At 38.6% G+C, this 144,179-nt stretch overlaps 11 protein-coding genes, 4 long non-coding RNA genes and 2 pseudogenes across 19 annotated transcripts in view; 5 read left to right on the top strand and 12 right to left on the bottom strand.

Moving 5' to 3' along the window:
* Nucleotides 1-3,732: 3,732 nt before the first annotated feature.
* LOC103423723 (putative disease resistance protein RGA3) lies at nucleotides 3,733-22,529 on the top strand. 2 transcript variants are annotated; one of them, XM_008361804.4, is made up of 5 exons: nucleotides 3,733-3,961; nucleotides 4,078-5,125; nucleotides 18,463-21,916; nucleotides 22,027-22,091; nucleotides 22,182-22,529. In XM_008361804.4, the coding sequence occupies exons 2-4, from the start codon at nucleotides 4,085-4,087 to the stop codon at nucleotides 22,032-22,034; spliced, it is 4,503 nt and encodes a 1,500-aa protein (XP_008360026.3). In that variant the 5' UTR covers nucleotides 3,733-3,961; nucleotides 4,078-4,084; the 3' UTR covers nucleotides 22,035-22,091; nucleotides 22,182-22,529. The 2 variants fall into 2 exon arrangements, with proteins under 2 accessions (XP_008360026.3, XP_017184594.3); XM_017329105.3 differs by having other exon boundaries at nucleotides 22,027-22,087; nucleotides 22,182-22,310.
* A 379-nt stretch (nucleotides 22,530-22,908) lies between these two features.
* LOC103414213 (large ribosomal subunit protein uL13z-like) lies at nucleotides 22,909-24,446 on the bottom strand (annotated as a pseudogene).
* A 13,844-nt stretch (nucleotides 24,447-38,290) lies between these two features.
* Nucleotides 38,291-41,974, bottom strand: LOC103423262 (pentatricopeptide repeat-containing protein At2g13600-like; annotated as a pseudogene).
* A 5,311-nt stretch (nucleotides 41,975-47,285) lies between these two features.
* Nucleotides 47,286-50,681, top strand: LOC103423275 (calmodulin binding protein PICBP-like). The gene is made up of 2 exons (XM_029105118.2): nucleotides 47,286-50,326; nucleotides 50,435-50,681. Exon 1 carries the CDS (start codon nucleotides 47,517-47,519, stop codon nucleotides 50,310-50,312), a length of 2,796 nt encoding a protein of 931 aa, XP_028960951.2. The 5' UTR covers nucleotides 47,286-47,516; the 3' UTR covers nucleotides 50,313-50,326; nucleotides 50,435-50,681.
* Nucleotides 50,682-50,928: 247 nt separating this feature from the next.
* On the bottom strand, nucleotides 50,929-53,777 carry LOC103414210 (uncharacterized). Its single transcript, XM_029105119.2, has 5 exons — nucleotides 53,604-53,777; nucleotides 52,516-52,621; nucleotides 51,787-51,905; nucleotides 51,553-51,674; nucleotides 50,929-51,414 (listed from the first exon to the last, which is right to left on the bottom strand). Exons 2-5 carry the CDS (start codon nucleotides 52,619-52,621, stop codon nucleotides 51,111-51,113), a joined length of 651 nt encoding a protein of 216 aa, XP_028960952.2. The 5' UTR covers nucleotides 53,604-53,777; the 3' UTR covers nucleotides 50,929-51,110.
* Nucleotides 53,778-60,301: 6,524 nt separating this feature from the next.
* LOC103413611 (putative disease resistance protein RGA3) lies at nucleotides 60,302-70,334 on the top strand. Its single transcript, XM_070824403.1, has 4 exons — nucleotides 60,302-60,495; nucleotides 60,612-61,710; nucleotides 66,410-69,767; nucleotides 69,875-70,334. Exons 2-4 carry the CDS (start codon nucleotides 60,619-60,621, stop codon nucleotides 69,880-69,882), a joined length of 4,458 nt encoding a protein of 1,485 aa, XP_070680504.1. The 5' UTR covers nucleotides 60,302-60,495; nucleotides 60,612-60,618; the 3' UTR covers nucleotides 69,883-70,334.
* A 14,534-nt stretch (nucleotides 70,335-84,868) lies between these two features.
* LOC114825956 (uncharacterized) lies at nucleotides 84,869-85,598 on the bottom strand. Its single transcript, XR_011582559.1, has 2 exons — nucleotides 85,442-85,598; nucleotides 84,869-85,088 (listed from the first exon to the last, which is right to left on the bottom strand). It is a non-coding gene; the product is annotated as an uncharacterized lncRNA (long non-coding RNA).
* A 670-nt stretch (nucleotides 85,599-86,268) lies between these two features.
* On the bottom strand, nucleotides 86,269-90,001 carry LOC103449769 (pentatricopeptide repeat-containing protein At2g13600). Of its 3 annotated transcripts, none has more exons than XR_011582558.1 (3): nucleotides 89,843-90,001; nucleotides 86,824-89,317; nucleotides 86,269-86,713 (listed from the first exon to the last, which is right to left on the bottom strand). XR_011582558.1 is itself a non-coding variant. In XM_070824402.1 (3 exons), exon 3 carries the CDS (start codon nucleotides 89,258-89,260, stop codon nucleotides 87,140-87,142), a length of 2,121 nt encoding a protein of 706 aa, XP_070680503.1. In that variant the 5' UTR covers nucleotides 89,261-89,317; nucleotides 89,532-89,588; nucleotides 89,843-89,998; the 3' UTR covers nucleotides 86,269-87,139. The 3 variants fall into 3 exon arrangements, 2 of the variants coding, with proteins under 2 accessions (XP_070680503.1, XP_028960947.2); XM_070824402.1 differs by adding an exon at nucleotides 89,532-89,588 and having other exon boundaries at nucleotides 86,269-89,317; nucleotides 89,843-89,998; XM_029105114.2 differs by having other exon boundaries at nucleotides 86,269-89,317.
* Nucleotides 90,002-92,597: 2,596 nt separating this feature from the next.
* Nucleotides 92,598-94,437, bottom strand: LOC103449742 (transcription termination factor MTERF4, chloroplastic). The gene has a single exon (XM_008389070.4). The coding sequence runs from the start codon at nucleotides 94,186-94,188 to the stop codon at nucleotides 92,653-92,655; it is 1,536 nt and encodes a 511-aa protein (XP_008387292.2). The 5' UTR covers nucleotides 94,189-94,437; the 3' UTR covers nucleotides 92,598-92,652.
* A 6,961-nt stretch (nucleotides 94,438-101,398) lies between these two features.
* Nucleotides 101,399-102,672, bottom strand: LOC108172073 (uncharacterized). The gene is made up of 2 exons (XR_003774558.2): nucleotides 102,578-102,672; nucleotides 101,399-101,599 (listed from the first exon to the last, which is right to left on the bottom strand). It is a non-coding gene; the product is annotated as an uncharacterized lncRNA (long non-coding RNA).
* Nucleotides 102,673-103,137: 465 nt separating this feature from the next.
* LOC114825745 (ribosomal RNA small subunit methyltransferase NEP1-like) lies at nucleotides 103,138-104,613 on the bottom strand. The gene is made up of 3 exons (XM_029104769.1): nucleotides 104,455-104,613; nucleotides 104,243-104,332; nucleotides 103,138-103,272 (listed from the first exon to the last, which is right to left on the bottom strand). The coding sequence occupies exons 1-3, from the start codon at nucleotides 104,611-104,613 to the stop codon at nucleotides 103,138-103,140; spliced, it is 384 nt and encodes a 127-aa protein (XP_028960602.1).
* Nucleotides 104,614-106,114: 1,501 nt separating this feature from the next.
* On the top strand, nucleotides 106,115-106,669 carry LOC103414209 (dirigent protein 22-like). The gene has a single exon (XM_008352614.4). It carries the CDS (start codon nucleotides 106,115-106,117, stop codon nucleotides 106,667-106,669), a length of 555 nt encoding a protein of 184 aa, XP_008350836.2.
* A 906-nt stretch (nucleotides 106,670-107,575) lies between these two features.
* Nucleotides 107,576-109,618, bottom strand: LOC103430612 (uncharacterized). Its single transcript, XR_003774691.2, has 5 exons — nucleotides 109,350-109,618; nucleotides 109,120-109,213; nucleotides 108,100-108,252; nucleotides 107,874-107,984; nucleotides 107,576-107,798 (listed from the first exon to the last, which is right to left on the bottom strand). It is a non-coding gene; the product is annotated as an uncharacterized lncRNA (long non-coding RNA).
* A 1,327-nt stretch (nucleotides 109,619-110,945) lies between these two features.
* LOC103430611 (dirigent protein 22-like) lies at nucleotides 110,946-111,500 on the top strand. The gene has a single exon (XM_008368756.4). It carries the CDS (start codon nucleotides 110,946-110,948, stop codon nucleotides 111,498-111,500), a length of 555 nt encoding a protein of 184 aa, XP_008366978.2.
* A 10,817-nt stretch (nucleotides 111,501-122,317) lies between these two features.
* On the bottom strand, nucleotides 122,318-123,133 carry LOC114825953 (uncharacterized). Its single transcript, XR_003774690.2, has 2 exons — nucleotides 122,903-123,133; nucleotides 122,318-122,804 (listed from the first exon to the last, which is right to left on the bottom strand). It is a non-coding gene; the product is annotated as an uncharacterized lncRNA (long non-coding RNA).
* Nucleotides 123,134-132,004: 8,871 nt separating this feature from the next.
* On the bottom strand, nucleotides 132,005-134,797 carry LOC103422406 (scarecrow-like protein 3). 2 transcript variants are annotated; one of them, XM_008360471.4, is made up of 2 exons: nucleotides 134,358-134,797; nucleotides 132,005-133,677 (listed from the first exon to the last, which is right to left on the bottom strand). In XM_008360471.4, exon 2 carries the CDS (start codon nucleotides 133,620-133,622, stop codon nucleotides 132,246-132,248), a length of 1,377 nt encoding a protein of 458 aa, XP_008358693.2. In that variant the 5' UTR covers nucleotides 133,623-133,677; nucleotides 134,358-134,797; the 3' UTR covers nucleotides 132,005-132,245. The 2 variants fall into 2 exon arrangements, with proteins under 2 accessions (XP_008358693.2, XP_017184190.2); XM_017328701.3 differs by lacking the exon at nucleotides 134,358-134,797 and adding an exon at nucleotides 133,886-134,327.
* A 9,214-nt stretch (nucleotides 134,798-144,011) lies between these two features.
* LOC139197505 (DNA polymerase delta catalytic subunit-like) overlaps nucleotides 144,012-144,179 on the bottom strand; it is a 15,727-nt gene continuing 15,559 nt past the window's right edge. The window contains exon 23 of the mRNA XM_070825076.1: nucleotides 144,012-144,099. Within this exon, the coding sequence (XP_070681177.1) occupies nucleotides 144,012-144,099 (88 nt within the window). The remainder of the gene's footprint in view (nucleotides 144,100-144,179) is intronic.

Raw genomic sequence — 144,179 nt, 5'->3', positions numbered from 1 at the left:
CACTTCAGCCGCCAACGATTCAACTTGACGGGTTCGAGCAAATAGGCGTTGGGCCATGTTGGACACAGAACCCGCACACTGCACACTAAGAGCCAGGGACTCCTTAACAGCCAACTCATCAGACCGCCTGGAAAGTAGTCTGTTATCTTTGGGAGTGACAAGGTTCCGGGCCACCACCGCAGCGGTCATATCATTCTTCATCACCGAATCCCCAACAGTAAGAGGACCAGTAGGGGATATGAAGGATGGGCGCCATATGTTGTCTGGAGAAGGCGGGACTGCCTCTTCACCAAGATTCAAGTCAAAACGACGGTCGGAGGGTCCAGACATTTTCAAAGTATTGAAGAAAGAAGAGATCGGATAAATCAAGATCTTAGAAGTGCAAGAAGGGAGTTTTCACAAGCGAAAATTCAAGTATGCTTTGAAGCGAACAGCGTGCCCCTATAAAAAGATCAGCACTCGATGGGATTTCAGAGATCGAAGAGGCGAGCTCAGAATTCGAAGAGGCCATTCAAAAATCGAAGAGGCAAGCTCAGAAATCGGAGAAGCATCTTGCTTTTCCAGACGCGTCGGCACCCGTCACACGCAAACTCAGCTTTGCGAAAATCACGGGCAATTTGTCGAAGCACCGATCCCAGTTATCGAAGAGGCGCCATCCTTTTTTTCAACCACGTCATCACCCATCACACGCAAACTCAGCTTTGCGGAAATCACGGGTAATTTGTCGAAGCGCCGATCCCAGTTATCGAAGAGGCGCCATCCTTTTTTTCAGCCGTGTCAACACCTGTCACATGCACACTCAGCTTGGCAAAAATCACAGGCAATTTGTCGAAGATTTTCGGTGAAGGAGAAAGCACGTGAAGTATACTGTTCAATCATCCAACAGTTGCCGACACGAGTGAAAGAATAGTACATCTATAGGTGTTAAAGAACTTCCTATAACTGTCCATCTTCACCCTCCATAGCAAGGCAGACATACAGAACCTTTCTTCATCTCTGAGGATGCCTTCCCAACGAAGCCTCTTGAGTTACCCAGTGTTCCTTATTCCTTGGGGTACCTCTGCAAGCCAATGACTCCAAAGCAAAAGTATCTCATATCACCAGGGTAGAAAGCAAGAGTATCTCATATCATGCGTTCTCCCTGTCCTTTCCTTTGTCCTTGTTCTTACCTACAAAGACAAGGATAAAGAAAACAATATGCCGGAACTTCCACTCAAACTCGGGTAAGGAACCGACTACTTGGAACCCTTCCCTGATTGCCTACCTAGCACTGCTCTCGAGTACTCGCCTTCCACTGCTGCTGTACTTTCAAAGAAGCTGCCACATCTGCCTGAAGAACAGATAAGGCAAGTGAAAATGATACCTTGCAGCATGTGGATACAAGGTGCAGAAGGAACAAGCAGAGAAGAATGCGGTCTCCACGGTCAACTCAGCAGAAGGAGTCCGAACTGAGGAACTCGAGAGGCTGCCATATCTACCTGAAGAAACAAGCAGAGAAGAATGCAGCATGCACAGTCAACTCAGCAGAAAGAGTCCGAGATGAAGAACTCGATAAGATGTCGCATCTGCCTGAGGACAGTGAACCTGTTTTGACCCTCAAATTCTTGGGTTGACTTACTAGGCGTTGTGGGCTGCACGTGCCGATTCACCACCCTTGAATCGAATCCTTAAAGATCAAGTCACCAACTGGAAGAAGAGTTCATCAAACTCGAAGATCATACCGTTGACCAAACTGCTCAGGTGTGAATTAGAAAGATTGAACAAAGAAACAGGTTGTCACCTTTACCTCGTGCCTGCTTGTCATGTGTTCGAGTCAACCTTCAAGAATCAAGCCTCAACGGCCCTTGAAGAAGCGTCCAGCCAAATTCAAAAATCAAGCCTCGACGGCCCTGGAAGAAATCAAGTCCGATTCAAGATCAAGTGTCTACGACTCTTGAATCACAACCTAGTTCAAGAATAAGCTGTGGAAAATCAACAAGTGGAGGAATCCAGAAAATCCTCCAACCCAGTTCAAGATCAAAGTTGTGGAAAGTCAACAAAGCGCAACAAAATACGTGCCGATTCACCCACTACCAAAGCCAAAGATCATCTACCACATGAAGCTCCTTATGGTCCAATTTCAACCTTCAAGATCAAGTCTCGACGGCCCTTGAAGAAATTTCAAACAAAAGTTCAAGATCAAGCCTCGACGGCCCTTGAAGAAATCTCCAGCCCAATTCAAGATCAAGCCTCAACGGCCCTTGGATCGACATCTACAGTAAGGGACTTCAAAACGCATCTCCTACACATGACAATCACATGTATACGACGCGCCTTGAAGTGGGGGCATTTGTAGACATCGAAATTTCGGTAAATAAATGTTGACCGATAAATCAAAGTGTCAACGCTCATGTATTACATAAATTTTACACGTAGCGTGTGACTCAACGAAAATTGAAATAAGTTGGAAAAGTCATCAAATAGGACACGTGTCAACACCTGGCAGAAACGACTTATTTCATCTGGAATATTATATTCAAAATTAGGCCTTGGAAAATTCTATAAATACAAGCCCATTTCATTCATTTGAGGGGAGGGGAATTCATATTACACCTTGAAGCTCTGAAACTCCGAAGCTCTCAAGCATCCAGGTTCCCGAAGAACCAAGAAAGCTCTCTTCGTTCTTCGTTCTTCGTCCATCGCTCTTTCAAGATCAAGCCCCGACGGCCCTTGAAGAAAGCACCATCGTTCATCATCCGTTCATCCAAGATCAAGCCCCAACGGCCCTTTGAATCAACAATCATCCACCTTCAAGATCAAGCCCCGACGGCCCTTGAAGAAAGTGTTCTTCGTTCATCGTTCTTCCAAGATCAAGCCCCAACGGCCCTTTGGATCAACAAACGTCGATAAATCCACACATCCAACCGTCCTTCAAGATCAAGCCCAAAAGCCCTTGAAGATCCGTTCATCACTGTTCTTCAAGATCAAGCCTAAAAGCCCTTGAAGATCCGCTCAAATCCACCTTCAAAGATCAAGCCCACGACCATTTGAAGAAACTTCCAACTGTTCATCCAAGATCAAGCCTCGACGCCCCTTGGATCAACGAAACATCCACGAATCAACACCTTACGGAGATTGAATCAGAGGATCAAAATAGAGAGAGATTGTAACCCAAAATCATCAAATACAAATATTTTGTTTGTGCACGTTGTTCTTGTCTCTTTCGTTTCAGGAATTTTCCGTGTTCACAGTTAGTATCGAAATGTACAATATTAAATTAATGTACCTAAATATGTGTACCGAAATGTATGCACTGAAATATTAGTACCAAAAATGTATGTACCGAAGTGTAATGTACCCACATGTTTGTATTGAAATGTATGTACCGAAATGTGTACCGAAATGTATGTACCGAAATGTATGTACCGAAATGTGTGTACCTAAATGTATGCACCAAAATATGTGTACCTAAATGTATGCACCGATATGTATTATAATGAATTTAATGTATCTCAATGAAGAAAACAAAGTATATCGAAATATGTTGTATAACAAAAATTAGTTTATCTAAATGTTTACACTAAAATATATTACAATGAATGAAATGAAAATGAAAATTATAATGAAATCTAATTAATACATTAAAATTAGGAAGAAAAAAAGAATAATAATTAATGTATCAAGGGACTAAAATTAGATTTTGATCTTACTCATTGTTTTATTGTAAAAGTCATATTTGCCAAGAATTAGAATGAAGTTTCCAATTTATAAAATTACAAAAGGGTGGGAGGGGAAACGAATTTTCCTAACATTTTCATTAACTTCCGTGTCCTCTCTCTGCTACTCCCACACTTCAATTCTCTCTCTCTCTCGCCAAGAACTCAATCTATTTCTCCACAACCACGAGTCCAAGGCCTCTCGATTAAGGCCTCTCCCCGTCCTTCCTCACTTTTAAGTGTACTAATTCAGATCCTAAACCCAGGTTAGTTCCGAATCACAAATTGTTGTTGATGGCTCTTAGATTCTTAGTCTCGATTTTTTCATCTACTTTCCTTAACTAGCTGAGTATTAATCTGCTCTGTCTTTTGTGTCCTAAAGGAAGGATATGGCAAAGATATTTACTTTTACTGCTGAGAGAATGCTTGCAAAGGCGGCTTCACTTGCTGCTGAACCGCTCGTCCGTTCTTGGGGACTTGAAGCAAAACTGACAGGGCTGCATGAAACATTATCCCTGATTCAGGATATCACACGTGATGCTGCTGATGATGCTGATGCGGTGTGGGTGGAGAAACTTAACGACGTGGCTAATGATGCTGATGATGTCTTGGAGGACATCAACTATGAAGTTCTCCGCCATAAGCTACAAATACAAAACCTTTTGAAGAGAAAGGTACTCAACTTCATTTCGCTCTCTAATCCCGTTGCATTTCGTCTTAAAGTAGCACATCAAATCAAGAAAATCAACGCGTCCTTGGTGGATCTCAAGAATCGTGCGCCTATTATGGAACCAGTTTCTGCAACTTCTCAAGCAATGGGATCGATCAGAGAAACCAATTCATCAATTGGGGATGAAATCATCGTTGGCAGAGATGAGGCCGCGTCAAATATACTTGCAACCTTGACCAGTTCCGAAGTCAATCAAGAAAATCTTTCGGTTATGGCCATTGTGGGAATGCCCGGTTTGGGAAAAACTACTTTGGCCAAGTTGGTTTTTAATAAAGATGAGATAAGTACACACTTTGAAGAGAAAATGTGGATATATGTATCCTATACATTTGACGTTGATTCAATTCAGGAGGCAGTGGTTAAAAGCCTCCGAGAACAGTTGACAGAGAAAAGATGTCTTCTTGTACTCGATGACGTTTGGAATGAAGACTCTGAAAAATGGAGCAAACTGATGAGTTGTTTGTCAAAACTCCATTTTGCACGGGGGAGCACCATACTTGTCACTACATGTAATTCCCAAGTTGCAACAATTACGGGAACACTTCCTCGCTATGATTTGGGATTTCTATCGGAAGACGAATGCTGGTCCATATTAAAGGGAAGAGCATTTGTAGATGATACTACTCCTACATATCCTGATCTAGAAAAAGTTGGAAGAGAGATTGCCAAAAAATGTGCAGGTTTACCATCTGTGGCAAAGGTAAGTAGTATTTATTTTTTATTATTTTTATTTAAAGTTTACACTATTTTGTTTGAAATCTAATTTGTTATGATTTTAACTTCAGCCCACATACTAAACGAAATTATTTCCGCACTTCCTTTTGATCTTATGCACTCCTCTACTTTATTTTGTCATTTGATTCTCTAATGGAACTCCGCTTATGTAAGTTTATCTTACATTGCCGATCCCAAGTTCGGATAAAGGAGGAGGGGGAGGCGTTAGGTAGTCGACAGCCGGCACTTCATGATCACGTCAAATCTTTATGAAAATGAATCCAGAACAAAATTGCGCTAAAGCTAGGGCGTCACCCGTAAGTGGCGCGCTGTGTGGCCCAAGCACAGTGATAAGTGAGCAAGGGTCGCTGTATCTCCATCGGCACCCGGATGCAGTGTTAAATGAGCAAGGGGGCCATAGAAACTTCTTTTCGAACGACTCCACTCAAAGTTGTTTGGGAGCATATGCTCATATCAACTTTACACGGGACACACAAAAGAAGTACTTTGATCCTATTAGACGGGGGAGGGTGAAGAAGCTAGGACAGAATGGTAGAGTTCAAGAGAGCAAAAATGCGTTTAGGAACGTGGAATATAGGAACCTTAACGGGAAAATCTATGGAAGTAGTGGAAGTTATGGTGAGGAGAAGGATAAATATTATGTGCCTACAAGAAACTAAGTGGGTTGGTAGTAAGGCAAAGGATCTAGAAAACTCAGGGTTTAAATTTTGGTATTCGGGCACAAATAGAACGAGAAACGGTGTTGGCATCATCGTGGACAAGACCTTGACACAAGATGTTGTAGATGTCAAGAGGGTAGGAGATAGAATCATGGCAATCAAGATTGTAATAGGATAAGAACTTATCAATATGATTAGTGCGTATGCACCTCAAGTAGGGTTGGATACGAGTTCGAAGGAGAAATTTTGGGAAGACCTTGGAGACTTGGTGCAAGGAATTGCTCAGACGGAGAAGTTATTTATAGGAGGAGATTTAAATGGACACGTGAGCAGGGAGACAGGCAACTATGGAGGTTTTCATGGTGGCCATGGTTTTGGGGAGAGAAACGAGGATGGGGAAGCTATTTTGGATTTTGCAATGACATATGATCTCTTCTTAGCCAACACCTTCTTTAAGAAGAGAAGAACATGTGATCACCTACAAGAGGGTCGTCAAAAACACAAATAGATTTTCTTCTAATGAGGAAATGGGATCGTATAACTTGTAAGGATTGCAAAGTTATACCAGGAGAGAGCGTGGCTAATCAACATCGCTTGTTGGTGATGGATGTACATATCAAAAGAGAGACAAAAGAACAAGACTCGGAAGTGCCCAAGGACTAGATGGTGGAATCTAAAAGAAGAAAAACAAGCCATTTTCAAAGAGAAAGTAATCACCCAGTGTGTGTGGGATAGAGAGGGGGAAGCTAGCCAAATGTGGGATTCCATGGCTAGTTGTATCCGAAAAATAGCAAAAGAGTTATTAGAAGAGTCCAAGGGCTTTGCCCCACACCAAAAGGAATCTTGGTGGTGGAATGAGGAGGTACAAACAAAGGTGAAGGCTAAGAAGGAATGTTGTAAAGCCTTATACAAGGATAAGACTGATGAAAATGGTGAAAGGTATAGAAAAGCGAAGCAAGAGGCGAAGAAAGCTGTGAAAGAAGCTAAGTTAGCGGCTTACGACGATATGTATAAACGACTAGATACCAAAGAAGGAGAGTTGGATATCTATAAACTAGCTAGAGCAAGGGAAAAGAAGACAAGGGACCTAAACCAAGTGAGGTACATCAAGGATGAGGATAGAAAGGTTCTTGCTACAGAGAACGCGGTTAAAGACAGATGGAGAGGTTATTTTCATAATCTTTTCAATGAAGGACATGAAATGAGTGCTTGTTTAGGGGAGTTGAGTAACTCAGAAGAGTGCAGAAACTACTTTTTTTATCGTCGAATCCGGAAGGAAGAAGTGGTTGTAGCTTTGAAGAAGATGAAGCATAGAAAAGCAATAGGCCCAGACGATATACCAATCGAAGTGTGGAAAGTTTTGGGAGAGACAGGCATAACACGGCTCACTGACCTTTTCAATAGGATTTTGAAAACGAAGAAGATGCCAAATGAGTGGCGAACGAGCACTTTGGTGCCTATCTACAAGAATAAGGGCGACGTACAAAATTGCATGAACTATAGGGGTATTAAGCTAATGAGTCATACAATGAAGCTCTGGGAGAGAGTCATTGAGCATAGATTGAGGCAAGAGACACGGGTTTCGGACAACCAATTCGGGTTCATGCCAGGGCGCTCAACCATGGAGGCAATCTATCTCTTACGAAGATTGATGGAAAGATATAGAGATGGGAAAAAGGATTTACACATGGTATTTATAGATTTGGAAAAAGCGTATGATAGGGTCCCAAGAGACATTCTTTGGAGGATTTTAGAGAAGAAAGGAGTACGAGTAGCATATATTCAAGCTATAAAGGATATGTATGAAAGAGCAAAGACTGCCGTAAGAACTCATGAAGGACAAACTGAAAGCTTTTCTATAACTGTAGGATTACATCAAGGCTCATCCTTAAGTCCTTACCTTTTTGCGTTGGTAATGGATGAGTTAACATGACATATTCAAGATGATATTCCTTGGTGTATGCTTTTCGCAAACGATATAGTGTTGATAGATGAAACCCAGGAAGGGGTAAATGCAAAGCTTAACCTTTGGAGAGAAGTGTTGGAATCTAAAGGTCTTCGCCTAAGCCGATCAAAGACAGAATATATGGAGTGCAAATTCAGTGCAAATGGAGGCTAAAACGAGTTAGGTGTGAGGATCGGAGATCAAGAAATACCAAAGAGCAACCGTTTTCGTTACCTAGGATCTATCTTGCAAAAGAACGGAGAATTAGATGGAGATCTCAACCATAGAATACAAGCTGGATGGATGAAGTGGAAGAGTGCATCCGGCGTGTTGTGTGACCGCCGTATGCCACTGAAGCTCAAGGGAAAATTTTATAGGACGGCAATAAGGCCGGCGATGCTGTATGGCACAGAATGTTGGGCGGTGAAGCATCAACACGTACACAAAATGGGTGTAGCAGAGATGAGGATGCTTCGTTGGATGTGTGGGCACACGAGAAAGGATAAGATTAGGAATGAGGATATCCGGGGTAAAGTAGGAGTAGCCGAAATTGAAGGAAAGATGAGAGAAAATCAGTTACGGTGGTTTGGACATGTGCAAAGAAGGCCTACTGACGCTCCGATTAGAAGATGCGACTATGGGACAGAGACTCTAAGAAAAGACTTAAGAGTACTTGGATCTAACGAAGGACATGACACAGGACCGAGCACAATGGCGTTCTAAGATTCATATAGCCGATCCCACTCAGTGACTTGGATTTTCCAAGTCTCCAACCGAAAAGTTTTCCTCACTCAGGAAATTAAGGGAACACTACCTCAACCTACATGCTCCACTCATAAAGCTTCAACAAAAGAAAATTCAAAGAACTTAGCGAAGAAGGCTTTGATGTATTTAACACAATACGTTGAAATGAAGGAAAACTTATTTATTGATATCCCTGATAAGCTACAAATATGTGCATATACATGAGTCAAAATAAACAAACAAGAGGGAGTCTTCACAAAGGTTGCTTAGGAGAAGTCTCAGCAGTCGGTAGAGCCCCAGAAAGAGAAGGCATCAGAGGGGGATCATTCGGAGCCTTAGTACTGGACAGAACCCTAGAAGGAGGAGGCATCAGAGGTTGATCATTTGGAGCTTCATTACGCGGTACAGCCCCAGAAGACGAAGGCAATAAATGCCTTTGGAACAAACCCACAAATCTCTGATGATCAAGTAAAACCTGACCATTAGATTCCTTCATCTGGTCAAGCTTCTTCTTCATGTTTGTAGCATAGTCATGTGCGAGCCGGTGCAACTGTTTATTCTCATGCTTGAGCCCTTTAATTTCCTGTTTGAGACTCATCACTTCAGCCGCCAATGATTCAACTTGGCGGGTTCGAGCAAATAGGCGTTGGGCCATATTAGACACAGAACCTGCACACTGAACACTGAGAGCCAGAGAATCCTTAACAGCTAACTCATCAGACCGTTTGGAAAGTAGTCTGTTATCTTTAGGAGTGAGAAGGTTCCTGGCCACCACCGCAGCGGTCATATCATTCTTCATCACGGAATCCCCAACGGTAAGAAGACCAGTAGGGGAGACGAAGGATGGGCACCATATGTTGTCTGGAAAAGGCGGGGCTGCCTCTTCAACAAGGTTCAAGTCAAAACGACGGTCGGAGGGGCCAGACATTTTCAAAGGTGTTGAAGAGAGAAGAGGTCGGACAAATCAAGATCTTAGAAGTGCAAGAATGGAGCTTCTACTGGTGGAGATTCAAGTGTGCTTTGGAACTTAATGCCAGCCCCTATAAAAATCTGCACTCGACGGAGCTTCAGAAATCGAAGAGGCGCCTGCTCAGAAATCGAAGAGACGTTTGCTTTCTCAAAAGCTGGGCTGCTCAGAGACCACGAGGGTCGATCTCAGAAATCGAAGAGGCGTCTGCTTTCTCAAAAGCTGGGCTGCTCAAAGACCACGAAGGCCGATCTCAGAAATCGAAGAGGCGCTTGCTTTCTTAAAAGCTAGGCTGCTCAGAGACCACGAGGGCCAATCTCAAAATCGAAGAGGCACCTACTTTTCCAGCCTTGTCAGCACCTGTCACACGCACACTCAGCTTTGCGAAAATTATGGGCATTCTGTCGAAAACTTCTGGTGAAGTAGAAAGCACATGAGTCTTACTGTTCAATCACCCACTTCCCACACGCAACAGTAGCTCATGGGTACCACATATAACTTTGCCAAAGTTCTCTGCTAAAGTTGAGCACGTGAAGCTTGCAGCTCCCACTACATCGCTCTGACCAAGAAGGGTAAAAGAATAGCAAAGAAACAGCACTAACAAAGTTTAGACACATAAATTTTGAAGGTCTAGCTACCATATTATTACCCACAAGGGTAAAGGAACAGTACCACTGTTGGATAATTGGAAAGTCCCTGTGTGTCAACCTCTGTGCTTCGTGGCAAGGTAGACTAGAAAACATGCCCAACCTTTACTCACATTCGAGAAAACACTCCCAACAAGATTGCTTGCTCCAAAATTGAAGAGGCACCGTCCTCCGAATCTCGAGAGCCAGACTCTCAACATGACTACTTTCTCAAAAATCGAAGAGAGGGTAAAGGAACAGTATCATTGATGGATAATTGGAAATTCACTGTGTGGCAACCTTTGTGCTTCGTGGCAAGGTAGACTAGCAAACATGCCCAACCTTTACTCACATTCGAGAAAACACTCCCAACAAGATTGCTTGCTCCAAAATCGAAGAGGCACCGCCCTCTGAATCTCGAGAGCCAGACTCCCAACATGATTACTTTCTCAAAAATCGAAGAGACACCGCTCCTCGAATCTCGAGAGCCAGACCCCCAGCATGATTGCTTTCTCAAAAATCGAAGAGGCATCGTTCTTCGAATCTCGAGAGCCAGATCCCCGATAGGATTGCTTGTTCGAAAATCGAAGAGGCAACACTTTCCCAACTGCAAGAGCCGGATCTCCTTGGATAAAGCTGTCTGTAATCTTCACACGCAACATCAGTTTTCTTGATACCATAGACCACTTTTTCAAAGTGCTATAACAGAGTTAAAACATGTGAAGCTGGCGGCTCCCACTACCGTGCTATGACCAAGCAGGGTAAATGAATAACATTACTACTTGTTGTTAAGGAGACTCCTATATATGTCGACCTCCATCCCCAACGGACAGACAGACCTGCAAAAATGCTCAACTATTCCTCATATCTGAGAGGGCACTCCCAACGAAGCCTTTCGAAATATTCAGCTTTCTTTTCCCCCGATAATACCTCTGCAAACAAGCTATACTGGAGCAAGAATATCTCATATCATCAGGGTTAAAAGCAATGTATTAAATATCGGTAATATCGGAAATATCGGTAGTTTGAAAACACGGAAATATCGATGGAAATATCGGGATAATATCGATATCGATAAAAATTACATGGAAACCACGGAAATTGTAAGAAAAACTTGGAAATTTTTATTGAAACTTTGCAGGATGTTTATTTAGTCAATTATCTATTAGTTTATCACAAAAAATTGGAAGGAAATGCATTGCATGATGGATTTAACATTATCAAGTTGATTATATAGCGAGCTGACAAACATTGTGAGTGTAGAAAATATGTAGTAATTAATGAAAGAAGTCTAAACACACCATAATCATTTATCTATAATGAATTAGTACAATATTTTACACTTTATACATTGCATGGTAAGATACATGAGTGACTTAGTACCACATAGAGTTTCTATGAGGTTTAAATTTTTCACTATCTTCATCATCTCTATGTCCATACCTAAATGTTTCTCTATCATAAATAACTAATGTAGCACACATAAATCATCACCAACCATCAAGGCATGACTACATCATAAATCATAATATATTAACATATGAGTATACTATGTTAGGCATACCATTGTTGAAATTAAGTAAAACCAAACGATGAAGATCATTGGATTTTTTTTAAGAGATTAAACAAGCATCGGTTATCAAACCATATTATAATATCCTTTTCAATTTCACACCAAGCACAAAAGCATATAAGTTCCAAAACTTACTTTATGTAACAAACTCAAATATCAATTTTACACCAGCCATATTGGAGCCTTCACACGTTCCAAATTATTTAGAAGACTTAAATTGTTTTATCAACAAGATAATGAGCATTCAAATGTAAATACCTAATGTAGCAAATTAACATAACTACGTAGATAAAACTTGGATAAAATCAACAACCTAAATCATAAAACACGCCTCACAAAAATATAAAATTCATCCTATATATTTTGATCACCCTCTAATCTTATTTAATTAAAAAAAAACTACTCCCCCAAAACTCACACTGCCATTTGCACCAAACCACATTATCCATCATTCGAAGAAAACAAATTAAAACACACAAACCAACAAAAGGTCGATGACATATCACTGAACACTCCAGCTCCTCTCTCACCATGCAAACTCTCACTCTCCACGCATCCAACAGGTGTCCCTGACTCCCTCCACGTGTCCCCTCCACCGATGTCTTTCTCTTCCTTTAAACCCAAACCCTCCTCCTCATCTTCTTCTCACTCTCATTTCTCGACCTCCGCCGACAACAAGCACAGATCTCCCACGTCTCTCGATCCTTCTCCCATACACACATACACACACGCACAGAGACCCAAGGTCTCTCGATCCTTCTCCCACTCCCACACACACGCACAGAGACCCACATCGGCAGATCGGCTTCTGCTTCTCCCTCGTCGCCGCCGCCGTCGTCTCTCTCCTTTCTCTCTGCGCCGATGGTCCAAGACCCACATACACACATGCACACCCATCATCATCAGCATCCTTCTTCTCCCTCTCCTTCTCATCTCTGCAACTCGGCGAACTCTGGCGAGGCCGTGCGTGTCGACTCAATTTTCGAACACCTCCGATGGTTTCACGGCAAATTTCATATATACAAATGTTCATCTCGTCTTCTTTTTCATTTTCATACCTAGATTGGAGTCTAGGGTCCTGTTTTACAGTCGGCCGGAGCTTCTACAGCTCCGACGTTCTTCTCCGAGCGGTCAGCCACCGATATTATCGATAAATTCGATAATATCGCGATATTATCCCGAAAACTAGTTGGATATAGAAAAAAAAATCGGTACTTCTCAAAATCGATAATATCGGCGATATATCGCCGATATTATCGGCATTTCAGACCATGGTTAAAAGCAAGAGTATCCCATATCATGCTTTTTCCCTGTCTTTTCCTTTGGCATTGTTCTTACCTGCAAGACAAGGAGAAAGAGAGCAATCAGTCAGCAATTGGAATCAAGCTTCCAGCCAGGAACTGACTGCCTGAAACCCCTTACCTGATTACTTACCTGGCATTGCTCTCGAGTACTCATCTTCAACATCTTATGCTTCCAGGGAAGATACCAGATCTGCCTGAGGAACAGATAGGGCAAGTGAGAAGGATACAAGGAAGCATGTGGAGACAAGCGTAACAGCACACGTGCCGATACATCAATTACTCTGTCAAAGCAAAAGTATCCCATATCAGCAGGGTTGAACGTACTCTAGATTTGATGGACTTGTTTTGACCCTCAAATTCTTCAGTCGGCCTTATACTCTGGAGGAAACCAGAAAACCCTTTAGCTCAGTTCAAGAATAAGCCTGTGGAAAGTTACTTCTTCAAAAGCAAAAGTATTCCATATCATCTCTTCTCATTTTTCTTCTCTTTATCCTTCATGCTGCCTGCAAGATAGGGAGAATGTGAACAATCAGTCGAAGCTCTGATTGCTTACCTTGTCTGTCACCTCTTTCAGCAGATCCCCTAGCTCGGCGACTTGGGGGACTCCTACTACATGGTTTGTATCGCGCTTGACCAAGCCTGAAACTACAAGTAAGCTTCAAGTGAAATTGATACATTACCTTGTGCATCTCCACCAGTTAAAGATACCACCCCTGGATGGAGGAAAAGTACTTCCAGAGAAGATGCCACATCTACCTATGAGACAGATAAGGCAAGTCAAGACGATACCACACTCCGATACTTAGAAGTTTCGTGATTACGAGATCATTCTCCCACAATATTTCCTAATGTCATTTGTACTAAATCATTCACCTGTACTCACTAAAGGAGAGCTTGAACCTATGTACTTGTGTAAACCCTTCACAATTAATGCGAACTCTTCTATTCCGTGGACGTAGCTAATCTGGGGGAACCACGTACATCTTGTGTTTGCTTTCCTATCTCTATCCATTTATATATTTATCCACACTAATGACCGGAGCAATCTAGCGAAGATCACAAAAAGCGACCGTTTTCGCTACCTAGGATCTATCGTGCAAGAGAACGGAGAATTAGATGGAGATCTCAACCATAGAATACAAGCTGGATGGATGAAGTGTAAGAGTGCATCCGGCGTGTTGTGTGACCGTCGTAGGCCACTGCAGCTCAAGGGAAAATTTTATAGGACGGCAATAAGGCCAGCGATGTTGTATGACACAGAATGTTGGGTGGTGAAGCATCAACACGTACACAAAATGGGTGTGACGGAGATGAGGATGCTTCGTGGGATGTGTGGGCACACGAGAAAGGATAAGATTGAGAATGAGGATATCCGAGGTAAAGTAGGAGTAGCCGAAATTGAAGGAAAGATGAGAGAAAATCGGTTCTGGTGATTTGGACATGTGCAAAGAAGGCCTATTGACACTCCGGTTCGAAGATGTGACAACGGGACAGAGGTTCAGGGCCGAAGGGGTAGAGGAAGACCTAGGAAAACTTTGGAAGAGACTCTAAGAAAAGACTTAGAGTACTTGGATCTAACGGAGGACATGACACAAAACCGAGCGCAATGGCGTTCTAGGATTCATATAGCCGACCCCACTTAGTGAGAAAAGGCTTTGTTGTTGTTGTTGTTGTTGTGTATTCTCTAATGGAACCAGAAAGAAAGGAAAAAAAAAATTAAGAAATTAAATAACAATATTCTTCATTTATGCCTTACAAATAAGACAATTCAAAAATATATGGTACTCTCCTTAGTGGGCCTAGGTGACCCATTAACCCTGTTACATATATTGGGCACTAAATATTGTTATAGGGTCCTAACAATTCTACCCCATAAATAAAGGCATGTTCTCATGCTGTAATTGTAGTTTATGCTAAGTTTTTTTTTCCTCGGGAACAAACAATATTATCTACGTTAAAGGGAGGAGGTGGGCTTAGCCTCACAATGGGTTAGCAATAATGTGGTTCAAACTTGTTTTTGGTGAGAATCGAACCTAAAACCTCTCACTTATAAGTGAAGATAAATACCACTAGACCGTAGTACTAAGTGGCAAAATAGTTTATGCTAAGTTAGACCCAATAAGCTTTGCGTTTGTCCAAGTATTAGCGTGGTAGCTACAACCAAAACAAGTGCAAACTTGTCATCAAAATACTAAATATCAAACATCAACATTGTAGCAAAAAACTAAAATAAACAATCTAAAAAATAAGAACACAAGAGATTTAACATGATTCAGCTTAAAGCGTACGTCCATAGTCAAATTACAGCGAGGAATTTCACTAAACAAACGGAGATTGCAAAAGAGTGTTTAACTCTCACAACCCAAATCCCACAAATTACAAACCCTAAACCAAACGATTAGAGAACCCAAAAAAGATGGAGAAGATTCTCCCAAATTGTTCTCTAACTCACAAATTGATTATCACCAAATTGCCAAACGAATGAGCCATGAATTTGCCACACACTCATGACTCCAAATGTGACCTACACCCAAAATCTAGTGAGAGAAAACTCTCTAAACTAATGGTGTTAGCACACAAAATAAACCAACCTAAGGTCCTATTTATAATGCATAGGATTTATGTTACAATGAGAATCCTAGTCCTAATTGGAAGTAAATCCAAATCCTAATCAAATAGGTAATCAATAAAATCTCTCCACCAAGCAAGGAATCCAACCAAGAAATTAACTCCAAACTCAAATAGGAAACCAAAACGAAATGGGTAACACAAACCTAATTTTTGCATCATCCTAATTTTGAGTCGTAAATCCCAACAATCTCCACCTCGGCAAGAAATTAGCAAAACTTCCAAATCAAATACAAACTCCAAATTGGGGTACCAAATTACAAGTGCAAAAATGATCACCAAATTCTTCAAAGAACTAATCTCCACCTAGACTCAAAAAATCCAAAACGTTTCAAACTAACAAATATGAAATAAAATCCAAAAAAAGCTTCAACATATGAACCTAAAGTGCGAATTGCACTCCACCAAAAGAGCTTGAGTACCAAGCTCCACCTTCTCACATAACCTTTAGAGGAATTCAGAATAACAATCTTTAGCAATGTTTGCCTCAACACTAGCAAAAAGACTTATCAAATAGCTTCTTTTTGCCCTTGAGTTTAGGGCAATCTATTTTCTAATGACCCTCTTTATGATAACAGCTATGAGTGTTCTTTCCAAATTTGCCCCTTTTCTTATTCTTTCCTTGAACTACCAAAGCTCCATCTTGCGTGTCATACACTTTATTCTTTAGTTCTTTAGAATTCAAAGAGGCTTTAACATCTTCCAAACTAAGACTTTCCCTACCAAATAGCATGGTATCGACAAAGTGTTCATATGAAGGAGAAAGCTAAGTAAACAATCTCAAAATAAGAATGCAAGCGATTTCACGTGGTTTGGTGCAAAGCCTATGTCCACAGGCGAAGCACGGTGAGAAATTTCACTAAACGAACGGAGATTACAAAAGAGTGTTTCACTGTCATAACCTAAATCCCACAAGTTACAAACCCTAAACCGCACGAGTAAAGAACCCAAACATATGGAGAAGATTCTCCCAAATTGTTTTCTAACTCGCAAACTAATTCTCACCAAATCGTGACTCCAAACTATAACCTCCACCCAAAATCCAATGAGAGAAAACTCTCTAAAGTAATGGTGTTGGCACACGAAATAAACCAAAACCTAAGGTCCTATTTATAGTGTATTTATAGTGCATAGGACTTAGGTTACAATGAGAATTCTAATCCTAATTGGAAGTAAATCCAAATCCTAATCAAATGTTAATTAACGAAATCTCTCCATCAAGCAAGGAATCCAACCAAGAAATCAAATCCAAACTAAAAAAAGACACCAAAATGAAATAGGTACACAAACCTAATTTTTGCATCATCCTAATTTTGAGTCGTAAATTACAGCATCCTAACAATCCTACCCCCAAAATAAAGGCATGTCTTCATGCCGTAATTGTAGTTTATGCTAAGTTAGACCCAATAAGCTATGCCTTTGTCCAAGTGTTAGTGTGGTAGCTACAACCAAAACAAGTGCAAACTAGTCATCATTTGCTGAATATTTCCCCAAATATAACCTTGGTGAAAATGAAAAATTTCCAAATTCTCTAGCATCCCACAAGCACACTAGCCTCCAACCGAACAACTTTTTCCTTCATGATTCTGATGCATATAATAGTACTGAACAAAGACCCAAAAAGTTGTTCAATTCATCTACTGAACAACTTTGTCTTGATCCAATAATAACCTTGCTTCCTCGGATTAGCAAGGCATCAGACGAATTGGCATTATCATCACAATACTATATCAACTCTATCAAACGCAACAGTTCCTTGACCATGAAACAAATATCTTCAAATAAAATGGCCCATCTTGATATCATGAACACTTCTACAAATATTTATCTCATCTAGCACTGTAAAGGTTTGTTCAAGTCTTTCGGTCTCCCATAGTGCATGGAGGACTTTGTTTCATATAATGTTGGCTGGATATCATACATATAAATTATAATGTTGGCTAGTTCATATCCGGACTATGGGTATTAAACAAGATATGACCATCTTAGATGAGAGAGACGCCATCATTGTTTTCCAATAGGTATCCAAAACACCGACGAGACATTGAATCTCTCATGAAAACCATGTATTTGTCCTGCAAGCATTACATGTACTCATGTTCTCGTCCTTAACTTGGACGTTGGCCAGCTAATGAGCTACAATAAATGTGTTATACGACAAATTGTCTTTCCTAAACACTCGTCATAGTCCGACTAGACTTGACTGCTTTTCTAGATACACTCCCTTAGACGGTAATGATTGTTGACCATTGGACACTCATTCATCTTGATACATAGTATTCTCCTTAGTGGGCTTAAGTAACCCATTAACCTTCTTACATATATTGACCCATTAACATTATCAAGGTCCTAACATTCTCTTTATCAACTAAATGGCTAGTAAAAATAAAAGGAATGCAGAAGTGCGTAAAGGTCATCAAAAAAAGCCATTGCTCTTTCTCCTCACCCATGCACTTCTACTGTTGCATTAGTGATCTTGTAGGTTGATACTCACAAATTTATTTAGCCACCAAAACTTGATCATTGTAAACCAATTTAAATAAAATATATTTCTCACGTCGATTAAAATGTTTGTGTTAGATTCACTATTCTCTCATCTTAGCCACACAGGTAAAATCTAAACTGTATAGGAAGTCAACTGATATGTTAACAACACCATGATAACATTGATAAGTATAAAAAAGTTTAAATGAAACATTTGTATGGACAAGCCAAATATAGTCTGCATCAATACAACACAATGTGCACATATTAGTCAACTTCTGTCAAACTACAAATTAATGTTTTTATTGTTATAATCGGTTATGCTACCTATGTATTATTTAACAAAAAATCTAACTATATATGAATCAATAGGTTTTTGGAGGAATGTTGTGCTCTAAGAATGAGGCAAATGAATGGTCAGCAATTCTAGACGGTAAAATATGGGACTCTCCAGAAGCAGAAGAGATGATCATCTCGGGATTGAAGTTGAGTTTGGATAATTTGAAATTCCCAATTTTGAAACAATGCTTCGCTTATTGCTCAATGTTCAAGAAAGGCTTTGAAATTGAAAGGGATGACCTAATCCAACTGTGGATGGCTCAAGGATTGCTTCACCCTTCTTCCGAGAATAGTGATCTAGAGATGGAGGATATAGGCACGAAGTATTTTCATATTCTGTTGCAAAACTCCTTACTTCAAGATCTTACGAAGGATGCCTTTGGTGTTGTTGCCAAATGCAAGATGCACGTTCTTGTGCATGATTTTGCAGAACTTGTATCAAAATCTGATAGCGCGACATCGAATTCTAATGAGATGGTCGGCACACTGAAGATTCGACATGCTTCACACATTCCTACTTCGGTTTTGGAATTGATACCAAAAAAAAGTTTAAGGGGATTGCGCTCATTGTTTTCTAATAGTGAAGTTCCTAGTAACATGTTGCCAAGGTTTAGGGGTTTACATGTCTTGAATCTTTACAATGTTGATATTAAGGAGCTGCCGAAATCAATTGAGAAGATGAAGCAATTGAGGTATTTAAACGTTTCTAGAACAAAGATCAAAGCAATCCCCAAATCTGTCGGCAAGCTCCATAACTTACAGACATTAAGAATGGAGTATTGTCGACTACTGAAGGTGTTTCCCAAGGAAATTGGAGATTTGATCAACTTGAGACATATCTATTTTGGTCCTGTCCAAAAAAAGAAACGTGCTAATTTTGGTTGGTACAGGGAATCTCATGTTGGGGTCGGGCAATTTACTAATCTTCGAAAGATGCCTTATTTTATTGTGAGTCCTTATGGAATCGGTCGTGGAATTGAGGAATTGGCTGGCTTAAACCACTTGAACGATGAACTGGTTATTTATGATTTGGAACATGTGAGGGATGGAGAAGAAGCGAAGAAATCAAATTTAGTTGAAAAGAGAAACATACGAAAGTTATCACTTGTATGGGGTGAGGAAATGAGGCCACGCAGCAACAGTGAAGAAGATGTTCTCCAAGGCCTCCGGCCACACCCAAATTTGGAAATTTTAGAGATTTACAATTTCATGGGTGCTAAATTTCCATCTTGGAAGCCGCACAACAACTTGAAAAAAATTCAATTAATTCAGTGCGACGTATGTGAAGAAGCCCCCATGCTTGGCCATCTACCTAGTCTTATGCATCTTGAGTTTAATACAATGTGTAATCTAAAACGTTTGGGAGATGAGTTTTATGGCTATGATGACATTGATGATGCAATGAAGACCAAGGCTTTGTATCCTGCATTGAAGACGTTCAGAATTAGTGCGGCCCCAAATTTGATCGAATGGATTGAACCACCAGTGGTGAAAGAAAATCAAATATCCGTGTTTCCTCGCCTTGAGGAGTTGGATCTCGTGGAGTGTCCGCAAATGAGAAAATTTCCTGATCATTTTGCATCCCTTCGTAAGTTGGATATGAGTATTTGTCACGAGCTGTCAAACCTAACAAGTCTGGTAGAAAAGTGTACCTCTCTTAAGAATCTGGAAATAAGCAACTGCGACAAACTTAGATCCCTTTCATTATTTGGTTTGACATCCATCCAGAAATTGTTGTTTAGTTCACGTGGTGGTAAATTAACATCAACGAGCCTGCATAGTGGACCAGAATTGTACGGCCGAGTTTCTCTTAAGGAGTTGTCCATAAAATGTCCATATCTTGAAAATTTGGAAATAAGCTGCTGCGATAGTCTGATGTCCATTTCAGTTCATGGTGCAACATCCCTTCGAGGATTGAAGATTAGTTCATGTGGTGGATTAAGATTAATGGACCTGCAAAGTCTACCAGAATGCTATACCCCTCTACAGGTGTTGTCTTTAAGGTCATGCAAAAGTCTGGAGTCAATTTCAGGTTTACACGAATACACATCCTTTCGTGAATTGACCATTGAAGATTGCGATGGACTAAAAACTCATGCATCGATTGGGCTTGAATCTTGCACTTCTATTCGTGCGCTGGGCGTCCACGATTTGCAACAATTGAGGCAGTATGCAACTGATGGGTTAGACATGTCTCTTATTGAGGAGTTGACCATTTATAAATCCCCCAAGTTAATAAGCATTTCAAATCACGGTCTAACGACACTCCGCAAATTGGTACTTATTGCAAGTTATGTACTGGAATTGTCCATCGTCAGTAGTACTACAATGGAGGAGTTGTATTTACAGGATTGTACATCCCTTCATTCACTGTGTATCGAGAATTGTGAAAGGCTGAGGCATGTTTCGGTTGATGGGCTAGAAACACTCATTATTCTTGAGGAGTTGACTATAAGGAATTGTCCTAGTTTGACATTCATTCCAATCAATCCATGTCTTCGAGGATTAGTGATTGAGGGTTGTGAGAAGCTTTCAAGTCTGCCGAGTGGGTTGAAGCATTGCAACGCACTTGAGAGGTTGAAAATAAGTGGTAGCCGAAACTTGGTATCCATTCCAATTTCAGATGTATTGCCGCCATCCCTGGGGCAATTTGTAATTGAAGATTGTGCTCAACTATCAAGCCTGCCAGGCCGTCATGGATCTCTTGAGGAGTTGAGTATAGTGAATTGCCCTATGCTAGGATGGAGTTCAGTTGCCTATGGGGGGATGAGTCTGACCGCCCTCCGAAGATTGGTTATTGCAAGTTGCAGCGGACCAGAATTGAACATTAGATTTATCACTACTCTTGAAGAGATTTCTTTACACGATTGCACATCCCTTGGCAAACTGAGAATAGAGGATTGTCAGAATTTTAGGCAGATTTCTTTACACGATTGCACATCCCTTGGCAAACTAAGAATACAGGATTGTCAGAATTTGATATCTCTGGCAGATGTCGATGTAACTAGCTTGCAATCTCTTTCCAATTTATCAATAAGTAGGTGTGAGAAATTACAATACTTGCCGACGGGTCTACGCACTCTGACTCGTTTGAAAAAGTTGTGGATTGGTGGATTCTGGGAGGAGCTCGATTCTTTCCCGGTTTCGCAAATTCCATCGTCACACAAATTAGTATTTTGGGGGTGGCCTAAGCTTAAGTCTCTGCCTCAAGTAATTAATCACTCGACTAATCCTGTAACAGAATTTGAGATAGTTGATTGTGACGGGCTGGAGACTCTTCCAGAGTGGTTGGGTGACCTTACATCTCTCAACGAACTAAATATTTACACATGCAAGAATCTCAAGTCTCTGCCTTCCGCCCAAGCTATGCAACGCCTCACCAAACTAAAACTTCTACAAATTGCTATATGTCCCTTTCTGGAGGAAAAATGCGCCAGGGGTACCGGCACGGAGTGGCCCAAGATTTCTCATATTCCAAAAATCACAAGTAATTCTTCTCTCTCAAAACAAATAATTCATTTGTTCAATTCTCCTTCTCTCACATTTCTTCTTCAGTATTGCATATTGACCAAACCTCTTTTTTTTTTTGTCAATTAGTTGATTAAGATGAGGATGAAGATTGAATATTGGCCTGAGATTCCTCACATTCTAAACTTCAGTAGGTAATTTCTTGTCAAACCAAATTATTCATCAAGTTTTATGTCTTAAATGTTTTGTTCCAAACATTTTACCATCATTTCAACATGTTGCAGGTTGTTTTCTACATTTCTTGCCAGCTTCTTTGTGTTTGATCAGCCAGCGTCCAGATTCAAGACCAATCCAAGTTCTCACTCCCAACACTTCGGAACATGAGGAGGTCTGCATTTTTCAGCGCTGAGTCGGAAAGGAGGGCATTGTTCGAATTCCCTCGTGTAAATGAGACGTCCCTCCATTGATATTTGTTATCCTGCGGTTTACTGTAGGATGTTCAGTCCTCTATTTGTACCATGGAAAGTTCATCCAAGAATGTACGTTCTAGAGTCGAGTTATTCTCTAAATATTTTGCGAGATTAGAAAAGTGTAATCCCATTTTTCAGAGTTTGTCACATGTGCAAACACCACACGAGTCTCTATTAGCTCTACTAAGACCATCTTCAACGGTCCGATGACGTACCCAAAAATCATACCCGAATTTAAATTCAGTTCAAAAATAGGTTTATAGTTCTCCGATAGGCTAGAAAATGTCAAGCTAAAATGTCAGGCAAACACCCAAAACTCTAGACATGTTAACACAATATGCACACAACGGAAGCCGCCATGGCTATTGGTGGCAGTAAGTGGCGCCAACAAAGAAACCAAGACCGAGACCCATAAATTTTTATGGAAAAAGACAAAATATCATAAAACAAATTAGAACCATACGATTCAAGTCAGTCAACACAGGTAAACAAGTTCCTCATTTAAACTTATCAGAATAAAAGATCTGATTCCTCAAAATGAGATGCTCGACAAGAAGTTCACTACGATGTAATCCCGAATAAAAGCCAAAAGAAACTCACCGAGATGTAATCCTCAACAAAAGAACGTATGACTGGGAGGGTAAAAAAGACGACGACACCACGTCATAGCCCTAAACTTTTAATATGTCACCGAATAAAGGAGTTGAAGTTGGGAACCAAGCTTCTCCTCTGCAGATTTTTCAGTCTTCAACCAAGCTTCCTCTCGTATGCCAACTCAGCCATCTCCTTTCTCTTGTTCTCTAGCTCCTGTGAACACGAAATAAAAAGATGTTCGGTACTTGGCATATAATTTACCAACAAATGTAACATTGCATTCATATAAATCCGAGAACATCATGCCATGGATGCAAAAACACGTATAATGCAAACCTATTGCCAAGCTTAAAGGCAGCTTCCAAATTCGAGCACATCTCAAGAAATTTTAAAAACATATAAAGCCATGTATGATCATGAAAACCATATTCATGGATGAATAAATACATAAACATCATAAAACCGACAAGTGAAATGATGCAAATGACGAAGATAACTCTGTAAGGTAACAAATGTATCCACTCTGCTGTGGCTAACAACAATCTACATTCAAATTACATCCAAACTGCATTCAAATTACAAGAAAATACAATCTACATTCAAGTTACTTACAACAAATAAAAGGGAATGTTCACAAATTTCGACATCATTAAATAAGAATTGCAAAAAGCATAAATCTTGTGAGTTGAATTTCATCTTACCTTGATGGTGTCATAATGATTCCATCCGACCTCGGACAAAAGCTGACCCAACAAGCTGTATTTGTGGCCCTTCTGAAGCCTCAAAACCCTAATTTGACAATTGATCACAAACCCCAATTCACTGAAGCAATTCATCAAACACTTAGCATACAAAAACAAAAAGTCACACCGCCACCATACTCACTTGATAGCATCAGGAACCACCATCTTCTTCATCTAGTCATACGGCGGTGGGATGCCCTCGTAAACCTTCAGCCTCGCCAGAGCCCGCGTTTACTCTTGTGCGGATCATCCTGAAAAAAGTACAAACCAATCGCCATTATAACAGTGAGTTTTGAAGCAGAGAAACAGAGGCACAGAGGGCCAGAGTGTGAATTACGAAATTACGGCATTACCCTCGGACGTCGCACCATAAGATTTTGGCTGGAGAGAGGTAGTAGATGCGGCCTTGAGAGGGTTGGGTGTTCATGCGCTTCTGCGTCACCAGACCTCTCGATATGGCGGTCTGCTCGGCGCGCACGACTGCGGTCGGCTGGTCGTTGAGAAGGTCCTTGGTCACGACCGTGCCAGATGATCGAGCATGTGGTGGTGCCTATCCACCACCACTCGCTTCGTGCGGATTCCTGAGCCGGACACCATTCTCGCCCTCCCAAATTCTCTCTCTCGCAGCTAGGGTTTTTGTCAACCGCGGGCCCTGCATCGGTTTTTGGGCCGACTATGGGGCTTAGAACATTTCTAATAATGTTTTGTATTGAGCCAGTAATTGGGCTTTTTATTGACTTGAATGGTAGAACTAAGAGGTTATTTCTGGTACACTCTTGTTCGGAACTGAACTTTCTTTTGATATGCACTAGAGAAAATTTGTGAACCAAACCGTATTTTCTCACAACAAATCTTTTTGGAGTGATTTAGATATGAAAGTGAGTGTTAGATGATAAGTTACCAAGCATTTCCTTAACAATATAATGTGTTTTTAGTGTAGTGTAAAGTTGAGATGCATCTTGGTCTAAGAAGAAATTTTAGCGTGCGACTAAAGGGTCAAAAGGATGTGCGGCCACTCACAAAATAGTCGTTATATTTTCTTAGCATCCAAGGTACCTTGTGATCCCATTGATGTGATAATTTCTACATACAAACAACTGCGTAGAAGAATTTTTCTAGACTAAAGGATCATGAATAGGAAAATACAAAAGATATGTGTTAGAAAGTCTATGAAACAAACAAAACAAGTTAGCGAGAATAATGGAATGCACTATCTCAAGTTATTATCGCATCCACAAGAGTTTGATATGACTGTTATACAAGTTGTAGAGTCAACTCACTGATTAAAACTCTACCTACGCAACCAAATATTAAGTATGAATGTGTGAACAAGATATTTACTACTCCAGCTACAAGCCTGCACAACCTTTTGATGTTTCTCAAGCTAACAAACACACTTTATGATTTGGTTAAACACTTCAAATATCCAATTTCATATCCTCAACTGCAATACAATCGGACCCTCCTTTCCCTCGAAATGCATCCCCCGTCGCAGATACTTAAATCCATCATTCCGAAGGGATAAATTCCGTATACTCAACCACAAAGGAACATATGTCACTCTGTTGGAGTGAAACACGGTGCACTCTTATTGCCATACTCCTATACAACTTGATCAAAATTCATATGATCAATCCACATACCAAGCAAGCACAAAAAGTAACAGAAATTCAACATTCCATTCAAAATTCTATTGAGATAAAACTTTAATTTTCCAAAGGCTTGTAAAAATATTTCCTAATCCAAGCAACTAAAATAACAACTTCAATTCTAAACTTTTGATTAATTATCAAAATTAAGATTAATCTTAAAACAACTCAAAGGGTTCAAACGATCATTTACATCACATGAGAATTGAATTACTATGTGCATAGTATCCGAAAACCCCCAAAAATTAGAATATGCAAATGCAACAGAAAAATCCAAACGAAAAAAATCCAAGGAGATGGGAAAAGGAGGATCAAACTGACCCGGAGAAAGTTGCAGGTTTTGGGACGAAGCTTTTTCGGCTCTTGGAAGAAGATGGCTTGCGAAACAGCACCGTTCAACTCTCTTCTGAGTTTCAGAGTTCCGACTCTGACTAGTTGGAGAAGATTTTTCCTAGTGACGTGCAATATAGGCGTGGAAAAATAAGAGATAAAACTATGTTTCCCATATCTTTACAGGTTTTTCCAGAAGATAAATTATTAGCATATATAAATTATCACAGATTGTTGACATATATCCAACACTTCTTCCATGACTTCTTTTGTGATTTTTATTATGACTATGTGTACTTAAACTACTTTTCTAAGGCTTATGATGAAGCCATGACATGATTATTTCCGAAATATCTTGTTGATTATTATTCGATTAAATGCTATGTTTCATTCTTAATCTTTGTGCTTAATCTATTCTAGTCTCGAATGTTATTGTGACTGGCTATCATTGTGAACTTGTTTCTAGATAATTAGATAAATCTAAGTGGATGACCAATCAATTAGATTTATTGGAACTAAGATTAAGAAGAGTAGACAAACTAGTGGGGATGACCAAACGATGTCTCAAACTTGGACGCAGCTGAAGAATCGATCCGTTCCCCATTTTTCATATGGTCCGTCGAGCTCCTCCAAAAAATTTCCTTTTTCAAACCAAGGGTAGGCTCTGAAAAAGGAAACACCCCATTGTTCTGTTGTCCTTGTCCGACATTCTCTAAATAAGTACAAACACTCCAGAGTAGTGCGGTGTGTCAAAGGTGCCAAAGCCAGTTGAATGGCTAGTACTGTCCGATCTTCAAAAACGATCTCTGGACTCTTAAGCTTAGGGAAGTATCACTGGAGTCAAATTTGTACCATCCAAAGTGGCCCTTGCCGGTTGGTCTGGAATGGCCTATCTCTGGTCATCTTGCCCAGCATCGAGTACAGATGAGACAACACAAATGGCCCCATGGCAACATCATCATAGGCATTTAATGCCTCGGCCAGAGGAATCCATTCCAATTTGATGCATTTGAAGGGATTTGGAAACAAGAACTTGTTGAGTCAACACAATAGGAAATGTACGTGCTCCTGATCGGGATTTGCCCGAAGGGGGTTGAAGCTGGAACATTCCTTAAAATAATGCAGGAATCTCGAGAAGGAGGTGCCCGAGGCCTTGAGCTCGGCCGGATTGCTATTCATTTTCACAAAAGGAATGATAGCTTCGACATTTCCTTTCTTCTTCTTATTGGTTTCCCTATGAGCTGCCCAGTCCTCGGTGATGTCAACACATTTGCCCGACGGTCGAAGCCCGAACAACTGAGCCATATCTAGGATCATGGGTGTCATCGGGCCCATTCTGAAATTGAAGGTGTTGGTGGTGTTATCCCAAAACACCATTGCTGCACTGAGAAGCTCGGGATTCAAAGTGATGCCTTGCTTGGACAACATAATCAGGTCGTAGAAGTCGTTGGATTGCCATTTAGCTTCATGAATGGGCTTCAAGTCATCAATCCATTGTCCCCACTCTTCACTGGAGGAAGTAGGAATGCCCTGGGTAGCGTGACTCCAACCTTGTGGACAAAGACCAGTTCTGGTCCTATATGGATTGGGAGTGATCCATGTTGCTACTAGCGGGTCACACTCCACTACATCTGAGACTGGGCGAGTCCATGCAGGTCCCAAAGAGAATGCATCTTTGTGTTCGAAGAACGCATCAAGATGAAAATCAGGTTGATTTGGGTAGAGTAATCTAATCTAATGTTTGAGTTTGGTGAAGCCGTCATCGGTTTCGTATCGGGGATGGTTTGAAGCCGCCATTGAAGAAACTTTGAAAGAACTAAGAAACTGGGAGACTGAGAAGTCGTAATGAAGAAATCAGAAGCAAAGGTAATGTGGTTCTCAGTCCAGTTTTTTCATTTTTTATATGTTTACAGTTTAACAGTCATTAGTGGCGCCGATATTGGTTCTGATGAGAAATTTGAGAAGTTTAAATATAATTAAAGCCAATCTTAATGACTTAATAATGTTTAAAAAATAGGCAATGTTTAGACAGAAGATAAACAGTTGGGTCTGTTTCTAAGGCCCAACCTTATTTATTTCCCATTTAGCCCATTATTTAACAGATTTAATAAGTAAAGCCCATCAGCACATCCACAAGGCCAGTCATCAGACTTCTCGATATGGCGGTCTGCTCGGCGTGCACGATTGCGGTCGGCTGGCCGTTGAGAAGGTCCTTGGTCACGACTTCTCGCTCTCTCGAATTCTCTCTCTCACAGCTAGGGTTTTTGTCAATTGTAAGCCCTGCATCGGTTTTTGGGCCGACTATTGGGCTTAGAACATTTCTAATAATGTTTTGTATTGAGCCAGTAATTGGGCTTTTTATTGACTTGGATGGTAGAACCAAGAGGTTATCTCTGGTGCACTCTTGTTCGGAACTGAACTTTCTTTTGATATGCACTAGAGAAAATTTATGAACCAAACAATATTTTCTCACAACAAATCTTTTTGGAGTGATTTAGATATGAAAGTGAGTGTTAAATGATAAGTTACCAAGCATTTCCTTAACAATATGATGTGATTTTAGTGTAGTGTAAAGTTGAGATGCATCTCGGTCTAAGGAGAAATTTTAGTGTGCGACTAAAGGGTCATAAGTACGTGCGGTCACTCACAAAATAGTCGTTATATTTTCTTAGCATCCAAGGTACCTTGTGATCCCATTGATGTGATAGTTTCTACATACGAACAACTCCCTAGGATCTATCTTGCAAAAGAACGGAGAATTAGATGGAGATCTCAACCATAGAATACAAGCTGGATGGATGAAGTGGAAGAGTGCATCCGGCGTGTTGTGTGACCGCCGTATGCCACTGAAGCTCAAGGGAAAATTTTATAGGACGGCAATAAGGCCGGCGATGCTGTATGGCACAGAATGTTGGGCGGTGAAACATCAACACGTACACAAAATGGGTGTAGCGGAGATGAGGATGCTTCGTTGGATGTGTGGGCACACGAGAAAGGATAAGATTAGGAATGAGGATATCCGGGGTAAAGTAGGAGTAGCCGAAATTGAAGGAAAGATGAGAGAAAATCGGTTACGGTGGTTTGGACATGTGCAAAGAAGGCCTACTGACGCTCCGATTAGAAGATGCGACTATGGGACAGAGGTTCAGGGCCGAAGGGGTAGAGGAAGACCTAAGAAAACTTTGGAAGAGACTCTAAGAAAAGACTTAGAGTACTTGGATCTAACGAAGGACATGACACAGGATCGAGCACAATGGCGTTCTAAGATTCATATAGCCGATCCCACTCAGTGACTTGGATTTTCCAAGTCTCCAACCGAGAAGTTTTCCTCACTCGGGAAATTAAGGGAACACTACCCCAACCTACATGCTCCACTCAGAAAGCTTCAACATACAAGCTTCAACAAAAGAAAATTCAAAGAACTTAGCGAAGAAGGCTTTGGTGTATTTAACACAATACGTTGAAATGAAGGAAAGCTTATTTATTGATATCCCCGATAAGCTACAAATATGTACATATGCATGAGTCAAAATAAACACACAAGAGGGAGCCTTCACAAAGGTTGCTTAGGAGAAGTCTCAGCAGTCGGTAGAGCCCCAGAAAGAGAAGGCACCGGAGGGGGATCATTTGGAGCCTCAGTACTGGACAGAACCCTAGAAGGAGGAGGCATCAGAGGTTGATCATTCGGAGCTTCATTATGCGGTACAGCCCCAGAAGACGAAGGCAATAAATGCCTTTGGAACAAACCCACAAATCTCTGATGATCAAGTAAAACCTGACCATCAGTTTCCTTCATCTGGTCAAGCTTCCTCTTCATGTTTGTAGCATAGTCATGTGCGAGCCGGTGCAACTGTTTATTCTCATGCTTGAGCCCCCTAATCTCCTGTTTGAGACTCATCACTTCAGCCGCCAATGACTCAACTTGGCGGGTTCGAGCAAATAGGCGTTGGGCCATATTAGACACAGAACCTGCACACTGAACATTGAGAGCCAGCGAATCCTTAACAGCTAACTCATCAGACCGTTTGGACAGTAGTCTGTTATCTTTGGGAGTGAGAAGGTTCCTGGCCACCACCGCAGCGGTCATATCATTCTTCATCACGGAATCCCCAACGGTAAGAGGACCAGTAAGGGAGACGAAGGATGGGCGCCATATGTTGTCTGGAGAAGGCGGGGCTGCCTCTTCAACAAGGTTCAAGTCAAAACGACGGTCAGAGGGGCCAGACATTTTCAAAGGTGTTGAAGAGAGAAGAGGTCGGACAAATCAAGATCTTCGAAGTGCAAGAATGAAGCTTCTACTGGTGGAGATTCAAGTGTGCTTTGGAACTTAATGCCAGCCCCTATAAAAATCTGCACTCGACGGAGCTTCAGAAATCGAAGAGGCGCCTGCTCAGAAATCGAAGAGGCGTTTGCTTTCTCAAAAGTTGGGCTGCTTAGAGATCACGAGGGTTGATCTCAGAAATCGAAGAGGCGTTTGCTTTCTCAAAAGTTGGGCTGCTCAAAGACCACGAAGGCCGATCTCAGAAATCGAAGAGGCGCTCGCTTTCTCAAAAGCTGGGCTCCCCAGAGACCACGAGGGCCGATCTCAGAAATCGAAGAGGCACCTACTTTTCCAGCCTTGTCAGCACCTGTCACACGCACACTCAGCTTTGCGGAAATTATGGGCATTCTGTCGAAGACTTCTGGGGAAGTAGAAAACACATGAATCTTACTGTTCAATCACCCACTTCCCACACGCAACAATAGCTCACGGGTACCACAGATAACTTTGCCAAAGTTCTCTGCCAAAGTTGAGCACGTGAAGCTTGCAGCTCCCACTACATCGCTCTGACCAAGAAGGGTAAAAGAATAGCAAAGAAACAACACTAACAAAGTTTAGACCCATAAATTTTGAAGGTCTAGCTACCATATTATTACCCACAAGGGTAAAGGAACAGTACCACTGCTGGATAATTGGAAAGTCCATGTGTGTCAACCTCTGTGCTTCGTGGCAAGGTAGACTAGCAAACATGCCCAACCTTTACTCACATTCGAGAAAACACTCCCAATAAGATTGCTTGCTCCAAAATCGAAGAGGCACCGTCCTCCAAATCTCGAGAGCCAGACTCCCAACATGACTACTTTCTTAAAAATCGAAGAGAGGGTAAAGGAACAGTACCATTGCTGGATAATTGGAAAGTCCCTGTGTGTCAACCTCTGTGCTTCGTGGCAAGGTAGACTAGCAAACATGCCCAACCTTTACTCACATTCGAGAAAACACTCCCAACAAGATTGCTTGCTCCAAAATCGAAGAGGCACCGCCCTCCGAATCTCGAGAGCCAGACTCCCAACATGATTACTTTCTCAAAAATCGAAGAGACACTGCTTCCCGAATCTTCAAGAGCCAGACCCCCAGCATGATTGCTTTCTCAAAAATCGATGAGGCATCGTTCTCCGAATCAATCGAAGAGGCGCTCGCTTTCTCAAAAGCTGGGCTGCTCAGAGACCACGAGGGCCGATCTCAGAAATCGAAGAGGCACCTACTTTTCTAGCCTTGTCAGCACCTGTCACACGCAACAATAGCTCATGGGTACCACAGATAACTTTGCCAAAGTTCTCTGCCAAAGTTGAGCACGTGAAGCTTGCAGCTCCCACTACATCGCTCTGACCAAGAAAGGTAAAAGAATAGCAAAGAAACAGCACTAACAAAGTTTAGACACATAAATTTTGAAGGTCTAGCTACCATATTATTACCCATAAGGGTAAAGGAACAGTACCACTGCTGGATAATTGGAAAGTCCATGTGTGTCAACCTCTGTGCTTCGTGGCAAGGTAGACTAGCAAACATGCCCAACCTTTACTCACATTCGAGAAAACACTCCCAATAAGATTGCTTGCTCCAAAATCGAAGAGGCACCGTCCTCCGAATCTCGAGAGCCAGACTCCCAACATGACTACTTTCTCAAAAGCGAAGAGAGGGTAAAGGAACAGTACCATTGCTGGATAATTGGAAAGTCCCTGTGTGTCAACCTTTGTGCTTCGTGGCAAGGTAGACTAGCAAACATGCTCAACCTTTACTCACATTCGAGACAACACTCCCAACAGGATTGCTTGCTCCAAAATCGAAGAGGCACCGCCCTCTGAATCTCAAGAGCCAGACTCCCAACATGATTACTTCCTCAAAAATCGAAGAGACACTGCTCTCCGAATTTCGAGAGCCAGACCCCCAGCATGATTGCTTTCTAAAAAATCGAAGAGGCATCGTTTTCCGAATCTCGAGAGCCAGATACCACAGACCACTTTTTCAAAGTGCTCTGACAGAGTTAAAACATGTGAAACTGGCAGCTCCCACTACCGTGCTATGACCAAGCAGGGTAAAGGAATAGCATTACTACTTGTTGTTAGGGAGACTCCTATATATGTCGACCTCCATCCCCAACGGACAGGCAGACCTGCAAAAATGCTCAACCCTTCATCATATCTGAGAGGGCACTCCCAACGAAGCCTTTCGAAATATTCAGCTTTCTTTCCCCCCGATAATACCTCTGCAAACAAGCTATACTAGAGCAAGAATATCTCATATCATCAGGGTTAAAAGCAAGAGTATCCCATATCATGCTTTTTCCCTGTCTTTTCCTTTGGCCTTGTTTTTACCTGCAAGACAAGGAGAAAGAGAGCAATCAGTCAGCACTTGGAATCAAGCTTCCAGCCAGGAACTGACTGCCTGGAACCCCTTACCTGATTACTTACCTGGCATTGCTCTCGAGTACTCATCTTCAACATGTTATGTTTCCAGGGAAGATTCCGCATCTGCTTGAGGAACAGATAAGGCAAGTGCGAAGGATACAAGGAAGCATGTGGAGACAAGCGTAACAGCACACGTGCCGATACATCTATTACTCTGTCAAAAGCAAAAGTATCCCATATCAGCAGGGTGGAACGTACTCTAGATTTGATGGACTTGTTTTGACCCTCAAATTCTTCAGTCGGCCTTATACTCTGGAGGAAACCAGAAAACCCTCCAGCTCAGTTCAAGAATAAGCCTGTGGAAAGTTACTTCTTCAAAAGCAAAAGTATCTCATATCATCTCTTCTCATTTTTCTTCTCTTTATCCTTCATGCTGCTGCAAGATGGGGAGAAGGTGAACAATCAATCGGAGCTCTGATTGCTTACCTTGTCTGTCACCTCTTTCAGCAGACCCCCTAGCTCGGCGACTTGGGGGACTCCTACTACATGGTTTGTATCGCGCTTGACCAAGCCTGAAACTACAAGTAAGCTTCAAGTGAAATTGATATATTACCTTGTGCATCTCCACCAGTTAAAGATACCACCCCTGGATGGAGGAAGAGTACTTCCAGAGAAGATGCCACATCTACCTATGAGACAGATAAGGCAAGTCAAGACGACACCACACTCCGATACTTAGAAGTTTCGTGATTACGAGATCATTCTCCCACAATATTTCCTAATGTCATTTGTACTAAATCATTCACTTGTACTCACTAAAGGAGAGCTTGAACCTATGTACTTGTGTAAACCCTTCACAATTAATGAGAACTCTTCTATTCCGTGGACGTAGCCAATCTGGGTGAACCACGTACATCTTGTGTTTGCTTTCCTATCTCTATCCATTTATATACTTATCCACACTAATGACTGGAGCAATCTAGCGAAGATCACAAAAAGCGACCGTTTTCGCTACCTAGGATCTATCTTGCAAGAGAACGGAGAATTAGATGGAGATCTCAACCATAGAATACGAGCTGGATGGATGAAGTGTAAGAGTGCATCCGGCGTGTTGTGTGACCGTCGTAGGCCACTGAAGCTCAAGAGAAAATTTTATAGGACGGCAATAAGGCCAGGGATGTTTTATGGCACAGAATGTTGGGCGGTGAAGCATCAACACGTACACAAAATGGGTGTAGCGGAGATGAGGATGCTTCGTGGGATGTGTGGGCACACGAGAAAGGATAAGATTGGGAATGAGGATATCCGAGGTAAAGTAGGAGTAGTCGAAATTGTAGGAAAGATGAGAGAAAATCGGCTCCGGTGATTTGGACATGTGCAAAGAAGGCCGACTGACGCTCCGGTTCGAAGATGTGACTACGGGACAGAGGTTCAGGGCCGAAGGGGTAGAGGAAGACCTAGGAAAACTTTGGAAGAGACTCTAAGAAAAGATTTAGAGTACTTGGATCTAACGGAGGACATGACACAAAACCGAGCGCAATGGCGTTCTAGGATTCATATAGCCGACCCCACTTAGTGGGAAAAGGCTTTGTTGTTGTTGTTGTAAAGGATCATGAATAGGAAAATACAAAAGATATGTGTTAGAAAGTCTTTGAAACAAACAAAACAAGTTAGCGAGAATCATGGAATGCACTATCTCAAGTTATTATCACATCCATAAGAGTTTGATATGACTGTTATACAAGTTGTAGAGTCGACTCATTGATTAAAACTCTACCTGCGCAACCAAATATTAAGTATGAATGTGTGAACAAGATATTTACTACTCTAGCTACAAGCCTGCACAACCTTTTGATGTTCCTCAAGTATGAATGTGTGAACAATTATGACTAACCTTGTGAATGGGCTGATGGGCTTTGCTTATTAAATCTGTCAAATAATGGGCTAAATGGGAAATAAATAAGGTTGGGCCTTAGAAACAGGCCTAACTGCTTATCTTCTGTCCGAATATTGCCCCTTTTTCAAACAGGATTAAGCAATTAAGATTGACTTTAATTATATTTAAACCTCTCAAATTCCTCGTCAGAATCAATATTTGCGTCACTAAGGACCGTTAAATTGTAAACATATAAAAATGAAAAAACTAGATTGAGAACCATATTACTTTTACTTATGATTTCTTCAATCCTTACGAATTCTTAGTCTCCCAGTTTCTCTGTTCTTTCAAAGTTTCTTTAATGGCGGCTTCAAATCGTCCCCGATACGAAATCGATGACGGCATCACCAAACTAAGACATCATATTGGATTGCTCTACCCAGATCAGCCTGATCTTCATCTTGATGTGTTCTTCAAACATAGAGATGCATTCTCTCTGGGTCCTGCATAGACTCGCCCAGTCCCAGATGTAGTGGAGTGTAACTCGCTGGCAGCAACATGGATCACTCCCAATCCATATAGGACTAGAACTGGTCTTTGTCCACAAGGTTTGAGTCACGCTACCCAGGGCTTCCCTACTCCCTCTAGTGAAGAGTGGGGACAATGAATTGATAACTTGAAGCCCATTCATGAAGCTAAATGGCGATCCAACGGCATCCACGACTTGATTATGCTGTTCAAGCAAGGCATCACTTTGAATCTCAAGCTTCTCAGTGCAGTAATGATGTTTTGGGACAACACCACCAACACCTTCAATTTCAGAATGAGCCCGATGAAACCCACGATCCTAGATATAGCTCAGTTGTTCGGGCTTCGACCGTCGGACAAATGTGTTGACATCACCAAAGACTGGGCAGCTCCTAGGGAAACCAATAAGAAGAAGAAAAGAAATGTCGGAGCTATCCTTCCTCTTGTGAAAATGAATAGCGATCCGGCCGAGCTCAAGGCCTCGAGCACCTCTTTCTCTGGATTTTTGCATTATTTCAAGGGACGTTCCAGTTCCAACTCCCTTCGGGCAAATCCCGATCAGGATCACATACATTTCCTGTTGTATTGGCTCAACAAAATCTTGTTTCCAAATCCCTCCAAATGCATCAAATTGGAAAGGATTCCTCTGGCTGAGGCATTGAATGCCTATGAAGATGTTGCCATGGGGCCATTCGTGCTCTCTCATCTGTACTCGATGTTGGACAAGATGATCAAAGATAGGCTATTCCAAACCAATCGGCAAGGGCCACTTTGGATGGTACAAATTTGGTTCAAGTGGTACTTCCCTGAGCTTAGGAGTCTAGAGATCATTTTTGAAGATCGGACAGTTCTAGCCATTCAACTGGCTTTGGCACCCTTGACACACCGCACTACTCTGGAGTGTTTGTAATTGTTTAGAGAATGTCAGACAAGGACAACGGAACAATGGAATGCTTCATTCGTCACAGCCTACCCTTGGTTTGAAAAAGGAAATTTTTTGGAAGAGCTCGACGGACCAGAAGACAAATGGGGAACGGTTCGATTCTTCAGCTGCGTCCAAGTTCGAGACATCGCTTGGGGTGTCCGCAGTGAATACCCCTACAATCATGGTATGATGGTCTACTCTTGGGGTGTCCGAAGTGAATACCCCTATAATCATGGTATGGCGGTCTGCTTGGCACGCACGACTGCGATCGGCTGGCCGTTGAGAAGGCCCTTGGTCACGACCACGCCAGATGATCGAGCATGTGGTGGTGCCTATCCACCACCACTCGCTTCGCGCGGATTCCTGAGCCGGACACCATTCTCGCTCTCTCGAATTCTCTCTCTCACAGCTAGGGTTTTTGTCAACCGCGGGCTCTCCATTGGTTTTCGGGCCGACTATTGGGCTTAAAACATTTCTAATAATGTTTTGTATTGAGCCAGTAATTGAGCTTTTTATTGACTTAGATAGTAAAACCAAGAGGTTATCTCTGGTGCACTCTTGTTCGGAACTGAACTTTCTTTTGATATGCACTAGAGAAAATTTGTGAACCAAACCATATTTTCTCACAACAAATCTTTTTGGAGTGATTTAGATATGAAAGTGAGTGTTAGATGATAAGTTACCAAGCTTTTCCTTAACAATATGATGTGTTTTTAGTGTAGTGTAAAGTTGAGATGCATCTAGGTCTAAGGAGAAATTTTAATGTGCGACTAAAGGGTCATAAGTATGTGCGGCCACCACTCACAAAATAGTCGTTATATTTTCTTAGCATCCAAGGTACCTTGTGATCCCATTGATGTGATAGTTTCTACATACGAACAACTGTGTATAAGAATTTTTTTAGACTAAAAGATCATGAATAGGAAAATACAAAAAATATGTGTTAGAAAGTCTTTGAAACAAACAAAACAAGTTAGCGAGAGTCATGGAATACACTATCTCAAGTTATTATCACATCCACAAGAGTTTGATATGACAGTTATACAAGTTGTAGAGTTGACTCATTGATTAAAACTCTACCTACCCAACCAAATATTAAGTATGAATGTGTGAACAAGATGTTTACTACTCCAGCTACAAGCCTGCACAACCTTTTGATGTTCCTCAAGTTGATAAAAATACAAGAGGGAGGGAAATAAAAAGCTAACAAACAAACTTTACGATTTGGTAAAACACTTCAAATATCCATTTTCATATCCTCAACTACAATACAATCGGACCCTCCTTTCCCTCGAAATGCATCCCCCGTCACAGATACTTAAATCCATCATTCCAAAGGGATAAATTCCGTATACTCAACCACAAAGGAACAAATGCCACTCTGTTGGAGTGAAACATGGTGCACTCTCATTGTCATACTCCTATACAACTTGATCAAAATTCATATGATCAATCCACATACCAAGCAAGCGCAAAAAGTAACAGAAATTCAACATTCCATTCAAAATTCCATTGAGATAAAACTTTAATTTTTCAAGGGCTTGTAAAAATAACAACTCAAAGACAACTTCAACTCTAAACTTTTGATTAATTATCAAAATTAAGATTAATATTAAAACAACTCAAAGGGTTCAAACGATCATTTGCATCACATGAGAATTGAATTACTACGTGCATAGTATCCTAAAACCCCCAAAAATTAGAAGATGCAAATGCAACAGAAAAATCCAAACGAAAAATCCCAAGGAGATGGGAAATGGAGATTGAAACTGACCCGGAGAAAGTTGCAGGTTTTGGGACGAAGCTTTTTTGGCTCGTGGAAGAAGATGGCTTGCGAAACGGCACCGTTCAATTCTCTTGGTTATCTTTCCTCTTCCTCTCTCGCTCACTCTCTTTTTGAGTTTTTGAGTTCCGACTCTGACGAGCTGGAGAAGATTGCTCATTTCTGTAATAGTGTAATTGGGCCTTTTATGGGCTTATGATGGGCTATTTATTGGTGCCAGGCTGCCAGCTGTTATTGGTGCATCCCAGCGTGCTTCCAAAACGAAGGAGAAATGTTTCAATGTACCGGAAACACGGTCTAATATATTAAGTATTATAATACAATTGATTAGATTTTTTTTTTCAAGTATCAAACCACTTGTAATATGACATTTTGCGTATCAAAGCCATATTCCCGGTACACTAAAAAATCTTTCACAAATTTTGGTACGAAGATGTTACTTTTGTTCTTAATATTCACGTTGCATTATGACAATTAATTATGAAAGAACATTCTTGTTTAGAGTTAGTTTTCTATTTATTCCATTGAAGCCAAATGTAATGTTCATACAGAAGAGCTTGGTGATGATGCCAAATGTTAGGCAATCTCGGTAATTATGTTTTTGACAAAGCGATATTTTATAAGAAGTTTTAACGAAACACTCCTGGTACTGTTCACTTTTAACTATAAAACCACATTTTTACCTTTCCTAATACTATTCACTACACCTTTATTTGTCATTTTTCATTAAAACTAGAATTTTTTTAGACTTTTCGTTAGTTTTCCTTTTTATACTACTCTATGGAACGGCCCTTGGTCGATTGGCCTCACCCACATCAGGCAATATTAGTTTGATGTAGAACAACATGAATACCATTAAAATGCATTTACATGAATGTAAGATTATTTCTCTACTTGTACTTTTTTTTTCCCTACTTGTTCTTTGGTGAGGGCACAACGCCAGAGAACATGGTTGGTGAGCCAGAAAACCGCCTTCTTGGGCTTCAAAACTTTCCGCCGGGTGACCCTGGCATCCCCCCTTCGGATATCAGAGGTGTTAAGCCTGATCCTGCAGTGGCCGCGCTTTTATTATGTGTGCTCATCATCGGAGGTCCACATTTGGTCTCTAACGGTAGTGGTTCAAATCCTTTCTCTGCTGCTATCAATGCTTTCTCTTTGCTCAACTTTATCAGTCTCCATGGGTCGATACTGACACGGAAGCCATGTTTCTTAGTTCGGTAAAGGGATGGGGATCGCCTTCCATTCTTATGGACAGCCTTCGGTTGGTATGAAACTTAGAATGGCAATTTATCCCATAAGTCAGGCGGCAGATAACTTGTATGCCTTTTGAAATCTGAAGATGCAAAACTAGGGAAGGCTGTATGCCTGTATAGGAGATATTACCTCAGTTGCATCCTGCCCTCTGCATATAAACCGTGATATGAACGACGGCTTTTCAGGTGAATCAAAATCACTACTTACATCCCAGGAGAAATCTGAATCATCATTGAATGGATCCATTACTAAAGAAGCTCACTATAATCTGCCCCAAAACGAAGAGATTCTCTCTTTTGCACCCAATGCATAATCGTCCACCATAAATTGAAATGAAGAAACATAGGCATGATAACAATAAAGTATGACATTACTCTGTGAGCTTTCTTTTCTTTTTCGTTTCCAAGAATGAAGATGAGTATTTACCTAATTTTATCAAGGAAAATCACCCGACTGCTGCATCTTCCAACATATCGATGTGGTACAATGAGGTTAGTTGGGATTCACCATGTTCTTCATCGGACTCGAGATCACAAGCATCTTCGACATATCCAGATCGCCTCATCTGTTCAAGAAGCAACTTCAAAACATAATGTATTTCTTTCCTTTGAGGATGCCTTTTATCTTTCACCAGGAAAACATGCACATGACCCTGTATTTCAATCCAACTGCAACCTGGCTGCTTGACAACTCCCCGTTGCCTCATCAGCTTCCTTACTCGTATAACATCAGCCCATCTCCCGAGCTCGGCATACATGTTTGAGAGAAGAACATATGGTCCAGAGTTCCTAGGTTCAATATCTAAGAGCTTCTCGGCCACATACTCCCCTAAGGTAATGTTACGATGAACTTTACAAGCAGCAAGCAAAGACCCCCATATAACAGCATCAGGTTGCATTGGCATGACCTCGATCAAATTTTTGGCATCAATAAGGCAGCCAGCTCGACCAAGCAGATCAACCATACATGTATAATGGTCCTTCAATGGTACCAAACCATGTTCCTCACTCATTGAGTAAAAGTACTTTTTTCCTTCATCAACCAATCTTGCGTGGCTACAAGCGCATAGCACACCAATCATAGTGACATGGTCTGGTTGCTCCCCTGATGCCAACATTTTTCTAAATACTTCAAGAGCTTCAATCCCGTAACCATTTTGTGCATACCCCACAATCATGGCATTCCAGGAGACATAATCCCTTTGCAACATATTTTTAAAAACACGACAGCCATCTTCAATAGATCCACATTTCATATACATATCTATTAGAGAATTCCCGACAAAAATATCAGGCTCTTCCCCGACCTGGAATTGAAATCCGTGCTTCAATACATGTACATGAGCCTGCCTGCCAAGCTGCAGATCAACAAGACTTGCACAAGCATTGAGTAGATTCCCAAATGTATAGTGGGTTGGCAGAACAGACTCCCTCTTCAGGAGGAGAAAGAGTCCAAGGGCCTCTTCATTTTCCCCATTCTGTGTGTACCCTGCAATAAGTGCGTTCCAAGAGACTATATTTCTTTCCATCATCCTTGTAAACATCAATCTTGCTGCTTTTACGCTTGCCGATTTTGCATATCCACTTACCATGGAAGTTTCTGAAACAACATTTCTAACAGGCATCCCATCAAAAATCCATCTGGCTTCTTTTACTCTTTTGCATTTTGCATACATATCAACTAATGCATTGCACAGAACAAGATCATCCCTGCATTATCACATTTAACAACACAAGCGTGTATTTGCTGACCTTCCTTTATTGCGGACAAGCTTGCGCATGCACTTACCACACTGGCTAAAGTTAGTTCATCCGGTTTGAACCCACACTCCATCATCTTCACAAAAACTTCCAAGGCTTCGCTTGCTGGGCCATTCTGCTCATAACAAGTAATCAAACTGTTCCAAGAAACAGTATTCCGGTCATTCATCCCATCAAAAACTCTTTGTGCACAAGAAACGCTCCCACATTTAGAGTACATATCAATAAGTGCAGACCCCATATAAACATCTGATGAGTACGAGGATTTTGCAATTACAGCATGAATTTGAACACCCATTTTCAACTCTCTTAAACCTGCACAAGCACTAAGAGCACTACCAAATGAGTATTCATTTGGCACAAAATTCTCCCCATGCAATCTAACAAAATATTCCAAAGATTCTTCAAAGCGGTCATGCTGGGCAAACCCTGATACCATCGAATTCCATGAGCACTGGTCAGGCTCGGGCATTAACCTAAAAATCTTCACAGCCTCATCAATTAAACCCAACTTTGTTAATGTGCTTAAAATGGAGTTCCAAGTGAAAGTGTTCCTTTCAGGCATTTTATCAAACAGTTTGCATGCATCATCCAAGCAACCACATTTTCCATAAGCATCAATGAGCCTATTCTGGATAAAAATCTCCGAGGAAATTTGGGTCTTGATGATACGGGCATGGATGCGACGTGCATCACGTGCCAATTTGGTTCGGATGCATGAGTCCAATAGCTTCCCAAAGGGTGTGGAGTCGAGGAAAGAGAGGTCACCCACAAATTGTTTGAACAATCCATGTCTAGTTCCCATTCCATTGTAACAAAGCAGCATTGGTTTGAAAACACATCAATTTGCCTCCTATAACGCGGAAACAAGAAATATACTAAAGTCATCTGTAATCATCTCATGAAAAATGTGCTAAAGGAAGAAACACACAACATGCCAACTCAAATTATCCGATTAACGAAATACACAAGCTGATTGTGCTTCAATGTTCAAAAACATGCCAAAGCAAGAGTCAACTGTGACTAATAAAAAAAATCAAGGGTCTAGAAAGAAACGAGAACAATCAAACCTCCGAAATCAACAGAAAAATCTGCAGCAACAGCAGCCATAACTGAAAAAATGGGCTGCCACGAGCATTACCCAATTCAGAGAAAAATGAGAAGCAGCAAGTTGATAAATTGATTACGTAATTTGAATTAATGCTGGTTTTCTACTAATAAATGAATGAGATTGAGTGCTCAAAATTTAGCAATTTTGCTTTTACATCATTCATCGCAGTTAAAATCCAAAATACCCCAAATGAAATCAGGGGCAGCAAACAGAAAAATCCAACAGAAAAAGGGAAAGAAGAAAAGAGAAGAGAAGGAGGAAGCTCACCTGGAGAATCAGAGAGGCTGGCGGTAGAGGTAGAGAGAGAGAGAGAGAGCAGAGCTTGTGAAGGTTTTAAACTCTCTGTTTGCTTTACTAGAACTCGTCAGAACACTATTTTGTATCAAAGGACAAAACGGCGTCGTCGTAAGATCAATTCCACCCTTGGACCAATCCTCCCGCCAATCCACTATTCAATCCATCATGTGAACAGTAACTGCTCTAATAAACAGTAATTGTCTTTTGCATCTCTAGCGTGGGAGCCCTCCCCCTAGCAATTCTCAATAAAAATTACTTTTTTATTATTATTATTTCTTCTTCTTCTTTTTTTTGTTTTTTTTGGCAAACATTTTTTTTCTTGTTTTCAGATGGTGCCAACGCACTACTTCTTTTTCTTCTTCTTTTCAGATGGTGCCAAAGCACCATTCCAAAAGTCCTTCATCTTCCTCCAACCCCCCCCCCCCACCCGTGTCCTCCCCCCACCCCCACAACGCACCCCCTCGCCTCTATTCCTCCATCTTCACCATCCCACCGCCGCCTATCTTCCTCCATCTTCACCATTTTTCTACCATTTTTCAAGCTCAGCCACCCGATCTCCGACGACCCATATGTGCCATTTTTCAAGCTCAGCAGCTCCCACACCTTAGCCACCCATCTGTGCCATTTGTCTGTGGGTGTTCATCATCTCGGCGACGAACTCCCGCAAGAGCCGTTGAGTTCGAAGCTGGGTTTTACAATTTTTTAATTTTTTTTTAATTTTACTTTTTTTATTAATATTTTATATTTTTATTAATTTTATATTATGACTGACGTCAACCCTGCGTCAGATCCACTCGGGCTCTCGGGCTAGCAATTCCTCACAGGCCCGCTGCCCTGGCCTCCATAATCCCTCGAGCTCCCCCACGCTGGAGTCCACAGCCCGGCCTCTAGGGCCCTTTTTCCTTGCATGTCCCCCGAGCAAACTCCAACGGTGGAGTTGCTCTAATGTTTCTCAATCTCTTGTGATCAAGGTCTAAAATATCGATGATATCGGAAATATGGGTAATCCAAAAACACGGAAATTTCGATGAAAATATCGGGATAATATCGATATCGATAAAAATTGAATAAAAACCACGGAAATTGTAAGAAAAACTTGGAAATTTTATTGAAACTTTGCAAATGTTTATCTAGTCAATTATCTATTAGTTTTTCACAAAAAAGTGGAAGGAAATGCATTGCATGATGAATTTAACCGATTTAAGTTGATTATATAGCAAGCTGGCAAACATTGTGAGTGTAGAAAATATGTAGTAATTAATGAAAGAAGTTTAAACACACCATAATCATTTATATATAATGAATTATTTATCAGCAATAGTTTAGGGGTTAAATGATAGTTTACCCATGTGCATAGTTAGTCATAAACTTAGGGTGCATTTGTTTCACCGGACTATCTCGGACTAGATTAAGTTCAGAAACTAAATTGAATTGGCTTGACATAGACTAGCTAGTATAAGAATAATTGAACGTTTAGTACATTGTCTGACTAAATCATGGACTAAATTATTTTTGGGATCTGAATATTTTTTTGTCATTTCTTTATTTCTCTCCCCCTCTTTCTTATCCTTTCCAGATGCTTCTTGTTCCTTTCTTTTTTTTGGTCAAAGTTTCTCCGTTCGTTTCTACTCATTCCTTTTCTTTTTCCTTTCCCTTTCAAATTCAGGAACTGGGTACAAGTCGATGAACCCCAACTAGATAAAAGATTTATCGATCGAAGCAGACATTGGAGTTGCATATGGTGTGGTCGAGCGCAAACGCACAAATCGACGTCGGCATCGAGCTTTGGGTGAACGCCAATTTGGATTTGCTTACCCAGAGAGGCACCACCGCAGTTGAGCAGGACGAGGAGAAAGGGAGAGAGAGAGGAGAGAGAGTGAGTGAGAGACAGTGAATGTAACACCCCAACCCCCAAATATAATGCTTAATTTTGTATTTCCCCAAATATTTATGGAGCTATCAATTTAGTCCTAATTTCCTTTACCCAATCCGGATCTATACTTAAGATTCTCTTCTCTCTTAAACTGTCATGTGGTAGCACCTCTACAATCCTTATTCTTCTCTTTCTATCCCCTACCCCGTAACCCCTTCTTTCTTCTTCTTTCTTTTCTGCATTCTCTATCTCTCTCTCTTGAAACTCTCATATCTCTCATTTCTCTCTGCACCGAGACCCACATACACACTCACACCATCGCACCTGCTCGAGGAAGACACCCATCGTTATCAGCAACCTCGTCTTGCTCCCTATCCTTCTCGTCTCTGCAACTCAGCGAACGCAGGAACCCTTCGGCGAGTTTCTTGAATTTCTCCGGTTAGGTTTTTGGGATGAAATCTGCTCAAGAATAGGCACACCCATCTCCGGCGAGGCCGTGGGTGTCGATAGGTTTTCCGACCACCACATGTCGTTTCACGGTAAACGGAAGGTATAAACGCACTCCTCTCGCCTTGTGCTTTTGTTTGGTACCTAGATCGAGGTCTAGGGTGGTAGTTTGCAGTCGGCCGGAGCTGTAGAAGCTCCGGCGTTCTTCTCTGTTCTTCCTTGTTGGTTCCCGACGAGCGCAGGCCATTCAGGCCGTTTCCCATAACCCTCGGGCCTTAGGCCTGTTAGGAAGGTGGAGCGATATTTTGACGATAATTAAGTGAATAAGTGTGAAAATATCGCCCTCTCACAAAAACGATATTATTGGCGAAATATCGCCGATAATATTTTAGACCTTGCTTGTGATCCCAATTAGGATACCAAAAGCCTAATAATTCATCTAAGGGTAATTTTTGGTATTTTATTCCACCCTTAGTTGAGATTCGATGATAGGTTATCATTCAATCTCAGTTGTTCATTATAATTAGAAACGGGTCGGTCCAAGACCTCGTTTTTCTAAGTATATGGACTCGGCTCGTCTTGTAATTAACATCGCCCTGCCCTACCCCGTCCTACCCAAACCTAGACTACCCGCCCCGACCCGCGGTTCCTCTATCTGTTTGCCCACCCCTAGACTCTAAAGCTTAGATTACGGATTTAAGTTATCTAGGAATTTGGGCATTAAAACCTACGGTTTAAGCCCTTCAATGGTTTCTAAGGCAAAAGATGCCCTTAAGAATTTTCCTTTTTTTTTTAGGAAAACTAATGAAAATTGCTTAAAATTAAATTTTGAGTTTTAACGATAAGGACAAAATAAATGCTAAAGTGAATAGTACCATGATTGACTTTTTAGTGTAAAAATGTGGTTTTTCATTAAATTGAACAACATTTGGAGCTTTTCATTAAATTTTTTTTTTTTTTTTTCCTCCACAATATGATTAATCTGTTTGAAAATTGGAAACACACAAATATACAAGGTAACATGGCATGTAGGAATGTGGGATTGGGAGGAATGCCTTAGAAAAAAGCAACAGTTATTGGTAGAAAGTAGCGACGTCATATCATATGTAGTTAATTTGAAGAGTAAATTGTAGCTATGGTCCCTTAACTTTAACTCAATTGGAGCAATGGTCCCTCAACTAAAAATCCATTACCTTTGGTCCCTCAACTTATCAAAACGTGCAGCTATGGTCCCTCAACTAAAAATCCATTACCATTGGTCCCTGAACTTTAATTCAAGTGGAGAAATGGTCCTTTAACTTTAACCCAATTGTAGCAATGGTCCTTCCAATATAACTCGTTTTGACAAATTTTTTGACATAGTTGACGAAAAGAACAATAATTATACACTTTGATGAGTTGAGGGACCCTAATTATATAAATGGTCATTCCAACATAGCTTATTTTGACAAAATTGATGAAAATGACTATAGCTACACATTTTGATAAGTTGAGGGACCATTGCTCCAATTTGATTAAAGTTGAAGGACCATTTGTACAATTTACTCTTAATTTGAATTTTGCAAGAAATACATAAAGCGTCTTCTTGGATTGTTAGTTATACAATGAAAATTGAAAATTATACGTTACATTCATATGATTATAAAATACCAAATCAAGTAAAAGTGCAATTACAAATTGCCCGCCCAAATTTCAGCTTAGAAGATAATAAAAATCTTTTCTTTAGAATAAGAATGAAGAACGAATTTTGCAGTCTGGATCTAATAATAATATAACTAAACCTCATTTGTTTAAGACGTCAAGTTAAAACAATGCCCAAAAACTATCCATGGAAGCTGGGACGCAAACCTATAACTCTAAATGAAAACAGAAATGAAATCCACCAACATAAATAAAAAATATCGATTCCAATTTAGAATTTACACACAAAATAAAATAAAATTGAACTCCTTGTGAAATTACCATGATACCCTTTTCCACCTTTCTTTTTTTTTTTCCCATTATTTTCTCGAATATCTTTCTTTTCGTTAATACAAGCAAGCAAGCGATGTAACTGTTTTAATTTGGTCTAAGGAGAAGAAGAAAGGGTTTGAACCGAGAACGAGTGCGTTAAAACAAAATAATCTTAATCATCAAGACAATTCATCACTTTCAAGTTAACAAATATTTTTCTTGTATCACAACATCGACACTATTATGCTTCATATACCATTTAAGAGAAACATTGATTTAACTCCCTTTGTTTAATTGGTAGGTGGCTTTTCTACCTCATTATATAATTGGAAAGGTACAACAAATATTCGAGCCTACTAATTAGTTCAACTAATCTTCTCTTCAATTTAATATTTTTTTAATAAACAATATTATCTGCACTAAGAGGTTGAGAAGTGGGTTAAGCCTCACAATGAGTTAGCAATAATGTAGTTCAAATTCGCATCTGACGAGAATCGAACTTAAGACTTCTCACTTACAAGTGAAGATGAATACTACTATACCGTAGTAGTAAGTGGCCTCTCTCCAATTTAATTGAACATATAGTAGTAGTAGGTATATAGCATGTCTAGTATTATAAATGTTCTCCTAATCACGAGTGATCAATGAATATATGGTCATCAATCCTGAATCTAATATCAAGAGTGGGGAATAAATAAATAGATGTGTTTTTTTATGCCTTAATCTCGACTGTTGATACCTTATTAAGAAGAGAAGTGTTATTGGCACTCCAAAAATCTTATTCTACACTCCTCAGAAATGTATTTTTCTGTCAAAAAATAGAAAGTTTGGAGTGGAGAATGAGATTTTTGGAGGGCCAATAACAATTCCCATTAAGAAATAACAAACAAGAATGGAGGGTATTTAGGTCAGAAAAGCAAAAGATATGATTCTTGTCTAAACTCTACTCTACCTTATCAAGAAATAACAAACAAGTGAGTGCCATATGTAGACTTCTCATGTCACAAACTTCATAATTTAATTTCTGAAAAAAAAAAAAATAAACGAAGATAATTCATGAAAATTAAAAATTAAAAAAAAATTAAAAAGCCAGAAAAAAACAAGGGACCCAAAACGCACCTGTTAGTGCATGCAGCATCAGACTCTTGTCTCAGCCTTATTCGAAACACCCATCATCTGCCGAACAAGCAGGAAACCAAAGCTAAAAACTCCCATGGAATCTCTGCTTCTTTGGCTTCCAAGAATCCCTTTCCTGCCTTCCCAATGCAATCTCTCCATGCAAAAACAAAGCATGGGACAAGAGGGAATTGCTTTCCTCTGTGACCTTTGAATTGTCTTCGCTTCTGGTTTTCCTTTCAATATGGTCCAAAGAAAGGTGCCAAACAAGCTTGGAATCCAAGCTGATCATGACAAATTCGAGAAGCGGTTTTCAAGCCTGAAGACTTCTTCTCAGTTCCAAGATGGGAAACACAGAGGAGCTGATTTGAAGAAGAAGAAGAAGATGAAGAAATCTAGATCAATCAAGCTTTCAGATGTTGAGAGCTTGAGATCATCAACTTTGAGGAAGAACTTATCTCAGCCAGGAAAGCCGCCACCGCTGCCTCTGAATGTTCCTAACACTGCGGCTTCCCCTCAGAAGCAGCCTCTGACCAAGACAACTTATGGCTCGCCAAACTACATGAAGCCCACCAGCTGTTCTCATGCAAGGAAGGAGCAGTCACAGATTAGTCTTCGAAGTTCTCCGCCTATATTTTCGGATAGTAAGAACCAGAACCGAAAAAATTCAGGCAGTTCAAAGCTTAGCTCTGCTTCTAGTAAACCTGAAAGAAGTTTAGCAAGGACATCTGGTTTGAAGCTTGTGAGAACTTTAATGAAGTCCCCTAGTTTTAAGCCGGTAAGAGCTTCGGCGAAAAAAACTTCCAGGGTTGTTCTTTGTGCAGATGCGAATGTTCAGAGAGCAACTTGTTCTTCAACACTGAAGGATGCAAAGTTTCCTGACTATCTGACGATTAGTCCTGGGGGAACCGAAGCTGAGGGAACTTCAATCATGAAGGTTTGCCCGTATACGTACTGTTCTCTTAATGGCCATCATCGTTCGCCTGTGCCCCCATTGAAGAGTTTCTTGTCTGCAAGAAGACGTTCGTTGAAGACCCAGAAGATGATGAAATTGCAAGCTCTGAGTCCACGCAGAGCAAAGCGATGTAATGATGGAATAAAAGAAATTCATTTGCAGAAAATGTTGTTTGATGAGGATGAAAAAATTGCAGAGAAAGAAGCTGCTTTGGATTTCTTTGTTGAATTCTATGCTACAAACGAGGAAGATGGCACCGAGGCAATTGGAAGGAAAGCAGGAGCTGATTTTGTAGGAGAACAAGAAGTTTACGAGGGTCCTGCGTTTCCAAATGATGCAAGTGATGAAGCAGAAACAGAAAATTATGCCAACAACCTAGTTGTGGAGAACCTGTCAGATAGATCACCGCATTCGGAGAGTGAATCTGAGGCAGAAAGCTTCGAAGAATTTCCTGAAGAAGACCAAAAAGAAGATGCAGATGAAGACTACGGACCACAGTCAGATCAAGAAGACAATTCCACTGGAAGCTGCTTGAAAGAGAGCGACTCTGAAGACCTTTCAAGCACTGAAATTGATTATTCCAGTTCTGAAAGTATTGACATGGAGTGGGAGGAAGGGCAATTTGCCACTACAGTGCTTGGTGATTATGAATCTGTTCCAAATGCCGGGTGTTCAACAAAAATTCAAGACACTGATAAGCAAGAAGAATCGCTGATCAACTCTGACGCAATGAAAGGTAACAGCGATAATATGATTCAGGATTATTATGGAGTACTGCAGAATGATGGTGATGTCAGTGAACAGGATGTCATTAAACAGAATTTTGAGATTCAAGAGTCTGAGCAAGAGTATGAAAGATGGAGTTACGACCAACTTTCTTACACTGAGGATGCATTTGAAGGAGGCAGTGAACTATCGGATACAGATTGCATAGAAATATCTTCAACAGAGGAGCCAACTGAGGAACTAACAGGAACTGGTGAGGAAATTCAAGAACAAAATGAATGTTTTGAAGCAGAGGATCATGAGATCGGCTCTCACCTTGGAGATGTTGAAAGCAACTACACCAGTGTGGAGACAGATGAAGCTTCAGATAACCAACCAAAGAATACATTTCATGAAGATGAAACAAGTACGCTGACAGGAGACCGAATTTCTATTCCTTCTCAGGATATCTGCGACACAGATGATGCTGAAACAGATGCAGGATGCAACGGGAGACCTGATGAAGAGAATTCTGAAACAAATCAAAATGTTGCAACTGGTGACTTTGGCTTGGAACCTGGACTCCCTGCAGGGGTTCCTGAAAATCAAATGGAAGCAACAGAGCAAATTGGTGATGTCAAACCATCACCGGAGATTCAGCTTTCTGATTCGGTGCATGATGCTTCTGAAGCTGATGAAGATGCTGTCAAGGTTGACGATTATGATGATGGCAAGAAGACTGAACCTTTCCAGCATTATGACATTGCTGAAGATGGTAACCTGTCCAAAGGGAAGTACACAAAGCCCAAAATTTCAAGTTCCAATGAATCTGAGGATCAAAGTGATTTAAGGCTGAAAAAATCAGATATCTTTGGTAACAACACAGGAGAACCTGATAACATGGAAGTGGAAAACAATTCAGAGCCAGAAGCCACAAAAAATTTCAACACGGCCAATAATAGCATTAGCCCTGGGATGAAGAGAAAATTTTCTGAAGCAGCAAGCAACTTCGACCAAGAACTTCCCAACACCTACAACTACTGGAAAAGAATCAAATGCAAGAAACTCAACATGGATGGGGAGGAGCAAAGGAAGTTCAATCCAAGAGAACCGAATTACCTGCCTTTGGTTCCTGACCCCGAACCAGAAAAGGTTGACCTCAGGCATCAGATTATCGACAACAAGAAAAATACAGATGAATGGATGCTTGACTATGCACTCCAGCAAGCTGTCACAAAACTTGCTCCTGCAAGGAAGAAGAAGGTGGCACTGCTTGTTGCAGCTTTCGAAACGGTCATGCCAGCGCCCAAAGTGGGAAAACATCATCGGCATACATCAACAGGCTTCAGTCACGCAAGACCTATGCAAGCTTGTAGCTGATGATAGTTACTGAGGTGAATATATAATCACTATCTCCAAGCCTTCAGATAATTAATTCTAATATCTGTTCATGAGCGCGTTCATCAAATAACAAAGGGAACCATTCTCATATTGTTGTGCAGGTGAAAAGACTGCAACATCTATAAGCTACTGAAGCAAAGGCACAAGAATATAGGAGAACTACAGTTCCAGCAGAACACAACTCACTGTTTCTCGGCTCCTTTCAGAATTTCTGGAGAGGAAGGAGACAGCTTCATGCAGTGACGATTCGAGAGTGGTTCTCCTACAGCTCCATGCTTGTGTACTTTGATTAACAATATATGTAATGACATTTTAATGTTTTATGGTGTGATTTGCTACCATTTCATCTGTTGCAGGAGGCACTGGCCTCCAAAACAATATATATGGTTGTTTGCTTAATATGCATGTCAAGTATCAACTGACTTGTCGCTCAAGCAGTTAGGAGCGTTTAGCTCCACTCTCGAGTTCCTGTATTCGATTCCCGACTCTCCCAATATCACTTGTATCGCAGAAAAGAAAAATTGCTCATGCATGCTACAATAACTTTCAGTTGTTCATAAGTTGCTTATATCCACAAGGTCTTACTATCGCATCGTAGCAAAAGAAAACAATTATAATTAGATTTCCCGCAAGATCATATATAAACAGAATGAATCCAATTGGAAACACTTCTCAAAATTTAAGATTCCTATGATATGGAACTCTAGCAAATAACTCTCAGAACTTAAATTCACAAATGTCAAATAAATACTAACAAAATTACAACAATAATCTCGTCTACGGTAGATGTACGTTAATTGCAGGACACTTGACAAGAAGTGACTGGAGTTCTGCAAATTGACTGCCTAGGCCGCTAACATGTGCTATTTTCTCTGGCGAGCCAACTTCAAGAGAACCGCTAGTATCAGAAATTTCACTCTGTTCTCTATCTTTTTTGGCTATCATATCATCGTACAAATACCCGAGGGCATCTTTTGTTGACATAGAATGCACTAATTCAAACAATCTTTGAAATCCATTTCGTTGTTCTTCTGTTTCAATCAACTTCTCCTTTAAACCATCTGGAAGGCAAGCCAGCGCACTGTGGATGGAAGATACGCCAGAATGGATAGAGAAGAAAACAAAACTAAAGTAAGATAATATAGAAACTCCGAACAGTACAAAAATTTCGAAAGTGAGAAATTACTACAACAAAAAAATATTTGCTTCTTTATATTACCTAGTAACACCTCTGACAAGACCCCAGTTGTACCCAACAAGGACTGATTTCTTAAAGCCAATATTAAATCCCTCTTGTGAAGAAGCTTCTTTTCCCGCTATTACACCATCACGGTAACCAGTCTACATATTTATCAATAAATAAGGCATATATTAGAGAACTACCTAAATTATGCATGTAAAACAACTAACTAAACCCAGATAATGACAAAAGTATGTCCGAACTGTCAACAACCGTATGGTATTGGTTATGTCTCCGCTGCCATTCCCGGCCCAAAGCAGATTGTTCATGCAATTCATCATCAGAAGCATACCAAGATCCATCTTCATCACACGATTCAACCCCATCATGGTCTGCAAGAAAACATTAAACCCAGGAATCTTACTACAGAGAACAGCCATATGCTAGAAGAATTACGTGGTGGGCAAGAAGATATAAAACTAATACAAAAGCAGAAACCTTGAAAGAGCAATACTCAAAGGCAAATAAGAGCTTCATTTACATACTACAAGTGTGACAATTTAGACCATTTATCCTTTAAAGATTACCTTTCTCACTCCAGTGATATCGGACAGCATACTCACTCATCGGAGTGCATATGGATGACTGTGTTTTGATTAATTGGAGTATTTTGTTTCACATTTACTACATCACACGTTGAATTCAAATTTTACGTGCATTAATACGAAAACACTCCATTGTATGATAAGCTCCAAGGAAAACAAAGATTTAATGCAGCTCATTAGGTATCCTTGACAACCTAGGAATCAACAAAGAATGAAGGAACTTACGGGTCCAATTACACAATTTTATTACACAATTTTATTTTTCTGAAATTAAATGCATTCACCAGTTAAAACCTATGCATTTACTTATCTACGGCTGACTATATGATGACATCAACGAATATCATAGGTGGACCATGTTATACGGAAAAAAGAGTGCTTTAAACCATTAAAATACCTTGTTGATCACTTTCTATACTGTTTGCACTGGGTTCACCATCCAATTGTATTTTTGATAGGCTTAAACTTTCTGAGTAGAGCTCATGAGCAAAACTCCCCTCCATCTGTTACAGCATAAAGCAAACACCAAGAATTACAATTACAGCAAAGACTGATGTAACGTCGAGCTTTTGAACACTAACTTTAACGCAAAAAGTAAAGAAAAATTAGAAAAGGAATGTGTTTTAATGATAAGATGCTAGACCATAAAATCCACAAGAAATAACGACCATGACTATCTTCCTGAGACCTCCAGAAAAAACCAGGGCAAATTGCATAGCCTCTAGCACAAAGCTAATAAGAACATAGTATATTCACCAAAAGCTCCAGACAACTACCGGTTCAACCAATACATTTATGTCCCGCCCGAAACCTAGGACATGACTTAGGCGGTGGATTATGTTATGGGAATATGGCCTCTATTAATACTTTTAGTGTGTCCTGTCATTTTAGTTTTTCCTTTGATTCCTAAATTTACAAAACTTGGTGAAACACTTCAAATATCCACTTTCATATCCTCAACTACAATACAATCAGACCCTCCTTTCCCTCCAAATGCATCCGCCGTCACAGATACTTAAATCCATCATTCCGATGGGATAAATTCCGTATACTCAACCACAAAGGAACAAACGCCACTCTGTTGGAGTGAAACACGGTGCACTCTCATTGCCATACTCCTATACAACTTGATCAAAATTCATATGATCAATCCACATACCAAGCTAGCACACAAAGTAACAGAAATTCAACATTCCATTCAAAATCCCATTGAGATAAAACTTTAATTTTCCAAAGGCTTGTAGAAATATTTCCTAATCCAAGCAACTAAAATAACAACTTCAATTCTAAACTTTTGATTAATTATCAAAATTAAGATTAATCTTAAAACAACTCAAAGGGTTCAAACGATCATTTACATCACATGAGAATTGAATTACTACGTGCACAGTATTCGAAAACCCCAAAAAATTAGAATATGCAAATGCAACAGAAAAATCCAAACGAAAAAACCCAAGGAGATAGGAAAAGGAGGATGAAACTGACCCGGAGAAAGTTGCAGGTTTTGGGACGAAGCTTTTTCGGCTCGTGGAAGAAGATGGCTTGCGAAACAGCACCGTTCAACTCTCCTTGTTATCTTTCCTCTTCCTCTCTCGCTCACTCTCTTCTGAGTTTCTGAGTTCCGATTCTGACGAGTTGGAGAAGATTTCCATCTCTGTAATGGTGTAATTGGGCCTTTTATGGGCTTATGATGGGCTATTTATCGGTGCCAGGCTGCCAGCTGTTATCGGTGCATCCCAGTTTGGTTTCAAAACAAGAAGAAAAGTTTCAATCTGCCGAGAGCACGGTCTGATACACCAAGTGTCGTAATACAATGATTAGATTTTTTTTTTCAAGTATCGAATCACTTGTAATATAACACTTTGTGTATCAAGCCGTGTTCATGGCACACTGAAAAATCTCTCACAAAATTTGGTATGAAGATGTTACTTTTGTCCTTAATATTCACCGTTATTACAATTAATTATGAAAGAACACTTGTTTAGAGTTAGTTTTCTATTTATTCCATTGAAGCCAAATGTAATTGTTCACACAGAGGAGCTCGGCGATGATGCCAAATGTTAGGCAATCTCGGTAATTATGTTTTTGACAAAGCAACATTTTATACTACTTTATGGAACGGCCCCTGGTCGATTGGCCTCACCCACATCTATTATGCAATATTAGTTTGATGTAGAACAACATGAATAACATTAACATGCATTTCCATGAATGTAAAATTACGCCTCTGTCAATTTCAAGTCAAAATTATCTCCACTTGTACTTTTTTTTTTTCTCTCTACTTGTTCTTTGGTGAGGGCACAAAGCCAAAGAACATGGTTGGTGAGCCAGAAAACCGCCTTCTTGGGCTTCAAAACTTTCCGCCGGGTGACCATGGCATCCACCCTTTGGATATCAGAGGTGTTAAGCCTGATCCTGCAGTGGCCGCGCTTTTATTATGTGTGCTCATCATCGGTGGTCCACATTTGGTCTCTAACGGTAGTGGTTCAAATCCTTTCTCTGCTGCTGTCAATGCTTTCTCTTTGCTCAACTTTATCAGTCTCCATGGGTCGATACTGACATGGAAGCCATGTTTCTTAGTTCGGTAAAGGGATGGGGATCGCCTTCCATTCTTATGGACAGCCTTCGGTTGGTATGAAACTTAGAATGGCAATTTATCCCATAAGTCAGGCGGCAGATAACTTGTATGCCTTCTGAAATCTGAAGATGCAAAACCAGGGAAGGCTGTATGCCTGTGTAGGAGATATAGACTTTACCTCAGTTGCATCTTGCCCTCTGCATATAAACCGTGACAACAAGTGGAAGCTTCTAATTCTCTCCAACTCCTCCCAACTTTTTTAATTAATTAAATTATCAAATTATATATATTTTTGCAACAATTTTCTAGAAATGGAATTTCCCCCAATTAATCTCTGTTTCTCTATACATTTGGCACATTAACAGTTATTTGGTAATTAATTTTCTTTTTGTTTTTAGTTTTGGGAAAGAAGATGGATTTTTTTTTGGATCTGTTTTGGGTGTTTGTAGTTCAACCTCATTCTTATTTTGTTGTATTTTTAGAAATAGTGTTTATTTTGTTCACTTTAAGAAATAGTGTGGATTATTTTTGTTCAGTTTTTGAAATAGTATTGTTATTTTGCTGTAGTTTCAAAATTAGTATCGGTTATTTTATTATAGTTCAAAAAATAGTGTGAATTATTTTTGTTCCATTTTAGAAATAATATGAGTTATTTTGCTGCAATTCCAAAAATAGTGTGGTTATTATTTTGATTCAGTTTCAGAAATAGTATAGGTTATTTTGTTGTAACTTCATAAATAATGTTTATTTGGTTCACTTCCAGAAATAATGTAGATTATTTTGGTTCAGTTTAAAAAATAGTACGGCTATTTTTGTTTAGTTTCAGAAATAGTGTGTAATTTTGATGTAATTCTATAATTTACAATACTAAATAGTATGGTAGAAAGAAATATTTGAATCTTTCTACCATGCTATCGTATCTCATTGCTCAGCTGCTTCCCGTATTACTCACGAAAGCCGTATTGCCCGAAGAGGGCATGCCGCAAGAGCATATGAGGCGTGCCCAAAGGGCAGCAGAAGTTGTGCGGTTCCAGGTGCCGTCACCTAGAAAAAAAAAAGGTCAATGCAATTGATAAAATCCAAAGCATACAATGAATCTAGAGGAAGGAGAAGTGGTCGAGTGGTTCAAGGCGTAGCATTGGAACAGCTATGTAGGCTTTTGTTTACCGAGAATTAGCCAAGCATTCTTCTTACAGCTAGATCCAATCTCCTGGTTCCTGTGGAAAGCAAAAAGAATTTCACATTATAATAAAATATGTCAAAATTTTTTGCAAAAATTACTGAAATAAAAAATAAATGTTCGATAACAAAACAAGTTAAGTTGATCGGTTAATTCAATAAGAAATAGACCTTAACGGAAGTGTGCCGTAAGCTTAATATAGATGTACTGAGATCAGGCGACAAGAGATACTTGCCCTCCGCATGCCGGGATCATAAACGCATGATTTGGACTGGCTCGATAAGGCATTACATGAGCTTTCGGGGAATTGAAACGCTTGCTTACTAAAAGTAAGATGGTAGCGTTAACTAAGTTTTGTAATTCTAAGTAATTGCTCCATAGATCCTATATCTATCTTTATGAAGAAGAAATCATATAACGAAGGGGATTCTTATTTGTACAAATGGTACTTTGAACTTGGAACGAGAATGCAGAAATTAACGATACTTCTTAGCAGGTGTGCTTGTTTGTGTCCAATCTGGAAGGCCCAATCAATAGTTCAAGTCACACACTCCCATAATCCATTTTATCTTTAGAAAATTCACTTCAACTAGGAATGTAAAAAAAAAAACGATCTACAGGCAACGGCCCCATGAATTGGTTATTCCTAGCATGGCTCTTTGATAGGTTGCTATGGCATTCTTTAATCTGAAAGGTTTTACTTTGTCACAGTAGGTTCCCCAGGATGTTGTGGATGTGACATGTGAGTTTCTCCTCATCTGACTCTGCTATCAACATCAGATTGTATCCTAAGAAACTGCCCATGAATACATCCGATTTCCTGCTGTATTATCGACTAGAACGTCAATACGAGGAAGAGGGTATTCTACGTGGATAGGACTTGCTTTGTTCAGATCCCTGTAGTCAACGCACATTCGAACCTTTCCGTCTTTCTTGGAAGTGTGGCTTATTTTTGATCAATTTCAAAAATAATATAAGTTATTTTGATTCAGTTTCAAGAATAAAAGGGATTAGAGTCCTTTGTAGCTTTGGAGTTACTTCCAAGCTGTTTATTTTTTTGTGGAATTACTTTCAAGTTGTTGACCATTCCACACAAGTCTGATGGCAGACTTCTATTCTGCCCAACACCAATTTGGAATGGACCTGACTTCTCTGCCCTCCCACTTCTCATACACTCTCATCCTCTCCTATTTGTGCGGTCACGGTTAAGCCACGTCAACATTTTATATTACTATTGTTTTTTGTCTTATTATCTTTATAAAAAATCAATATAAAATGTGTATAATAATTCACTATAATATATTTTCTTATGATTTTGCATATTTTCTTATGTGCTACTAATTCACTATAATATATTTAGATACAGATATTTCGGTACACTAATTTGCTAAAATATATTATGATATGGACGTTTAGATACACTAATTAGAGGAAGTTAAATAAAATTAATGAATTAAAATGTGTATAATAATAAATTTAAAATTTAAAGTAATGAATTAAAATGTGTATAATATTTTCTTATGTGCTACTAATTCACTATAATATATTTAGATACAGATATTTCGGTACACTAATTTGCTAAAATATATTATGATATGGACGTTTAGATACTGTCAATTAGAGGAAGTTAAATAAAATTAATGAATTAAAATGTGTATAATAATAAATTTAAAATTTAAAGTAATGAATTAAAATGTGTATAATATTTTCTTATGTGCTACTAATTCACTATAATATATTTAGATACGGATATTTTGGTACACTAATTTGGTAAAATATATTATGATATGGACGTTTAGATACTGTCACATCTCGGCTCGGGGCGGATCACTTCCCGGGCCATCTCCACCACTGTAGCACGATATTGTCCGCTTTGGGCTTGCCATTCCCTCACGGTTTTGTTTTTGGGAACTCACGAGCAACTTCCCAGTGGGTCACCCATCCTGGGAGTGCTCTGACCTCCTTCTCGCTTAACTTCAGAGTTCCTACGAAACCCGAAGCCAGTGAGCTCCCAAAAGGCCTCGTGCTAGGTAGGGATGAAAATATACATTTAAGGATCACTCCCCTGGGCGATGTGGGATGTTACAGATACACTAATTAGAGGAAGTTAAATAAGATTAATGATAATAAATTTAAAATTTAAAGTAATGACATTAAATAAGATAACTATTAAATATTAAAAAATATAAGATGAATTTGAATTAAATACACATTTAAGGACTAAAATCAATATCCAATCTAATACCAGGTTTTTATTAAATTTTAATCTTCTTCAAGGATTAAAGTTCAAAAAACCCCTAAAAATCTTTCCGATTTATGAGTTATCTCTACACTTTGGTTAGTAGTCATATAAGAGAATTATAAATAAAAAGTGACTCACCACGAATAACTTTTACGTTATTTGAAGTCAATTTCATTTAAATTTATTTAGCGTTGTTTGAGATGAGTTTAGAACCTCAAATAAAAGGCACCGAGTGTACTCATATATAGTGACCATTCCACTACACTCATGTCCATCACAAATGCGAGTAATGGAGGTGATATGTTGTACAAGGAACCTTCAAAACTCTCAAGATAATTTAGAATTTTTATACATATATTAAATGGACGACGGAATAAATTGGTATCGAAGAAAAATATCAATAAACCCTAATACTAAGGGGGTTCCATGATATTTTAGATTTAATTGTTAAAAAAGAAGAAGATTAAACTCAATATACTATCCTAAATTTTAGTGGTATTCAACATTTCATACGTCAAGTTTTTTTAGTCCTAGTCTGGTACCTAAAGTCATAATTTGGGACATTTTCATATGTCCATTAAGTTTTCCGTCAGAATCTCTGTTAACTAATGACGTGGCGCCCACGTGGATAATGACTGGTCGTCACATGTCAATATGGGCCCTTGAGGATATTAAAAAAATTTAAAATATTTAAAAACAATAATATTTAAAAATTAAAATCCTAAAAGCTATGCCTTTGGATTTGGAAGCAACTTGGGGTTTTTCCCCGACCTAGCCGTCTTGGGGATGGGTTTCCTCCCACCCTTCTCTGTTCTTTTTGAATTTCTTCTTCTTTATCTTTTTCTTTCCTCCCACTCTTCTTTCTGAATTTCTTCTTTCTTCTTTATCTCTTTCTTTCCTCCCACTCTTCTCTATTCTTTCTGAATTTTTTTCTTTCTTCTTTACCTCTTTCTTTCCTCCCACTCCTCTCTATTCTTTCTGAATTTCTTCTTTCTTCTTTACCTATTTCTTTCCTCCCACTCTTCACTATTCTTTCTTTTCTTCTCTTCTTAATCTCTTTCTAAATTTCTTCTTTCTTCTTTATCTCTTTCTTTCCTCCCACTCTTCTCTATTCTTTATGAATTTCTTCTTTATTCTTTACCTCTTTCTTTCCTCCCACTCTTCTCTATTATTTCTTTCTTTCCTTCCACTCTTCTTACATTTCATCTCCATATTCCTTTCCTCCCTCTCATCTCTTTCTCTTTATTTCCTTTCCTCTGTTTCTGTCACTCTCTTTCTACCCTTGGAATATAGGTATAGCCAATTTGAAGGCTCCATACTGAAGTTTTGACCAACTTTTCCGAGCATAGCACTAGTTCTCTTCTTCTGTATCAAAGCAAGACCCAGAATATTTAAAGCAATCATAAATTAATTTTTATTCAAAATGGTCATTGAGATTTAAAATCGATAGAAGTGGTCCATGAGTTTGTCTATTAATTAATGTGTATTTTATTCAATGTCTCCCATTAAATATTAAAATTTATTAATATACACATTTAAATTTATTTTTTGACTAAAAAAAAAGTTTTTAATTTATTAATTTTATTTAACGTTTTTCAAACTTGAAAGACTCAATTAATGTATTTAAATGTTAGTACCGAAATATAATATATTAAATTAATGTACATAAATGTTAGTATCGAAATGTACAATATTAAATTAATGTACCTAAATATGTGTACCGAAATGTATGCACTGAAATATTAGTACCAAAAATGTATGTACCGAAATGTAATGTACCCACATGTTTGTATTGAAATGTATGTACCGAAATGTATGTACCGAAATGTGTGTACCTAAATGTATGCACCGAAATATGTGTACCTAAATGTATTCACCGATATGTATTATAATGAATTTAATGTATCTCAATGAAGAAAACAAAGTATATCGAAATATGTTGTATAACAAAAATTAGTTTATCTAAATGTTTACACTAAAATATATTACAATGAATGAAATGAAAATTATAATTATAATGAAATCTAATTAATACATTAAAATTAGGAAGAAAAAAAGAATAATAATTAATGTATCAAGGGACTAAAATTAGATTTTGATCTTACTCATTGTTTTATTGTAAAAGTCATATTTGCCAAGAATTATAATGAAGTTTCCAATTTATAAAATTACAAAAGGGTGGGAGGGGAAACGAATTTTCCTAACATTTTCATTAACTTCCGTGTCCTCTCTCTGCTACTCCCACACTTCAATTCTCTCTCTCTCTCGCCAAGAACTCAATCTATTTCTCCACAACCACGAGTCCAAGGCCTCTCGATTAAGGCCTCTCCCCGTCCTTCCTCACTTTTAAGTGTACTAATTCAGATCCTAAACCCAGGTTAGTTCCGAATCACAAATTGTTGTTGATGGCTCTTAGATTCTTAGTCTCGATTTTTTCATCTACTTTCCTTAACTAGCTGAGTATTAATCTGCTCTGTCTTTTGTGTACTAAAGGAAGGATATGGCAAGGATATTTAGTTTTACTGCTGAGGGAATGCTTGCAAAGGCGGCTTCACTTGCTGCTGAACCGCTCGTCCGTTCTTGGGGACTTGAAGCAAAACTGACAGGGCTGCATGAAACATTATCCCTGATTCAAGATATCACACGTGATGCTGCTGATGATGCTGATGCGGTGTGGGTGGAGAAACTTAAAGACGTGGCTAATGATGCTGATGATGTCTTGGAGGACATCAACTATGAAGTTCTCCGCCATAAGCTACAAATACAAAACCTTTTGAAGAGAAAGGTACTCAACTTCATTTCGCTCTCTAATCCCGTTGCATTTCGTCTTAAAGCAGCACATCAAATCAAGAAAATCAACGCGTCCTTGGTGGATCTCAAGAATTGTGCGCCTATTAAGGAACTAGTTTCTGCACCTTCTCAAGCAATGAGATCGATCAGAGAAACCAATTCATCAATTGGGGATGAAATCATCGTTGGCAGAGATGAGGCCGCGTCAAATATACTTGCAACCTTGACCAGTTCCGAAGTCAATCAAGAAAATCTTTCGGTTATGGCCATTGTGGGAATGCCCGGTTTGGGAAAAACTACTTTGGCCAAGTTGGTTTTTACTAAAGATGAGATAAGTACACACTTTGAAGAGAAAATGTGGATATATGTATCCAATACATTTGACGTTGATTCAATTCTGAATCGAATCTTGGAATATGTTAAATGTGGAACGGTTGATACACAAAGTCAGGAGGCAGTGCTTAAAAGCCTCCGAGAACGGTTGACAGAGAAAAGATGTCTTCTTGTACTCGATGACGTTTGGAATGAAGACTCTGAAAAATGGAGCAAACTGATGAGCTGTTTGTCAAAACTCCATTTTGCACGGGGGAGCACCATACTTGTCACTACATGTAATTCCCAATTTGCAACAATTACGGGAACACTTCCTCGCTATGATTTGGGATTTCTATCGGAAGACGAATGCTGGTCCATATTAAAGGGAAGAGCATTTGTAGATGATACTACTCCTACAGATCCTGATCTAGAAGAAGTTGGAAGAAAGATTGCCAAAGAATGTGCAGGTTTACCATCTGTGGCAAAGGTAAGTAGTATTTATTTTTTATTATTTTTATTTAAAGTTTACACTATTTTGTTTGAAATCTAATTTGTTATAATTTTAACTTCAGCCCACATACTAAACGAAGTAATTTCCGCACTTCCCTTTGATCTTATGCACTCCTCTACTTTATTTTATCATTTGATTCTCTAATGGAACCAGAAAGAAAGGAAAAAAAGAAAAAAAGAAAAAGAAATTAAATAACAATATTCTTCATTTATGCAAGACAATTCAAAAATATATAGTACTCTCCTTAGTGGGCCTAGGTGACCCATTAACCCTGTTACATATATTGGGCACTAAATATTGTTATAGGGTCCTAACAATTCTACCCCATAAATAAAGGCATGTCCTCATGCTGTAATTGTAGTTTATGCTAAGTTTTTTTTTCCTCGGGAACAAACAATATTATCTACGTTAAAGGGAGGAGGTGGGCCTAGCCTCATAATGAGTTAGCAATAATGTGGTTCAAACTTGTTTTTTGTGAGAATCGAACCTAAAACCTCTCACTTATAAGTGAAGATAAATAACACTAGACCGTAATACTAAGTGGCAAAATAGTTTATGCTAAGTTAGACCCAATAAGCTCTGCGTTTGTCCAAGTATTAGCGTGGTAGCTACAACCAAAACAAGTGCAAACTTGTCATCAAAATACTAAATATCAAACATCAACATTGTAGCCAAAAACTAAAATAAACAATCTAAAAAATAAGAACACAAGAGATTTAACATGATTCAGCTCAAAGCCTACGTCCATAGTCAAAGCACAACGAGGAATTTCACTAAACAAACAGAGATTGCAAAAGAGTGTTTAACTCTCACAACCCAAATCCCACAAATTACAAACCCTAAACCAAACGATTAGAGAACCCAAAAAAGATGGAGAAGATTCTCCCAAATTGTTCTCTAACTCACAAATTGATTATCACCAAATTGCCAAACAAATGAGCCATGAATTTGCCACACTCATGACTCCAAATGTGACCTACACCCAAAATCTAGTGAGAGAAAACTCTCTAAACTAACGGTGTTAGCACACAAAATAAACCAACCCTAAGGTCCTATTTATAGTGCATAGGATTTATGTTATAATGAAAATCCTAGTCCTAATTGGAAGTAAATCCAAATCCTAATCAAATAGGTAATCAATAAAATCTCTCCACCAAGCAAGGAATCCAACCAAGAAATTAACTCCAAACTCAAATAGGAAACCAAAACGAAATGGGTAACACAAACCTAATTTTTGCATCATCCTAATTTTGAGTCGTAAATCCCAACAATCTCCACCTCGGCAAGAAATTAGCGAAACTTCCAAATCAAATACAAACTCCAATTTGGGGTACCAAATTACAAGTGCAAAAATGATCACCAAATTCTTCAAAGAACTAATCTCCACCTAGACTCAAAAAATCCAAAACGCTTCAAACTTAAAAATATCCTCCAACGCCTTCTCCAACAAATTTCATTACTGAAACTAACAAATATGAAACAAAATCCAAAAAAAGCTTGAACATATAACCAAAAGTGCGAATTGCACTCCACCAAAAGAGCTTGAGTACCAAGCTCCACCTCCTCATCACATAACATTTAGAGGAATTCAAAACAACAATCTTTTGCAATGTTTGCCTCAACAGTAGCAAAAGACTTATCAAATAGCTTCTTTTTGCCCTTGAGTTTAGGGCAATCTACTTTCTAATGACCCTCCTTATAACAATAGCTACGAGTGTTCTTTCCAAATTTGCCCATTTTCTTATTCTTTCCTTGAACTACCAAAGCTCCATCTTGCGTGTCATACACTTTATTCTTTAGCTCTTTAGAATTCAAAGAGGCTTTAACATCTTCCAAACTAAGACTTTCTCTACCAAATAGCATGGTATCGACAAAGTGTTCATACGAAGGAGATAAAGAACATAACAAAGTTATCGTATAATCATCATCACTAATTTGGTCGTCCACGCTTTTCAAATCCATCATAAGTTTATTGAAATCATCAACATGCTTATGAATTGATATACCTTCATCCATTCGAAGAGTATGCAAACTTTTCTTAAAATACAACCGTTTAGCAAGGGGTTTTGTCATATATAAACTCTCTAATTTGAGAACTCCGGTATAGATTTGGTGTTACCAACTTCACGCAAGACATCATTAGATAAAGTCAGCAGGATTGCTCCAAGTGCCTGCTCCATAATGTCTTCCTTTTCCTATTCGGTCCACGAATACGGCAAAGCCTTCACACCCTTTAGTGTTTTCAAAACCCTTTGTTGAACTAACAAAGCACGCATCTTCAATTGCCAAATACCAAAGTCATTGTCGTCGAACTTTTCGATATCAACTTTCACCAACAATACAGAAGGCTTCATAGTGATTGGTAAGCAAAACCCAAGTCGAAACCTGGGCTCTGATACCACTTGTTGTACTTTTATGCTCAAATGGAAGCAGATCCTAACAAAATACCAAATATCAACATCATAGGCGAAAACTAAATAAACAATCTCAAAATAAGAACACAAGCGATTTAATATGGTTCGGTGTAAAGCCTACGTCCACAGGTGAAGCACGGCGAGGAATTTCACTAAACAAATGGAGATTACAAAAGAGTGTTTAACTGTCATAACCCAAATCCCACAAATTACAAACCCTAAACCACAAGAGTAAAGAACCCAAACATACGGAGAAGATTCTCCCAAATTGTTTTCTAACTCACAAACTGATTCTCACCAAATTGCCAAAGAATAAGCCATGAATTTGCCACACAATCATGACTCCAAACTGTGACCTCTACCCAAAACCCAATGAGAGAAAACTCTCTAAAATAATGGTGTTGGCACACAAAATAAACCAAAACCTAAGGTCCTATTTATAGTGTTTTTATAGTGCATAGGACTTAGGTTACAATGAGAATTCTAATCCTAATTGGAAGTAAATCAAAATCCTAATCAAATGTTAATCAACAAAATCTCTCCATCAAGCGAGGAATCCAACCAAAAAATCAAATCCAAACTAAAAGAAGACACCAAAATGAAATAGGTAACACAAACCTAATTTTTGCATCATCCTACTTTTGAGCCGTAAATCCCAGCATCCTAACAATCCTACCCCCAAAATAAAGGCATGTCTTCATGCCGTAATTGTAGTTTATGCTAAGTTAGACCCAATAAGCTCTGCCTTTGTCCAAGTATTAGCGTGGTAGCTACAACCAAAACAAGTGCAAACTTGTCATCAATTGCTGAATATTTCCCCAAATATAACCTTGGTGAAAATGAAAAATTTCCAAATTCTCTAGCATCCCACAAGCACATTAGCCTCCAACCGAACAACTTTTTCCTTCATGATTCTAATGCATATAATACTACTGAACAAAGACCCAAAAAGTTGTTTAATTCATCTACTGAACAACTTTGCCTTCGTCCAATAATAATCTTGCTTCCTCGGATTAGCGAGGCATCAGACGACTTGGCATTATCACCACAATATTGTATCAACTCTGTCAAATGCAACAGTTCCTTGACCATGAAACGATTAGCTTCAAATAAAATGGCCCATCTTGATATCATGAACATTTCCACAAATTTTTATCTTATCTAACACTGTAAAGGTTTGTTCAATTCTTTCGGTCTCCCACAGTGCATGGAGGACTTTGTTTCATATAATGTTGGCTGGATATGATACATATAATGTTGGCTAGCTCATATCCGGACTCCGGGTGTTAAACAAGATATGACTATCTTAGATGAGAGATACGCCATCATTGTTTTCCAATAACAATGTAGACTTCCCAAAACACCGACGAGACATTGAAACTCTCATGAAACCAATGTCTTTGTCCCGCAAGCATTACACGTACTCATGTTCTCGTCTTTAACTTGGACATTGGCCAGCTAATGAGCTACAATAAATGTGTTATAATGACAAATTGTCTTTCCTAAACATTCGTGATAGTCCGACTAGACTTGACCATTTTTCTAGATACACTCCCTTAGACGGTAATGATTGTTGATCACTGGACACCCATTCATCTTGATACATAGTATTCTCCTTAGTGGGCTTAAGTGACTCATTAACCTTCTTACATATATTGACCCATTAACTTTATCAGGGTCCTAACATTCTCTTTATCAACTAAATGGCTAGTAAAAATAAAAAGAATGTAGAAGTGCATAAAGGTCATTAAAAAAGGCCATTGCTCCTTCTCTTCACCCATGTACTTCTACTGTTGCATTATAGATCTTCTAGGTTGATAGTCACAAATTTATTATAGCCACCAAAACTTGATCATTGTGAACCAATTTAAATAAAATATATTTCTCACGTCGATTAAAATGTTTGTGTTAGATTTACTATTCTCTCATCTCAGCCACACATGTGAAATCTAAATTGTAGAGGAAGTCAACTGAAATGTTAACAACACCAAGTTATAGTTTAAATGAAATGTTAAAAAGTTAAAAAGTTAACAACACCAAGTTATAGTCGATTAAACTGTATAGGAAGTCAACTGAAATGTTAAAAAGTTTAAATGAAACATTTGTATGGACAAGCCAAGTTATAGTCTGCATCAATACAAAACAATGTGCACGTATTAGTCAGCTTCTGTCAAACTACAAATTGATGTTTTTATTGTTATAATCGGTTATGCAACCTATGAATTATTTAACAACAAATCTAACTATATATGAACCAACAGGTTTTCGGAGGAATGTTGTGTTCTAAGAATGATGCAAGTGAATGGTCAGCAATTCTAGACAGTAAAATATGGGACTCTCCAGAAGCAGAACAGATGATCATCTCGGGATTGAAGTTGAGTTTGGATAATTTGAAATTCCCAATTTTGAAACAATGCTTCACTTATTGCTCAATGTTCAAGGAAGGCTTTGAAATGGAAAGGGATGACCTAATCCAACTGTGGATGGCTCAAGGATTGCTTCACCCTTCTTCCGAGAATAGTGATCTAGAGATGGAGGATATAGGCACGGAGTATTTTCATATTCTGTTGCAAAACTCCTTACTTCAAGATCTTACGAAGGATGCCTTTGGTGTTGTTGCCAAATGCAAGATGCACATTCTTGTGCATGATTTTGCAGAACTTGTATCAAAATCTGATAGCGCGACATCGAATTCTTATGAGATGGTTGGCACACTGAAGATTCGACATGCTTCGCACATTCCTACTTCGGTTTTGGAATTGATACCAAAAAAAAGTTTAAGGGGATTGCGCTCATTGTTTTCTAATAGTGAAGTTCCTAGTAACATGTTGCCAAGGTTTAGGGGTTTACATGTCTTGAATCTTTACAATGCTGATATTAAGGAGCTGCCGAAATCAATTGAGAAGATGAAGCAGTTGAGGTATTTAAACGTTTCTAGGACAAAGATCAAAGCAATCCCCAAATCTGTCGGCAAGCTCCATAACTTACAGACATTAAGAATGGAGTATTGTCGACTACTGAAGGTGTTTCCTAAGGAAATTGGAGATTTGATCAACTTGAGACATATCTATTTTGGTCCTGTCCAAAAAAAGAAACGTGCTAATTTTGGTTGGTACAGGGAATCTCATGTTGGGGTCGAGCAATTGACTAATCTTCGAAAAATGCCTCATTTTATTGTGAGTTCTGATGGAATCGGTCGTGGAATTGAGGAATTGGCTGGCTTAAATCACTTGAAAGGTGAATTGGCTATTTATGATTTGGAACATGTGAGGGATGGAGAAGAAGCGAAGAAATCAAATTTAGTTGAAAAGAGAAACATACGAAAGTTATCACTTGTATGGGGTGAGGAAATGAGGCCACACAGCAACAGCGAAGAAGATGTTCTCCAAGGCCTCCAGCCACACCCAAATTTGGAAATTTTAGAGATTTACAATTTCATGGGTGCTAAATTTCCATATTGGAAGCCGCACAACAACTTGAAAAAAATTCGATTAATTCAGTGCGACGTATGTGAAGAAGCCCCCATGCTTGGCCATCTACCTAGTCTTATGCATCTTGAGTTTAATACAATGTGTAATCTAAAAAGTTTGGGAGATGAGTTTTATGGCTATGATGACGTTGATGATGCAATGAAGACCAAGGTTTTGTATCCTGCATTGAAGACGTTCAGAATTACTGCGGCCCCAAATTTGATCGAATGGATTGAACCACCAGTGGTGAAAGAAAAACAAATATCGGTGTTTCCTCGCCTTGAGGAGTTGGATCTCGTGGAGTGTCCACAAATGAGAAATTTTCCTGATCATTTTGCATCCCTTCATAAGTTGGATATGAGTATTTGTCACGAGCTGTCAAACCTAACAAGTCTGGTAGAAAAGTGTACCTCTCTTGAGAATATGGAAATAAGCAACTGCGACAAACTTAGATCCCTTTCATTATTTGGTTTGACATCCATCCAGAAATTGTTGTTTAGTTCACGTGGTGGTAAATTAACATCAACGAGCCTGCATAGTGGACCAGAATTGTACGGCCGAGTTTCTCTTAAGGAGTTGTCCATAAAATGTCCATATCTTGAAAATTTGGAAATAAGTTGCTGCGATAGTCTGATGTCCATTTCAGTTCATGGTGCAACATCCCTTCGAGGATTGAAGATTAGTTCATGTGGTGGATTAAGATTAATGGACCTGCAAAGTCTACCAGAATGCTATACCCCTCTACAGGTGTTGTCTTTAAGGTCGTGCAAAAGTCTGGAGTCAATTTCAGGTTTACATGAATGCACATCCTTTCGTGAATTGACCATTGAAGATTGTGATGGACTAAAGACTTGTGTATCGAGTGGGCTTGAATCTTGTACTTCTATCCGTGCACTGTGTGTCCACGATTATCAACAATTGGGGCAGTATTCAGCTTATGGGGTAGACATGTCTCTTATTGAGGAGCTGACCATTTATAACTGCCCTAAGCTAATAAGCATTTCAAATCACGGTCTGACGACCCTTCGGAAACTGGTACTTATTGCAAGTTATGTACTGGAATTGTCTATCGTCAGTAGTACTACAATGGAGGAGTTGTATTTACAGGATTGTACATCCCTTGGTTCACTGTGTATCGAGAATTGCAACGCACTTGAGAGATTGAAAATAAGTGGTAGCCGAAACTTGGTATCCATTCCAATTTCAGATGTATTCCCGCCATCCCTTGGGCAATTTGTAATTGAAGATTGTGCTCAACTATCAAGCCTGCCAGGCGGTCATGAATCTCTTGAGGAGTTGAGTATAGTGAATTGCCCTATGCTAAGATGGAGTTCAGTTGCCGATGAGGGGAGCAGTCTGACCGCCCTCCGGAGATTGGTTATTGCAAGTTGCAGCGGACCAGAATTGAACATTGGCTCTATCACTACTCTTGAGGAGATTTCTTTACACGATTGCACATCCCTTGGCGAACTGAGAATAGAGGATTGTCAGAATTTGAGGCAGATTTCTTTACACGATTGCACATCCCTTGGCAAACTGAGAATAAAGGATTGTCAGAATTTAAAGGCTCTTCTCAGTTTAGACAACCTCACATCCTGCACATCTCTTGTCGACTTGAAAATTAAAAGGTGCAAAAAATTGATATCTCTGGCAGATGTCGATGTAACTAGCTTGCAATCTCTTTCCGATTTATCAATACGTAGTTGTGAGAAATTACAATACTTGCCGACGGGTCTACACACTCTGACTCGTTTGGAAAAGTTGTGGATTGGTGGATTCTGGGAGGAGCTCGATTCTTTCCCGGTTTCGCAAATTCCATCATCAGAGTGCTTGGCAATAGTGGGGTGGCCCAAGCTCAAGTCTCTGCCTCAAGTAATTAATCACTCGACTAGTCCTGTAACATACTTTGGAATATATGAGTGTGATGGGCTGGAGACTCTTCCAGAATGGTTGGGTGACCTTACATCTCTCAACCATCTACATATTTACAAATGCACGAATCTCAAGTCTCTGCCTTCCGCCCAAGCTATGCGACGCCTCACCAAACTAAAATATCTAAGGATTTTTGAATGTCCCTTTCTGAAGGAAAAATGCGCCAGGGGTACCGGCACAGAGTGGCCCAAGATTTCTCATATTCCAGAAATCGAAAGTAATTCTTCTCTCTCAAAACAAATAATTCATTTGTTCAATTCTCCTTCTCTCACATTTCTTCTTCAGTATTGCGTATTGACCAAACCTCTTTTTTTTGTCAATTAGTTAATTAAGATGAGGATGAAGATTGAATATTGGCCTGAGATTCCTCACATTCTAAACTTCAGTAGGTAATTTCTTGTCAAACCAAATTATTCATCAAGTTTTTTGTCTTAAATATTTTGTTCCAAACCTTTTACCATCATTTCAACATGTTGCAGGTTGTTTTCTACATTTCTTGCCAACTTCTTTGTGTTTGATCAGCCAGCGTCCAGATACAAGACCAATCCAAGTTCTCACTCCCAACACTTCGGAACATGAGGAGGTCTGCATTTTTCAGCGCTGAGTCGGAAAGGAGGGCATTGTTCGAATTCCCTCGTGTAAATGAGACGTCCCTCCATTGATATTTGTTATCCTGCGGTTTACTGTAGGATGTTCAGTCCTCTATTTGTACCATGGAAAGTTCATCCAAGAATGTACGTTCTAGAGTCGAGTTATTCTCTAAATATTTTGCGAGATTAGAAAAGTGTAATCCCATTTTACAGAGTTTGTCACATGTGCAAACACCACACGAGTCTCTAGCTCTACTAAGACCATCTTCAACGGTCCGATGACGTACCCAAAAATCATACCCGAATTTAAATTCAGTTCAAAAATAGGTTTATAGTTCTCCGATAGGCTAGAAAACGTCAAGCTAAAATGTCAGGCAAACACCCAAAACTCTAGCCATGTTAACACAATATGCACACAACGGAAGCCGCCATGGCTTTTGGTGGCAGTAAAGTGGCGCCAACAAAGAAACCAAGACTGAGACCCATAAATTTTTATGGAAAAAGACAATATCATAAAACAAATTAGAACCATACGATTCAAGTCAGTCAACACAGGTAAACAAGTTCCTCATTTAAACTTATCAGAATAAAAGATCTGATTCCTCAAAATGAGATGCTCGACAAGAAGTTCACTACGATGTAATCCCGAATAAAAGCCAAAAGAAACTCACCGAGATGTAATCCTCAACAAAAGAACGTATGACTGGGAGGGTAAAAAAGACGACGACACCACGTCATAGCCCTAAACTTTTAATATGTCACCGAATAAAGGAGTTGAAGCTGGGAACCAAGCTTCTCCTCTGCAGATTTTTCAGTCTGCAACCAAGCTTCTTCCTCTCGTATGCCAACTCAGCTATCTCCTTTCTCTTGTTCAGTACTTGGCATATAACTTTACCAACAAATGTAACATTGCATTCATATAAATCCGAGAACATCATGCCATGGATGCAAAAACACGTATAATGCAAACCTATTGCCAAGCTTAAAGGCAGCTTCCAAATTCGAGGACATCTCAAGAAATTTTAAAAACATATAAAGCCATGTATGATCATGAAAACCATATTCATGGATGAATAAATACATAAACATCATAAAACCGACAAGTGAAATGATGCAAATGATGAAGATAACTCTGTAAGTTAACAAATGTATGGACTCTGCTGTGGCTAACAACAATCTACATTCAAATTACATCCAAACTGCATTCAAATTACAAGAGAATGCAATCTACATTCAAGTTACTTACAACAAATAAAAGGCAATGTTAACAAATTTCGACATCATTAAACAAGAATTGCAAAATGCATAAATCTTTTGAGTTGAATTTCATCTTACCTTGATGGTGTCATAATGATTCCATCCGACCTCGGACAAAAGCTGACCCAACAAGCTGTATTTGTGGCCCTTCTGAAGCCTCAAAACCCTAATTTGACAATTGATCACAAACCCCAATTCACCGAAGCAATTCATCAAACACTTAGAAAACAAAAACAAAAAGACACACCGCCACCATACTCACTTGATAGCATCAGGAACCACCATCTTCTTCATCTAGTCATACGGCGGTGGGATGCCCTCGTAAACCTTCAGCCTCGCCAGAGCCCGCGTTTAGACTTGTGCGGATCATCCCGGAAAAAATACAAACCAATCGCCATTATAACGGTCACAGAGGACCAGAGTGTGCATTATGAAATTACGGCATTACCCTCAGACGTTGCGCCATAAGATTTTGGCGGGAGAGAGGTAGTGGATGGGGCCCTGAGAGGGTTGGGTGTTCATGCGCTTCCTGAGGAACTTCATGTACTTCAGCTTCTGCGTCAGATGATCGACTGGCCGTTGAGAAGGTCCTTGGTCATGACCGCGCCAGATGATCGAGCATGCGGTGGTGCCTATCCACCACCACTCGCTTCGCGCGGATTCCTGAGCCGGACACCATTCTCGCTCTCTCGAATTCTGAGCCGGACACCGACTATTGGGCTTAGAACATTTCTATTAATGTTTTGTATTGAGCCAGTAATTGGGCTTTTTATTCACTTGGATGGTAGAACCAAGAGGTTATCTTTGGTGCCCTCTTGTTCGGAACTGAACTTTCTTTTGATATGCACTAGACAAAATTTGTGAACCAAACCGCATTTTCTCACAACAAATCTTTTTGGAGTGATTTAGATATGAAAGTGAGTGTTAGATGATAAGTTACCAAGCATTTCCTTAACAATATGATGTGTTTTTAGTGTAGTGTAAAGTTGAGATGCATCTTAGTCTAAGGAGAAATTTTAGTGTGCGACTAAAGGGTCATAAGTATGTGCGGCCACTCACAAAATAGTCGTTATATTTTCTTAGCATCCAAGGTACCTTGTGATCCCATTGATGTGATAGTTTCTACATACGAACAACTGCGTAGAAGAATTTTTCTAGACTAAAGGATCATGAATAGGAAAATACAAAAGATATGTGTTAGAAAGTCTTTGAAACAAACAAAACAAGTTAGCAAGAATAATGGAATGCACTATCTCAAGTTATTATTTTTTTTTTGAGAAGAAACAAAACATTTTATAGAAGAAAAGAGAAATACACTGGAGTGGATAAGAAATCCACCATTAACAAGAAACAAGAAAAAACTCTCACTAGGATTTGGCTACAGCAACATTAGCTAGACCTAACTCACTTTACTGCTGCTAACAAATCCCACAGTAATTGAGAAATAGAGTAGTTATTAAAAACATTTGAGACTGACGCCCAAAGGGCTGCCCAATATTTTACTCTTCCCCAAAGTACTTCTACCCCCACACCTGTATAATCCTCAAAAATTCTTTTGTTACGCTCCAGCCAAATGTTCCAAAAAACTGCCGAGACCAGACAACCCCACAAAGCTTTAGCTTTCCTCCCACTTCCTAGGGCCTGAAACTTGGTGCTTAGAAGCTCGAAACAACCCTTTGGAATGACCCAACTAGCTCTAACCTCCTGAAACAGTTTCCACCACAGCTGAATCGTGTAAGAGCAATGGAGAAAAATGTGGTTTACACTCTCCTCCTTTGCTTTGCACAAACTGCACCATTGTGGGGATAAGCAAATAAAAGGGCTTCTCCTTTGAATTTGGTCACAAGTGTTGAGCTTCCCTTTGGCCGCCAACCATACAAGAATCTTAACCTTCGGAGGAACTTTGGATTTCCAAATCTGTGAATGGGGTTGGAAGTATTGCATCATCCCATTGTTACTCAAGAAGGAACAATAGGATTTGCATGTGAACAATCCTGATGCTTCCATTTTCCACCTTCTGTTATCCGTTCTTGATTGAGACAATCGGACCTCTTCCACTTTCTGTAATAATCTAGCCGCCTCTTCTATCTCCGCCTCATTCAAATTTCTCCTGAAATCAAAATTCCAACTTAAAGAATTGGTAGAAAGATCTACAAAGCTTGAAATGTTCTGATTGTGCTTCCTCGATAGCAAGAATAATCTAGGAAATTGCTCTTTCAATGGTCCTCCATCTAACCACCCATCCTCCCAAAACCTCACCCTCTCCCCGTTGCCCACCTCGAACTTACAGCAGTGAAGAAACAATTGGGAACCAATCGATATATCTTTCCATGGGCTACGGCTTGAACCCCTTATCGGAGGAAATGCGTTCCATCCGTTATCCTGTAGCCCATATTTGCTTCTTATCACTTTGTGCCAGAGAGAATGAGGTTCCTTTGGGAATCTCCACAACCACTTAGCAAGTAATGCTTCATTCCGATTCCTCAAATTCCCCACCCCTAAACCTCCTTCCTCTTTACTTTTAATAACTATCTCCCATTTTACCAGGTTGTTTTTCTTTCCTTCCTCCACACCTTCCCACAAAAATCCTTTCATTAGTTTTTCTAGGCGTCCAATCACCCCGCAAGGCATTTTGAACAGAGACATGTAGTAGGTCGGCAAGCTTCCCAAAACATATTGAATCAGAGTTAATCTACCTCCTCTGGATAAGAAGGCCTTCTTCCAACTTTGAAGTCTTTTTTCCATCTTATCTACCACTGGATCCCAAAACTTGAGTGCTCTTGGCCTACCCCCAAGAGGGAGTCCCAAATACTTTATAGGCCAGCTACCTACCTCACAACCCCAAGAATCCGCCAACCTATTTAATTTCTCACAATCTGAATTTATTCCGGCCAAATAACACTTAGCTTTGTTGATTTTCAACCCTGAAACAGAACAGAATAATTTGAGCAGCTCTAATAGATTGTTCCAACCTCCCTCATCTTCCGCCAAGAAAAAAATGGTATCATCTGCAAATTGAAGATGATAAATCTCCACCTTTTCTTGCCCAATACATAACCCTTTGATGAGATGATTTTCTTGAGCCTTCTCCATTAACCTACTCAAAACATCGACTACTAAGGTAAAAAGAAAAGGTGACAGTGGATCACCTTGTCTCAAACCTCTTGAAGCTTGAAATTTTCCCCTAGGCCTCCCGTTAATCAAAACAGAAAAATTTGCGGAACTTAAGCATCCCTGCATCCATTTCCTCCATCTGTTGCCAAAGCTTTTTCTTTGTAAGACTTCGTCCAAAAATCTCCACTCTACATGATCATACGCTTTTTCAAAATCTATTTTGAGCACCAATCCCTCCTCTTTCTTCTGCCTGACCTCTTCTACCACTTCATTTGCGATAAGGACAGCATCCAATATTTGTCGATCCTTAACAAACGCTCCTTGATTTTGAGAAATTGTGCTGCCCAAAACCTCCTTTAATCTTGAGGCCAAGGTTTTCGCCATAATTTTATATAACCCAGTCACAAGACTTATGGGCCTGAAATCCGTCACTTTCATAGAATCTGACTTCTTCGGAATTAGACAAATAAAAGTTTCATTTGTCACCGCATTTATTATCCCTGTCTCGTAGAACTCCTCCATAATCTTCATAATGTTCGCCTTCAAGATATCCCAACATTGTTGAATCATTTGCAAAGAATAGCCATCCGGTCCTGGCGATTTATCCTTTCCACAATCAAAAACTGCTCTTTGAACTTCGGCTTCCTCAAAAGGCCTCTCAATCCAATTCGCCTCAAGTTCGCTTATTGGAGCCCAATTGATACCTTCCAAGCCCCAACATGCCTCTTCGTTGCTACTAAACAAGGACTTGAAGAAATTGACTATATGATCTTCTATCTCGTTCGCATCCTCTATCACTCCCCCAACCTCCGGTTCCAACCTTTCTATATAGTTTCTCTTCCTTCTCCCGCTTGCAACTCGATGGAAAAATTTAGTATTACCATCCCCTTCCTTTGCCCATTCCACTTTACTTCTTTGCCTCCATTTCACTTCTTCCTTGTAAGCCAAATCTCCCACAAGGAAGAGTAGTTCTTCCCTCTTTCTTCTAGCATCAACATCTAGCCCTTCCATCCCCTCTCTCCTATCTAACTCCTCTAAGCTAGCCTCAGCTTCTTTAAAGTCTTTCTCGACTTCCCCGAAACTCTCCTTACTCCATCTTTGCACCTTTTTTTTTATGGCTTTTAACTTGATCATAAACTTGTAACCCTCCCATCCCTCCACCTGCTCAGATTGCCACCATAGATTGAACTTGTTCCTGAACTCTGGATGTTGTAGCCACATGTTTTCGAATCTAAAAGGACTTGGCCCCCATTTCACCTTGTTGGATTCTAGCTGGATAGGGCAATGATCAGAAATTACCCTTGCCAAAGCCATTTGTCTTACCTCTGGAAAAATCTCTTCACAACCTGCAGAGACCAGAAATCTGTCTAGCCTCCGACACACAGGTTCTTCTCTGAAATTTGACCATGTAAATTGAGCATTAAGCAATTCCAAATCTTTGAGTTCTGTTTCTCGAATGAAATCATTAAAATTCCTCATGCTTGTAGTCAGCCTTCCCCCATTTGATTTCTCGTTTACAAATCTCACCACGTTAAAATCCCCTCCTACACACCATTTTGGTCCGCACAGTCCGTAAAGGCCAGCCATTTCTTCCCAGAACTCCCTTCGCTCTCTACTTTTGCAAGGGCCATAGACCCCTGATAACCACCATTCCAACCCGTTGAAGGCCTTAATTTTTATGGAGACAGAGAAAACTCCAATCAGAGATTCAGTAACTGAGATGTTTTTGGTGTTCCAAATTACTGCTATGCCCCCAGAACTTCCTTGAGCAGGGGCATAAATCCACTCTTTAAATCTGCTTCCCCACACGCTGGCCACAAGTCTCCTATCGATTGATGTTTTCTTAGTTTCTTGTAAGATAATGATATCGGGCTGTAAACGTCGGAACTGCTGTTTCAATGTCAGTCTCTTCTGTTTACTTCCCAATCCTCTAACATTCCAGCTAATTATCTTCATTAAGTCTGATAATACCCCTTTGAAATTTCTTGTCTCCCTTGCTTCCACCCTCACTCTTGCTGACTTTAACTTTCCCAGTCTTCATTTCATGGAATAAAGACCTTTTCAGAGGAAACAAGGAAACTTTCATCTTTGACAAAAATTTGGAAGATTGATCTTGTGCCTCGCGTTTGACTGATACACAAGCCGATCTTTTCCTTCTACTGTACTTTAACATTTTCTTGTTTTTTCCAATATCCTTGAAATCGGACTGCTCCACATCTTCTAATGCTACTACATGATGCGTTTGACTTGGTTCCTCTTCCGCTGTCGCCTCTGTTTCCAAATTTGTATCTGTGAAGAGGTTGTGAAGCTCCCCGTTGAACCGATCAAAAACATCAGATGGTTCTTTTTCGTCTTGTGAAGAGTCACCATTCTCCTCATCTGAATCTGATGATTGTGACATGTATTCTTCTTCAGCACTATCTGATAAAAAAGACGAATCCAATCCAAGAGCCTCTGTCCATCTCATCCTTTGATCAAATGGTTTCTCCTCTGTCGACCAGCCCGATCGCCGAACAGGATTTTCATCAACATCACTCTCCTTTTCTTCCTCTAATTCACCAACAGAATCTAAGATGGAAAGATTGGGGGAATGGATTTCCATCATTTCAGGCCTTACGACACCAGTCTGGTTAGATCCGAATTCGTGTGGGAGAAGAAGCTTCAGCCTTTTTCCAAGTTTGTCTATTTCACCAAATCTCCCAAGAAACTTCAAATTGAAACAAGTGGGGGATTTTTTTGGGACACCGTCGAAATGAGCTTCCTTAGCCTGTTGTCGCTGAAATAAAATCTCTGTAGTAAAATTTGGCATGTTGCTCACCCGATACGACAACTTTGGTTCTGCCGACATGGCTGAGTGCCAAAAGATCTTGTTTGATAGTTCCCTTCCTAACTGAAAATGATATCTCAGCCCATCATAGTATAGAATAAGTGGGCCTAGACATGACCCAGCATAATTATTTTGTGGAACAAGACCCACGAGCCTTACAAAGTCACTTAGATCAAACTCCTTGTGAACCAGGGGCCCACGCACCATCAAAGCTTTTTCTTTACTTTTTAGACTAACCTCCTTGTTTGATCTATTAAAATAATACCCACTTGTAGAGCTTTGTGCTTCTTCGGTGGACATACCACCACCGCCACCTGCTCTCCCACTTACTTCCATGCCTTTGCCATTTTCCAAAAAGCACCTTTGTCTGAGACTTTCTTTCCTTTTTGAATTCTTGAAATTATCCTTTGCATCTGCATTTTCTTGTTCTTCTATAAAGCTCGCCGAATCTGTCAGACATTCTGTCTGAAGTGGCCACCCGTGCTTGCTAATAGAGAAAGTAAAGTCATGGGTTGCAGACTCCTCATGCCGTGCATCCTCTGTCAAAAGCCTGTTCAGACCATACTTTCTGTCAGCTCCAACAGTGACAGGGCATTCAAACTCACCAATCCGGAAAGAGACACGTGTCCCCGGAAAAGGAACTGATTGTTGCATATCCGCCTTCGCCGGAAGGGTAGCTCCGGTGAGCCTCTGTATTTTCAGGTCCTTCTTCAAAGATCCATTTGGTGATTTAGTTGCTCCACCGTCTTCAGCCGAAAGATTAGGTCTCTTTGCTGGCGAAAGTTGACGAATTTTAACCCTGAAAACTGATTCTCCATCTGCCACATCAACGAACTCTGGAATAAAGCCTGTGTCGTTGGGTTTCAATTTTAATTTTGCTTCGAGCAGAAAATCAAAGTTAGCGGTTCTTCGGTCGATTTCTACCAGACCTCCGCAGGCCTCTCCAATCTTCAGGAAAAAATTATTGGTCCAAAGGTGTGGCGGTAATCCTTCCAGAGCAACCCAACCGCCATAACTAACCACCTTTCTGTGATTTGAATTGATACTGTCCCACCATCCAGACATCACCACGTCTGGTAGCTTTTTCATGGCTAGAGTTCCAAGTTGAGCAATTTTGGTTGCTTCCTCTTCGTTCTGACAGACGAACAACGCCTTGTTGCATTGGAAAGGCGAGAGTCTTATTTCCATTCCCAGAAGATTTCGAAGTGAGGCCTCCACCTCTCTCCAAGGTTGATGTACCACCTGTCTCTCACAAACAACTACGCTCCCCCAACTGTAGGCTTCCTTGGAAATGTCTCTCTTATTCCAGATTTTCTTCATCCATATTTCCTCTTTGGCATTTCGAGTGGGTGCCACAATTGTCGCCGTCTTGCCTCCGAGGACAGCATCCCTATACGAAACCTGATGGCCTGCACCCGTCTGGCTGTTCACAAACTCTTTTCCGACTCTTTTCACTTTCCTCTGAGTAGCCCCCACTCTCTTTCCCCCACGGAGGATTTCAGACAATAAGACCTCTAAACTTCTCCATCCGAAAAAGTTAAAACCTTCAGGGACGAGAATATTTCTGACAAAGCCTTCCTTTTCTGATTTGGAGATAACAAGGAAATCCCCGTTTTTGTTATGAAATCTTTCGACCCAAAACTGGTAGTTATGTCCACTATATTTTCTGAAGAATATGACTGTTATACAAGTTGTAGAGTTGACTCACTGATTAAAACTCTACCTACGCAACCAAATATTAAGTATGAATGTGTGAACAAGATATTTACTACTCCAGCTACAAGCCTGCACAACCTTTTGATGTTCCTCAAGCTAACAAACAAACTTTACGATTTGGTTAAACACTTCAAATATCCAATTTCATATCCTCAACTACAATACAATCGGACCCTCCTTTCCCTCGAAATGCATCCCCCGTCACAGATACTTAAATCCATCATTCCGAAGGGATAAATTCCGTATACTCAACCACAAAGGAACAAATGTCACTCTGTTGGAGTGAAACACGGTGCACTCTCATTGCCATACTCCTATACAACTTGATCAAAATTCATATGATCAATCCACATACCAAGCAAGCACAAAAAGTAACAGAAATTCAACATTCCATTCAAAATTCCATTGAGATAAAACTTTAATTTTCCAAAGGCTTGTAAAAATATTTCCTAATCCAAGCAACTAAAATAACAACTTCAATTCTAAACTTTTGATTAATTATCAAAATTAAGATTAATCTTAAAACAAATCAAAGGGTTCAAACGATCATTTACATCACATGAGAATTGAATTACTATGTGCATAGTATCCGAAAACCCCCAAAAATTAGAATATGCAAATGCAACAGAAAAATCCAAACGAAAAAAACCCAAGGAGATGGGAAAAGGAGGATGAAACTGACCCGGAGAAAGTTGCAGGTTTTGGGACGAAGCTTTTTCGGCTCTTGGAAGAAGATGGCTTGCGAAACAGCACCGTTCAACTCTCTTCTGAGTTTCAGAGTTCCGACTTTGACTAGTTGGAGATTTTTCCTAGTGACGTGCGATATAGGCGTGGAAAAATAAGAGATAAAACTACGTTTCCCATATCTTTACAGGTTTTTCCGGAAGATAAATTATTAGCATATATAAATTATCACAGAATGTTGACATATATCCAACACTTCTTCCATGACTTCTTTTGTGATTTTTATTATGACTATGTGTACTTAAACTACTTTTCTAAGGCTTATGATGAAGCCATGACATGATTATTTCTGAAATATCTTGTTTATTATTATTCGATTACATGCCATGTTTCATTCTTAATCTATTCTAGTCTCGAATGTTATTGTGACTGGCTATCATTGTGAACTTGTTTCTAGATAATTAGATAAATCTAAGTGGATGACCAATCAATTAGATTTATTGGAACTAAGATTAAGAAGAGTAGACAAACTAGTGGGGATGACCAAGCGATGTCTCGAACTTGGACGCAGCTGAAGAATCGATCCGTTCCCCATTTTTCATATGGTCCGTCGAGCTCCTCCAAAAAAATTCCTTTTTCAAACCAAGGGTAGGCTCTGAAAAAGGAAACACCCCATTGTTCTGTTGTCATTGTCCGACATTCTCTAAACAAGTACAAACATTCCAGAGTAGTGTGGTGTGTCAAGGGTGCCAAAGCCAGTTGAATGGCTAGTACTGTCCGATCTCCAAAAATGATCTCTGGACTCTTAAGCTTAGGGAAGTACCACTGGAGCCAAATTTGTACCATCCAAAGTGGCCCTTGCCGGTTGGTCTGGAATGGCCTATCTCTGGTCATCTTGTCCAGCATCGAGTACAGATGAGACAGCACAAATGGCCCCATGGCAACATCATCATAGGCATTTAATGCCTCGGCCAGAAGAATCCATTCCAATTTGATGCATTTGAAGGGATTTGGAAACAAGAACTTGTTGAGCCAACACAATAGGAAATGTACGTGCTCCTGATCGGGATTTGCCCGAAGGGGGTTGAAGCTGGAACATTCCTTAAAATAATGCAAGAATCTCGAGAAGGAGGTGCCCGAGGCCTTGAGCTCGGCCGGATCGCTATTCATTTTCACAAAAGGAAGGATAGCTTCAACATTTCCTTTCTTCTTCTTATTGGTTTCCCTTTGAGCTGCCCAGTCCTTGGTGATGTCAACACATTTGCCCGACGGTCGAAGCCCGAACAACTGAGCCATATTTAGGATCGTGGGTGTTATCAGGCCCATTCTGAAATTGAAGGTGTTAGTGGTGTTATCCCAAAACACCATTGCTGCACTGAGAAGCTCGGGATTCAAAGTGATGCCTTGCTTGGACAGCATAATCAGGTCGTAGATGTCGTTGGATTGCCATTTAGCTTCATGAATGGGCTTCAAGTCATCAATCCATTGTCCCCACTCTTCACTGGAGGAAGTAGGGAAGCCTTGGGTAGCGTGACTCCAACCTTGTGGACAAAGACCAGTTCTGGTCCTATATGGATTGGGAGTGATCCATGTTGCTACCAGCGGGTCACACTCCACTACATCTGGGACTGGGCGAGTCCATGCAGGACCCAAAGAGAATGCATCTCTGTGTTCGAAGAACGCATCAAGATGAAGATCAGGCTGATTTGGGTAGAGTAATCCAATCTAATGTCTGAGTTTGGTGAAGCCGTCATCGGTTTCGTATCGGGGACGGTTTGAAGCCGCCATTGAAGAAACTTTGAAAGAACTAAGAAACTGGGAGATTGAGAATTCGTAACGAAGAAATCAGAAGCAAAGGTAATATGGTTCTCAGTCCAGTTTTTTCATTTTTTATATGTTTACAGTTTAACAGTCATTAGTGGCGCCGATATTGGTTCTGACGAGGAATTTGAGAAGTTTAAATATAATTAAAGCCAATCTTAATGACTTAATCATGTTTAAAAAATAGGCAATGTTTAGACAGAAGATAATCAGTTGGGGCTGTTTCTAAGGCCCAACCTTATTTATTTCTCATTATTTGACAGATTTAATAAGTAAAGCCCATCAGCACATCCACAAGGCAGTCACCAGACTTCTCGATATGGCGGTCTGCTCGGCGTGCACAACTGCGGTCGGCTGGCCGTTGGGAAGGTCCTTGGTCACAACCGCGCCAAATGATTGAGCATGTGGTGGTGCCTATCCACCACCACTCGCTTCGTGCGGATTCCTAATCCAGACACCATTCTCGCTCTCTCGAATTCTCTCTCTCACAGCTAGGGTTTTTGTCAACTGCAAGCCTTGCATCGGTTTTTGGGCTGACTATTGGGCTTTAGAACATTTCTAATAATGTTTTGTATTGAGACAGTAATTGGGCTTTTTATTGACTTGGATGGTAGAACCAAGAGGTTATCTCTGGTGCACTCTTGTTCGGAACTGAACTTTCTTTTGATATGCACTAGAGAAAATTTATGAACCAAACCGTATTTTCTCACAACAAATCTTTTTGGAGTGATTTAGATATGAAAGTGAGTGTTAAATGATAAGTTACCAAGCATTTCCTTAACAATATGATGTGTTTTTAGTGTAGTGTAAAGTTGACATGCATCTCGGTCTAAGGAGAAATTTTAGTGTGCGACTAAAGGGTCATAAGTACGTGCGGCCACTCACAAAATAGTCGTTATATTTTCTTAGCATCCAAGGTACCTTGTGATCCCATTGAATTGATAGTTTCTACATACGAACAACTGCGTAGAAGAATTTTTCTAGACTAAAGGATCATGAATAGGAAAATACAAAAGATATGTGTTAGAAAGTCTTTGAAACAAACAAAACAAGTTAGCGAGAATCATGGAATGCACTATCTCAAGTTATTATCACATCCATAAGAGTTTGATATGACTGTTATATAAGTTGTAGAGTCGACTCATTGATTAAAACTCTACCTACGCAACCAAATATTAAGTATGAATGTGTGAACAAGATATTTACTACTCCAGCTACAAGCCTGCACAACCTTTTGATGTTCCTCAAGTATGAATGTGTGAACAAATATGACTAGCCTTGTGAATGGGCTGATGGGCTTTGCTTATTAAATCTGTCAAATAATGGGCTAAATGGGAAATAAATAAGGTTGGGCCTTAGAAACAGGCCTAACTGCTTATCTTCTGTCCGAACATTGCCCATTTTTCAAACAGGATTAAACCATTAAGATTGGCTTTAATTATATTTAAACCTCTCAAATTCCTAGTCAGAATCAATATTTGCGCCACTAATGACCGTTAAATTGTAAACATATAAAAATGAAAAAACTAGATTGAGAACCATATTACTTTTGCTTCTGATTTCTTCAATCCTTACGAATTCTCAGTCTTCCCGTTTCTCTGTTCTTTCAAAGTTTCTCCAATGAAGGCTTCAAATCGTCCTCGATACAAAATCAGTGACGACATTACCAAACTCAGACATCAGATTGGATTGCTCTACCCAGATCAGCCTGATCTTCATTTTGATGCGTTCTTCGAACACAGAGATGCATTCTCTCTGGGTCCTGCATAGACTCGCCCAGTCCCAGATGTAGTGGAGTGTAACCCGCTGGCAGCAACATGGATCACTCCCAATCCATATAGGACCAGAACTGGTATTTGTCCACAAGGTTGGAGTCACGCTACCCAGGGCTTCCCTACTCCCTCCAGTGAAGAGTGGGGACAATGGATTGATAACTTGAAGCCCATTCATGAAGCTAAATGGCGATCCAACGGCATCCACGACCTGATTATGCTGTCCAAGCAAGGCATCACTTTGAATCTCGAGCTTCTCAGTGCAGTAATGATGTTTTGGGACAACACCACCAACACCTTCAATTTCATAATGGGCCCGATGACACCCACGATCCTAGATATGGCTCAGTTGTTCGGGCTTCGACCGTCGAGCAAATGTGTTGACATCACCAAGGACTGGGCAGCTCCTAGGGAAACCAATAAGAAGAAGAAAGGAAATGTCGGAGCTATCCTTCTTCTTGTGAAAATGAATAGCGATCCGGCCAAGCTCAAGGCCTCAGGCACCTCTTTCTCAGGATTTTTGCATTATTTCAAGGGACGTTCTAGTTCCAACTCCCTTCGGGCAAATCCCGATCAGGAGCACGTACATTTCCTGTTGTATTGGCTCAACAAATTCTTGTTTCCAAATCCCTCCAAATACATCAAATTGGAATGGATTCCTCTGGCTGAGGCATTGAATGCCTATGAAGATGTTGCCATGGGGCCATTCGTGCTCTCTTATCTGTACTCGATGTTGGACAAGATGATCAAAGATAGGCCATTCCAGACCAATCGGCAAGGGCCACTTTGGATGGTACAAATTTGGCTCAAGTGGTACTTCCCTGTGCTTAGGAGTCCAGAGATCATTTTTGAAGACCGGACAGTTCTAGTCATTCAACTGGCTTTGGCACCTTTGACACACCGCACTACTCTGGAGTGTTTGTACTTGTTTAGAGAATGTCGGACAAGGACAACGGAACAATGAGATGTTTCATTCGTCACAGCCTACCCTTGGTTTGAAAAAGGAATTTTTTTAGAGGAGCTCGACGGACCAGACGACAAATGGGTAACGGTTCGATTCTTCAGCTGCGTCCAAGTTTGAGACATCGCTTGGGGTGTCCGCAGTGAATACCCCTACAATCATGGTATGACGGTCTGCTCTTGGGGTGTCCGAAGTGAATATCCCTATAATCATGGTATGGTGGTCTGCTTGGTGCGCACGACTGCGATCGGCTGGCCGTTGAGAAGGCCCTTGGTCACGACCGCGCCAGATGATCGAGCATGTGGTGGTGCCTATCCACCACCACTTGCTTCGCGCGGATTCCTGAGCCGGACACCATTCTCGCTCTCTCAAATTCTCTCTCTCACAGCTAGGGTTTTTGTCAACTGCGGGCCCTACATTGGTTTTTGGGCCGACTATTGGGCTTAAAACATTTCTAATAATGTTTTGTATTGAGCCAGTAATTGGGCTTTTTATTGACTTAGATAGTAAAACCAAGAGCTTAAAACATTTCTAATAATGTTCCTCAAGTTGATAAAAATACAAGAGGGAGGGAAATAAAAAGCTAACAAACAAACTTTACGATTTGGTAAAACACTTCAAATATCCATTTTCATATCCTCAACTACAATCGGACCCTCCTTTCCCTCGAAATGCATCCCCCGTCACAGATACTTAAATCCATCATTCCAAAGGGATAAATTCCGTATACTCAACCACAAAGGAACAAATGCCACTCTGTTGGAGTGAAACACGGTGCACTCTCATTGCCATACTCCTATACAACTTGATCAAAATTCATATGATCAATCCACATACCAAGCAAGCGCAAAAAGTAACAGAAATTCAACATTCCATTCAAAATTCCATTGAGATAAAACTTTAATTTTCCAAGGGCTTGTAAAAATAACAACTCAATGACAACTTCAACTCTAAACTTTTGATTAATTATCAAAATTAAGATTAATATTAAAACAACTCAAAGGGTTCAAACGATCATTTGCATCACATGAGAATTGAATTACTACGTGCATAGTATCCGAAAACCCCCCAAAATTAGAATATGCAAATGCAACAGAAAAATCCAAACGAAAAAAACCAAGGAGATGGGAAATGGAGGATGAAACTGACCCGGAGAAAGTTGCAGGTTTTGGGACGAAGCTTTTTTGGCTCGTGGAAGAAGATGGCTTGCGAAACGGCACCGTTCAATTCTCTTGGTTATCTTTCTCTTCCTCTCTCGCTCACTCTCTTCTTTGAGTTTTTGAGTTCCGACTCTGACGAGTTGGAGAAGATTGCTCATTTCTGTAATGGTGTAATTGGGCCTTTTATGGGCTATTTATTGGTGCCAAGCTGCCAGCTGTTATTGGTGCATCCCAGTGTGCTTCCAAAACGAAGGATAAATGTTTCAATGTACCGGAAACACGGTCTGATACATCAAGTATTATAATACAATTGATTAGATTTTTTTTTTCAAGTATCAAACCACTTGTAATATGACACTTTGTGTATCAAAGCCATGTTCCCGGTACACTGAAAAATCTTTCACAAATTTTGGCATGAAGATGTTACTTTTGTTCTTAATATTCACGTTGCATTATGACAATTAATTATTAAAGAACATTCCTGTTTAGAGTTAGTTTTCTATTTATTCCATTGAAGCCAAATGTAATGTTCAGACAGAGGAGCTCGGCGATGATGCCAAATGTTAGGCAATCTCGGTAATTATGTTTTTGACAAAGCGATATTTTATAAGAAGTTTTAACGAAACACTCTTGGTACTATTCACTTTTAACGAAAAATCATATTTTTAACTTTTTTGATACTATTCACTACACCTTTATTTGTCATTTTTCATTAAAACTAGAGTTTTTTTTAGACTTTTCGTTAGTTTTCCTTTTTATACTACTCTATGGAACGGCCCTTGGTCGATTGGCCTCACCCACATCAGGCAATATTAGTTTGATGTAGAACAACATGAATACCATTAACATGCATTTACATGAATGTAAGATTATTTCTCTACTTGGTACTTTTTTTTTCCCTACTTGTTCTTTGGTGAGGGCACAATGCCAGAGAACATGGTTGGTGAGCCAGAAAACCGCCTTCTTGGGCTTCAAAACTTTCCGCCGGGTGACCCTGGCATCCCCCCTTTGGATATCAGAGGTGTTAAGCCTGATCCTGCAGTGGCTGCGCTTTTATTATGTGTGCTCATCATCGGAGGTCCACATTTGGTCTCTAACGGTAGTGGTTCAAATCCTTTCTCTGCTGCTATCAATGCTTTCTCTATGCTCAACTTTATCAGTCTCCATGGGTCGATACTGACACGGAAGCCATGTTTCTTAGTTCGGTAAAGGGATGGGGATCGCCTTCCATTCTTATGGACAGCCTTCGGTTGGTATGAAACTAAGAATGGCAATTTATCCCATAAGTCAGGCGGCAGATAACTTGTATGCCTTTAGAAATCTGAAGATGCAAAACTAGGGAAGGCTGTATGCCTGTATAGGAGATATTACCTCAGTCGCATCTTGCCCTCTGCATATAAACCGTGATATGAACGACGGCTTTTCAGATGAATCAAAATCACTACTTATATCCAAGGAGAAATCTGAATCATCATTGAATGGATCCATTACTAAAGAAGCTCACTATAATCTGCCCCAAAACGAAGAGATTCTCTCTTTTGCACCCAATGCATAATCGTCCACCATAAATTGAAATGAAGAAACATAGGCATGGTAACAATAAAGTATGACATTACTCTGTGAGCTTTCTTTTCTTTTTCTTTTCCAAGAATGAAGATGAGTATTTACCAAATTTTATCGAGGAAAATCACCCGACTGCTGCATCTTCCAACATATCGATGTGGTACAATGAGGTTAGTTGGGATTCGCCATGTTCTTCATCGGACTCGAGATCACAAGCATCTTCGAAATATCCAGATCGCCTCATCTGTTCAAGAAGCAACTTCAAAACATAATGTATTTCTTTCCTTTGAGGATGCCTTTTATCTTTCACCAGGAAAACATGCACATGACCCTGTATTTCAATCCAACTGCAACCTGGCTGCTTGACAACTCCCCGTTGCCTCATCAGCTTCCTTACTCGTATAACATCAGCCCATCTCCCAAGCTCGGCATACATGTTTGAGAGAAGAACATATGGTCCAGAGTTCCTAGGTTCAATATCTAAAAGCTTCTCGGCCACATACTCCCCTAAGGTAATGTTACGATGAACTTTACAAGCAGCAAGCAAAGACCCCCATATAACAGCATCAGGTTGCATTGGCATGACCTCTATCAAATTTTTGGCATCAATAAGGCAGCCAGCTCGACCAAGCAGATCAACCATACATGTATAATGGTCCTTCATTGGTACCAAACCATGTTCCTCACTCATTGAGTAAAAGTACTTTTTTCCTTCATCAACCAATCCTGCGTGGCTACAAGCGCATAGCACACCAATCATAGTGACATGGTCTGGTTGCTCCCCTGATGCCAACATTTTTCTAAATACTTCAAGAGCTTCAATCCCGTAACCATTCTGTGCATACCCCACAATCATGGCATTCCAGGAGACATAATCCCTTTGCAACATATTTTTAAAAACAAGACAGCCATCTTCAATAGATCCACATTTCATATACATATCTATTAGAGAATTCCCGACAAAAATATCAGGCTCTTCCCCGACCTGGAATTGAAATCCGTGCTTCAATACATGTACATGAGCCTGCCTGCCAAGCTGCAGATCAACAAGACTTGCACACGCATTGAGTAGATTCCCAAATGTATAGTGGGTTGGCAGAACAGACTCCCTCTTTAGGAGGAGAAAGAGTCCAAGGGCCTCTTCATTTTCCCCATTCTGTGTGTACCCTGCAATAAGTGCGTTCCAAGAGACTATATTTCTTTCCATCATCCTTGTAAACATCAATCTTGCTGCTTTTACGCTTGCCGATTTTGCATATCCACTTACCATGGAAGTTTCTGAAACAACATTTCTAACAGGCATCCCATCAAAAATCCATCTGGCTTCTTTTACTCTTTTGCATTTTGCATACATATCAACTAATGCGTTGCACAGAACAAGATCATCCCTATATTTATCACATTTTACAACACAAGCATGTATTTGCTGACCTTCCTTTATTGCGGACAAGCTTGCGCATGCACTTACCACACTGGCTAAAGTTAGTTCATCCGGTTTGAACCCACACTCCATCATCTTCACAAAAACTTCCAAGGCTTCGCTTGCTGGGCCATTCTGCTCATAACAAGTAATCAAACTGTTCCAAGAAACAGTATTCCGGTCATTCATCCCATCAAAAACTCTTTGTGCACAAGAAACACTCCCACATTTAGAGTACATATCAATAAGTGCAGACCCCATATAAACATCTGATGAGTACGAGGATTTTGCAATTACAGCATGAATTTGAACACCCATTTTCAACTCTCTTAAACCTGCACAAGCACTAAGAGCACTACCAAATGAGTATTCATTTGGCACAAAATTCTCCCCATGCAATCTAACAAAATATTCCAAAGATTCTTCAAAGCAGTCATGCTGGGCAAACCCTGATACCATCGAATTCCATGAGCACTGGTCAGGCTCAGGCATTAACCTAAAAATCTTCACAGCCTCATCAATTAAACCCAACTTCGTTAATGTGCTTAAAATGGAGTTCCAAGTGAAAGTGTTCCTTTCAGGCATTTTATCAAAAAGTTTGCGTGCATCATCCAAGCAACCACATTTTCCATAAGCATCAATGAGCCTATTCTGGATAAAAATCTCCGAGGAAAATTGGGTCTTGATGATACGGGCATGGATGCGACGTGCATCACGTGCCGACTTGGTTCGGATGCATGAGTCCAATAGCTTCCCAAAGGGTGTGGAGTCGAGGAAGGAGAGGTCACCCACAAATTGTTTGAACAATCCATGTCTAGTTCCCATTCCATTGTCTTAGCTACAACAAAGCAGCATTGGCTCGAAAACACATCAACTCGCCTCCTATAAAGCGGAAACAAGAAATATACTAATGTCATCTGTAATCATCTAATGAAAAATGTGCTAAAGGAAGAAACACACAACAAGCCAACTCAAATTATCCGATTAACGAAATACACAAGCTGATTGTGATTCAATGTCGAAAACATGCCAGAGCAAGAATCAACTGTGACTAATAAAAAAAATCAAGGGTCTAGAGAGACGAGAATAATCAAACCTCCAAAATCAACAGAAAAATCTGCAGCAACAGCAGCCATAACCGAAAAAAAATGGGCTGCCACGAGCATTACCCAATTCAGAGAAAAATGAGAAGCAGCAAGTTGATAAATTGATTACGCAATTTGAATTAATGCTGGCTTTCTACTAATAAATGAATGAGATTTGAGTGCTCAAAATTTAGCATTTTTGCTTTTACATCATTCATCGCAGTTAAAATCCAAAATACCGCAAATGAAATCAGGGACAGCAAACAGAAAATTCCAACAGAAAAAGGGAAAGAAGAAAAGAGAAGAGAAGGAGGAAACTCACCTGGAGAATCAGAGAGGCTGGCGGTAGAGGCAGAGAGAGATAGCAGAGCTCGTGAAGGTTTAAACTCTCTGTTTGCTTTACCAGAACTCGTCACTCGTCAGAACACTATTTTGCATCGAAGTGTACAAAACGGCGTCGTCGGAAGTTTCTCAAACTCTTGTGATACCAATTAGGCAATTAGGAGACCAAAACCCTAATAATTCATCTAACAATTTGGGGTGTATAGTCAAATTCAGATTGAAAGGATTTTTTTTTTTTTTTTTAGTATATAGATATTTTTACATTAAGGAGATGAGAGTTTGGCTAAACCACATAATGGACAGCTTAATTTGATAACGAATTTACCATCTACAAGATTCGAATCTAAGACCTCTCATTTTCAAGTGAAGAAGAATATCACCAGATCGTAGTATTAAGTGACAGATTGAAAGGATTTTTAAGACATTAAACCTTGGAGTACTTATATATTTAATACAATTTTCGTCTAATGGTCATATGCGAATAATGTGATATAAGTATTTAAAGGCTTTTATCACAAATAATCATTTACGTATTGTAAATACATAATTTTGGTCATTTATGTTATGTTTTCTCTTGCACGTCAATGATGTCCCTGCCGTCAAGCTCAGTTAAAATTTCATTAAAACATGTGAGGGGACAACATAACTAATCAAATTGAGCCACATGAATTAAATTGAAAAATTTGTATATAAAAATTTAGAAATAGATTGTCATCTATCTCTGGATGGGTTTTAGAGAGTCCGAGAGCGTTCGTGACCGATTCTCTTTCTCTGTCCAATGTGTTTGGTGAGAATTTATATAATACATGGTTCTTATTTGTAAGTGAGAAGTTTTAAGTTCGATTCTTATTAAAAGCGAATTTAAACAATATTATTATGGCTAACCCAATACGAGGCTTAGTCCACTTCCCCACCACTTAGTACACGTAATATCGTTTGCTCAAAAAAAAAATAAAAATAAAACATGATAGTAATCACCAATACCAATCTCATCACCATGATAGGGAAATCATAATAAAGTGTATTACATCATCATCACCAAGACCAATCTCATCACCATAACTATGAATACTGGCCGTCACATGAAGCTCATTAGATACCCATTAAGTACTGCAGGTAAAAATCTCCCAAATTCCGGAGAAGAAAAGCTTGCATCTTTTGTTTTCATCTTCTTTTGATCTTTAAAAGTATCATTCTCAACCATGGAACAGTCAGCAAAGCTAAAAAATGTTACGCGCCAGGCCCCAAACACAACCAGCAACAAGATGAATTTCAAGATTGATTACCCTTGTAAAATACAGATCCAGCTCCTACATGTGCATCCTATCAATAAACTCATAAATTTTGCCAATATCCGAAAACAAAAATGACATCAACACTTGACAGCAGAGTGAAGACACGACCCTGCGAATTTGTCTGGACATTAACGAGCCTTAGTGTTCATGATTGCGACATGCCTAAAAACCCTTGAAGAACCATATCCATATAAACTCTTTGGTTATGATGTTGGGAATAAAGCAGTTTGTACAAGATATACAAGATCTGCATCTTCAGAGTAGTCGGGTGCAGAGTCACTAATTCAGTTGGAAGGAAAATACTAGCTAAGAAACCAGAAATACAATCTCCATAGGCTTTTATTTTACGTACATACACTTATTGGGAGACAAACATTTCCTTTATAAATATTGGAGACTTGAGCCTTGCTCATGCAAGCAAGGTCATCCTAAAGACAAAGTCTTGACCCATATCTGACTGCATCTATACAAACAGCTATAGCAAAATTGCACTAGGTATGAAAAGAAGCAACTTCACATTATCAGATGATATAAATGTCGATTTCCCATCATCAACATTACATGAATGCATTCGTTGACTTTAAAGCAACAAATTCAACATGATATACGAGTAAATTTCAAATAAGGCTAGACAGACTTGGTGTCAACCGTCATCATAGTTGTCTACTAGCCTGGGATGTTTTGTAACAACTGGGGAAACACACAGAGAAGTAGCAGAGTTCAAGGTATTCATAAAAAATATAAAAAAATAAAAAAAACCAAAGAAACTATTTCCAAATACTAAGAACCACGTATAGTACAATTTAATGATCAACACATACTAACCACGAAACACGAAAGGAAACCTTTGAACCATTTCTGACTAAGTTTTCTTCTCATGTTGTGATTCGTACAGCCTCCACCATTCCTGGGATGCATACTTGCATAACAAAATGTGACCAATACAAGAACTCTACCTGTTCATGCTTCTATGTAATGATAATGTATCTTTCTGCGACAGAACAAAGAGTAACGCATTTTCCATCACAAGAAAAACATTTAGTTTCCCAAATAAAGAAACTAAACGGGACACAAAGTTAGGCCACTTTAGACATTCATGCAAACATCCTTTTCGACACCAGAAAGATACAGTTCTAAATCATAAGTGAGCATCATCAAAATTCATAGTAGCAAACAGTGGCACTGTCTCAGTCGTAGGTTGGGTGACGGTTGATATTTGTCTATCAGAATCTGATCCATCAAAAGGCAAAGCTAATGATTTCAGGTAACTGAACTAGTTGAAAGAATATACTAACTGAAGTAGGCAAAACGATTTTACTTTCATTGTCTTTATCAATCTTAAGACCTACATAAGATGCATACACATGATTAAGAAAGAAAAAGTCAAACTAAAATAGAACAATGACCAAATATGAACAGGCATAAGAAAACCAAATCCGATGAATATGAATAACATTTTAAAATAAATTTGATTTTCTAAAGTCAATAAAATTTACTACAAGGAAACAGTGCGTCTGTAAAGTACTTCATCATCACTCTCATCATCCTCATCTGACACCATCTCACTTCCCGGGAGCTCTAACTTCCCACCCATATAAAATGATGGACCTGGTGTCTCTGTTTCAATATACTCCCCTTGCAACCTCTCCTCAAATCTCTGATCACTACAGTTGAGGAACCATTTCAATGAACACCTGATGCCCTTGCTTTGCAACCTCTGGTACCTAGGTTTAATCCTCGACTCCAAGCTGTAAGTAAAGTATTCCGGAAAGTCCACAAGCTCTTTCAGTGGCCTCCCCATTTCACTCTTAAAGAAGTAGAAACCATTCTTCATGAGCTCAACACGCAGCGCAATTAACTGGGGACACTTTACAACCATCTTAGCTACGTCCTCAGAAGCTATTCCCCGTCCAAGAAGGAATTCGACCGGCTTCATTATCAAATGTTGATGAAGGCTGACTATCTGTGGCATCTTCTCAACCACCCGTGCAAACCCTTCAGGATCAATCTTAAGCTTCAAACTAAAGGAATACTGCTGCGAAGACATTTTAGCTTTCAAAGGCAGCCCAAGAATTTGGGGGTACTGAGCAACAACCGAAGCAAGTGCTTCCCTCCTGATCCCAAAACTAATTAAACAATCCACATTTGGTTTAACAGTCTCCTCAAGATCATAACCAAGTAAGTATGTCCGCTTCTCCAGCATCCTGGCCAATATCTTTTTCGGCAAACCTAACGAAACCAAATAATCAACAAACGGCTTAATGACAGTCCCAACTCTCATTCCCAAGAAGTAAGGATACTGTGTAACCATCGGTCCTATATCCCTAGGACTAACACCAATACTAACAAGATATGCAACCGAAGTACTCATTGTCCCCTCAAGCTTGTATCCAAGAAGCTCAGGATACTTCTGCAACACATAACCAATATCCTGCTTTTCGACATCAAGCCCACGAAGGAACTTGACAACCGGCACAAGCTCAACAACCACACTAGCATGCAATACTTGCGGGTAATTCTTAACAAACTCACCAAGTTTCGGCCTCGGAATCCCAATTTTCTCCAAGTAAGCCAACACAGGTATCATATTTTTCCTCACACTGCACCCGAGCATCAACGGGTACTCGTTAATGTCGTCGATCGACAATCCGAGCTTCTGAAGGAACTCAACTCTCTCCCGCATGACATCAACAGCAGAAGGCAGCTCCAAGTTCTCCAATTCATCAGGAATTATGCCTAAGCTCTTCAAATAGTCACAGATTATGACCCTGGAGACGAGCTTCTCTTTCCGGCCTTGGACGACGCCCCAAGTGACCGAGGGCATTTCGTATTCCGGAAACTTGGAGGACTGGGTTGAAAAGGAAGAATTCTGCAAAACCCTTGAAGGGTTTTGGGTATGAGGGAGTTGGGGACATGGGTTTTGGTGGGATTGGATTGGGGCTGAGTTTGGAGTGAGAATTTGTGGATTTGGGGGGAAGACTTTGGGGATTTTGGTGATGGAATTTCTTGCTCGGAGCAGCGAGCTGACCATTTCCAGGAGGGACAGAGAAATTAATATACTTTTTCTGATTTCTTTGCTCCAATGAGGAGAAATTTGAAGGGAAAATGTAAAGTTCTTGAAATCTCAGCTTATGATGTCATATGCCTTAAATTCACACCAAAGCTAGGTTCTTTGGTGTCTATACAAACCAAATACAACGGAAGCTACTAGGTTAGGAAGTCAGAGAGAGGGAGGGGAGGAGGCGGGGAGGGTGGAGAATCTCAAATCATTCGGTATTCTCGTAGCGGGGTGGGAACCGACCAAACCGACCAGTCCAACTGGGTTGGGTTGGGCCGGGCTGTAATAGGTGATTTGTGTTGAATTGAAGCATTATTAACCCGATCAAAATTAACCAATCTGAATGTTAACAATTTTTAAACATACATGTATATTCCATAAACATATTCTTAAAATTTAGTAGTTATATATATATATATTTTTTTTTTTTTTTGACAAACGATATTATCTACACTAAAGGGGACGGGGTGAGTTTAGTTTCGCAATGAACTAGCAATAATATGGTTCATATACGCTTTTGGCTAGAATCGAACCTAAGACTTCTTAGGTACAAGTGAAAAGGTATACCACTGCACCGTAGTACTAAATAGCAAATTTAGTAGTTATTAAACACACTTATTTGTTTACACTCCAGTAAATAATGAAATTTAAATACTAAGTAACAGCCAATGATCCTACAACAGTCAAATTACATGATTTAAGCCTAACCTAACATGCATTTTGGTTTATTTATCACTTATAATCACTTTAGGAATAAGAAAGAAACTAAATAATCCAAACTCGTAGAACATGTCTAACCCAACTCGCCTTAAAAATTTTAAATGGTTTAGATGGGTTGGTTTGTCTATTTTCTTGGGTGGAAAAGGTTTTCTATAATGCCAATTTGGGCCTATTGGGTTAGCCAAAGGTTGAAGTCCAACCCAACCAACCCACATAATGCTCATTGCTCAACCCTACTCGTAACGATTTAGCATCAGCAGCTGAACCATGTGTCCGTGCCGATTCAGACAAAAAACAAAAAAACAAAAATACACTACTCTACCCCCTAATTTGTCTAGTTAACCCTGATTTGTCAGGTTAACACTGACCCACTTTTTTATCAGACACCCTCTCACAATCCCCTTAAGTTGACTTCCCTACACAAAAACCTCTCCTATTGGGGTGGATATTGGTTTACTTCCTTGGTGCTCCTACATCAAATTTGACCGTAAGAAATTATTTTTGCTCACAAACTCGAAAGGTCGAGTGTTTCGCAACATGATAACTTGTAACAATAATGTTGGCTAGAAATGAGACTTGCAGGAATTACTCGTTTGTGTTTGTGCCCAGTTGGGTATGTTTCATCAAAAGGTTTCTCGTTTGGTTTTTTTGATCAAACTTGGAATAATTGACGATGTAGCCCGAGTACGCCAATTAAGGCACATACGACACAATGCAACTTCAAATGCTCAAAAAAAAAATTGAATGAAGGTTTCAACTAGAACTTGACATGTCCTCTCCAATAGTTAAATAGACCAACTAAATATAAAATTAGTCTAAAAAACGTCTTCCTCGTGGTCTATATCTCAGACCACATGATATGGCAGTTGATGGTTGAATTCCTCGTGATCTATAAAATTTAGTCTAAAAACGTCTTCCTAACATTTTCCTCACAAAATATTCCACTTTCTCTCTAATGCTATACATATACTTCTTAGGCAAACCCCAGCGCTCAACGTATATCCAGAAACTGCAAGCACACATACAGACTTGTTATCAGCAAATAAAATCAGAAAGACAAAATAAGGATGGCAATGAAAGGAAACATTAGAGTCAAATAAAAGTATTTAGTCTTGCAGAACAATAAAAAAAATTCAAAGGTTGGAATCTGTGTAAGATCTCACATCGCCCAGGGGAGTGATCCTTATATGTACATTCTCATCCCTACCTAGCATGAGGTCTTTTGGGAGCTCACTGGCTTTGGAGTTCATCGGAACTCCAAAGTTAAGTAAGTAGCGCGCGAGAGCAATCCCATGATGGGTGACCCACTGGGAAGTTCTCGTGTGAGTTCTCAGAAACAAAACGTGAGGGCGTGGTTGAGGCCCAAAGCGGACAATATCGTGCTACGGTGGTGGAGCGGCCCCGGGATGTGGTGGACCCCGGGTCGGGGTGTGACAATTTGGTATCAAAGCCTAACCCTGGCCGTGGTGTGCCGACGAGGACGTCGGCGCCCTAAAGGGGGTGGATTGTGACATCCCACATCGCCCAGGGGAGTGATCCTTAAATGTATATTCCCATCTTTACTTAGCACGAGGCATTTTGGGAGCTCATTAGCTTCGGGTTCCATGGGAACTCCGAAGTTAAGCGAGTAGCGCGCGAGAGCACTCCCATGATGGGTGACCCACTAGGAAGTTCTCGTGTGAGTTCCCATAAACAAAACCGTGAGGGCGTAGTCGGGGCCCAAAGCGGACAATATCGTGCTACTGTGGTGGAGCGGGCCTGGGATGTGACAATTTGGTATTAGAGCCTAACCCTGGCTGTGGTGTGCCGACGAGGACGTCAGCCCCTAAGGGGGGTGGATTGTAAGCAAGGAAGAAAATATCGGTAATATCGGAAATATCGGTAGTCCAAAAACACGGAAATATCGATGGAAATATCGGGATAATATCGATATCGATAAAAATTACATGGAAACTACGGAAATTGTAAGAAAAACTTGGAAATTTTTATTGAAACTTTGCAGGATGTTTATTTAGTCAATTATCTATTAGTTTATCACAAAAAATTGGAAGGAAATGCATTGCATGATGGATTTAAGTTGATTATATAGCGAGCTGGCAAACATTGTAAGTGTAGAAAATATGTAGTAATTAATGAAATAAGTTTAAACACACCATAATCATTTATATATAATGAATTAGTACAATATTTTACACTTTATACATTGTATGGTAAGATACATGAGTGACTTAGTATCACATAGAGTGAACATGGTGAGTAGTTCAAAAGTAGATACTTGAAAAGAAATTAATCAAATTTTAGTAGATGTAATTATTTGGACTTGATTTAAAATAGAAATTTATCATATATAATATATGTAACTGAAAAAAAAAAAATCAAATTTTAATATGATGTAATTATTTGGACTTGATTTAAAATAGAAATTTATCATATAGAATATATGTAACTGAAAAAAAATTAATCAAATTTTAATATGATGTAATTATTTGGACTTGATTTCTCTTTATACATATATTCTCCTTCCTATTTTCTAGTATTTCAGTTTAGTAAGTGATTTTAAATTTCGGAGACGAAATTCTTTTAAGAGGGGTAGATTGTTACACTAAGTTTGAGTTTATCTTGCTTTTAAAATTATTTTTAGATCTTAATAGGTGTGCCCAGGGGGCCCACCTTGCTTTTGTGTCCCCGTCTATCTTTTCTCTCAGATCTCTCTTTTCCCTCACTCTCTCATCTCTACCGTGCTCTCTCTCTGCACTCTCTGCACTCTCTCCTTCTCCCCGTGAACCAACCCACACGCCACACCCTCACTTCCACACCACTTCAACGGCGACACCTCCTCATCGCTCTCTGCACTCTCTGCACTCTCTCATTCTCCCCGTGAACAACCCTCATTCTCCCTCTTCTCCCTCTCTGCACTCTCTGCACTCTCTGCATCTCTGCACTCTCTCATTCTCCCCGTGAACAACCCACACCCTCACTTCCACACCACATCAACGGCGACACCACCTCATCGCCTTCTCCGTCTCTACGTCTCTGTCTCTGCCTCGGTCTCTCCGTCTCCGTCTCTGCCTCGGTCTCTCCGTCTCCGTCTCTCCCTCGGTCTCTTCGTCTCCATCTCTGCCTCGGTCTCTCCGTCTCCGTCTCTCCCTCGATCTGGATCCTTCTTCTTCGATCTGGTTTCTGGATCCCTTTCTCACCTCCCGGCGGCGGCGACGACGACGAATATCGCGATAATATCGCTAATATCTGTAATATCGCGATATTTTAAAGATATTTTATTTTTACTAAAAAAAATATCGCCGGGTCAAAAAAACGATATTATCGGCGATATTTCGCCGATAATATCGATATTTAATTCCTTGATTGTAAGATCTCACATCGCCCAGGGGAGTGATCCTTATATGTATATTCACATCCTTACCTAGCACGAGGCCTTTTGGGAGCTCACTGGCTTCGGAGTTCATCGGAACTCCAACGTTAAGCAAGTAGCGCGCGAGAGCAATCCCATGATGGGTGACCCACTGGGAAGTTCTCGTGTGAGTTCTCAGAAACAAAACCGTGAGGCCGTGGTTGGGGCCCAAAGTGGACAATATCGTGCTACGATGGTGGAGCAGGCCCGGGATGTGGTGGACCCCGGGTCGAGGTGTGACAATTGTAAGATCCCACATCGCCCAGGAGAGTGATCCTTATATGTATATTCTCATCCCTACCTAGCACGAGGCCTTTTGGGAGCTCAATGGCTTCGGAGTTCATCGGAACTCCAAAGTTAAGCGAGTAGCGTGTGAGAACAATCCCATGATGGGTGACCTACTGGGAAGTTCTCGTGTGAGTTTCCAAAAACAAAACCGTGAGGGCGTGGTTGGGGCTCAAAGCGGACAATATCGTGCTACGGTGGTGGAGCGGGCCCGGGATGTGGTGGACCCCAGATCGGGGTGTGACAATTTGGTATCAGAGCCTAACCATGGTTGTGGTGTGCCAACGAGAACGTCGGGCCCCTAAGGGGGGTGGATTGTGACATCCCACATCGGGCAGGGGAGTGATCCTTAAATGTATATTCTCATCTCTACCTAGCACGAGACCTTTTGGGAGCTCACTGGCTTTGGGTTCCATGGGAACTCCAAAGTTAAGCGAGTAGCGCGCGAGAGCACTCTCATGATGGGTGACCCACTAGGAAGTTCTCGTGTGAGTTCCCATAAACAAAACCGTGAGGGCGTAGTCGGGGCCCAAAGCGGACAATATCGTGCTACGGTGGTGGAACGGGCCCGGGATGTGGTGGACCCCGGGTTGGGATGTGACAATCTAGTACCGTGACTTCTCACTCAGAGCAAAGAATATGGCCAAGGGAGAGTCATAGGGATGATATACTTTTCAGTGTGATTATCACACCACCATGTGGCCAATCCACTCAAAGCAAAGAATATTGCCAAAGGAGAGTCATAGGGATGATATACTTTTCAGTGTGATTATCACACCACCATGTGGCCAATCCATTCAAGTTATAACACGAGGAATCTATTTGTTAATGGAATATCTATATAGCCTACTCATATTATGATACGTGAATTAGCAATGTTGCACAACTCCAACATAAGCATCACTTGTGTATGTGGTGAATATTCCTTGGTTGCAAATGTCATGGACATGTATCAAGCCTAGCTAGGTTGTTTAGGTTGGTACCTACTAAACGTGATTTTCATTTTTCAGGCTTATTGATTAGTTTGGTTGCTTGGAAATCTGATTGGCAGTAGTGTTAAGCTGCTGTCCAGCGGGTAAAATAGGGCTAAATCGACGTAGAAGCAAATACATTCCAAACAATGAAAGTTATAAGAGACCAACCTGCTATGAAATCATCCACATATTCGCTATCAATGTTCCCGTGAGCCATGGCACCAACCTGAACATTAGGTTAGTTAATGAACTAATGAACAAAATGATGGATGGTGGACAATCTTATGAACCACCTCTATTGATTTGAAATCTCAGGGACCAAAATGAGGAGTTATGTAAATTTCAGGAACTATTTTCGCGATTTAGCTAATAAATAATGAAGTATGCGATCTATGAATAATCAAGCGTGCATTGCAGTCTCGGAGTCCCTAAACCAAATATGAGAGTAAAATGCTTATTACCTTGTTTTAGAGGTCTTATTTGGATTCGAAACTTTGTGGGTCTTCATCGAATCAGAAAGAAATCGGGGAGGGAATTGGGGGGCTTCAGTCTTCAGTATTCTGTCCTCGATAGCTAACAGCTAATAGCTATAGCAAGCGAGCAAGGTGAGAGAGTCTAAGACTCGAGAGAACAAATAATTATAAAATTCTTTCTTTTATAGACGAATCCAAAATCAGCTGCAGGGGTGGTAACGCTGGCGAATATCGAGGACAAAGACAGTCATATATGGCGTCCATGTCCTGGTCTTGGAGCCATCGGCGTTAGGGTTTTTTTTTTTTTTCCATGAGATTTTTCTTTTTCTTTTGACACACATATCAACAAGTAATTCATAATAATCGAAAGACATAATCAAAATATAATTTCGAGTATAAAATTGAGTTCATTCTTTGTGGTGATGTTCATATAATCAAGTTTAACACATGAAATTTAAATTAAGCTTAGAAAATACTTGGATAAAGAACTCCAAACACCGATAAGATTCCTCTCAAGAACTACAAAAGAGCTGATAATATATTGTCCAGAAAACTTAATTAGAGTGAGAGAACGTGAGAGAGAGAGAGAGAGAAGGGAACTTGTTTTTTCACATGCGTTGCGCCTTATATTTATATTAATCCTTCTATATATGGTTTAGGAATCCCTTTTATTTATAGTACATCGATATTTTTATACTACCAAGAGAGAGAGTTCGCCTAAGTCACACAATGGGCAACCTAATTTAGTATTGAATTCGCCATCTACGAGATTCGAACCTAAAACCTCTCACTTCCAAGTGAAGAGAAATATACCATTAGACTGTAGTACTAAGTGGCGGCTTGGGAATCCTTTAACAGATACAATAAGTACATCATCCTAACCGACGAGCCATGTTAAATTCCTACTTTTATTTACGCAATCACACATAAATGCTTATATTTACAACATCTGCAAGTTTGCAACTGCAATATAAAATAAAACTCTCTTTCTCTGTATCTCTGAACATGGGTTCGTTTAGCTGGTAGGGCAGCTTCTGGTAAGACTACAGTTTGCGATAAGATTATACAGAAGCTTCATGATCAGCGTGTTGTTCTTGTTAACCGGGATTCCTTTTATCATAATCTCACTGATCGAGAAGGAACTTAAATGAGTACACGAATTAATACAACTTTGACCATCCTGATAGATGCATTTGACACCGAGAAGAGAACTGATGACGACAATCAACAAGTTAGTTATTTTCGGCAGTGATGGAAATCAGCTCAACTTGGCTTGACTAGTATTGTGCTGGCCTCTACCTTTCAGTGTCGAAGAAATTGACTTCATCAAATTGAATAACCATCCTTTTTTTTTTTTTTTTTTTTGAAGTAATACTCATGTTTAGATATCTTCGGCGCTTGTACAAACCTTAATTAGTATTTAATAACTTAGATATATATGACTCAAAAGATCTTCCATTTATGCTCCAACGACTCGCAAATCAACCCTATGCAGCCTTTTGCATTCAATGGATAATTTGAAACTGCAGAGGCAAACAAATGCAACATTAAGATATTATTAATAGATTCCAGCAAGATATAGACCAGCATGACATACATAGAAGAGTAAAGCAAAACCTAAACTGGAAGAAGAAAACATAACCAGACGAGAAACAGTTTTGGGTACAACTGACTATGACAATTAACAAAGTTTAATACACTATAACACTTAAAGAAATTGCAGTATCTACTTGTGTCAACCATCTGCTCTCCAGTTTTGATAAGATTCAGGTTTCTTACATTGCAAAAAATCCTTCGATCGCTGTTCTTTTTTACTCAAGAATTCATACTACTAGACCACCAAAAATCACCTTTGCAAGCTCTAAAGTTCACATAAACCATCTTAGTGTCTTAACATTGTTGTGCAGAAGCGGCATTCAACTGTAAGTGAATAGTAAGACAGAACAGAATAAAACCAACACCAACAAGAACACCAAGATTTATACTGGTTCGGCAATGCCTACATCCAGTTTGGAGACGACGGAGTATTCCACTATAATCAATGAGAACATACAATAGTGTTTATCACTCAATTTCCCAAAGACCTAAATAACCCAAGCTCTCACACTTACAATAGGAAGAGAAAACCAAAAATACAAAGCAAGACAATTTGAGAAAATTCTTCTCTATGCCGAATGGCTTCTTGCTATTTTTCTCTCTTCCTTGTTCTCCTCTCTACTTCTCCATGCTTATGAGCTACACCTTGCTCTCCTTTTATAGCCAAAGAAAAGCTTCTCAAAGACATCAATGGCCAAAGGCCTAACATCAAGTCAAAAAGAGTTAGGCACAATTGCATGTATTTTGTTTCCCACATGTAGCATGCCATCCAACAATTTTGACCACAAAAGTAGCCGAAATTTTTTATCTTTGACTACAAGTTTGAGTCAATAATCAACAAACATATCTATTCAAACCACGCTTCTATAAAAACCATACTATCAAATAACTCAAGTACAAATTACCTGATATAAAATCATCTGTACACTCATTGATCTTCCCATGGGCTTCTGCACCCACCTGAACATGTATAAAAAGCCGTTATGGGGATTTCAAAATTCACATACAAAACGGAGCATGAAGCAGAGACCTATGAACTGAAATTTAGAATCTCAAACATACCACAAAACAAGATTCAATTCATCACTGGCAGAATTAACATAGTCATCAATATCAACCAGTTTTTATGAACTATAAGAGAGACCTGCAAACCCAGTGCAACAGGCTTTAGTTCTAGTCAGTAAGCTCAGAATGCTAAATAAAGGTAGGCAATGCTCACCTACAACACTAGAGTTGACTGGTAAATGTCGGGTTACAGGTTCCTTAATGATGCGCATAAGAATTTCATTTGTATCTTTGGTCCGTATGCATTTTTTATCTAGTAACTCCACTTTAGAAATTGCAGAAGTCAAAATACAAAGCAATTCGTAAGTTCCATGATATTTTGAAGAGGCAGAATGGTGCAAAGGTGAATATAAAACGACTAGGAGTAGAAGCTAACTTACGCATGACTCCACAAAAGCGCCTACACGTTCTTGGTAGTTGGTATATGGACATGGGGTTTAATCTCAAATAATAACACTCCATTATCTGTGTTTACATACACAGCTCCTGCCATACCAGCTTTATTAAGTTTGCTATCAAAAATCGAACGAAGAGCCTGGACGGGTAAAACACTTAAAATCATGAATTATAAATTAAACACAGTAAAAGAAAAAGAAAACAGAGACTACGTATTAGTAAGAGATGCATGATCCAGTGCTAAAACCTTGGTGGCATACAGTAAGCCTATGCTAATCTCAATTCCAATGAATGAACTTATGGTTGATGATATTATAATTTAAAGGTCTGCAAGGATAGAATAGATACAGTATAAATTGTTTAATTGGACTTTACTGTCTTGATATGTTAATGAAATCCAAAAGTTACTTCAGAAAAATGAAGGTTTGGAATTAAATTTTCTCTCATAAACAAATGGATGGATCTATTTAGACCCTAAATTTGCAAAGCTAGGGTCCTTTTATGCATCCAGAAATTCTCTGGTACAAATCATCGGCGGAATTTGTATCAGTAACTCACTAAGTTGTCACTGATATTTTTCAACAATGATATCAACACCTTATAGTTATCAATTACTTTTTCATTTAATTTATGGGAAAATTTGAAATAAGTCCAATTTAATAGGCCAACTTTTGAAATATGTCCAATTTTTAGTGACTTTTGACTTTTGAAATAGGTCTAATTTTTAGTTACTTTGAACTCATATCAAAAGATCCGACCTAATAATATAACTCCATTAGTTTGAGTTTCAAATAGAAACCTAACCAACTTTATATAAGGATTTTCATTAACCAAAGAATATAACTCCCAAGTCTAATCAAGCAGTTTATAGTTTATCAAAAGTTATGACTTTGAGCTGCAGATGACACTTTATCATAGTGGTGAAAAGAAACATCATGCCTATAAACCCTAGTGCAGGTTCAATCTCCACTTACTCTCTTCTCCTATCGACTAACTGTCGAACCGATAACGCTATCGCTATACTATAAAAAAGTAATGACATTGAGTTGGAGTTCAAATGACTTAAAAATGTATCGATGTAACGTCTAATTTATAGCTCAAGAGCAAACCTGGTAGACAACTCCAGGCCTATAATCATTCACAACTTTCTTTTGTTTGAGGAAGTCAGCGTCTTCCTCTGAATCTAGAATCTTCCACCTCTGAGGAATAAAAATGAAATTGAGGAAATATAATTCTAAAAAAAAATTAATTAAAAAAGTTTCAAATTTAATTTTTTACTGAAATATTAAAGAAATATTTGCTTGAAGAGTTTCTCCTGTACCTCAACATTCGGCGGGGACCGTATAGTGGCATTATGCGTGTCATCATCTTCTGTTTTCTCTTCGGTTGTTGTCGATTCCTCTTCCAACTTCCGCTTCACCATCCTAGTGGATAAATTCTGCGACTGCGACTCCGACTGCCCCCTCTTCCACCTCACCATGTTATAGTAGTGTTCCTCCAGTACTATTAATGAGTAGCCCATTAAAAAAAAGATATAATCTTATGTACTATTATTTTGTTTCGGGTAGGGGTGATTTTCGGGCTCATCCTATTGGAAACAACGTTTTTAATGTTTGTTATAAAATTTTGGAATTAGAGTAATCTTAAAATTCCCGAAACATATTTCAAAAATTTATATAATTTATATGTTTTGAATATTCTCGAAATTTTTCGTACATGTACTAGTATGCTTATCCTTTTTAATATAAAATTGTATGCTTTATATAAATACAATGAATAAAATATATCCAAAACTAATAATAAAATATGAAAATTGATTAAATAATGCATAATTTGAGTAATAAAATATCAGAGTATTTTAGTCTATAAGGCTATGTTACATTTTGGGCTCAATTTGAGTAATAAAATATCAGAATGCATAATTTGAGTTGCATATTATTCATTCCTTTCATAACTCAATACTAGTATTTGCCTACACACTTTATGTGTATGAACACATTTTTTTTAGAAAATAAGAAGGGGAGAGAGAGAGAGAGAGAGAGAGAACGTAGGTGAGGTTTCAATAAAAAATAGTAAAATTTGGACTTGTGAAATTACATTATTGTCCATCATTTTTTTGTGTCATAGAAGACTAATTTGTCTTTTCACCTTCTTTTGATTGACAAAGAAGGTTTCATTAATTAGTAGAAATAAATCTAGGGCTCATGTTATCTTTTGCTCTCAATCTCAAGCTAATTACTTAATGCAATAGATATTTGATATTAAGCTCACATGTAAAATCGGCCCGAACAGACAATCAATTGTTGTTATCATTGTTTTCGGGGTCATCATCATGTACGTGGCATAACATAAGTCTCACATAACCTTATTATAACCGAACACCAAACTCATGTCTGTCGATTCCTAAACACAAAATTTCATAGTTTCATGTAATGTTTGACATTTGGTTAGCCATCAATGGATTCCGATCTCTCCTTGCTTAAAAAGTATTCAATCTCTCCAAGTTGAGTTAATTAAAAAACCAAAACACTCTCGTAGACCCAACAAAAAGCAGTGGTTGCTTGAAAATGCATCAACCAGACCAACCATTATATAATTAAGCATGATGGGATTTTTTATATATGATATTCTGGAGTATCGGTTACTCAAGAATTTTAGCTGTTTTGTAGCTAAAACACACAATAGATAATATCTAACACTTAAAAAACTTAGAATATAAGATACTCCGGAGCACAATAGAATTTTTGTAAACGGAATATATATTCTCAATCTCACACTTGGACATATTAACAACTTCTAAAACTTGCCCTCTTCCTCCTCTTTTATAGTGACCACATACCACATTTCTTACTACAAGTCTAATCTCTCTCTCTCTCTCTCTCTCTCTCTCTCTCTCTCTCTCTCTCTCTCTCTCTCTCTCTCTCTCTCTCTCTCTCTCTCTCTCTCTCAGAGTGACATACTAGCTAGCTAGAGAGACTAATATGTCTTCGTTTCTCTACTACTCTATCTTCATCCTCTACTCAACCTTTCTCTATTCCATTGATGGAGTTCTAATCAGGCAATTTGTCAGTTCCGGCGGGAAAACAGAAATCTTAAGCCACCTCCACTTTTTCTTCCATGACATCCTTGGTGGCAAAAACCCAACCTCTGTTAGAATTATTGGGCCACCAAATGGTACCGCTGCAGGCTTTGGCAGCACTATGATGATCGATAATGCACTGACTGAAGAGCAAGACCGTGCCTCCACGCTCATCGGAAGAGCACAAGGGTTTTACTCAGTGGCTTCACAACAAGCAGATGAATTTGCATTCCTTATGGTCATGAATTTTGTTTTTGTGGAAGGCAAGTACAAGGGGAGTAGCATTAGCATTCTCGGGAGGAATCCGGTCATGAATGATGTGAGAGAGATGCCAGTTGTTGGAGGCACTGGGCAGTTTAGGTTTGCTCGAGGTTATGCCTTGGCCCATACGGTTTGGTTTGATGCTAATACGGGAGATGCCATTGTTGAGTACAATGTTTATGTGTCAGAATCCTGAACTTTGTCTTAGGCTAGCCATTTGTTGAGAAAAACCCGCTTTTCTTTCTACTTTTTTTGTACTTTTTATTTATTTATCCTTTATAGAGACATCTATTGTACTTAATCAGGGAATGGCTACGTTAATCTTATAACTAAGAATAATCCCTTTGAAATATACTAGTATCTTATGATGGATTTTAAAATGGTGTGGAATTTAAGGCAATCAATCTTTTAACTAGAAATTAAATCAAAGTCACTACCAAATTTCGTTTCTAACACTTTAAGTTATCACCAGTCACTATTTTTCTTTTTAACACTAAGTTATCAACAGTCACTATTTTTCTTTTTATCAAGTCCGCATATCTTCTTTTTTTTTTTTATCATCAAATACTGGATTTCATTCATAAATTAGGTAATTACAAAAAAAAAAAAGTAATTACAAAAAAAAAAAAATAGCGATCAAAATGTGGGCAATTGCATGTTCGATTTAATTAACTACGCTATGATACCGATTCGAACCCTAGCTCGTGGTAACTGACGCTTGATGAGATCCCAGAGCAACCAGAGGACCTCAACCAAGAGAAAGGAGAGAGGGATAAAAGCCTGAAAGAGCAAGAATCTCGCAAATCAATTTGGTCATTCCTTTAAATTTCTATCAAATTTTATGTTTGTGTGTTGATGTGACATATAAATGTATAACCAATTGAATCACATGGTGTCACATGGATTAACCATAAAAACTTTTTATTTTCAAAATGAAAAGCTATTTTTTAAAATTTTTTTATTTTTATTTTCACAAACTGATGCACCACGCACGCCTAACTTTTCTCTTGTTCACTGTTCTTTCTCTCTCTCTCTCTCTCTCTCTCTCTCTCTCTCTCTCTCTCTCTCTCTCTCCATTGAAGAAACCTCGAGAGCTTCAAAATGGGTGCAAATGTAATAACAGTTTTCCATTCTTTCACTAATCTTCAACTGGAAAAAATATGAAAAGTGTTTAAAATTTCAAATACAAAACGGATCATGAAGCAGAGACCTATGAACTGGAATTTAGAATCTCAAACATACCACAAAAACAAGATTCAATTCATCACTGGCAGAATTAACATAGTCATCAATATCAACCAGTTTTTATGAACTATAAGAGAGACCTGCAAACCCAGTGCAACCGGCTTTAGTTCTAGTCAGTAAGCTCAGAATGCTAAATAAAGGTAGGCAATGCTCACCTACTACACGAGAGTTGACTGGTAAATGTCGGGTTACAGGTTCCGCAATGACGCGCATAAGAATTTCATTTGTATCTTTGGTCCGTATGCATTTTTTATCTAGTAACTCCACTTTAGAAATTGCAGAAGTCAAAACACAAAGCAATTAGTAAGTTCCATGATATTTTGAAGAGGCAGAATGGTGCAAAGGTGAATATCAAACGACTAGGAGTAGAAGCTAACTTACGCATGACTCCACAAAAGCGCCTACACGTTCTTTGGTAGTTGGTATACGGACATGGGGTTTAATCTCAAATAACACTCCATTATCTGTTTTTACATACACAGCTCCTACCATACCAGCTTTATTAAGTTTGCTATCAAAAATTGAACGAAGAGCCTGGACGGGTAAAACACTTAAAAGCATGAATTATAAATTAAACACAGTAAAAGAAAAAAAAAACAGAGACTAAGTATTAGAAAGACATGCATGATCCAATGCTAAAACCTTGGTGGCATACAGTAAGCTTATGCTAATCTCAATTCCAATGAATGAACTTATGGTTGATGATATATTGATATTATAATTTAAAGGTCTGTAAGGATAGAATGATACAGTATAAATTGTTTAATTGGACTTTACTGTCTTGATATGTTAATAAAATCCAAAAGTTACTTCAGAAAATTGAAGGTTTGGAATTAAATTTTCTCTCATATAAACAAATGGATTGATCTATTTAGACCCTAAATTTGCAAAGCTAAGGTCCTTTTATGCATCCAGAAATTCTCTGGTACAAATCGTCGGCAGAATTTGTATTAGTAACTCACTAAGTTGTCACTGATATTTTTCAACAATGATATCAACACCTTATAGTTATCAATTACATTTTCATTTATTTATAAGTATTTTCATTGACCTAATAATACAACTCCATTAGTTTGAGTTTCAAATAGAAACCTAACCAAATTTATATAAGGATTTTCATTAACCAAAGAATATAATCCCAAGTCTAATAAAGCAGTTTATAGTTTATCAAAGTTATGACTTTGAGCTGCAGATGACACTTTACCGTAGTGGTGAAAAGAAACATCGTGCCCATAAACCCTGGTGCAGGTTCAAGCTCCACCGACTCTCTTCCCCCTATAGACTAACTGTCTAACCAATAACACTATCACCATACTATAAAAAAGTTACGACTTTGAGATGGAGTTCAAATGACATAAAAATGTATCTATGTAACGTCTAAGTTATAGCTCAAGAGCAAACCGGGTAGACAACTCCCAGGCCTATAATCATTCACATCTTTCTTTTGTTTGAGGAAATCCGCGTCTTCCTCTGAATCTAGAATCTTATCCCACCTCTGAGGAATAAAAATGAAATTGAGGAAATATAATTCTAGATAAAAAAATTAAAAAAAAAATTAATTACAAAAATGTCAAATTTAATTTTGTACTGGAATATTAAAGAAATATTTGCTTGAAGAGTTTCTCCTGTACCTTTCGAACGACACCCTTTCTCAGAGAGGCATTGTCTACAATAAAAGTTGCCCGGACCTCAACATTCGGCGGGGACGGTATAATGGCATTATGCGTGACATCATCTTCTGTTTTCTCTTCGGTTGTTGTCGATTCGTCTTCCAACTTCCGCTTCACCATCCTAGTGGATAAATTCTGGGACTGCGACTCCGACTGCTCCCTCTTCCGCCTCACCATAGTGTTCCTCCAGTACCTAGGGTTTTTGACTAGTCGAGGGTTTATTAATGAGTAGCCCATTAAAAAAAAAGATATAATCTTATGTACTATTATTTTGTTTTGGGTAGGGGTGATTTTCGGGCGGATCCGATCGGAAACAATTTTTTTTAATTTTTGTTTTAAAATTTGAGAATCGGATCAGATTGGACTAATATTTTTAATTTTGGAAATTTTTGGAATCGGAGTAATCTCAAAACTCTCGAAACATATTTTAAAGATTTAGATCATTTATATGTTTTGAATATTCTCGAGTTTTTTTGTACATGTAATTTATGTTCTCTTAATATATATAGATATATATATATATATATATATATATATATATATATATATATATATGCTTGTGTATAAATTTAATTAATGTTTTGGTATATATACTAGCATGCTTATCCTTTTTAATATATAATTGTATACTTTATATAAAAATAATGAACAAAATAAATCCAAAAACTAACAATAAAATATAAAAATTGATAACAGAATGCATAATTTGAGTAATAAAATATCAGAGTACCCCTAGCCTAGGGCTCATGTTACCTTTTACGCTCAATTTGAGTAATAAAATATCAGAATGCATAATTTGACTTGCATATTATTCATTCCTTTCATAGCCCAATATAAATCTAGGGCTCATGTTACCTTTTGCGCTCAATCTCCAGCTCATTACTTAATGCAATAGATATTTGATATGCCCAAGTGTAAAATCAGGGCCAAACAGAAAGTCAATTGTTGTTATCATTGTTTTCGTGGTCATCATCATGTAGGTGGCATAACTTAAGTCTCACATAACCTTACAACCGAACACCAAACTCATGTCTGTCGATTCCTAAAACAAAATTTCAAAGTTTCATGTAGTGTTTGACATTTGGTTAGCCATCAATGGAGTTCAATCTTTCTTTCCTTAAAAAGGATTCAAGCTTTCCATGTTGTGTTAAAGCAATTAAAAGCTAAACACTCTTGTAGACCCAACAAAAAGCAGTTGTTGCTTGAAAATGCATCAACCAGACCAACCATTATATAATTAAGCAAGTTGGGATTTTTTATGATACTCTGGAGTATCGGTTACTCAAGAATTTTAGCTGTCTTGTAGCTAAAACACACAATAACTAAATCTAACAATTAAAAAACTCGAAATATAAGATACTCCGGAGCACAATAGAATTTTTGTAAACAGGATATATATTCTCAATCTCTCACTTGGACATATTAACAACTTCTAAAACTTGCCCTCTTCCTCCTCTTTTATAGTGACCACATACCACATTTCTTACTACAAGTCTAATCTCTCTCTCTCTCTCTCTCCCCCTCAGAGTGACATACTAGCTAGCTAGAGAGATTAATATGTCTTCGTTTCTCTACTACTCTATCTTCATCCTCTGCTCAACCTTTCTCTATTCCATTGATGGAGTTCTAATCAGGCAATTCGTCAGATCCGGCGGGAAAACAGAAAACTTAAGCCACCTCCACTTTTTCTTCCATGACATCCTTGGTGGCAAAAACCCAACCTCTGTTAGAATTATTGGGCCACCAAATGGTACCGCTGCAGGCTTTGGCAGCACTATGATGATCGATAATGCACTGACTGAAGAGCAAGACCGTGCCTCCAAGCTCGTCGGAAGAGCACAAGGGTTTTACTCAGTGGCTTCACAACAAGCAGATGAATTTGCACTCCTTATGGTCATGAATTTTGTTTTTGTGGAAGGCAAGTACAAGGGGAGTAGCATTAGCATTCTCGGTAGGAATCCGGTCTTGAACGATGTGAGAGAGATGCCAGTTGTTGGAGGCACTGGGCAGTTTAGGTCTGCTCGAGGTTATGCCTTAGCCCATACGGTTTGGTTTGATGCTAATACGGGAGATGCCATTGTTGAATACAATGTTTATGTGTCAGAATCCTGAACTTTGTCTTAGGCTAGCTATTTGTTGAGAAAAACCCGTTTTTCTTTTTACTTTTTTATACTTTTTTTTTTATTAATCTTTTATAGAGACATCTATTGTACTTAATCAGGGAATGGCTACGTTAATCTTATAACTAAGAATAACTTATGATGGATTTTTATTTTTTTTTTGTCAAAATCTTATGATGGATTTTAAAATGGTGTGGAATTTAAGGCCATCAATCTTTTAATCAGAAATTAAATCAGAGTCACTACCAAATTTCGTTTCTAATACTTCAAGTTATCACCAGTCACTATTTTTCTTTTAACACTAAGTTCTATTTTTCTTTTTAGGCTAAATAGCCAAAATGATATATGAGATTTGCATAACACATCAATTTGGTCCCTCAGATTTCAAATCAATAGAAGTGGTCTCTGAAATTGTCCACCATCCATCATTTTTGTCATTCCATTAAAAACTCCGTTAAGTGTCCCGGAGCTCTTGCCAGGAAGTTTGACAATTTTCAAAGCTTCGTAACTCAATCGTTTCTTAACCAATTTCGACCCATAATATATTAAAATGAAGATAGGAAAGTCTAGAATAAGATTATACCTATTTGGAAGCCCAATGGTTGCCGGAGATTGTGAAACCCCGTTCCTGGATTTCACTGTTATAATCTACATATTTGTATTATTGAGATTTTATATTATTTTTGAGAAATTATATTAATTTATTTGGATTTAGATTTTAATTAAATTAGTTACGAAGTTTGAAGTTTGGAAGGTAATTATCAAAAAATTTGTCGACCTTTTGAGGTCACAAGTAACGTTTTTGAATAGGTCTCGAAGCCACGAGCGCATAGGCAAAAGCGGTTTGCAAGTCCGAGTTATAACGGTATAGTTACGGACGTTTGAAGTTGTGAACTATAGATTGTGGGAACTATTTAATTCCCACATGTGTTTAAAGGTTAAGGAGTTTAATAAAAGAGTGAGGGACTAATTAGAAAGGGGGAAGTTTTCTGAAAAAGAGGGAGAGGGTCTGATTTTTGACCCGTTTTTGGGGTGATTTTCACCCGTTAACTAGCCAACTTGACCTGCTCATATCTCCTTCATCCGATCTTCGTTTTGGGTGATCTTGATGTCCATGGAAAGCTCTTGACGAGCCTTACAACTCTGTTGTGTTAGATTTCCCATTTTCTTATCTATTTTTTTCAGATCGAGGCAGCAAAGTTCCATGGGTTTTCCCGGCGGTTTTGTCATTTTTCTGGCGATTCCGGCAACCATTTCCTTCAAGTGAGGTATGAAACTTTATCTAATCTTCATAATCTTCAAGTTGGTATGCTTAGTTTGTGCTTTCGTATTCATTTTAGAATTGGGTGTTTAGAACCCTAGAAATCCGGTTTTCTCCGATGAATTTGGGCCGTTTCCAGTTAGAATTTGTCATCGGCCAAATTGTGAAAAGTGTTTCCCTTGTTGAGCTCTAGCTACCACGTAAATTTTAGTTTATTTAGTTAATGTTGAAAATTTGGGGTTTCTAAACCCTCCACCTTGAATACCTACTTGTGGCGGTGCGTGGGACCGTCCAAGAGTGTTGTCTAAGCACCAAATATCTTCTAGTGACCCTGTGAACCTATGTCTAGCTCGATTTCCCGAAATTCAATTGTTTGGTGTGGTGATCAAATTGGACCGCCACTTGTTTGTATGATTGATGACAATCCGATTGTTGGACTGTCGTACAATTTTGTGAACACCCTAGTTATTAGTTGTTGGACCTTTGAGAACTTTCAGATTAGAAATCCGATGTGCGGATCTCCCAGATTGAATAACCTTAGGTTGTTGACCTTAATGGACCTACCTTATCGACGGTTGATGTTCTAGTCAATGTGCTCTACTCTAGAGTGTCGCTTATCTCTAGTTTGTTGTTGAGGCTTGATGGAGCTTAGTTGGCTCATCACGATGACGTGTCATTCCCAGTGACGTGTGTCTCGATATATGTATTAGTGGCACCATATTGAGTTATACTTGTTTATTAAATGTGTTTTCTATTGAATTGTTATTTTTGTTTTTAGCATCGATCTATGTTTATTAATTGTGGATCGACAGTAGCTTGGAAACGTTTATGAAATGTGGTTAGATACGTATGATTTGTATGATATGTTTTCGCATTGATTGATTAACGTAGTTAAATGCTAAGATCATGCATCTTTGAGGCATGAAATGATGAATTGACAGGATTGTGGAATGACGCTGGATATGATTGTTATTATTATGATTATTTTAGTTGATCAATGTGGCTTGAGAATAATATTGTGCTTCGTTAATTATTTGATATGCTACATGTTGTGGATGGAGGTATCATGTTGAAAATAAAGTGAATTATGTGACTTGGATATTTGAACTGTTGATGGATTGTGTTTTGAAATATATATATTTTATGGTTTGAGAAAAATGATGGATTGTAAAGGACCATTACCCTAGTGTCATGGGGTTAGGTGACATTAAGTCTGCATCACGTAGCAATGGTACTGGATGGTCCTGCTTGGTTAATCCACGTTAGGGGACCATACTATTTGTGGATTGCGCTTGGTTAATCCGTGTTGGGCGATCCTTATATCCTAGGTATGGCCATACACATTTAGAGGTGATCATGCTTGGTTAATCCACATTGGGTGATCACTTTCCAATAGTTGTAGGATTGACTCTGCTTGGTTAATCTGCATTGGGGGGTCACTACCTATTTGGTTACTTTCTCAGGGGTGACTTTGCTTGGTTAATCCGCATTGGGGGGTCACTACCTATTTGGTTACTTTCTCAGGGGTGACTCTGCTTGGTTGATCCGCTTTGGGGGGCCACTTCCTATTTGGTTACTTGTGTAGGCTTCGGCCGAACGACATCTCTCTAGCTCTAGTTTTGAATGTATCCGTGAATTTTGGCTTTGAGAACTTTGAGTTTGATTTAGAAGAGTTGTTGGGTGTCTGTGTGACTACTTCGGAGTTTGAAAAGGTTTGGTATTAATTTCTTATGAATGATTATATTCAAAGTTTATAAACTGTGATTGATGGTTGGTTTTATCATTATTATCACATACTTGTATTATTGTCGCTCACACGAGCTTCGCAACTTATCCAGGTTGTTGTTTGCCCGATGCACCATTTCCATGATGTAGACACTTATTTCACATGGGACAGGTCTGGGTAAATTATGAAAAACCATTTGATATTTTGGTTCCGTTGAGTAGTCCGGAACCCGATGTTGTTGGATTACATTGAGTGGTCCGGAATCCTTGCTCTTGCTCATTTCCATAAGGTTATCTTAGAATCCTAGATTCGAGTGAATGAGAATTACCCACAATAGATCTTGTGAATACAAATTAGAATTACCATGTTATTATTCATAACCCAAGTATGGAATTATGTAGAGTTCTTTAATTAAATTCGTGAAATGATATGCTATCTCATTGATTGATTAACGTAATTAAATATTAATATTGTGCTTCGTGATTCCTTGATATGTTACAAGCTATGGATTGAAATATAATGTTGAAAGCATAGTGATTGGTATGATGTAGTGAAATGTGATTTGACTTGTGTATTGGAAATGGTGTGACATGTGATTAAAATGCATGTTGAATTGCTATGTGAGGTTAATGGACCGATAACCCATTGTGATGGGGATTTGTTGCTCGATATTGTTTCGTTTCGTTGAGTCTACGTGAATTGAGTAACTTGAATCCTGTCTTGTTTCTTCAAGCCGTAGTTATGCTTCTTGGACTTCCGTTCGGTTCTGTTAAGTGGTCCAGAACTGAGTTCTGCTTGGATTCCGTTGAGTGATGGTCCGAAATCCCTTCTACTCTGCAATTCCTTTGAGTGATGGTCCGGAATTGTATCCTAATTTGGATTCCGTTGAGTGATGGTCTAGAATCCCTTATACTCCGCAATTCCGTTGAGTGATGGTCCGTAATTGTATCTTGATTTGGATTTCGTTGAGTGATGGTCCGAAATCGTATCCTGATTTGGATTCCGTTGAGTGATGGTCCGGAATCGTATCCTAATTTGGATTCCGTTGAGTGATGGTCCGGAATCCTTTCTATTTCGCAATTCCGTTGAGTGATGGTCCGGAATTGTATCCTGATTTGGATTCCGTTGAGTGAGGGTCCAAAATCCCCTTTTCCATATATGTAGTCTTCGGCCGAACTGTGTCGCTCTAGCCCCGCATTTCGACGTGTTGTATGTGTTATTGATGATGTGATGGTTGGCATTATTGATTGATGTGATTATGGAATGATGTTGGTTATGGTAATTATGATTAGATTCGTTGAACTTTATGACTAGTGAATATGATTATGCTCCATCATTTGTCCCTTGTAATATTGCATGTTATGCATTGTGATATATTGTTGAGACAGAGCAATTTAATTGATGCATATTGGAGTGTAGTGAATTGATGAACTACGAATGGCTTGATCCATGTTTAGGGTACGTAGGCAGTCTAACGAAGAGGTTAGATGCAGCAATGAAATATACAAAAATTGCAACGCAATTCGAATATTGAGTTATGCTTTGTACATATTCCGGAGGTTGGGTATGTTAGAGATACAGATATTTGATGATGTCACGTGTCGATCCTGGACGTATGTTGGGATCAGGGCATGACAGAGATGGCCGGAAAATAGCCTCAAAGTTGACTGGTCCGAGAGAAAACTGGAAAACTAGCCAAAAACTGGGTAAATTTTAGACGTTTATAACTTCTTCAATACTCAACAAAATCAAGTGATTCAAAAATGAAAATCATACTTCTAGACAAGAAGAAGAGAATGGAACCTTCTTTTATGGCTAATTCTCCGTGTTGTGGCTGGAAAACGGCTCGAAAGTGGCTAACTTGAAATCAAGACATTCAATTTTGAGCCATTTTCCAGCCAAACCACGGTGATTTAGCCATCTAAAAAGGTATCATTCTCTTTTTCTTGTCGAGATTTATGATTTTCGTTTTTGAATCACTTAATTTCGTTGAGTATTGAAGAAGTTATGAACGTTTAAAGTTTACCCAATTTCCGGCGAGTTTTCCAGTTTTCCCTCAGACCAGTCAACTTTGAGGCTATTTTTCCGGCCATCTCCGACAACCATTGGGCTTCCAAATAGGTATAATCTTATTCTACACTTTCCTATCTTCATTTTGATATATTATGGGTCGAATTTGGTTAAGAAATGATTGAGTTACAAAGCTTTGAAAATTGCCCAAACTTCTGGCCAAGAGCTCCGAGACACTTAACGGAGATTTTAACGGAATGACCAAAATGATGGATGGTGAACAATCTCAGGAACCACTTCTATTAATTTGAAATCTCATGGACCAAAGTGATGTGTTATGCATATCTTAAGGAACATTTTGGCTGTTTAGCCTTCTTTTTATCACGTCTGCATATCTTTTTTATTTTTTTTATCATCAAATACTGGATTTCATTCATAAATTAGGTAATTACAAAACAAAATAAAAAAATAAATAGTGATAAAAAATGTGGGCAATTGCATGTTCGATTTAACTACACGATGAGACCGATTCGAACCCTAGCTCGTGGTAACTGACGCTTGATGAGATCCCAGTGCAACAGAGGACCTCAACCAAGAGAAAGGAGAGAGGGATAAAAGCCTGAAAGAACAAGAATCTTGCAAATCAATTTGGTCATTCCTTTAAATTTCTATCAAAATTTATGTTAGTGTGCTAATGTGACACATGAATGTATGACCTATTGAATCACATGGTGTCACGTGGATTAACCATAAAAACATTTTTTTTTTCAAAATGAAAAGCTATTTTTTAAAACTTTGTTTTCACAAACTGATGCACCACGCCTAACTTTTTCTCTTGTTCACTGTTCTCTATCTCTCTCTCTCTCTCCACTGAAGAAACCTCAAGAGCTTCAAAATGGGTGCAAATTAATGTAATAACAGTTTTCCATCCTTTCACTAATCTTCAACTGGAAAAAATATGAAAAGTGTTTAAATATTCAACCATTTTTTCAAAACTTGAACATTGATATTATCAACTCAAAAAGCTCGTCAACAACTCATATTTTCTCTCAACAGCTCGAGCTAGATTCTATATATATTATAACTTTAGAAGTTTCCTTGAAATGATGAAAGATCATGTATGTGATTTTACATATATTTTTACTAAACGTAGCTAGGCCAACCATGCAACTATTAATCGGTTTTTCTCTAAGATGTTCTCGTTTCTTTAACGAAAGAGCTTTCGTTAATTAAATCTAGCTCGACTCACTACAACAAAGTCGTCTATAGAGCACTTTTGGCAAGGATATTATCCATTCCTCGCAAAAACAGACCTGATTTTGATCACTAAACTTGTCCTTACTATAGTGAGAAATTAAAATATTTAGAAAACTTCATTTTAATCTCTAAAAAAGATGAGTTTTAGATTATAACCATATGTAAGATTAAAATCCAATTTTAGTCCCTAGCACATTTAATCATATAATTTATTAGTTGTATTTTGATGTTTTATTCTATCTTTTTATTTTTATTTTAATGTATTAATTACATTTAAATTTAATTTTTATTTCATTCATTGTAATATATTTTAATGTCTACATTTAGGCAACAATATTTTTTATAATATATATTCCGATAACAATTTTGTATGTTCTTCATTTAGGTACATTAATACATTTGAATATTTTGGTATATCTATTGGTACAAACATGTAGTTACATTGATTCAATATAATGCATTTCGTTACGTACACTTTGATACACATATTTGAGTATTGACTTTTAGGTACATTAATTCAATTATTATTTCGGTAAATACATTTAGGTACATACATTTTGGTATCGATATTTAGGTACATACATTTTCGGTATTGACATTTAGGTTCGTACATTTTGGTACATACATTTCGGTATTGACATTTAGGTACATTAATTCAATATAATACATTTCAGTACATACATTTAGATTCATTATAATATATTTCGGTACAATCATGTATGTACAAATATTTTGGTACAAAAAAGTCAATTTTATATATTTTGGCACAATCATTTCTGTACACTTATGTATCTATATATTTTTGTATCACAATTTTTTTTAATATTTTCTCATTTACAATCATTTCTAATTAAAAAAAATTAAATATGTGCATATTAATAAAATTAAAATTTAATATGGAGAGATTAAATAAAAATACACATTAAATAAGAAAAATTGAATGTAAATTTTGATAAAAGTACACTCAAGGGATTAAATTGAATATTTAATCTAGCATCAGGTTTTTTTTTTAATTTTAATCTTTTTCAAGGACTAATGTTCAAAAACCCCTAAAATATTTTGTGAGAAAACGTTTTCTCACTGTCGACGGATTGTTGGCGAGGAAATATCTCTTTCCTCGTTGTAGGCTCGTAGCGACTAAGAGTTAAAAAGTTAACCAAAACAAGAATCAGACTCCTGTAAGTTCTATAGAGATTGAGCAAACACTTGTTTATCGTGTAAAGGTAATTTGGAATGATAAGGAGATTAAGTTTAACAATGTGGTATGGCTTATCGGAGTTGTAGAGATTGAGCAAACACTTGTTTATCGTGTAAAGGTAATTTGGAATGACAAGGAGATTATGTTTAACAATGTGGTATGGCTTATCGGAGTTGTATACTAGGGTTGTTACTTGTTAGCCTCAAGCAATCTCGATAGAACTAGGACTGTATGTAGTTGATATGTTTACTAGGGTTTTGCAGTGATATGGTTTTGTCAAATGATAGATTTTATTAGATAAGATGTTTGATTAGCCACTGACGAGATTTGAACCCACGTCGTCATGTAAGGGTTCAACATCTTTCCACCATTGTAGTAAAAGGCCACTTACTTGCGGTGATATGGTTAGTTTGCTAAGGATCACATGATGGAAAGTGTCCTTATTGAACTCCATCGCTTATGGTATAAAGCTAGGTCACTGCTCTCTCACTATATTTATACACAAGCAATCAGATATTCAACCCCATTTGATTGAGTCGTTTCCAGGAGTGTAGAGTTGCAGAAGAACCCTAGTTCTCGAGTGGTGATGTCATCGTCTGGTAAGTGATTACCTTGGTGTTGTAATACAGTTTTCTTTATGATATGACTCTTCTTCCCGTCTCCGATATTCCCCACATCACAAATCTCACAGAAAAGTTACACCCAGTTTTTCCCCTTGCTTTCCAAACCTATTTCCATTTTGACCTCCACCTCTGCCACTCTTCGCAACCACCATATCCCCTCCAGCCACGCTCATCTCCCACCCAATTCCACTCTCTCTCACATCTCTCTGTCTCAGCTCTCTTTCTCTTTTTCAAGTCAACATCACTGCAGGCGTGTTATGTTGGCCATTGCCCTTAACGCTCGCACCTAATGGGAGAACTTAAAGAGGTAAGCTGGTTTACGAAGTTGGGAATATCCACCCCTTTAGTTGTTTTACGGAAGAGGAAATAATAATTTCCTCGCAATGCCCTTTTCCACACTGAACATGCCCGTTGCGAGGAAATTTTTTTTCTCTTGTGGAAACTCTCAAAAAAATTCAATTTTTTTTAATCCTATAGTGAGAAAACATCTTTTGGCAACAAAATAATGAACTTTAGGGATGAAATATTTTGTCGCAAAATAGATGCACCAACAATGAAATTAAATTCCTCGCGATAGACTGTCCGAGGAGCCTACTGCGAGGAAATCAAGTTCGACTAACTGAACCTTCTCAATCAAGTATTACTATAGCAATGTTGAGCATGCAAATAGTCGTTGTTGGGACTCAAAAGATAAAAAGAGAAATTGGCCTATTCTAATGCTTTCACAGTATATAAGTGTTGAACTAATCAATCTAAAAAAGACGATGAGTTTATATAAATGAATAATAGGTTTATAAGGATAGTATATACGAGCGTTGATTAGTTTGACAATCGAAAATTATTTTCTCATCATTTTAGCCAATTGCCCGAGATAAAATTGCTTGCCACATAAGGCATCACAAAAGTGGAGGCCACACAAAGCAGTGGTTGCTTGAAAATGAATCAACCAATTCAAATATGGAGCACAGATAACGACATTTAGGGTTTTCTGTTTCATTTTACCATTTGCATCCTGCCCGGACTCCTTTAAAATGGCCACAAAGCTCTACTATGTATCATCACTCGCACACACTCATAGGAGAATAACACCTGATAGGGATTTTTACCACCTGCAAAAGTAGGGATAAAAACACTCAAGAGTACAAGGTTATAGCAGCTCAAACAAGTATTTTTAAGTGTTTTTATTCCTACTTTTGCGGGTAGTAAAAATCCCTATCAAGAAATTGACGCCATTACCGGGGATTGTTTTAAATAATTTGTGTTTATCATATTCTTAGTTAATTATTATTGTACATACATATTTTTATTTATTTATTTAATTGCTGATTTTAATTTTTTTAGGCTGATTTATTTTATTTTATTTAATTGCTGGTTTTATTTTTTTTAGGTTGGTTTGTTGATTTTTGAGAGCACTGCATTGATGGGCTGCGAACCACCATCTTTATGGGATTCTTCAGCAGCAACGGATTGGCTTGGATTCCTACAAGAAAATACCATGTTACAATCTGTCGATTTTGGGAGCAATTCAATGATGGGCTGGAAACCACCATCACCAGGAGGACCATCTTTATGGGTCTCATTCGCAAAACAGGGTTTCTATGAATTTAAACTTATAATTTGTGCTTTTTGCTGTTCAAATACCCATGAAATTTTGCAATGCCCTAAAAGGAAATATTTTCCAGACTATGTGAAGGAGCATATTAATATGAGGAACGACTCACATTGACATTGGAACGATCCCACTTTTGATTACTACGCTCCAGATTTGAAAAAGCATCCTAGTTTTAGATGGGCAGGTACGCAATAGCCTTTTGAGCAGCCTAATGTGCCACAAGATTCAAATAAATGGTGTGTAATTCAAACGTCCCAATGTGCAGCAGGTTATGACCATATGTAGGAAGACGCCAGAATTGAAGAATCACCAGGCGATGACTCTAAAGCCCAATGGAGGAAATTACTGATCATGAAATTTCAACAAAATCTGCCACTATCCAAGTCTATATACCACACATTCTCTTTCAAGAGGCTACAATGCAACCCACAAAGCTGCAGGAACACGTTGAAACTGACGGGTTGGACAGTGTTGTTCAAAACAAGTCAGGATTTGATGATTCCCATGATCAGATTTTGAGCACTCAAACCATTTTGGATACAAGGCAGGCTATTGATAAAACAGTTTTGGTTGCTGAAATAAAAAAGCCAACAGTAGAACCCATCGAATTTCAAGAATGTCGGGGCCAATTTTATGAGCATGCTAAATTCTATAAGGGGAAGCATGAAGCGCTTAACGACAACGCAATCCTTCGTCAAGAAATTCGGCGAGTACAAAAATTATGGGTGTTAAATACGAGGTTCAAGGCAGCTCGACAAAAACATAAGCCTATATGGGAAGGGCCCTATTTGATTACAAAAAGTCATTCAACACAGAAAGGTGGACATCAGGGATTCAACCAATGAATTCAGATGCATAATTGATAACCATCAAGTCACTCCGTACATTCTGTTGCCGTATGATGCTATCAAGGAATGGTTAACTCTACGAGAACAAGTGACGTGATCACAAATCTCATTCCAATCCATCTAGCTATAGACGTTAACTAAAGTGCTGATTGGAAGACAAACCATTTTTTCTAAACTCTTATTTTTTATTTTATTCATTTTATTATCTACATTTTATTCTTTATCACAAAATTTAAAAAAAAAATCCGTAAATTTAAAAACACAAAAACAACAATTGTTTTTAATCAGTATCTTATTTTTGGTTTTAGTCTAATTAGATTTTTAATGTGTGTTTTTGCAGGTTGCATTTGCATTCAACATCAACATTAAAGTGCAGAATTTTAAAAAGGAATACGAACTGGAGTCTTGAGTTTCAGAAACCTACCCAAAGAAGGCTCTACACTGCTTGGAATTCCCCTTCACTCACCTTCTCTCACATTTCATTAAGAATATAATTACATACAAGTTTGGGGGTGGGGATCCAAGCAGCATAGAGAAGAACACAGTCATCAAGGCCATCCATATGCATATATTTTTGCTCAACATACATCAACGAAGACACGCAAAAAGCACAGAGGACAATTATGAGCAGACGAAAATCATATTCCTACGACACACAAATAAGAGTTGAAGGGATACATACCTATACCTTTCTTTTCCACATCAGATAGGCTCCAGACATTTAACGTTCTTTGCTATGTTGGGTCGGCATTCTGCAGCTCCTACACAGGGAGCACACATACATCAGCCATTCATCTTCTAATTTTCCCTAATCCAAGGTTAGACTTGGAATTGAATTTAGAGGATCAGACATTTTTACCTCTGAGTGGGTCGACATCATGATCGGAAGTTTGGGGGTAGATCTCCATTTTTGCCTTCAGAGCAATGAACAGAGAAAGAAGATTGGACTCGAGTTAGATGATGGCTCTGGTGTTAGAAATAATGGTTTTGAAGATTCTAGAGAGAGAGGAACAGCAGCTCTAAGTTAGAAATAAGGATAAGACACATGGGAGCTGATAACTGAGGTCAAATAGTGAATTGCAAGGTTTCTTGTCACGTGAAGGCTTGTACATGTGGTTTGTAAAAGGCTCAGCGCCTCATGTAGCAGGTCACGGGTTCGAGTCCAGCACGCAGCACTTTTGGGTTTTTATTTTTCAGCGCTTACTTTGATGCTCTCGTGTCCCAGGTTCGAACCCAGGTGTGTCCACTTCCATTCCCTTTATTTTATTTTTCGTTTTGTATCATTTTATAGTTTGTTCTGTTTGTTTTTTTTGTGTTTTTGTGTTTTTTTTTTTTGTAGTTTTATTTTTCGTCTTTCTATTTCTAGTTAGTTAAGGTGGTTGTTTATTTTTATTTTGATGTTTTAGTCTATTTTTGCTTTTCTTCTATTTTTCACACCTTGAGGATAATGTGTGATATAAGTTTGGGGGGTGGGAAATAAGAAGTTTTAGATTTTTAATTTTTGAGTCAAATAAAAATGTTCATTCTTTTTAATTTAATATCCATAGATTATTTTAAACATTAGAACAAATGGACATGGTGAAGATTAATCCCACAATAGAGTATTTTTTATTTATCGTTGCTTAGGCACTAATTCATGAGTTATATTTTGAAAATTTGCACATTCACACCAACATGGTTTGTGGGGAGTGAGATTGAACTACTTACTTTTAGTCTAAGTGTATTTTAATTTTTAAAAAAAAAACTAATGAAAAGGGCTTGAAAACTTTGAGTTTTAACGATAAGGACAAAATAAAGGGTAAAGTGAATAGTACCATAATTGACTTTTTAGTGTAAAAATGTGGTTTTTCATTAAAGTGAACAGTACTGGGAGCTTTTCGTTAAAGTTCCCTTTTAATTTTTGTTCTTAGTGAAGTGAAGTTTAGTATGTGTTACAAATAAAGTAATAATTGTTCCACTCGAGGCTTCACTTAATAACCGGGCCAGTCCTGCCTGATCCGCAGTGATTCTCGTGTCAAATGGTGAAGTTTTGGCACGGGGCAGGGTAGTTAATTGGTTTCGTAGCCTTTTCAGCTCGAGTTAATAAGTCCTTGGGGGTGTTCTACACCTAGTGCCCTAAAGCCTTTGTGGTTTAGAAGTCATTGACTTACAGCTCGCTACATGGGTTGGATCAAAAACTTAAGAGAACTAGCATTGCACGGCCACTACTGTTACTAGAAAAAAAAAATCAAGCTATTATGTGTGAACTGTTAAATAAAGAGGACAATAGGTAGAGATTTTAATCGAGTCTCCTTAACTATGTTGGTTCACTTTACACTAAAGGAAGTTCATGAATTCCTTAGACTCTGTGGTGGGATTGGTTGAAACTTTTGGAAAGATATTCTAATTTTTAACATTTTCTATGCTTGGCAACTTGAACATGAAAATTTTGTCTTAGTTGAGTTTTAATAAAGTTTTTTAGTTTGTTAGTTTTTATTTTGTTTTCTAGTTTTGTTTTGCTTGAGGACAAGCAAAAAAGCGAAGTTTGGGGGTATTTTGATGAGCCAATATTATACTATATATTTTACCATTATCTTAGTATTAATTTATTGGTTATTTTGGTAGAATTTTGATACTTTGTTATGTATTTTCAATGTAGGATATTCGACTTCCCCTAGAGCAAAAAGTGATCAAACGAATGAATTTTGGAGTGATTCCAATTGGAGAATGTTTGTGATTCTTTCAAGATGATTGTATCAAAATTCGAGATTTTTCTACCAAACCGTTTGACTGTGGCAATGAAATAAAAACCTAGCACACAGCTTTTCAAGATTGACATTTTTGGACGTTTTGGGTATTTTGAAGGTCAATATGGTATATTTTGAGGAAGATTACTTCTGAGGATTTGTTAGGAGCGTCTCAAGATTTAAAAAGAGACATTTTGAAACCAAATCGGAGTTGATTTGGTTGGTCAAAAGATGAATTTTCTCTGCAGTCAAAATTTCAGTTTAAATATGAAACCTTTTATTTCCTATTTATCTTATTCTATTAAGTTTCCTAGTTTTTAGAATACCTTTCTAATAAGGATTTTATTTCGTAGTAGTATGAATAAGGTTATTTAGCCATTAGAGATAAAAGAGAAGAACACATATATTTTGGAGAACGCACTACTTTGTATTTTCAAAGTGTTTTCTATTCATATTCTTAATAATATTTTGTTTTATGATTGTTAGTAACTAGTTTCGTTTGCTAGGGCGAGGCCACGAGCCTTAGCAAGAATATGTTGTCTCTTTTCAATTTACTTGTGATATTATGCATGCAGGTTTTAAATTATTAATCACCGGTTTAAATTATCTAATTGTCTTGATAATTGGCCACCGTTAAGATATTTAGAAAAGTAATTTAATGCAATTTTGGCGGAGGGCTGTTCCTGAAATTGACTAAGGATTCTTGTGGTTAATGTGTGTAACTTCTTAAAATGGACGACACGTCTTAAGGGTTATATGGTTTTTCAGAAGGTTTTCACAAAACTTAATGAGTCTTGCATGTTCACATTCGATCTGGACGCCACATATGGATTGCATGTTAGATATACGTTCTATGTTAGAGGTTCCAAGTAGGGCATATTTTTGGAAAACCTAACCTTCAAAATATGCATGGGTAATTCATAAGTAATTGGAAGAACTACATATAATTGTTAAAGTGACGGGGAAACCCTAGTGCTCAAATTTATTTTCAAAAACTCTTTTCTTTTGTTTTCTTTACTTTGCCAATTTATTTAATTGTTTTTAATTAAATTCGTTTTTACTATTTTAGGTCATAAAAACAACCTCTTCCAAACTTTGTTTTCAAATTATTAATTAAGATTTGGTATTTAAATAAATTATTCATTAAATCCCTGTGGAGAACGGCCTTGCTCGAGCTGCTATACTATGATAACCTTGTACTCTTGTAAGTATTTTGAAGTGTTTTTATCCCTACTTTTGCAAATGGTAAAATCCCTATTAAGAAATTCACAATAACCTTGTGGTCGTGGGTTCCAATTTCTTAATATGGATTTTACCACCTGCAAAAGTAGGGATAAAAACATTTAAAAATACTTACAAGAGTACAAAGTTATCGTAGTATAGCAGCTCGAGCAATGTCGTTCTCCACAGGGATTTAATGAATAATTTATTTAAATACCAAATCTTAATTAATAATTTGAAAACAAAGTTTGGAAGAGCTTGATTTTATGACCTAAAATATTAAAAACGAATTTAATTAAAAATAATTAAATAAATTGGCAAAGTAAAGAAAACAAAAGAAAATAGTTTTGAAAATAAATTTGAGCACTAGGATTCCGCCGTCACCATAACAATCACACGTAGTTCTTCCAATTACTTATGAATTACCCATGCATATTTTGAAGGTTATGTTTTCCTAAAATATGCCCTACTTGGAACCTCCAACAACGTATATCTAACATGCAACTTGTCTGTGGCGTCTAGATCTACTGTGAACATGCAAGACTCATTAAGTTTTGTGAAAACCTTCTGAAAAACCATATAACCCTTAAGATGTGTTATCCATCCTAAGAAGTTACACATATTAACCACAAGAAGCCTTAGTCAATTTCAGGGACAATCCACCGCCAAATTGCATCAATTTACTTTTCTAAATATCCTTATGGTGGTCAATCATCAAGACAATTAGATAATTTAAACCGGTGATTAATAATTCAAAACTTGCATACATAATATCACAAGTAAATTGAAAAGAGACTACATATTCTTGCTAAGGCTTGTGGCCTTACCCTAGCAAAGGAAACTAGTTACTAACAATCATAAAACAAAATATTATTAAGAATATGGATAGAAAACACCTTGAAAATACAAAGTTGTGCATTCTCCAAATTATGTGTTCTTCTCTTTTATCTCTAATGGCTAAATAGCCTTATTTATACTACTATGAAGGCTTGTGGCCTTACCCTAGCAAACGAAACTAGTTATTAACAATCATAAAACAAAATATTATTAAGAATATGGATAGAAAACACCTTGAAATACAAAGTAGTGCATTCTCCAAATTATATGTGTTCTTCTCTTTTATCTCTAATGGCTAAATAGCCTTATTTATACTACTACGAAATAAAATCCTTATTAGAAAAGGTCTTCTAAAAACTAGGAAACATAATAGAATAAGATAACTAGGAAATAAAAGGTTTTTTTATTAAACTGAAATTTGGACTGCAGAGAAAATCCATCTTTTGACCAACCAAATCAACTCCGATTTGTCTCAAAATGTCTCTTTTAAAGCTTGACATGTTCCTAACAAATCCTCAGAAGGAATCTTTCTCAAAATATACCATCTTGACCTTCAAAATACCCAAAACGTCTAGAAACGTCAATCTAGGAACGTTGCGCGCTGGGTCTTTATTTTATTGTCACGATCAAACGGCTTGCTAGAAAAATCTAAAATTTTGACACAATCATCTTGAAAGATTCACGAACATCCTCCAATTAGAATCACACCAAAATTCATCCGTTTGGTCACTTTTTGCTTCAGAGGAAGTCGAATGTCCTACATTGAAAATACATAACAAAGTATCAAAATTCTACCAAAATAACCAATAAATTAATACTAAGATAAGGGTAAAATATATAGTATAATATTGACTCATTAACACCCTAAGAAAGTGGAGAGTAGAGAGTAGAGATCTAGTAATATGTCTTCATTTCTGTACTTCACTAGTCTCATCACCCTCTGCTCTATCTTGTTCTACTCCAACGAAGGAGTTCAAGTTAGGCAATTCATTACAGCCCAGCAACCAGCAAAAACGAGCCACCTTCACTTTTATTTCCATGACATTCTCAGTGGCAAAAACCCTAGTGCTATTAGAATTACTGGGCCACCAAACAGAACCCTTACCACCTTCGGTACGTAGCACCATGATTGATGATGCACTGACCGAAAAGCAAGATCCCACCTCTAAGATCGTTGGAAGAGCACAAGGGTTTTACTCAGTGGCTTCACAAGGACGTGATAAATTTGCATTCCTCATGGTCATGAATTTGGTTTTTGTCGAAGGCAAGTACAAGGGGAGTAGCATTAGGTGTGGTTTGGGAGTGAGGTGCTTAAAAAAAAACACCTATGAAAAAAAACTGTGAGGGTTTTAGGTGTTTGGTAAACTAAAAAAAATGGCTTATTTTGGAAGCTGATGTGAGAATAAGCTGAAGTCAAAGGAAAAGCTAAAGCAGCTATTTGCTGCTTTGGAAAACTGGTTTTTTTTCAAAGCACACGAAGCTACAATGCTCCTTTAATGAAAAGACCCACGTCGGACTTGTGGGCGAAGATTGTGTCGACAGCGAGGGAGGAGATCTCGATAGCGAGGGAGGGTTCGAAGGTGGTCATGTCGACGAGGATGCCTCCGGGGCGGAATCCAGAGAGTGCGCCAATGGTGGGGTCGAGGAGGACGGAGCGGACGTCAGATTTGGGTTGTGGGTATTCTGGGTTTGTGGGTTTTCTGTCGAAATGCTTCCTGTCCTTGCAAGGGTGCGGTTGAAGACGGTGAGGGCGCCAGCCTTTAGGGTTTTCTGGGTTTAGGGTTTTCTGGGTTGTGGGTAGAGGACTGGAAATTTTCTAATTCGAATGAAGCTCCCAGGCGTTGGGCATCCTTTAAATCTGACCTCGCAAACCCCAATTTGGGGATCTCCAAACCTTAGAAATGGTTTCCTCCGACGGGGGAAAAACCGATCCGAGAGAGAGACTTTGTGGGTTTTCAGGTTTAAAAAAAAAAAAAACTCATTTTATATCCTTTTTGGTCATTTCACACAGTCACAGTTGTTTTACATAAAAATTTACCAAACACTATCAGACTGCTTTTTTTTCCAAAAGCACTTTTACAAAAAAGTTTACCAAACACTCTGCTGATTTATTTCACAGCCGCTTATTCTCACAACAGTTTTTTTTCAAAGCACAGCAATACCAAACCAGCCCTTAGCGTTATTGGGAGGAATCCGGTGATGAACGATGTGAGAGAGATGCCGATCGTTGGAGGCACAGGGCTCTTTAGGTTTGCTCGTGGCTATGTCTTAGCACATACTGTTTGGTTTGATCCTAAAACGGGACATGCCATCGTTGAGTACAATGTTTTTGTGTCTCATAACTAGAGAAATTTGTCTTGGCAAGCCCAACAGCCTGGATATATTTTTCTCTGTTCCCAGAACACAAGCCGGGACCATCAAGTGTCATAGGCTCATAATAAGTGAAGAGAAGATATATTTTTCAGGATATGATGATTAGAATTGTATAAAGATAAGATTAATTACTTCCTTATCATTCAAAATGACATGGAATTTATTGGTATGAATTTTTTAGCTGAAATAAATCGCATTACAATTTGCAAACTGGTTCATACTTTATGCGTATATTTCAGTAGTTACAACTTGCATGTTTATGTGTAATTTCTTGATTCGTTTTCAATTTTAAGTTCGAGCTTGTTTCAAAGGCAAGCTTAAACGAGCCGAGCAGAATTCAAGCTTGAGAAAATCATTTGAACCGAACTTAAGCACAACTATATGAACTTTGTTCGAGCTTAAGCGGAGGTTTGGCTCAGGTCATTGACAACCATAATTTCAAGCTTAATTATACTTTACACTATTAACTTCCCAAAGATTATACAAAATAAAACCTTGCACAAATGAAAATGGAAAAAATGGCCTCTTATGTTTAGCTATTCATGATCCTTCTTCTCTTAATAGTTTAGCCTTCCGTAACAATTTTTTATGGATCATGATGTAGGGCCCTAGGTGCTCGCACTTGGCCCTCTTATTCAGTAACAACCTTTTTAATCACTTTAGATGTGTTGAATGACACCGCAAGAACAACTTTATTTATCCGACAGAAAAAAAAAAGAACTTTATTTGAAAATTAAACTACACTAGCAAGTCCAGACAGAGGAAAGAAAAATCAAAATATAGGCAGAGTAGAATTCATAAGGTTTCGAGGACCTGCTAAAGTACTATACCTGCAAAGCCTTGTTTGTGAAGCAAGCATGCTCTGAGAGGTGTTATCATATCATCAGATGGGGCACTACTAAAATGGCACACTATTACTTCGTCTGGAATCAATCGAAATTCCACTAAGCAAAGAAAATTGGTTGTCTCTCCATATTTCACTACAATTTACTAAGCATATATAATTGCAATTACAAAACTTTAAAATATATGTTTTATATTTTAGCACCGCAGAAATATATGTGCAGCAAGGTTTCTGACAAGCACATGGAAAGGGTAGCTTTGATGCTAAAAATGTCAAATTTTTGCATAGGAGTAAATAAATTGATAAATTGAAAGCTAATCCAAGCTATCAATACTCTCAAGAACGAAATGCTCGTGATTTGGCAATAATTACTGGACAATTCAATTGATTGATAACAAGAATCAAGCCAAAAAAACTCGTTGTAATGCTTAATAATGTAATACACTAAAATTTCTTTAAACGCAGAAGAGCATTGTTATTTGGACACATAAAACCACTCATCAGAGTTCTAACAATGGTAGAACCCGCATCTTTTATACTTAACATAAATATCATTTTTCTACTCCGCCAATCATGATGGATAGATATATCTAAAATAGTACTATCACATGATGTTACTATTCCACTCAAATTCAAATGTGTATTTGGTTTTGTTATATATTAATATACCCTAAAAGAGACATATTAGCTAATCATATTGCCTATAGCACGTAGAAAAGTACACTACGTGACAAGTGTTCCGATTTACTTAAAAATTTCTGCTGAAGATGTCATAGAATTATATTCTTTACCCGTTCCTTTTCTATTATGTATTTGTAAATAAAAATTACGCAGCGCTCTTGTTGATGGAAAACCAAGCACGGGGTTATAATTTCTTCACCAATGCAAAGAATCCACCCTCTCTTAACTAAGGAAGAGACATCATTCCCCACTTCCATACCAATTCCATCCTATAAACAAATATCTGCAACACTTGCAATAAAATTGAAAACTGAACGCAAAATGTCTTGTTTTGCCACTTTTGCCTGCTACTTCATCATCTTATCAACCTTCTTGACTACCATACGTGGAGCATTCTCCGACATTCTCTTTTATCCCTATCTGCAAAACGAATGGAGAAAACTACCCGCCTTCAGTTCTATTTCCACAACATCCACGACAGCAAGAACCCAACTTCCATGAAAATTGTTGAACCACCAAACAAGTCAGTTGGGGGTTTCGGAACAACTTTCACGGTAGACAATCCATTGACAAAAGGGCCAAAGGCTAGTTCAAAGCTTGTGGGGAGAGCTCAGGGCATTTCCGCTCTTGCTTCCCAACATGACCCTGGGTATTACTTATGGTCTTGAACTTTGCTTTCCTAGACGGTATGTACAATGGTAGTACCGTTAGTATTCGAGGGAGGAATCCATATATGGAAGCCATCCGGCAGATGCCTATCGTTGGAGGTAGTGGAGTTTTTCAATATGCACGGGGCTATGCATTGGCGAAGACATTCTAGATGAGCACGAAAACTGGATATGCTTTTGGCATGTTGCTGAGTACAATGTGTCTGTGTTGCACTACTGAAAGAGTAACGATATTGTATCACATCATCTCGCTGAGAGATTTGGTCAGTAAATGTACTAGAAATAGTTTTGTTGCTTTTTCTTTTATGGTTTGTGTTGCCTTCCATGAATACATGCTGTGTCGGTTTAGAATATTTTTTTTTTATACAACAGTATATTTACTCTAAGGGGTGGAGAATAAACTGGTAACGAACTTGACATTCATGAGATTCAAAACTAAGACGTCTTACTTACTGGTGAAGAAGAATATTAATAGACCGTAGTACTAAATTGATTTAAAGTATCTTGAATAGCAAGGAGTGTGATATTTCACTAATTAAAAATACCTATATGATTGACTTAAAACCCCAAATATGTTTAAAATTGAAGTATCTACAGAACAGGATTCAACCTAAAGAAAATATGCCAGAGGCACAACACCATGTTTTAATATAGATAGAGATCTAAAAAGCATACATATTAACAACGAAAGAAAAAGGAGAAAACAAATTCTCCAAACCTTTCTGAGAAAGACACTATGCAGTTGGATAGGAAGAAATGCATAAAATCCTTTACACAAACAAGAAAAGGGAAATAAGAAAGAAAAAGGAGAAAAAGCACTCAATCCCCGCATGGTCGACCAACATATCATTCTTATCTCCTAGACCTCCAGCCTGAAATCGTAAAAAGAGGTCTGTCATGCCAGCAAATAAACACACATCCATTCTCTTCTTTAATCTTATACCCTTCATAGCCACGCAAGAGCCCCCTAGCCTGCAACATTCCATTGTAGCTCAAAGGCACCTTGCCAAACCCTGCCAACTCAAGTCTTAGAACCCACTTCTCAAGCTTCTCATGCCTCTCCCTGCGCTCAGTTCCTTCACATGCTATGATGTTTTTTATTTCCTCTCCGAAAAGCATCTTCTCAACCTTTTGTCGCTCCATTGGTGCTCTTGATACTGTAGACTCTAAGCAATCAAAAAGTGCTCCATAGAAGTACAATGCTTCCATGATCCTGTCCATCAATGTATGGCCATTGTGGTTTGCCTCTTGCTCGGTTATTACCATTAGTTTTGGCGAAAGGCCCCAAAGAGAAGTTAAAAAACTCCCCGTTGGTGAAGCACCTGATAGCGGGGACCAAGCAGTATCGGGGCTCAGGTTATATGCACTGATTGGATCTTTCTCCAGCCACTCTCCCAAAGTGAGTTTATTCATATGCAAGACTTTCTGCAGGTTCTTAGATGCTAATGGTGATTTCCTCCTATGATCATCATCACTTGCCAAGAACGAATGTAGCTGCAGAACGGAGCAGATTGCAAGAGCCTCTCCAGTCTTGACACGCAAACTTTCGATATCAAGGTTCTCTAACTTGCTTACTATAGCATTGAACTGAAATGGGATGTTCAGATTTCCGGCTTCTTCTGTCAGCTGAAGGAACATTTGGTCTAATACTTCTTTTTGTTCATTAATGCCCGTAATTCTCAAATGGGGAGGGCCTTCAGGTCGCGCATTCAATGTTTGAATCAAATTAATCCACTGAGCGGGCTCACATGAATGAAGATCGATAATATGAACCATCTTCTCCCCTTCCATGGCTTCCACTATGGCCTGATTTGTGACCACATACGCAACCTTTAGGAAAGGACAGAGATCAAAGAACAGCCTTTGAACAATAATTTCTTCTGAGACTGATGATATTTTCGTTGAATGAAGCGCTTTATGCAGACCGGGCCAACCTTTAAGCATCCGGTCAGCAAGTGCCTCAGTGAAATAAGCAGCTATTCTCTGCATTGAATCGCCATCAGGAGAGGCGAGCTGAGAAATCTGGTCAAGCCAAAAATTTGATTTCTCAATGCTACCAGAAGTGACATGGCTAGCACATGCGTAAAGAAGCTGGATCAGACATAAACCTCTCTCCTCAGATTTTAGCTCCCGGAGCCATGGTGAGTATGGAGATCCCATCCCAGGAGATAGCCAGGGAAAGAACTGCAGGGGTGATGAAGTTACTGGTGACCCGTCCTCTTGCGCCATTTTTTCACTTAACGACAAAAACAATCAGCTGATGCAGAAGATTAGATTGCCGGAACTGTTTTACAAAAGAAAGAATTAGGCCACAAGGAAAGCAGCTGAGGAATAAATTAATTAAAATTCGACTTCAATATTTTCTCTTTCGCATATTTGTTTTCCAAATAATGAAGCACTTAGATTCGAGCTGAAATTTCCATGTATCATACCTATAATACAAACAATGGTCTAAACTACTTTAATCCATGGGGTCGAGGACTCGAACTCACCTGCCCTGACCATGTGACCTACCTCTTTCACAAGGTTAAAAGTACCAGACCTGTAATTTCACAGACCTTACTTCGGTGTTTACGTACAGCACACAACTAAAATTAATCTTGAATCCGGGTAAATTTGATACGAATCGGGTCAACTGAACAGATGGTTTCTGAGAAACGGGAGCAAAAGAATGAAAAATTGAAAATATGAATTTGATTTTTGTTCTTGGAAATGATTCCATTGTGAACAAAACTAAAAGAACTCATTACAAGTGAGCTAAAATATTTCCTTCACTACTCAACAATGTAAGTTTTTGGGAATTTTTCGAGTTAAATGTCTACTTTTTTTCATCAACAAATCAACCAAAAAGCCCTAAACAAAATCAAATATGCCACACAGAAAAGCATAAAATAAAAAACAATTCACAACAAATGAACAACTACATCTGTAATAAATATAAACTACGCAGAGCAAGGGAATTACCAGAAAAAGTAACTAGTTAGTTCCTCCAATAAATAACCGACCAAGTTCAAACGAAATGGAAATTCCTCACTGGGTCCAGAAAAGTTTCTGAAATGGTGGTGATTGGCTGGAGCCTCCTCCTAGCTAATCCATCAAGGGCGAGGAGTTTAAGAAAACTCAGAAGGGTTTTGTGTTTGTGATGTGAAGTTTTGTTGCAAAGTGAGTGAAATAGCAAAAAACTCTTGTTTTAAAGTGCTGTTCCATCTCTGCATTGGCGACAAACGGGGCTTCCTTTCGTCGTCATTGATTAGTTTTGTTTGTCCTTTGGCTCGTTCAGAGGAATATGGAATTTCTGAAATACAGTGCCCTCCCCCTCTCCCCCTCTCTCTAGCTCTCTCTCGATTTTATCTCTAAAATGTCTGGTGTATTGCTGTGTTTCTCTCTCACTCTCACTTGAGATTAGTCACCAAGTGAAATGGATGGAAATAAGAGCTGGCCAAGTTTGGGACTATTCTCCAACACAATGCCCTTCCAAAACATGTCCTAACAAAACAAAACAACACACTTGCTTGTTGCTTAGTGGGTAATTAATAGTGGGGAGATTGCAAGGAGGAGCCTCCCAAGTGCCTCCAAATCCAAAACTTGTATTTGGATTCTTTCCAAAGGCATACACCATCCACTTGGTACTTTCTTCTTACATTAAGACAAAGGGACAAGCAAATTATTGGAAAAGCCAAAAGTAGATAGAACATGTCACTTTTGGTGGTGGTGGTGGTGGAAGTACTTGGAAGAATATCATACCCCCATTCCTTCAGTATTTCCTTTTTACCCTAACCCAATCCCATGTACGAAGTGACATCAAATTGCAACCTACACTAAGCCACCTAATCATGTATTAGTGGTATACCACATCATTGCACCTAGCCAGTCTATGCTTGAGTTTGTTGTTTGAAAAAATTTATGCAATCAATTTCACTTAAATTTTATCATGTTCATGCAGTGAAAAGTGTTTCCAAAAATACAATATAATTCATTGAACAGTCTCCAAAATAACATGGAATAATTTCATTTAGAACGTATGTGATTTCACACACTTATTTTTCTTCACGTGCACACGTCTGTTTATATCTAATCTTTAGATTGAATCAATAAAAAAAATCGATTAATATAAATAAACAAATATGTCGTCGTCGTACCCAGTGCACAAGGCTCCCGTTTTATGCAGGGTCTGGGAGAGGTGAATGTCGGCTAGCCTTACCCCCATTTATGGAGAGGCTGCTCCCAAGAAATAAACAAATATGTGAATAAGGAAAATAAAAAAATAAAAGAAAGAGTATGCGGATATCATTACTCAACAATGTGTCAATTTATACAATGGCTGGATACTATTACGATTACATTGAAATGAACAATAATAAAAAGACACACACATATATAGGTTAATTTAGTGAAGGGTTGAATCCTTTTCAACGTAACAAATTAATAATAATAAGGAAACATGCCACTTAGTACTACGGTCTAGTGGCTCTTCACTTGTAAGTGAGAGATCGTAGATTCGATTCTCGCCAAATATGAAGTTGAACTACATTATTTGGCAAGCCCACCGTTAAGTGAGAGATCTTAGGTTCGATCCTCCCCCACCACCTCACTATAAGTGTAGATACTATAGTTTGTTAAAAAAAATAAATAATAATAATTAATAAGGAGACACACATTTCTCTCTCTCTTTCTGTGAAAACCCTAGTTTCCGTAAGGCACCCTTTTGGTGCATGATGAAATCGGCTCCATGAAAACACTAAATTAGAAATGATTTATTAAATGTAAGGAACCATATTGTATCCTATTGAAAAATCAATATCCATTCAGTTTGTTGACCATATTTTAATTGATCAAAATTTGAATATCTAAATCATGATCAATTATTCAATATTCAATATTCGAAGAAACTTAGTGATATGTATTTTTTTCTTCTGGAGAAAACGTTTCATGATCAATTGATACGTACATAACATCAACCCCAAGGTACATTACCTAAAGCATCAAGGATTAACCATCCTAGATTATCTCGGCAATCCAAAATGAGAGATCCCCATAAAAAAAAGGCTATGTAACAAGCAAGTCGGTGAGTAACTAAGCTAAAAATGTATTTGAACAGTGCTAAACTAGGCTAAGCATGTGGATCAATTACATTGAGTGGCTAGAGCACGTGAAGTTAGGAAGGGCAGGGTTTGATTTCTCACAACATAAGTTGCCCTACTTTATTAACTAGAATTTAGGCAATTAATCTAAATTTCACAATACGAGTACATGAATATAACGACACGAGTATGAAAGCAAAAACAATTGTCCACTATGTAGAAAATCAAGTTCTCTACATATGGGTGTCCATATCTTAAGAAACTTCTGGACATATAAGCCTTTCACTTTTTATGTTCTCATTCAAGAAAGATATCCTATACAAAACTAGGAAAAACTATAGCATCTGAATAATATTCTTATTTCAATCATACAACCCATTTAACTCTCAAGTCTCAAATCAAATAAGAGTACATTTTTTTAACAAACGATATTATCTATATTAAGGGGATGAGGGAGTGAGCTCAACCTCACAATGTGCTAACAATAATGTGGTTCAAATTCATCTTTGTCAAGAATCGAAACGAAGACCTCTCACTCATAAGTGAAGAGAAATAGCACCAAACCGTAGTACTAAGTGGCAATAAGAGTACATAACTCTAAAGAATAATTATTTGGTCTAGTATGTAACTCTCAAATAAGAGTACATAATTAAACTGTCAAGCCTTGTAGAGGGGGCTGGTAACTAAGCAGCGCATTAAAGTAAATGGTTGTATGGAGATATAAGTCAATTGGAGGTGAAAGATTCTTTATCACCTCGTGATGAAGTCACATTAAGCACACCCCAATCCCTCAAGTTAATAGGACATACCTACTTTTGATAGGGGCATAACAAACCACAATTGTTGTTGAAATAATTAAATCTAAATTTCATATATTACATCTAAATTTCATATATTACTCATGTGGAAACTACAACATGGCAAAAAGAAAATGTGACAAACTAGTGAAGACATTTTATCTTACCTTATTGGAAATTTTTGTATGTAAATTTCTTTAAGCCGGATCATACTTTACAACATAAAGCTATGATTTATGGTACCCTTTGCAACGAATGTTCCATGATATATACCACATATGTGGATGTGGGAGGCTAATGAGATACGAGTCAGCCAGCACTATTGCATGGCTTGTGCTAAATAAAAGTAGACAAAATGGAGCATCTGTCAGTTGTTTTTTTTTTTTCCCTAAAAAATTCCAATTCCTTTGTACTGTTGTTTGTAAATCATTTGTTTGCAATTACAGGCTGCATAGGGAAGTCAAACTGATCAAGTCTCACTGCCTAACTTTTTGTATTTTATATATTTCCCTGGATCAGCATAGAGCAAGAGTCACGAAATACAATTTGAATCCAATTTAATAATTTTCTGAATTTTTAGGGTTTTAATTTAAGTACCAAATGACTGAGAATGAAATATATAGAATTTTATGTTACATATTTCAATTCTGTGATGATGATGGTGTGTGTATATATGGGGTTTAAAGTTTAAACAACGTTATTTTAAAATTAAGGTTAAGAAATTATGGTTAAGGTTATTAGAAGCCTCCATCTTTTCTTCGGGTGCCGGATATCTAGGTAGCTTTGGATGTGGTTAGCAAGTAAATTTGGTATCTCTTTCACTTTTTTTTTAAATTCCCTGGCTGTTTTTGGGATGGCTACATACGTAAGCCCTTTTACCAACAGTTGCACAATCTCTGAATTTTTGTGGGTCGTTCTACTATTTGGGTTATTTGAAAGCTCAAAATAAGTTTATTTTTAGAGTCGTCCAATCTTTCATCATCTTTGCATGTATATCAATTATAGGATCGTTCATGATGGGAAGTTTATTCTTGGTTACCCTCAGGGTTTTGACCCTCGTATCATTTCTTCTATGGGGATTCAACCTATCCCACGCAAGGTGCCAACTATTCTTCTTGTCCTTTGGCCTTCTCCTTGGTTCCTTTGGATTAAACTTAATATAGATGGTTTGTCTAAAGGAAATCTTGGTTCTACTGCTTGTGGAGGAGGTTTCCGAGATTGTTATGGTCAATTTCTTGGTGGTTTCTGCCAAGGGATTGGTCATCACAACTCTTTTTTTATGTGGAATTATTAGCATTTGTTATTAGTGTAGAGTTGCATATTAATGGGGTTGACATTGTCTTTGGCTGAAAATTGATTCTTCTAGTGTTATTTCTACTCTTCAATCACTAATTTTGATCCTCCATGGCCTATTCGTACACAATGGTCTATTTGTTTGGACCGCATTCGGAAGATGGCTTTCCATGCCTCTCATATATATCGCGAAGGAAATGTGGTTGTGGACAATTTTGCTAACATGGGCTTGTCTTCTCCAATTTTGGTATGGCTTGATTCCCCTTGGATAGCGGTTCATGCTGCTTTGTTTCAAACTATGTTGGCTTTCCTGGCTTTTGTTTCTCAAATTAATGTGCATCTTGGCATACATGTTTGTCTTACTTTTTTGTTTTTTTTCTTTCTTAACCTTGTGATGTTGCTTATTCTGTTTTGCAGATTTAGACGTTTAGGTTCGGCTTTAGAGGGGATAGTTTTCATGTCCCCTTCTTTTCCTTATATATTTGTTGTTTTTGTTTCTAGAGGAGTAAGGTTTATGTCCCCCTTCTTTTCATGTAATTTTTTTTAATCATTTTTCTTTGTATTATGAGGGGTTAGGTTTATGTCCCCCCTGACTAGTGCACCCTTTTTCGATATCAATAAAATTCCCCTCGTACCGTCGAGGTTTTCTAAAAAATAGCCTCCATTCTTTTGGGTTTTAAGTGATATTCTACACTAATCAAGGAGAGAAGGATTGGGGGAGAGTTGGGGGAGATCATTGAACCTAAGTCGGGATGAGATGAGTAAAAATGTCCTAACTACCAGGGCAATATCCACCACTTGTAGGAAACCTCCATTCTTCTTATCTATATATAAATGAGCACCCTAACTACCATGACAATACACTTGCATGAAACTTTTAATATATCTATAATACCTTTCACTAATTAGAATGTAAAAAGAAAATTTTAATTAATTGGGATAAAATAGTAGAATGACAAAATTTTGAATTAAAATAGATTAATTAAAAATTTTGAAAAATAAAATAATACCACATAGAGGGCAGTTACTATTGTTTATTTCTTGGATTTATAATAGGAAATTTTTTTGAAATGTCATATTGTTATAAATAGGTAAAAGTTAGAGAGGTAACCTTTGCTAGGGACAGGAGTGAAGCGTGTGCAATTTATCATACTATTTAGTTTCGTAACCCTAGCTGACACAAAAGGATTACAGTACAGGTAAAGAGACGAAGAGAGGGATACTGATATTATTGCTTTCACTTCTTTTCTTTTTTGTGTGTTGTGATCACACACCGAGTGCTCTTTAAATAGAGCCACACCCGTGAAAACTTACAAAGGTGAAATGACTGCTCTTTGAAAAACCTCATACAACAACAACATGGTCACTATTATGAAGTCCTCTTCACCTTTGGCTAAAAACATGTGGGCATTCACTCCCACAACTTTTACAACACATATGAACTTGTACGCATTTTTCAATTTGTCATATTAGCTAAAATTTTAAGCAATTTGTCATACAAACTTTTTGAAATCATTAATTTGTCATCTCTCCTTAACTCTGTTAAGTTTTCCATCCAATATAAGTCTTGTGCCTCGCATATGATTTGTGTTTAGGGTTATTTCGGTCATTCTAATACCTTACTTCCCTTTTATTAAGTTGTATTCGACAAAAAACTATAGGGTTTCTCAGGCAATGGAACAATATTTTTGATATGATAGCAATGAAATGATCATGCAATGCACTATCTTCTGGCTATTCCAAATATGTAATGACACATGAGTGGGAGTTTGCATTTTAGCATGTGACGAAGACGTAATTTCATATAGGCTATATAAATGAGAAACAGGTTGACATTTTGTGACCTAAATGGAGTAGTAGGTGCATATGCCCTAAAGGAAAAATAAAAAATTTAAGTGTTTGTACTAAAGAAAAGTAAAAAAACTGGTGAAAATATATTAAAATGATCTAAATAACCCTACCTATAGACAAATCATGTGTGAGACACATAACTTATATTGGATGAAAAACTGATTGGAGTTAGGGTGAGATGACAAATTAATGATTTTATAAAGTTGGTATGGCAAATTGCTAAAAATTTTAATTTATATGACAAATTGAAAAATATGAACAAGTTCATATGACATTTAAAATGTTTTTCCTTATAATAATTATAAAATCAATATTTTAAATAAAATAAAAAAATATAAATTATCACATGCGTTAGTGCATGGCAAGAGGCTGAATGTTAGGCTTTACCCTTTGGCTTGTACACTATTTCTAGCTTTTAGGGACAAATTCCATTTGACCATGACTTTCGATTGCAATCGGTATATGAGGTTCTAAAAGAAAGTTAAATAAAGAATGTCTAGCAAAGTATGCAAAAATCCCTAGGAACAATGAAAAAAAAAGATATCTTGGTACGAAAACTATAGGGGGTTGTATTAGCGAGATCCAACGATGAACAACTGCTCAAAAGAAAAACTACCTGAAAGGAGATACGAGGCCATCGAAACCAAACCCTGACTCCGATTACTTTACTCTAGGGTGGACATTTCGATTTTACGATTTTGCGAACAAAAAAAAACGTCAATTCACATTTACGTATGGATTTGAATTTTATTTTGATATTAGATACTTTTTATGAATGTCAACTAAGTATCGTAAGTAAATTGTTCCCGGTTGTTCAATCATTTGATTATCAGAATCATTCTTTGATGAATGATATAAAAGTGGTGACCAACAAACGTTTTCACTTTCAAAGACAATTTAGTCATATTCACTAACAATTGGAATTGTCACCCTTTTCTTATCCTTTTTTTTTTTTTTTTTTTTTCTTTTTTTTTGTCAAACGCTATTCTTATCTTGGTTTTCTTTCTTTCTTTTCTAATTTTGTATTTTTCTTAGGAGGCAAGCAAACCCGTAAGAAGTATACTTCAAAGCTTCACTGAAAACAAAGAAAGAAGACATGTCGGTCTTAACAATGATAATCAATATTTTACGTTTTTTTAGTTTTTATCCTTTTGACAAAGCCGTGAGTGCGTCTTAAACCGACTACATATCGGTCTTAACAATGCTAATGGTCCTGTTTAGCAGGGCCAAAAATAGACCATGTGGCCAACCATTGTCAATTAAAGGGACTTTTCATAGATAATTACGTTGTACCAAGACTGTATGCCCTCTAAGTTTCAGTTAGACTTGCAATGCATTGGAATTTGGGGTAAAAACAAAAACAAGAGGACCTTACAATTTTGGTTTCTCCTTATTCTTGGCTTGTTTTCATTTTTTTGAGTTAAAACTAGGGGTGCAACTCGGACGGGTTAGAAGGTCAATCCAATCCTAACCTAATTTTTACAATTTGGGCTCGGGTTGGGTTTCATTCAGGTTCATTTGGGCTCGGATTTAATTAGGTTAGGGTTTACTTGGGTTGGCTCGGGTTGCCCAACTTTTTCAAGTTTGATCTTGTGATAACTTAGTTCACAAGAATTCCTAAAAAAATTAAGCCAAGTAGCATCAAAGCTAGCTAATTTTAATTTCATAAATCAATCTACTATAAAGCTTTAGGATATAGAGACTACGAATATAGGCTGACTAATCAAAGCCTCTTATTCCCTAAAAGCTTAAGTAATTATAAAAGGTAATTTATTAAAAAAATATTATAAAGGGTGTTGGTTTTTGGACTTGGCTCACTTGGGTGTAGTATGCGTATTAATTGATACGTGTTACACTTTGGTTAGATTGGATTTGGTTAGTTGTGTCGGGTTGGGTTGGGGTTGGACGGGCAAATAATCAATCCAACTCAACCCAATCAATGAACGAGTTGAAATTTAGGTTGGGTATGGACGGGATATAACTAAAAAAACCTACTTGTACAAGTTTAAAATTGGGTTGGATATGAGTAGGTTCGGATTAGCCCAACCCAAATTGCACCCCTAGTTAAAACTTAACTTGATTTGCTTCTTAAGTTGTTTTTCATGACCCGTTTTATTTTCAGCTCGTTACCGTTAAATTACGAAACCGCCTATAGTCCTAATGTTGGTCATTGTGAAAGAGCTGAATTGGGTCAGCTTCGAGTACAAACTCTCGACTTTTGCTTCCATCTCTATTTCTCTCTCTCATAAGCCTCGCTCTCAAACATTTCACGTCTCCTCTCTCTCGTAACATGTAAGATACACATCTCGCTTTTGATTGCCACCTCGTATTTGATTATATATACAGACACACAACAAGTAACAATATCTCCTACTTAACCAAATGATACTTTCACCTGGACCATTCCAATATCATTTATATGAGCTATGAGCATCATCAGTCGTTATTCTGATCATAGCCAACTTTTTCAATCGAATCATTACATTGACATCCATTTTTAATCCGCGCGTCATGGTCGTTATATGATAACATTGACGTTACATGTTGTAATTACCGTGTAAACATCAACAGAAATGAAAATAGGCCATCGGTTACCAGCAGCTGCATGTAGACCTGTAAACAGGTCGGGTTTATTGGGTTTGAGTCAGGTTCAACCATACCCGTTAAGTTAATGGATCATCCGAACCCAACCCTTTAAGCTAACGGGTCACTCGAACCCAACCCGTTAACTTAACGGATCATCCGTTTCACCCGTTAACAATTATTATTATTATTATTTTTTTTTTGCATAGAGTTTATATTTTGTTGTTAAGAGTTAAGACTTTATTGAAATTACTAAAACATCCTCAACTAACGGGTCTAACGGGTTGACCTAAAATGACCCGTTAGTGATTCAACCCGTTAAGCATCCATCCAAATACTAATATTAACGGGTCGGGTCGGGTCCAAAATGCCAGTTCTAGCTGCATAGCAGGTTTTGAGCATGCATGCATGTCAAGTGAGGGAGCTGCGTTATCCTTTCAAGATCGAAGCATAATTCATCATTGTTAACGAACATATAAAGAGGTCTACTTACGATTCGAAGCGGTTTTCGTCTCTGAGAAATGTGGCCGATAAATATGACACAAGATTTTCGCTATAGTACAATATTGGCAGCGTGTCATTCTCTTGCCGCACCTTTGATTCAATACCAAAGAAAGATGTCTATACCTGGAAAACTTTGATATCTCAAGTGGGATGCTGATTCATGCGTATGTCATAAAAGCATGGACTAGACTTTGATCTGTTTGTATGCAATGCGTTGATTAACATGTACTCGAAATTTGGTAGCTTGGGGCATGCGCGAAGAATTTTTGATCAAATGGAGGTAAGAGGTTTCGTCTCATGGAACTCAATAATTGCCGCATATGAGCAGAATAATGATCCAACCACTGCACTTGAGTTATTTAACGCGATGCAGTAACGAGGAAATGTTGATACCTTCAAATGTTGTCCCCTTGTTCCACTTAACATGAGAGCCTTCACTTCGTCTCAGTTCGAAAGCCATAACACCCATTTCCAATTTTTGGTCGGTTGATCCAAATGTCAGGTAAATTTCAAAAGCTCCACCGGTCTAACTGCACTTTAGCTTCAGCCATGTCTTTCTGTGCCTTCCTTCTCCGATAGAATATAGGGCAGTTCCGACTGGAAGAATACAAACCAAGAGTTACATCCAAAGCAAGCATGCATCTGTGCGTTTGGAGTTTTGCAATGTACATATTCCA

This window comes from Malus domestica, chromosome 07 (assembly GCF_042453785.1).
Source record: "Malus domestica chromosome 07, GDT2T_hap1".
In the NCBI taxonomy this organism is placed as follows: domain Eukaryota; kingdom Viridiplantae; phylum Streptophyta; class Magnoliopsida; order Rosales; family Rosaceae; genus Malus; species Malus domestica.
Note: the sequence above shows the minus strand (reverse complement) of the source record. Positions and strands in the feature narration are given on the sequence as shown.

Bases quoted from the DNA above. Each gene is read 5' to 3' on its own strand.
- LOC103430611 (XM_008368756.4), top strand. From the start codon at position 110,946: ATGTCTTCGTTTCTCTACTACTCTATCTTCATCCTCTGCTCAACCTTT.
- LOC103414210 (XM_029105119.2), bottom strand. From the start codon at position 52,621: ATGGAGGGGAGTTTTGCTCATGAGCTCTACTCAGAAAGTTTAAGCCTA. The intron at 51,906-52,515 runs GTATTTTAATGG...GTTTTCTTGCAG, and splicing joins TATAGAAAGTGATCAACAAG to ACCATGATGGGGTTGAATCG. The intron at 51,415-51,552 runs GTAATATAAAGA...TTCCATCCACAG, and splicing joins CTTGTCAGAGGTGTTACTAG to TGCGCTGGCTTGCCTTCCAG.
- LOC103414209 (XM_008352614.4), top strand. From the start codon at position 106,115: ATGTCTTCGTTTCTCTACTACTCTATCTTCATCCTCTACTCAACCTTT.
- LOC103413611 (XM_070824403.1), top strand. From the start codon at position 60,619: ATGGCAAGGATATTTAGTTTTACTGCTGAGGGAATGCTTGCAAAGGCG. The intron at 61,711-66,409 runs GTAAGTAGTATT...ATGAACCAACAG, and splicing joins GTTTACCATCTGTGGCAAAG to GTTTTCGGAGGAATGTTGTG.
- LOC103423275 (XM_029105118.2), top strand. From the start codon at position 47,517: ATGGTCCAAAGAAAGGTGCCAAACAAGCTTGGAATCCAAGCTGATCAT.
- LOC103422406 (XM_008360471.4), bottom strand. From the start codon at position 133,622: ATGGCGCAAGAGGACGGGTCACCAGTAACTTCATCACCCCTGCAGTTC.
- LOC114825745 (XM_029104769.1), bottom strand. From the start codon at position 104,613: ATGGTGAGGTGGAAGAGGGGGCAGTCGGAGTCGCAGTCGCAGAATTTA. The intron at 104,333-104,454 runs GTACAGGAGAAA...TTTATTCCTCAG, and splicing joins GGTCCCCGCCGAATGTTGAG to AGGTGGAAGATTCTAGATTC. The intron at 103,273-104,242 runs GTTTGCTCTTGA...TTACCCGTCCAG, and splicing joins GGCCTGGAGTTGTCTACCAG to GCTCTTCGTTCGATTTTTGA.
- LOC103423723 (XM_008361804.4), top strand. From the start codon at position 4,085: ATGGCAAAGATATTTACTTTTACTGCTGAGAGAATGCTTGCAAAGGCG. The intron at 5,126-18,462 runs GTAAGTAGTATT...ATGAATCAATAG, and splicing joins GTTTACCATCTGTGGCAAAG to GTTTTTGGAGGAATGTTGTG.
- LOC103449769 (XM_029105114.2), bottom strand. From the start codon at position 89,260: ATGGGAACTAGACATGGATTGTTCAAACAATTTGTGGGTGACCTCTCC.
- LOC103449742 (XM_008389070.4), bottom strand. From the start codon at position 94,188: ATGGTCAGCTCGCTGCTCCGAGCAAGAAATTCCATCACCAAAATCCCC.